This window comes from Heloderma suspectum, chromosome 1, assembly GCF_057233095.1.
Source record: "Heloderma suspectum isolate Gila_16-S chromosome 1, 16-S_ref, whole genome shotgun sequence".
Classification (NCBI taxonomy): Eukaryota; Metazoa; Chordata; class Lepidosauria; order Squamata; family Helodermatidae; genus Heloderma; species Heloderma suspectum.
Window position 1 is genome coordinate 139,070,762 of NC_139458.1, and position 141,477 is coordinate 139,212,238.

The following is a 141,477-nucleotide window of genomic DNA, read 5'->3' on the forward strand; positions in this document are numbered from 1 at the left end:
ATAGGGAGCCGCCATTCGCGTTCCTTATTTGGTCCCTGTAGTCTACGTAAAGATTTACATAGACTACGGCGAAAATAAGGGAACGCTATTTGCGTTGTCCTTATTTTCGCCATAGTCTACGTAAATCTTTACGTAGACTACAGGGACCAAATAAGGAACGCGAATGGCGGCTCCCTATGGGGGCCGCCATTGGCCGTACGCGTTTTTTTTTTTAAGTCACCCGTGATAGGCTACGTGATGATTAACGTAGCCTATCACGGCTGACTTTGCAAATCTAGCCGTGATAGGCTACGTTAATCGTTACGTAGCCTATCACAGGGGCGTTTTTTTTTTTTTTTTTACTTTGCTTGTAATGGCGGCGGCGGCAGCCGGTTGAAAGACTGGCTGCCGCCCCCGCCCCTGGCGAAGACCTGCCGAACCACCGCCGGGACCCGCCGCCGGGAGGGACATTCATGAAAGGTAAGTCCCATCCCGGGGGGGGGCGGGGGGCGGAGAAGTTCTCCCCGAACAACCTTCGGAGGACCGGATGCATTGGCGCTCGGCCCCCTGAAGTTTCGGGGAGAAATTCTCCCCCATCCCTAGAAGCAGTACTTTTGTTTTTGAGGGAGGAGAGTATATAAAGAGAGCGAGCGAGCCAGTAAGAGCAGAGGCAGCCAGGGACTGAGGTGAGAGCAGAGTGTGAAGAGTGAGCAGGAAGAAGCAGCCTAGAAAAGCCTAAGGATGGCTAGGGTAAAGGAACTTGCATTTTGAAATGTTTATGTTCTTTTAATACCTTTTGTATCACTTAGCTCCATTGTGTAAATACCTGTAGTTGTGATTTGCTAGTTTTAAATTTACCAGTAAACCATTCTGGTTAAACCCTGTGTCTGGTGTGCAAGTCACCCCATGTCTACAGCCTAAACACCACATTATTGGGAAAGAGAGGATTAAAAGAAGGTAAATGGGACTCTTAAGGAGGCAAGGGATCCTTAAGGAGCTGCTTAGGGGGTCCAGGCCATAAGAGGAACCTTGATGTATAGTAATCTCTGTGTGTGTGAGAATACACAAATAGGGATTGTGTCTCAGCTCTATGTCTAAAGGAGCAGAGGGATGGTTCAGGAATTGTGTCTGTGTTTTTTTGTGGATTAGCCTTATGGGTCTGCTCTCTCTGGGCTTTTCTACACAAGGCTCTTATTGTGCACTTGTGATTCCCTACTCACAGCTGTTTACGAGTTCTTTAGACAACGTTGTGACCATCCAGTTTTGCTTCTGTGTCTAACCAGCACTTTGGTGAGTTTTTTTTAGAGCAGGGAAAGTGCAGCATTTAATTGTGCAAGCGACAGATACACAATTTCTTCTTATGCATTTGCGCTATTCCGCTATCCCACAGTGCCACCTAGAAGTTGTGTAGTGGCAAATAGGGGTGTACGAAATCCCACTTACCTGGCTCTGCCGGGTTCCGCAGGTTGGGGGAGGTGATCTGTTCCTCCCCCCGGAATCCTCGATGGGGGGGAGGCGATCCATTCCTCCCCCCTAGAATCCTGCCTGGCTGGCTCCACTCCACAGCCAGGCCGTGGAGCCACCAGCCAAGCCAACCCGCAGCGGGGCCTCCAGCCGCTGCCAGGCTGGTGCAGACGCAAATGGCGTCCTGCGTGGGGGATGCCATTTGCATCCCTACGCAAGCCCGTGATAGGCTACGTAAATATTTACGTAGCCTATCACGGCTAAAGCAGGGACACAAATGGCATCCCCTACGCCATTTGCGTTCCCGCTTTAGCCGTGATAGGCTACGTAAATATATACGTAGCCTATCACGGGCTGGCCAAGGACGCAAATGGCGGCTGCTACGACGGCCACCATTTGCGGCTGCAGCAGCCCAGCAGTGGCCAGAGCCGCTGCCACCGCCGCCACCAGAGCCAGAGCTGGAGCTGCAGCCAGATAGGCTCCGTTTCGCAGGGCTTTCGTGGGGTGGTGGGGCGGGTGGCTCCGTTCCACCACGGATTCCAGGGGGCCGAATTCACTGGAATTCGGCCCCCTGGGAACTGTGGCAGAATTCTCTAATATCCCTAGTGGCAAAGCAGGAAAGCAAACACTGTTCGTGTAGTGCTCAGATCTCAATTCTGTGATGAAACTGAAAATGGATATATTAGATCAACAGCCGATTAACAGCTGATTAACAGCCTCATGTAGAAAAGCACTCCCTCCCTCTCCATCTCCCTCTCCCTCTCCCTCTCCCTCTCTCTCTCTCTCCCTGTGAGTGTGAGTGTGAGTGTGAATTATCTAGTTTACAAAAGTGAGACATTGCACACTGGTGAGGAAGAAGAGCAAAATAATACTGGCAGTTGGCCAAGATGCCAATGGAGAGGAGGATAATGTAAGCCGCCTTGGGTTCCTTGCAAGAGGAAAAAATGCGGGATATAAATGCAATCAATCAATCAATCAATCAATCAATAAGATGCATGAGGAAGATGAGAGTTGATGGGGTGGGAAGCTGGGAATTCTGAACCCTTTTGGCAACGGGGGCTTTAGGATATATATGGGGCTGCTGTTTTACTGAGTAAGGCTACCTGTCCACTTAACCCAGCCCTGGATATTGTGACTTCAGTTGTCAGGTTTTGAATGTTTTTTTAAAAAACCTGGATAGGGCCTGAGGAAGAGTCCTCTGGGTCAGGGGGCAGATTCCAGAGTAGATGAAGTGTGGAGCCAGGGGGCAAAGCTCAGATGATTTTCATGGGCTGTGATGCAGAGCTCAGTGCAAAAGCTGCTTATGCACTGAAAGCGTATCTTAGAATAGTACGGTTGGAAGAGGCCTACAAGACCATCAAGTCCAAACCCCTGCTCAATGCAGGAATCCAAGTCAGAGCATCCCTGACCAATCTTGAATGCCTCCAGTGTGGGAGAGCCCACTACCCCCCTAGGGAATTGGTTCCATTGTCGTATTGCTCCAACAGGCAGGAAGTTTTTCCTAATTTTCAGCCGGAATCTGGTAGGGGTGTACGGGTTCCGAATCCGCGGGAGGGGGAGGCAATCCGTTCCTCTCCCCCAGAATCCTTGTGGAGTGGCTCTGCTCCTCGAGGATGCCGCAGAGCCAAGGGCCGCCCCGTTCTGCCATCCACCTGCCCCGGATTCTCCCCCCACCCATTTTTTTCTGGTTCCGGAAGTTATGTAAGTACCTTTGTAATTCCTGCCGAAAAATCCTTTCTGCGTGCCCTCGGTCTCTGTAAGAGTAAAGCCCTTCTCAGGGATTCCCCGCGTAACTTCCGGTCACCTGACCTCTCACCTCACCTGACCTGACCTCACCTGACCTCACCGGAGCTGTCCTGACCTCACCTCACTTGACCTCAACTCACCTGACCTCACCGGAACTGTTCTGACCTCACCTCACCTGATCTCCACAGACAATAAACAGAAAAGATGGAGGATTTCTGTGGATGACTCAGCCCTAGCAAAAGAAAGCCTCCAGAAAATCCCTCGTAAAAAGGGTAAAGCCACTTGCGGTCTTTCTTCCTCCATTTTCCATTTACATTTTTATTTCCATAATTATTTTCGAAAAATCCACCCTTTGGCAGAGAAAAAAAAAATGGGTCTGCGTGAGCTCCGGTCCAGGTCGACCTGGCAGTCCTGTTCCAAGGAGGATTCCACAGACTGGGATGATTGAGAAGAGATGCTGGCCTTCCTCTCTGTGACAACCTTTCCAGTACTTGAAGAGCGCTATCCTATCTCCCCTCAGTCTTCTCTTCTCCAGGCTAAACATGCTCAGTTCTTTCAGTCTCTCTTCAGAGGGCTTTGTTTCCAGTCCCCTGATCATCTATGTTGCCCTCCTCTGAACCCTCTCCAGCTTGTCTGCATCCTTCTTAAAGTGAGGTGCCCAGAGCTGGACACAGTACTTCAGATGAGCTAACCAGAGCTGAGTAGAGGGGAACTAGTACTTCCTGGGATTTGGAAGCTATGTTTCTATTAATGCAGCCCAAAATAGCATTTGCCTTTTTTGCAGCCGCATCACATTGATGGCTCATATTCAGCTTGTGATCTACAACAATTCCCAAATCCTTCTCGATTGTAGTGTTGTTGAGCTACGTATCCCCCATCTTGTAACTGTGCATTTGGTTTCTTTTTCCTAGGTGCAGAACTTGGCATTTATCCCTGTTAAATGTCATTCTGTTGTTTTCTGCCCAGCGCTTGTTTCTGTCTTCCGGAGTATTAGCTATCCCGCCCCATTTTGTGTCATCTGCAAATTTGATCAGCATTCCCTGCACCTCCTCCTCCAAGTCATTAATACAAATGTTGAAGAGCACTGGGCCCAGGACTGAGCCCTGCAGTACCCCGGTCGTTACCTCACCCCAGTTTGAGAAGATCCCACTGATAAGCACTCTTTGAGTCCAATTCTGTAGCCAACTATGGATCCACCAGATCGTTGTTTCATCTAGCCCACTTTGAGCTAGTTTGCTCATCAGGATATCATGGGGCACTTTGTCGAAAGCTTTGCTGAAGTCGAGGTATATTATGTCCACAGCATTCCCAGCCTCCACAAGGGAGGTGACCTGATCAAAAAATGAGATCAGATTCTTCTGGCAGGATTTGTTCTTGACAAATTCATGTTGGCTTCGAGTAATCACTGCATTGTTTTCGAGGTGCTTCCAGATGGATTGCTTTATAATCTGCTCCAGAATTTTCCCAGGGATTGATGTCAGACTGACTGGTCTGTAGTTCCCACGTTCCTCCTTTTTACCCTTTTTGAAGATAGTGTCAACATTAGCCCTCCTCCAGTCATCTGGCACTTAACCTGTCCTCTATGATTTCTCAAAGATAATAGACAGTGGTTCCGAAAGTTCTTCTGCCAGTTCCTTTATTACTCTAGGATGCAGAACCAAGAACTCGAGTATAACATGGTCACTTTCCCCCAGAGTTCCCATAACTGCTACTTTACCCACTAAGTGATCTCTGTTAAGATCAAGTAAAGGATAGCCAATCCTCTAGTTCCTTCCTTTACTTTCTGTAGGAGGGAGTTATCTGCTATACAAGTCAGGAATTTCCTGGAGGGGCCATGTTTTGCAGAATTTGTCTCCCAACAAATATTAGGGAAATTGAAGTCCCCCATTACTACTATATCATGCTTCCTTGAAACATTGGCTATTTGCTTTTCAAAAGTTTCAACCTCATCTTCTTGATTGCGTGGCTGGTAGTAGACTCTGACCACCATGTTCCTTTTATTCTTTGCTCTGTTTATTTTAACCCAGATGCTCTTGATGGGGCTACCAAGCTCATCCTCCTTTATTTCTGTGCAGAGTATTTTTAACATATAGTGCAACCCCCTTTCTGTTCCTCCTGTTCTTTTTGAACAAATTAGATCATTCAATTGCTGTATTCTAGTCATGAGAATAATCCCAACAAGTCTCAGTTATACCTATGAAGTCATAATTTCCCTCCTGTATTAAGAGTTCAAGTTTGTTCTGTTTGTTTCCCATACTCTGGGCATTAGTATATAGACATCGAAGACCATGTGCTTCATAGTCTGGCTTTCTTCCTACATGTTTCTGAAGACTATTATTGGGTGCTATTAGAGCTGTTCTCTCTGTTGTGGTGCATGAGCCTCCGTCCATTGTTAACCCCAACTTTATGTTTCCCTTCCCCATAAGATTCAGTTTAAAGCCCCCCTGATGAAGTTCTTCATGCTGTGGCCAAACACATTCTTCCCATCCTTTGTGAGGTGCAACCCATCCCTTGCCAACAGCCCATCTTCCAGGAAGTATAGCCCATGGTCCCAGAATCCAAATCTCTTGTGCCAGCACCACCTTCATAGCCAGTCATTCAGCTGGAGTATTTTTCTTTCCCTTTCTATCCGTCTTCTAACTACTGGAAGGATGGATGAGAAAACAATCTGGGCCCCAAAGTTCTTGAGTTTCCTTCCCAAAGCTTCAAAGCTTCAAAGTTTCCATATGACTAAGGAAAAGCACCTCTGAGGAGGCCAGGTGCTGGGGGCTCAACCCTGGCCCTTGCATTCCTGGCAGCCTCCAACCTCAGGTGAGGAGCTGCCATGGAAAGCTTTCCATGGCTGCTGCATGTGAGTGGCGGGGGAGATCCATGATTGGACCTCCTCTGAGGTCGGAACTCTGTCTCTGGCCTTGGAGTTGGGAATCCAAAGCATCCTGTGGCACCTCAGATGTTGTGCAGAGGGCCGTAGGATGGCAACAGTGCAATCCTATGCATGTCTAGTCACAGTAAGGCCCACGGAGTTTAATGGGATTGCAGGCTTAATTGTTCATGGATGCTGAAGATGATTGTAAATCCCGGAGTGGAGTAAGAGCTCTCCCAAGGAACTGCCGTACGTTGCACAAACCAAATTTTTGTGTACCAAGGGAAGGTTTCCAGTGGACTAATAAGCACCACCCCCATGTCTTTAAAATACACAAACACTTGCAGCCTTAGAATCAGTGCACTATATGAGGAAAACTCTGCTTGATCACAGGCATGGCTGAGACTGTGCAAGCAGGTACTATATATATTGAATTCTATGTCTACGTTTCCTAGAGGAAGGAAGAGTCTTCTGCTTGCAAGAAGGGTAGCTGCTATCACTGGAAAGATGCCCCCATATTTAGTGCTTTCTTTTTCTTTTTTAAAGATCCATTTTAATGAATACTGAATGGCTCGGTATGATCAATTGGTCAATGAACAGGTATGGGTGATCACTCCATGTAAACCTTTAACTTTAAAACATTTTTTAAAAACCCTTTTAAAAAGTTGTCCATGTATGTGTTTCACTAAATGTACACTTCATAAAATCAGCCTTGGAGTGATGCAAGTAATTGAGTAATATGAAAAATATTTTTAAAATGCCTGTTTCCAGATCATAGAAATGAAAAGAATCAGTTAAGTTTTTACAAAAGAAAATCTGTTCCCAAAACAGTCGTAAATAACCTTGGTCTTTCACTGTGTTTTTGGAAATATTCCGTTATTTACAGACCGATGCCTAGGGATGCTGGAGAAATCTGCAAAGGAATCAAATGAGTTTGGATTTTTATGAATCCAACCTGTAGATTCCGCAGCAGACCAGCTTTTCACCAGTCGGGTGATGAATTCCATGGATTTGAGGACTGTTTTTCTAACTGTCTGGAATTTTGTGTGAATTTACTAATTCAAAAATGCAACACTTAAAAGATCTGGCTGGGAACACACATTTTCTCCATAAGCTGAAGTGTGAAAATGCACATTTGGGGGGATTTGCTAATTCTCGCAGGCGCAAATTTGTGCAACTGCGAATTTGTGCAAATTTGGAAAGTCAAAAACTATCAGATTCTGTCAATGAGTGGACGATGGAACATAAGGCGCCTGACAATCTGTGAAACACAGACAGCAAGGATTTTACCCATTCCCTCATTTTAGCTCTTGTTCCTGACTTGAAGGTTAATCCTACTGGAAGAATGCCAGAGGCCAACAGGACCGAAGTGTCTGAGTTCATTCTCTTAGGATTCTCAGATCATTCTGAAGTGGAGATACCCTTGTTTTTCCTCTTCCTACTGTTTTACCTCCTGACCCTGACAGGAAATCTGGGTATGATTGTGCTGATCCAGACAGATTCCCTCCTGCAGTCTCCAATGTATTTTTTCCTCAGCAACTTGTCCTTTGTTGACATCTGCTATTCCTCCATCATCACCCCCAGGATGCTGTACGACCTGCTTGCCACCAGGAAGGTAATTTCATACACCGCCTGTGCAACCCAGCTGTGGCTCTTCACCTTCTATGCCACAACAGAGTGCTATCTTCTGGCCGCCATGGCTTATGATCGTTTTGTTGCCATTTGCAACCCGCTGTTTTATCCTGTTGCTATGGCCAAAAAGGTCTGTCTACAGCTTGTGGCTGGATGCTACTTGTTGGGGCTTGTGAATGCCTTTGTCCATACCATTGGGACCTTTAGGCTGTCGTTCTGTGGCTCCAATGAAGTCAGCTCCTTTTTCTGTGACATCCCCCCTTTGCTACGGCTGTCCTGCGCAAATAACTATGTTTCCATGGTGGTACTCTTTGTCTTCTCCACTTTTGTTGTGGTAGGGAATGCAGTGATTGTGCTTGTCTCTTACACTTATATTGTTTCCACCATTTTGAAGATGCGCTCATCCACAGGGAAGTTTAAGACCTTCTCAACCTGTGCCTCTCACCTGACTGCCATTGTACTGTACTATGGTTCCTTAACGTTCATGTATGTGCAGCCTGGAGGCCTGGAGGCAGTGGAGCAGGACAAAATAGTATCTGTCTTCTACACCGTTGTGATCCCCATGCTGAACCCTGTCATCTATAGTCTGAGGAATGAGGAGGTGAAAAAAGCCCTGAAGAAAAGACTAATCAAGAGAGTCTTTCTTCAGCAGCCAGAGTAGTGAAGTTTTCACCTGGTGGTGCCAATTGTAACAATATTGTCGAGTGCTGCACCTTTGGCCTCACACAGCCTAAGCAAGGACAATGTATTTCCTGTGTTTTACCAACTCTACAACAATCTCAGACTTCATGAATTGTCAACATTTTAAAATTCATATCTGCCTTTTTGAAAAGGGAATATCTTCAAGCATTGCTTTTCAGTTTGGAGTTTGAGGGCTTCTTTGGAAAAAAAACTTCTTAAGTCTTTATGTGAATGTTAAGTCAATAATGTCAAGCATCAGCTTGCCCGATTGAATACCTACATGTCTTTTAAAACTGTGCAAATTCAACAGTCTGTATGAATGGAAATATTGGGCAAAAGATGAATTATTTATGAATTGTAACATTTTCAAACGAGCTTTAAGTTAGAAATTGTGTGAGAACTGCCCTCTCCCCTTCATTTCAGCTCAAATGGTAATGTCTGGGAAGCATAATCTCTTGGCTCTGTTACATGGTGCTCAGGTAACCTGTAGGGATGGCGGAGCATTTCTCCACGAATCTCCGGGAGGCCGAATGCCAACGCAACGCAACCCCCGAAATTGGTGGTGAAATTCTCCGCCCCCCCCCCCCGGGATGGGACTTACCTCGTGCGAATGTCCCTCTCGGCGGCGGGTCACGGCGGCGGTTCGGCCACCGCTGCCATTGCAAAATAAAAAAGGAAAGTAAAAAGAAAAACCACACACACACACCCATGATAGGCTACGTAACGATTTACGTAGCCTATCATGGCTAGATTTCCAAAGTCAGCCGTGACAGGCTACGTAAATCGTCACGTAGCCTATCACGGGTGACTTTGGAAAAAAAAAAAGCGCGTACACAAACGCAAATAGCGTTCCCTTATTTTCGCCATAGTCTACGTAAATCTACGTAGACTAAGGAACGCAAATGGCGGTGCCCCATGGGCGCCGCCATTTGCATACGCGCTTTTTTTTTTCCCCAAAGTCACCCATGATAGGCTACATGACGATTTACATAGCCTATCATGGCTGACTTTGGAAATCTAGCCGTGATAGGCTACGTAAATCGTTACGTAGCCTATCACGGGTGTGTGTTGTTGTTTTTTTACTTTACTTTTTTTTTTCGCGGCCGGGTAGACCAGGCGCTCCTCCCCGGCCTGAATTTCGGCGGCGAGGGATGGGGCGCCTCCCCCCTGGCCTGAATTTCGGCCGGGCGAGGCGGGGCGCCTCCCCCCCCTTGCCTGAACTTTGGGGGGAGAACCGAAGCGCCTCCCCCCCACCGTGAAGCAAGCTGTGGGACAAGGTAAGTCCCTTTCGTCCATCCCTAGTAACCTGGTGAATATTGTCTTACACACCACTAGAAATAAATGGTGAAAAATTAAAACCTAGCTCCAAAACATTTTGTTGCTGTCAGGGCCAGCTGCAGGTTTTTGAGGGCCCTTGAGCAAGGCCCCCTCAGGAGGCCCCCTCCCTCGGTGCGTCTCCCTCCTCACCACCCGTGTCACCAGCTGCTATTGCTCCTCATCCTCTCTCTTTCTCATCCCTGTTGCACTTGCTTGCCAGGCAGAGCGCACGGAAGCCATGGCATCTACTGGTGCTCCTGCTCACCACCACCATTGCCTGGGTCAGAGGGCGAGGCAGGCGAAAAGCAGGCTGCAGTGGTGAAGGGGGAGAAGTAACCCCAGGATGCCCTTTTCAGTGGGCCCCTGCTGCAATGTGGCCTTTGGGGGGTGCCCAGCCTTGCCTACCCTTGATGCTGGCCCTGGTCGCTGTTGTTGTTGTCATTTATTTATTTATTTATTTATTCACATACTTATTTGTTTACTTTCTTACCTACCTACAAAGCTATCAGTGTACATGGCACTTTCCAGCGGAAGCAGGAAAATAGGCATAAAAATTACTATTATTTATTTATTGCTTGCATTTATACCCCGCCTTTTTTCCTCTTGCAAGGAACCCAAGGCGGCTGACATTATCCTCCTCCTCCATTTTATCCTCACAACAACAACCCTGCGAGGTGGGTTGGGCTGAGAGTCTGCGACTGGCCCAAAGTCACCCAGTGAGCTTCCATGACCGAGTGGGGACTAGAACCCAGATCTCCCAGCTCCTAGTCCAACACTCTTGCCACTATACCACACTGGCTCTACTAGTGCTGCCTGTGCCAAATCCTGCCCCATGTTTTTGGGAACTTTTTCTCTCCCTGCAAAAGAGACATTGTTTTTTCTGCTTCTTTCGCAGGGAGGGGGATAATTTTGGAGAATTTTCTCCTTGGGGAAGGGGACAGGGTCTCCACATACCATTTTAAGTGTAGGCAATTCTTGAGGGGTCTTCTTTCTGCTTTTTATTTTTAAAAAAACACCCCCTGCACTTGCAGGAGCCCAGGACTCTTCTCCAGCCTGGCAGTTCTTTCTGAACTCTCAGGCAACCATGTGACCTCGCCCTCTCCAATAGGCATTCAGTAAGAGCTCCTGGATGGAGAAGAGACCTGGGCTCCTGCAAGTGCAGGTGGTGTTTAAAAATAAAAAAATAAAAAATAGAAAGAAGACCCCCTCAAGAATTGCCTACACTTAAAACATTATGTGGAAACCCTGTCCCCTCCCCAAGGAGAAAATTCTCCAAAATTCTCACTTCTCCCAGCCTCTTTCCCCAGAATTTTCATTCCACCCCCCCCCCCATGCTGAAAATGGAAGAATTGAAATTTTAGGCACAGTACTAAAAATAACATACCGTTTCCTTCACTGAGAGACAGGGAGAGTACAAACTGGAGAGGCAAAGGTGACAACAAGGCTGGCAAGTGTAGTTGTATTTTAAACCTCTCCATTGCTAGGTTTTATTTTGGTTTTTACTTTTATACTACAGTTTTAAACTTTTAATTTTTTATAATGTATCTTATGCTGTATTTTGTGGTTTTAATTGTTGTGAATCACCAGAGAGCTTGAGCTATTGGGTGGTATATAAATCTAATAAATACAATAAAATAAACAGATGAATGTGAGCAAATGCAATTATCCTGCCCTATCCTGGCCCTCAGCAGGTTTGATCATGGTGCTGAGAATTCTGTTAGTGAGTGGAGTTTCCACTGTATACATACATATGCACTGACCACAAGCAGAAACAAATGCATACTTTTTATATGGATCTCATACAACTACACTTCCCAGGGTCCTCTAGGGAAAGAAATGACTATTAATATGGTATACTTGTGGAGGAGACTTGCACATTACGTATGACCATTTATAATGGGCAGCCCCGTCCATGGCTAATGGCAATTCTGATGCAATGAGTTAAAACACTGATATTGATGGTGCTATGAGTTCCCATTACACTCCCTTCTAAGTCCTATTCAAAATAACTACTTTGCTGTTGTGACATTTTGGTTGAGTAGATGTGGTACATCTCCCTTGCCCAACGCCATCCCTATGGTCAACCAGCACTGCTGCAATACACACCCAGCTCCTCTCATGGACCTGATGGATCCACCCTCTGAAGTTTAGTAGTGACCGGGAAAATGATACTGAAATGCTGCAGAAGCAGTCAGACATTTGCCTTGTGCTCAGGAGGAAAACATGTATCCCACTCTCACCTGCAGAGTGTTGTTCTCTTGACAGTGTGAATTCAATGCAAGCTATATCTTGTTGGGGAAGGAGCACAATGAAGTGCATGTAGGAAATAGCTGGGTAATGCTGGGGTGTGAGTGTGGGTGGCTAATGAGAGATGTCTGTTTCCTACCAGAGACCTGCTGCACAGAGAATCAATGTCACTAATGCAAACCTCTGAAGTTGCGTTAGTTCAGAGTAACACTAATCCTTTTTTTTTGGTGGGGGGTGTATTCATGATCAGAAGCAGATTGGAATATACATATGCTGTATTCTAATGCCTTTTTTATATGCCAATCTTTATGGTCCTCCCTCCATTGTGAATATTCACCTGACATGGTACTTATTCAGTTATTTTGAGCATGGCTCCCTCCTTGCTCATTTATTTACTTAAATGTTTATGTGCCGCATTCTGAATATGGATTGCGATAACATCAGAACAGCTCTACAACAGATAGCAATAAAACACCAGCTAAATTCTGTCACTGACAATGATGCAGTGATGCAAATGACGGATCAGCCCATAGTCAGCTTCTGATTCTGCCTTTCCAAACGCTTGTCTTACACTCACTGCTTTTATAAATCAACCACTTGCTCTGCCTAACTGTGGCCCCTTGGATGGAGGATAGAAAGTTGTGCTCAGCATTGCCTTCTGTTGCTAGTCCTCTGTTTCTCTAGCTATGACAAGATAATCTTAATGAGCTCCAGAGAGAATGTAAGTCCCAAAGGACTTCCAAAGCCAGATATAACACCCATGTCTCTCCACTAGAAATCAGGCTGTCCCATTAGCTTTTTATATTTAGCATCAACCGTCTAAAACTGAAGGATTTAGACAATAAACTTAGACAATACAATCCACAAAGGCATGAATTGTAAGAGAGAGGACTAACTGCAGGGCCGTTTACCTGTGAATTGTTTTACATCATGGACATCGCTGCCAAAGCCAGAAGTCAATGCTTGGCTTTTGGCCTAGGCATTGTTTATCCCTTGGCTTAGCAAGTAACTAAAGGTAAAGCACTGTTCACCGGCCTTTGTTGAGCTATCCTAGCTGTTTTGTTTTCTGAGAGCTTAACAAGTGATCAGTATATTCTGAGCCGTGTGGTTACAGGCTTTGAGTTTGTAAGAATAAACATAGTGCAGGAGGGCATGCAAGAACAGTCATACTTTCCTTTGGTAGAAACGCAGTTGGAAAATAGCTAACAAGGAACTCTGCATAGCTGAAATCTGGTTGGGAGTGGGTGGATTAAGGCATTTTAAAAGAACAGAGCACCAAAATGGGAACCTGGAGAGCAATTCTTGCTTTGTCATCAGATGGTCACCTTTCAAATTAACCAAAAGTGTACTAAAGAAAACGTACTGTAATTTCAGTGCACAGAGCCAGCCCTAGCATTAGGCAGAGTAAAGCACCCACCTCAGGCGGCAGTTGTTGAGGGGTGGGGACTGGCAGCGAGGTGCTAGAAGAAAGAAGAACTGTGCATACTAAACAGCCTGTCCTGGTCTCCTCATGTGTGGCAAAGGATGCTGTCCCACTGCCAATGTCCCAAGTCCAGTCAGCTTCTCTAGCTGGCGGCATCTTGTCCTGTGCCTCAGGCAGCAAAATGTTTGGGCCGGCCCTTTCAATGCAGCATGTATCCCTTTGTACCCAGTGCTGAAATTTGATGTGTAACATGTTCTCTCTTGCCTTCTTCTTTAAGTAGCAAAAAATGTAGGCTATAAAACTTTGGGAACTACTTGGTGAATGGATCAGACCTGATGAACTCAAATAATGATGCTGATCCTTCTGTAGCTAAAACAGTACCATCCATGCCTGAGAGGGAGATATCAGCATGCTTGGGGGAACCCTAAGGTTTGCAAAAGTACAAAACACTTTAGGAGAAAAAACCAAATGGGATGGAGGGAGGGAACCCCCAAACAGCCCAATGAGCATGCTCACATAATGCTCAGCATCTCTTCCAGGGTGGGCTGGGTTGGGGATAAAAATGTGAGGGGGGATAGGATAGAGTATCCTGAAAAAATGGCATGGCTGTCTGTCTGGAACCCTGAAGCTCTCCATACTATAACTCTTTGTTGCAGGTATATATAATATCTAAATAATTATGTTATTTGTGTAGTATCCATACTGTTTAAAAGGGATGAACATAGTTATTAAGAGTAGCTATTTATGGAGTTCATGCTGGAAGGGAGGTATGAATTGGTTAAATAAACATAATTAATTGAACACCACCCCTCTCTGGTGACCTATTAAACAGGATGTTAAATAACTTCCAGCAGTATTTATTTTAAAGACATTCCTTTTTTGGACTGGCTTATGAAGGCCATGTTTTTCAGTTTGGGGGTTTACTCTGTGCTTTATACAATTTGATTCTAGAATTTAGAATCACGAAGCCTTTAATCTGGAGCATGCTAAACACATGAACCACTCAACTAGAGACGAGTGCTAGATTCCACTCTGTAAATGGTTTGGGATTCTAAGAGAGCAATCCTATGGCCACTAGATGCTGTCTAGATGGCCATAGGATATGCTCATTTCTGGGAACTGACCTCAGAAAACTGATGTCCTCCCTCATCCATGCTGCCTTGGAGGCAGCACAGAGAAGCTCCATCCTCTGCACTCGGAAAAGGAGCGTGGAGCGACTGAAAAGGGGTGTTCCGGGGGCGTTCAGGGGCGGGGAGAGCGGAGCTGTGGGTATGACACATCCAATGTGTCGTACAGCAACTTCCTCTCCTGGTCGGCTCCCCCATGGCTAGACAGCCGAAAATGGCTGTCTAGCGAAAAATAGCAGGGCAGGAGAGGCGCGGAGGGAATGATCCCCCCCACGCTTCTCCTGCCTTGCTTTGGATAGGCGGTCGCCTCCGAACTCCCTAAACCAGATATCTCCATCAAGATTCTGCTGAAGTCCCAGTTCCTTAATCTGCTGGATCAGCTTGTTTCACTGCCTGATGTACCGGGGAGGCCTCTGCTGCTACAGTTCCCCCTGCTTGCTGCAACCTCCTTCCTCATGCACCTACTCATCCAGCCTTACTGCTGCTGGGTATGCAGTCTCCACTGTGAGATAGTGGGAGGCAGTGGCAGCAGTAGAGAGGAAGAGGAGGGGGAGGGGGAGGTGCTGCCCAACCTCCTGCCCACCCTCAGTTGGTGTCACGGGAGGGTCGTACACACTCAGGGACAGCCTCTCAGATTCTAAGGGGAGCCACTGAGGACATCTTGCTGGAGGAGTCCCCAAGACCTGAGCCAGTCCTAATGGTTAGCAATTCCTGTGATCACAGACACTGGGGAAAGTGCAGTGATAATCCTAGGATTCACTGCTGTTCCTGTCCATGGTTCCATGGTTCACGCTTTGCATTTATCCCTGCAAGTGCAAAGTGGGCAAAGAGGCAGATGTGACAAATGTTAATCGTTAGTAGTGACAGACAAACCTGTCAATCTCCGTTTCTCTCCATTCATTTTCCAGTCTTAAGTCCCATTCGTCCCGAACTCTGAGAATTTTATTTTAAAAGAGGCTTACATGAAAATATTACACATTTTGTGCTAATTTCTCCTAATACAAGCATTTTGTATTCAAATTGGCTTAATGGACACTTTTTCCAAGCAATTATCCTAATATAATGCATTTTTAATGTAATTTTCACTAGTATACACATTTTTGTATGCATTTTGGGGGGAGAGAAATGCACTTGGAGAAATGCAAATTTCAAATACAGGTCACGTATTCGTCCAAAAGTGTGGAATCAGTGAAGTTCACATTGAAATGGGATCTGAGCTAATTTCTCCCCCATCCCTCATCATAAGCCTCCAAGTGGAACATTACAGCCGTCATTCCCTTGGTTCCTCCCTCAACTCAATCAGCCCCTCAGCCCAGAGGAGCACTCTTGAAGCTGAGCTACTCAGGACCCATTATCAGGACACAGAGCTAAACAGAGACAGTTTAGCCAGACTGAGAAACTGAATACTTGTGAGGAGGTCACAGGGAATGCCCTCCAAAAGCAATGGAAGCCGATGCCCATTAAGTTCTATGGACTTGATATCAGGACCTGAAATGAAGGAAGGGGAGGACTTGAACATCTCTTTGCTGTTCACCTAAACACGTTCATGTACTGCAATATTTCCCCGATATTTCAGGAGGAGAAAAATGCACACGGTGAGGAAAGGGGCATGGAGAATTACACCACAATGACCGAGTTCATTCTGCATGGACTGACGGATCTGCTGGAGCTGCAGATGCCCCTCTTTGTGATCTTCCTAGGGATCTACGCTGTCAGCTTGGTGGGAAATCTGGGGATGATTGTGTTAATTGGAACCAGCTCTCAGCTTCACACCCCCATGTACTTTTTCCTTTGTCACTTGTCCTTTGTTGACTTCTGCTACTCCACTGTAATCACGCCTAAGATGCTGGTGAACTTTGTCGCTGGCACTAACAGCAACTTTGTCGCTGGCATCTCATTCCATGGATGTGCCACACAATTCTACTTCTTTGGTTCATTTGCGGGCATTGAGGGTTTCCTTTTGGCAGTGATGGCCTATGACAGATACAACGCCATCTGTAACCCACTCCGCTACAAGGTCATGATGTCTTGGAAGGTCTGTACCTCCTTGGTAATTGCCTCATTCCTAGCTGGGTTCATAAATGCAGCTATACACACCTATTTCACATCCCACCTACAGTTCTGTGACTCCAACATCATAAACCATTTCTTCTGTGACACTCCTCCTCTCCTAGCACTCTCTTGCTCCGACGTACACATCAACCTGATCATCATTTTCATTTTTGCCAGTTTCAATGAATTAAGCAGTCTCATCACAATTCTTACCTCCTACGTTCATATTGTCTCCGCCATCTTACATATCCACTCTCCTGAGGGGAGGCGCTGGGCCTTCTCCACCTGTGCATCCCACTTATTGGCAGTCACAATATTCTTTGCAGCTATCCTGTTCATGTATTTGAGACCCAGCTCCAGCCACTCTATGGACCAGGACAAAATCGTGTCTGTTTTCTACACCGTAGTGATCCCTATGCTGAACCCCCTGATCTACAGCTTGCGGAATAGGGATGTAAAAGAGGACCTGAGAAAAACAATGGCCAGGAAGACCTCATTTTAACATATTAACTATATTAACGTATGCACAATGTTACTTATGCAGTGATAAATGTGATATCATCTGTCAGTTTTACCTGGTAAAGTGATTCTTCATAGCTGATTTCCCCAGTCTGTTTCGAACAATGGTGCGGTGGAACCTAATAATTTGCAAATTAAGCATGAATATGTTCTTGTTCCACACAGGCTGCACAGAAGGAACTCTGAGACACAGGTTTGGATCCTGAGTTCCCTTCTGCAGGCAAGAGCATCCTGCGAATGGAGTTCCATGCGTGGGCTGCTGCACCAGCAGAAGGGGAGAGGCGACTTTCCCCAATTTCTCCTTGCTGCTGCAGCCCCTTGCACTTTGGCAGGCTGGGGGGCCATCCAGAATGGGGCATGCCACAAAGGGAGGGGGCAATGGCAAACATTCCCTCCCCGACTTCCATCCGCAGGATCCTCCACTAGACTGAAAGTTCATAGAAGGAGTCTTCTCATTTGCGGAACACATAAGATCCAAGCCACTGAATGCATGAGGTTGTCAGGGTGGACACTGAGCCCACAGAATCCCAGAGTAGTTCTGATTCTGAGGAAGAGCAGTCGCTCCTGGGAGAGGAGCGCGCTCCTCCTTCCCAGGGCCCGCAGCTGACGGAGATTCCTCCCACCAGCATTCCTAGCTTAGGTAGCAGTCCAGGAAGTAACAGAGCACGGATAGCAGACTTGGTGGACGCGCGACGCCGACGCAGAGAGAGGCGCCAAATGGAGAGCGCGGAAAGGAGGCGTAGTGCCCGGCTGGCGCGCAAACAACGGTTGCGCCCAGAGGATCCAAGGGAAAAGGGGAGGGACTCTCCCTAGTCCTTAAGTTCAGGGGTCTGCCAGTAATTCCCTTTCAAACGGGGACCAACTGTTCCAACGTAGGGCATAGGTACTCTGCTGCTCAGATCTAGTTGCAAACAGTAGAGCTGTTAAGTTGTAAAAGAAGAATAAAGCTTTGAAAGGAATCCCGTTGTCTGTGTCTGGACTTAGCTACTGGATTAGACTGAGAGAGGCCTCCAAGGAGCCCTTGACAGAGGTGAATTAGAATACGCTGTATAACTTAATATCGTTATGTGTTTGGGGCCAGTCTATGTTGCCTCCAGAGGTCCCTCACCATTCAGTGCTGCAGAGTACAAAGAGACTGAGGAGTTCCCGAATGCTGTCTTTGGGGCAAGTCATCCAAAGGTTAGCTTGAATTGGTAGCCTTTGTTCTTCAAGGCTGGAGGGGGTCAGAGGAAATGGATCTGGGGGAAGGGTGAATCTAAGACAAAAGGGGAGCAGCTCTTGTCTTGCAGAAGAGATCCCTGGGCAGTGGAGAGGAAGCAGGGATGGCCTGGAGTTGTGATACTGTGGGCCTTCATCCTGGCATGGTAGAAATAAACCTCCGTCAAAGGAACACCACAAGTCTCCAGTGCCCTCTTTCCAGGGAACTGAGCTCTGAATGAGCTCTGAAGTCCCTGTAAGTTCTCCCCTGGAGAACTGGGGTGCAGGAGTGTGGTGCTATATTGTCTATAGTCCTGTCATCTCTAATGAAATCCAGTGGTGAAATGCAAGCTGTCTGAGAGTTTGGAGAAGATCCTCTGCCTTCTCCACACCTCTAGGAACTCAGGAAGCTGCCTTATATTAGGTCAGGCCATGGGTCCATCTAGCTCAGCACTGCTTACTCCAGGGGTAGGCAACGTGTCACCTGTGGGCACCAGTGCACCCTCGGACCCCTTTCATGGCTCCCGCCAAAGTGTCCTGCCCCTCCCACATTTTATTTTTGGCAACCAACATCGGCAAATGTTCCTACCAGCAGCTAGAATTGCTTCAAAGTGAGGTCCTCCAGCTGCTGCTATTTTCATTTCCCATGAACGTCCCTGGGCCACACGTAGGGATGTCAGAGAATTCCGCCACGGATCTCGGTGAGGCCGAATGCCAGTGCATTCAGCCCCCCGAAATCTGTGGTGGAACGGCCAGCCACCCCCCCCCCCCCGTTGGTCCCCCCGGGGACGAGACTTACCTGGGGTGGATGTTCCGGGCGGTGGCGGCTCCGGTGGCGGCTCCGGTGGCGGCGTCGGCGGCAGCTGGTCTTCCGACCAGCTGCCGCCGCCGCCATTTGCAGTCTTCTTGTTTGTTTCCCCCCCCCCATAGACGTGATAGGCTACGTAGAGACTTACGTAGCCTATCACGGTTGGATAAAAAAAAACGCGTACGCAAATGACGGCGACTACGGCCACCGCCATTTGCGTTCCTTATTTTTCACTGTCTTAGTCTACGTAAATATTTACGTAGACTATTACGGCGAAAATAAAGGGGAACGCAAATAGCGCCCACTACGCTATTTGCATTCCCCTTTATTTTCGCCGTAATAGTCTACGTAAATATTTATGTAGACTAAGATGGTGAACAATAAGGAACACAAATGGCGGCGGCCATAGCCACCACCATTTGCTTACGCATTTTGCTTTTTGTTTTTTTACCCAGAGCCCTCCACGGCCGGAAATCCGGCTGTGGACGGCTCTGGCCTGGGCCTGGCTGGCTGTTCCGCGGAGCTGCCGCGGAGCACAGCTGGCCGTCGAGGATTCCAGGGGGGAGGAACGGAACACCTCCCCCCCACCATGAACATAATCCACGGAAAGGTAAGTGACTTTCGTACATCCCTAGCCACACGACAGACATTCCCAAAGACATCCATAGGGGATGACGATGGCAGGAGACTGCAGGTCCATGCCTTCCTCTGCATTGTGCCCACCCACCAAGAAAAATGAGGTGGGGTGGGGAGAGGAAAAGGTAACCCTGTCTTTTGGGCAGGTGTCATGACCTTGATGACTAGCCACACTTCCCATGGCAGCCATTTAGTCATGATGCCTAGGACAGTTTCTCAAATTGCCAAATGTGCCCACAGGCCCCCAAAGGTTGCCAATATGTTTGAACAAACAGAAATCAAAGCAGGAGACAAAATACCTGGTTGGCATGACTGATAAGAAAATCAAGGATGTATGTGAAGTTCATTTCAGTTTACAAATCCCTTGAAAATGCCCCGTTTGCAGTGCTGAATGTAAACGGGAGCATATATTCTCTGGCAATGTTCACAGATTCTGGAGCATCTCTTCACATTCACAAAATGTGTACTTGAAAAATGCACAGCTTTCTCAAAATGCACAGCGTTCTCAAAATATGCAGATTTCAAAGTGCACAGCTTTCTCAAAACGCACACATTTTAAATCACCCATGCTTTAGTCTAGGGGGGAAATTTGCATACTTAGTCTTTGGGATATGTGCGCACATTTGGGAAATGTTTGTGCAATGTTCATGTTCAATAGCTGCTTGTTCTGCGGAATGTTCCCATTCACGCAAAAAAAGCAAGGATCACAAATGTGAGCGTAGGCTGAGGGCAGAAGAGCAGTGAGCTGATGTTTGGAGAGTCTTGGGGAGCTGGAACATCACTCATTTGCCCATCCCTCCATAGGACTTATGGGTAGATCCAGAGGTATCCAAAATCCTACATGGCTACCCAGGTCAGCTCTCAGCCAAATCTAATTATATCTCTTTAGATATCACTTAGATGCTAAATTTCAGAGCAACTCCCCTATGAGGAAAGTTTACAATATTTGGGGTTCTTTAGCTTTGAAAAATGGTGGGTAAGCTGGGAACATGGTAGGGATGTTTAAAATTATGCATGGTGTAGCTGAAGTGGATAGAACAACAGTAGAATCCAGGCTCATCCAAAGAAGCTGAGTGGTGGGAGTTTCAGAAAGAACCAGAGGAAGTATGTCTTCACATAGGACATAGTTAAACTCTGGAACCTGCATCCTGAAGATGTCGTGATGGCCGCCAACTTGGACAACTTTAAAAGGGGATTTGACAAAATCATGGCGGAAAGGGCAAACACGACTACTGGTAATGATGGCTATAGATATTACCTCCAGTATCAGTGGCAGTATGCTTCAGAACACCAGTTGATGGAGGACATGAGTGGGAGGGTGCCATTACATTCATGCCTGCCTTCTGGGCTTCCCATTGGCAACTGATTGGCCATTGCGGACACAGAATGCTGGGATATTATATATTTGTTTAATTTATACCATATATATATATATATATATATATATATATATATATATCACACTCAAGGCAGCTAACAATACCATGCAGATTAAGAACAAACTCTTAATTAAAATGTAACATCAAAACAAATAAATTAAAAACACAGCAATAAACGAAGCACACAGCACCCAGCCAAGTAAGCCCCCTTCAGCACCCAACCCGCTTATATGCCAAGGGCCTGTCTTTGCCTGCTTGTGGACGGCAAGAGAGAGTGGGCCAACACAGCTCCCTCGGTGGGGAGTTCCAGAACCTGGGAACGGTCGCTGAGCAGGCCCTCTCTCACATCCCCACCAAGCGTGCCTCGGATGGAGGCGGTATCGAGGGAAGGGCCTCCCCCGAAGCTCCTGAAACCTGTGCAGGCTCCTATGGGAGAATGCGGAATTTCGGGGAGCCTGGTCCCAGGCTATATAGGGCTTTGTAGCACACAACCAGCACCCTGAGTAGACCCTGGAAACAGACCTGTAGCCGGTGTCGCTGTTGTAACAAGGGAGTCATCTGCTCCCTGTCACTGGCCCTCCCTGTCACCAGCCCTGTACGGTCACAGCATTCTGGACCAGCCAGACTTTATGAATAGCTTTCGTAGGCAGCTCCACAAAGAGCATGTGACAGTAGTCCAAATGGGATGGAACTAGGGCACCTGTGCCTACAAGCAGATCAGACATCTCTAGGAACGGGCACAGTTGATGCATTAGTCTCAGCTGTACAAATGCACTCCTGGCCACTGCCAAGGTCTGAACATCAAGGTTAAGGGCCGAGTTGAGGAGTACACCCAAACTGTGTGCCTTGTCTGGATTAAGCTTCAATTGGTTCACCCTCATCCAGTCCATTACTGACATCAGACTCTGACTTAGAACTAGAACAGCTTCCTTGGATCGAGATTGAAAGGAGAGATAGAGTTGGGTGTCATCGGTACTGGTGGCAGTGAACCCCCAAACTCTGGGAAACCTCTCCCAGTACTTTCATGTATACAGTATGTTAAATAGCATTGGGGCAAAATGGAACCCTGAGGGAAAACACAGGCCAATCGCCATGGTATTGAACAGGGATTCCTCAGCACCAACTTCTGAAATTGCTCCTCTGAGATGGACTATTGCCACTGTAGAACAGTAGCTATCAGTAGCATTTCAGACAGATGCCTCAGATGGATACCATGGCCTATGATATTGAAAGTTGCTGAGAGATCCAGTAGAACCATCAGGGACACACTCCCCCTGTCCATTTCCTGGTGTAGTAGAATGCCCACCAAGGTGACCAAAGCAGCCCTGACCAAAGCCAGATCCAGGCCTGAGGCCAGATTGAAAGGGATCTAAATAATCCACCTCATCTAGAAACCCCTTGCAGCTGAGAAGCCACCACATGCTGCAGCATCTTGCCCTAGAACCGAATATTGGGGATGGTAAAAAAAACTATCCAGTACAGTGGGGTTCAGGGAGGGCTTTTACCAACGGAGTTCTTACCACGGGTTCTTTCAGGCAAAATAGAATCACACCTTGCCATGAACAGGTGTTTGCCACTGCCCTCACCCTCTTGGCCAGTCTCCCTGCCCACAGCCACGTCTATGAGAGAGGAAGGGCAAAGGTCCAGCACACAAGTGGTAGCCCCCCCCCCGGATCCTGTCCATGCCCTTGGGCTGTACAAACCGAAAAGTATCCACTATAGCTGGACAAGCAGGGGACAAAGTTGCATCCACCAGACCTGTATCAACTAGGCTATCCAAGTTGGCACAGAAACAAGCAATTTTGTCCACAAGGTGTCACACGAATTAGTCATAATGGGCTATCAAGCGGTCCACATTTTCATCTCATGGACCAGAGTGTAACAGGCCTTTGACCACCCAAAAAAAGCTGCATTGGGTGACTGTGCAGATGCAGTGGTAGCAGCAAAGTATAATTTCTTTGCCCTTCTCACTGCCCTGAAGTAGGCTTTCAAATGAGCCCTATCCCATGTTGGGTCAGATTCTGTCCAAGTGTTCCAACAACAGCATTAGTCACAGATCCATGTGTTTCATCACCCCAGCTCACTGTAAAAACCAGAGAGCTCCTTTGGCTCCACTCAAGAGTTCAGGAGTGATTGTGTCAACCTTCCGGTCCATTGCCCCATTCCAGAGATCAATCAGGGCTTTAACAGAACTGCCTGCCAAGATGACAGGAAAATCCCCAAGACCTGTCAGAAAACCATCCGGACCCAGCAGCAGTCTCCTCTGGCAGACCATCTTGATCACTCGCCCACCCCTGCAGAGGCTCTGAGTTTCAGGAAGTCCAACATAGGACATCTAAAAACTTTGAACATTATCCACTGTCATTATTAGTTACTGGTTCCCTTTTATTAATTCTGTAATAACCTTTGGTTAAACAACAAATCAGTTTTTGTTGTAAACCTTCATACTCATCCATGCCCTTGTATTCTGCCAAATAAAAATAGTTATTTTCCCCCTCTGCTTCATTTAATTAATAAAAATCTAAAATCTGCCCTTAAGTGCAGGGTTGGTTTTTTTCACAAATTGCCAGCACGTGGGTGCCAATGCTGCTGATAAGCAGACGTGCAGCTACTTTTATACCTGGACTTAATGGTTTTTTGGGAGACCCCTTTAGATGGCCACGCATACTACCTCAGTTGTGAAGCACACAGCTAACATTCCTCTTCCCCATTCTAGCTGCCACTCCATGCTTTAGAAATATTCCAGATTCCTAGATTCCACCAAAAATTGGTTGCTTGATTTTTAAGAAAAATACTCTTGAGTTATGTGCAGTGTTGCATTTTAAGCTCAATTACATTATCAGACCATCATGACTACAGGAATAACATTTTGCTTCTGTACCTGCTGCTCTCTGGGTGTCATTTGGGGGCCCTCTGAGCTGCGGGAAAGAGATTTCCCCCCCCACACACACCACTGTTGACAAGTGAAACTGCTAACAGCAGGTGAAACAGAGCAGACACAAATGATGTCCAGAACAGTTTTCCACATTCTTCTTTATAGAGAGACAAAGACGTCATGCTGTTTATACAAATGAGGGTGGAACATACTTATCCTTCCCAGCGTATATCAGTTAAACACCTTTTTGACTCTGCACTCTCCTTCCTAACAGCCTCTTCAGGGCCCCCTTCACCTCCTTGTTCCTCAGGCTGTAGATCAATGGGTTCAGCATGGGGATCACCACCACATAGAAGACAGAAACTATTTTGCTTTGTTCTAGTGACAGGCTAGAAGGACGTCTCACATACATGACAAAAAGTGTCCCATAGAAAAGGGTGACCGCTGTCAGGTGGAAACCACATGTGGAGAAGGCTTTGTACCTACCTGCAGCTGAAGGAATCTTCAGGATGGTGGTGAGAATGAAAATGTAGGAGATCAGAATAACGATGAGGGAGCTAATGAGGTTGAAACTGGCAGAGATCGACATGAGGGTGAATTTGACATGGGTGTCAGAGCAAGAAAGCTTTAGGAGAGGTGGGTCAGCACAGTAAAAGTGATTGATGACAGTGGAGCCACAAAAGGTCAAACGGAAGGTGAAGATGGTCTGGATCGTGGCATCTAGGAAGCCGTACGTGGCAGGAGCTGCCACCAGCCAGACACAGACCTCCCATGACATTTTTGTGGTGTACGTCAATGGATTGCAGATAGCTACATATCGATCATATGCCATGGCTGTCAGGATGAAAGACTCTGTGAGACTCAGAGCAATGAAGAGATAACACTGTATCACGCATGCAGTGAAAGAAATGTCTTTATAGCCTGCTACTAAATTTGCCAACATCCTAGGTGTGACATTGGAGGAATAGCAAAGGTCTACCAAGGACAAGTTGCTGAGGAAGAAGTACATGGGGGTGTGGAGATGGGAGTCCATCTTGATTAAAGTGATCATGCCCAGATTTCCTATCACAGTTATAATATAGACCAGCAGGAACAAAACAAAGAGTGGACGCTGCAGCTCTGGATGATCTGCAAATCCCAAGAGAACAAATGCAGATACGGATGTGTGATTCTCTTCAGTCATTTTCTATGTGTTGTACCTGTTGAGATTTTTTCAGAATGAAAAGAGATTGTCTATGAGCAGTGCTGGGAAGTTGAAACAATTCATTTTCTATGTTATTTCTTCCTTTAGGGAGTCACTGAAGAGAAAAATATCTGTGGAGGAATACACATGACAAATCTTGCCTTTGAAAAGCAGTATATATGGATTTTGTAGTAAAGATCCTGAGCAGGAGAACACATCATTTCCCCACCCATGCATGCTCATGATTCTTTTTTGTGGCCCCCCCCCCCAAATATTGTGTTTTGGTGTGATGTTATTCAAGTATCTTTGTCTGCAATTTTCCCCCCCAGACAACAATAATAAAAATAATATTGCAATAATCTCGCACTAGAATCTGTTCTTTTTAACATGCCATAAAATTGTGCCAGGAATCCTCTTTGGGGCTTGATGACAATAAATTCAATAGCAGCATATTTCCCCACCAAGCTAAAATATACCTCATCCAGTGGTATCCTTTGATTTATGCCAGGACCTTTGCATGAGAAACATCTAACTTTACCTGTGCTGATCATTCCTCTCCTTGACATGCATGCTTTAGTTACTCCTTGCTTTTCCAACCCTACACTTCAGCTTGATCTAGCCACAAATAAGTCTCAGAGAACTGCAATTGCTACTACTGAAAGGATAAAGAAAAGCTGGACTCCACTATGAAAAGTACATGCCACAGAGCATCTCTACACCAGCCTAAAATCCCACATTTAAAATGGGGCTTTCTGCTTCCATTTTAAATGCAGGATCACGACAGACTTCCTTTACATGTGCTTCCTTCCCCCCCCCTTTCCCCTCCTTCTTCCCCTTATCTGAGTCTTCCATATGTTTCATTGGTCTCGCTCCTGTTATGGCGGCCTTTCCTTTTTCATGGAGGGAACTCAAGTGGAACACAAGCAGGGTAATTTGATCCCTCATTATCTCCAATCTTTTAAAAAATGGAATAAAGGTCATTTAGTGTGGAAGACACCCTGGAGGTTCACGATGTCATCTAAAGGGCCTGCAAACCTCCGTGATTGAGCAATCTCAATAGCAGGATAAAAGCTCTGTGTGAAGAAGCCCACAATCACAGGATGTCTTTTGGTTTTTCCAGCTATATCATACAGTGTAATACCAAATAATCACTGTTTCCATGAGAAATCCTGAATCCCCTTCACAACCCTGTTCAACCTACCAAGATAGAAAAGGTTGGTGCCAGTTTCACCCAGAGTCCAGAGCATTAACACCAGAGCCATCAAGCAGGTAACTTTATATACTCATAGATATGTAGCCCTAAGACATGTGACCTCTAACACTTTCCTGAAGTTCCCAACGGCATACAGGTATCCCCAAAGGCATTATGCAATCATCGTTGCAGCAGAATCTCAGAAGTCAATTAGAGATCCTCTGGCAATATCTCCTCCTTAGAGTTGTTAAGAGTATGAAATCATTCTCACATTTTTGTTCCCTATGTATTTTGGGGGGACGGTGTCCATGCTCTTTCTTGAGCTCTTAGCCAGTTGAAGCATTGAAGACCGGGTTGGAGAGCCACAGGCTTGGGGGCCAAATCCCCTCCTGTTGGCCCAACTGGCCCATCTAGGGCTCCCCAGGTGGCCCCACCCCCTTCCCTTGGCCCTACCTTCTTACCCACAAGCGTCAATGGTTTGGTGGCCCCCCAGCTTTTGTGCAGTTTCTTCTTCATTCTGAAAGTTGGAAATGCCTCCTACGGCTTAGTTACCGCGGCAGCCAAAGCTTTCAGCTTAGATAGGCTGGTATGTTTTTGCATTTTGGCCCTGCCCCTTTGGCCGCACCCCTTTTGCCTTCAGTCCTGCCACAACTGGGATTCGGCCAGCAAGAGCTCCTCCAAAACTGAATTCAGAGTAGAAATGTATTTGTTGTAAATGTGGGCCTGGCCACACCTTTGCCAAGCAGATGGCTGGCTGGTGGTTTGGGATGGCTGGGAAATAGTCAGAGATTTGCCTGGAACCTTTTGAATGGAGAGAGCCATCTGTTTTGCAGCAGGCCTGTGTGTGGGAGCAATAGGAGTGTTTTGGAACAGACAGTGGGAGACAGATCATGAGAAAGAGAGGCAGGAAGTTTGACAGTCTCTACTCTGATTTGATTTAGTGTATGAAGAATCTAGGATTGTGTTCATGCTATCTTTCTTTCCTCTAGGTATAGTACTTCAGCTTAGTCACTGGGATATACACATATATCTACGTCATATGGACTGCTCACTTGGATCTGCCAAGTCGTTTTATCTTCATCTTGCTGTAGTGTTCTTCTAATCACTCTCTCTCACACACGTTTAACATGAAAACTGTGGAGTTCCCAGAGCAGCAGAATGTGAAATGAATTACCTTTGACACATCCTGCACAAACTGTGCTGAATAGATGAAGAGTTCCACTGTAGTCCCGTCCCTATCTGGATTGTTGCTCTCCACCCCACCCCCTCATGCTTGCCATTTATATTGCTGAATAGTGATTTGGCAATATATATTGCAGGTGTGGGCCCTGATCCAGATTGGAATTGCAGTGTAGGGGGAAAGGTTTAAAGCCCTCCTAGGTGCCTAGCCCATGCTAGGGTCCTGAACTGGGGGCCCTGTGCTTATTCCAGAGGGTTTTTTTTTTAAGGAAAACATTTTAAAAGGAAAACATTACAGTTTTAAAAGGAAAACAATAAAGTCAGTGCTTTGGCCCTGACTGTTGAATCCTGGGAGACAGGCTATATTCTGCCTTCTGGACTCCTGGCATGGGAATGCAAGTCTTGTGGGATTGGCCCTGTCAAGTGGCTCTTTGGCCCAGGGCTTTTGAAAAGACCTATTTCAAACACACCTTTCTATTTAACTCTATTTAATTTAGTATGTCAATAATTTTTGGGAAAGGCAATCAGAGTGCTATAATCTTCAGAATGAAGGAGTTCCACATAAGATTGCTTATGAAACCAGCTGTGGTACACAGAACCCAGTCAGCACTGAGTACACAAGTGAGAGAAGAGTCTGGTCTGAAATTTGATGGTTTATCTGTTATGCTGGAAATAATATGTATCAGCTGCACATAGGGATCTCTCTTCATAAGCCAGGGTGAAAGACTTTAATGCAGGGGTCCCCAACCTTTCTGGACCTCTGGGCACATTTGGGAATTGCAAACCATGCTGTGGGCACTGCCACAAAATGCCTAATCAGTGGATCGTTGCTTTGGCATCTACCTGTCATGTCTATTAATCTTAGGCTGCATATTATTCAGCAAAAAAACAAACCTTCTGTTTTCTGTGTCGTTAATAAGGGATTGTTTAATTTGGCTAATTGCTGGTGGTGCAATGCAGCGAATGCTTCTTTTAAACATATGCTTTGGCAATGTCCAGTAGTTGCTTCTGTAATAATCTCCTTTTTGGGAGGAGATTATTACACAGATATATTTTGTACTGGAACAGTCTTTAATATTCACTGATGGACACACTCTTTTAAATGATTCACCTGCTTCTTGGAAATTAACAGAATGGATTTTCTGCACCCTTTTGACAGCTAAAAGTCTGATATTACAACACTGGAAGGAGAAATACTCACCTCCTATAAGGCAATGGATTGAGGACATTACAACGCTTTCAATATTTCAATGGATGGCATATAGACGCCACCTTCAAATGGATACATATTTGTATATTTGGTCCTCTTTTGTTGAAACTCATGTATGATTGCTATAAGGCTGTACATATTTCATACAAATCCATGTGTGTATATTTAAAAAATGCAAAATAATAATAATAAAATTCCATGCTGCGGACTCATTTGCAGGAGCCATTGGAAGTGACCATGCACACCTGCTTTACTATCTCCTTTCAAATCTTCTTTATTAATAAAAGACAAGACAAGAAAATAAATGGGGGGAAATTTAAAAAAATTAAGAATTCCAGGTGCCTGTGGGCACCATGTTGCGGACCCATTGGCAGGTGCCATTGCAGGTGAGCATAGGTGCCATGGCACCTCTGGGTGCCACACTGGGGACCCCTACTTTACTATCTCCTTTCAAATCCTCGTTATTAATAAAAGACATAAGACAAGAAAGTAACAGCACAGAACCAAAATAAATAAGTAAATAAATAACAGCACAAATTCAGTAGGGAATGAACTTGTAGTCTTGTTACAATAGTCTCTTTCCAAATATTCTTGTACCATGTGCAGAAGTAACATTCTGCTTACTTATTTATTTATAATATTTATAAAACCCTTCCAAGGCAGCATACAAAGTTAAAAACCAAGAAAAACAACAATACCAAAACAATAACAAAATCAATATTATCAATTAAAACCAGATAACACCATATACACAACAGCAATCAGTAAGGTCCTGACCCAAATATAGGCCAAGTCTTTAGGGCCCACTTGAAGGCCTGTAATGATGGGGCCTGGTGGACATCAATTGGAACAGAGTTCCACAACTGGGGGGCCACTACAGAGAAGGCCCTATACCGTGTAGCCACCAGCCTAATTGCTTTGACAGGCAGGCACATAAGCAGGGCTTCCGACGTTGATCTCAGAGGGCAGGCAGGTTGGTAGAGGTGAAGGCAGTCTTCAAGAAACCTGGGCCCAAACAGATAAGGGCTTTAAAGGTCAATGCCAGCACTTTAAATTGGACTGGCAGCCAGTGCAGCTGGTACTGTATAGATGTCACATGATACGACCACCTAGAACCTACCAGTCCTCAGTGGCTGCATTTTATACCAGCTGAAATTTCCAGACCATCTTTAAAGGCAGCCCCATGTAGAGCACATTACAGTAATTCAGCCTGGATGTCACTACAGGATGGATGACTCCAGTAAGGTCCATCCTCTCCAGCTAGAGTCACAGTTGGCATACCAGTCTAATCTGGGAAAAAGCACTTCTGACCAGTGTTGCCAGGAGGCTTCTTGGGATCTATTTCAAGCCTCCTTTCAGTGGGGAAAGCAGCCCTGGATCTTTAATACTGAGAGTGGTGCATTAACAGCGGCAACATTTACCAATGGTGAGAGCAATAAAAACAGCTCACAAATGTGTTGATTCAACTTGATTGTGGCAGGTTTGAGCTCAGTTTTTTCACTACATATTTTGAGTGGTCAAAGAAAACCTTTTGTTGGATTATTGATCTACAAGTCTTTGTAGGAGAATGCGCATATCATCACTGAGTTACCAGTTTCATCCCAAAAGTAGAAGAGTCATTGCAGTGACTCTTACCCAAGAGTAATTGCAGTGACTTTAGCTGGAGGATGGCTTTCACATTCTTTGACCATTCGAGTCCCACAAAATGCCCAGCTCTTCATGCTTTCAGGGTAGCTGTAATCTCTGATTCATGTTAATGCTGGAAATGGCAAGTATGCCATGACTACTCGTAAGACCTACTGCTGTCACTGGAGTCACTTAACTGTCTCTACCTTTGAAAAGATATGAAGGTGTATCTTGAAGAACTTGAGGAATGAGATAGCAAAGAGGTCAAAGCAAAACAGAGGGAAATTGCAACAACTGAATGTCTATACTAAATCAATATATATTGGATGATTGCAGCTTTAGCCTCCATGTTACTGTGATGTTCAGTGCTAGGTGATGGTTTGCAGCTGAAAAAGCCAGGCTCAAACTGGGGGAACACTAACAATGTATCCTGCAGTTGGATGCTGGCACATCCCCACCTGGAGGAAGAGCAGTGGAAGATGCAGAGGTAGTGAGTGACAGGACCAGCAGGTAGGGCAAGACTGAAGGATTTCCACTAGAGAGTCACTGGTATGTTCTAGTTTTAACTTTTTGTCTTCCATCTGTCTAGATTTTGAGCCTAAATGATGCCCTGCTCCAGGTTAATCCACACAACACCTTGCATTACTCCTAGCTTGGAATAAAATACATTAAACTGTAAATAAATAAATTGTTTTTGTTACCATTCATTAGTGAACAATCACAATTCTTTCTGTTGTTCTCTTCAGAGCATCTTTCACCTCCTTGTTTCTCAGGCTGTAGATCAGGGGATTCAGCATAGGAATCACCAGTGTGTAGAACACAGAAGCTATTTTATCTGTTGCTAGGGAGTGGTTAGTACTAGGCTGCAAATACATAAAGATCAGAGTTCCATAGAAGATGGTGACAGCTGTCAAGTGAGACGCGCAGGTGGAGAAAGCCTTGTGTTGGCCCTGAGCAGAGCGGATTCTCAGGATGGCAAAGAGGATAAACATGTAAGAGATGAGAACTATGAGAAGAGAGCATATCATATCAAACCCAGCAAAAGCATAGATCAGTATCTGCTTGGTGCTGGTGTCAGAACAGGAAAGGGCTAACAGTGGGAGATCATCGCAGTAGAAATGATTAATCACATTAGCAGAACAGAAAGACAAACGGAACTTAACTATCGTGTGGAACAGGGCAACACAAAAACTGTATATGTAAGGGCCAGCTACCAACTGGATGCAGACACTCTGGGACATGATGGTCCGATAAAGCAATGGGCTACAGATGGCTACATAGCGGTCATATGCCATCACTGCCAGGAGGAAACACTCTGTGATCATGAAAGTTAGGAAGCTGCCCAGCTGTGCTGCACAGGCATGGAATGAAATGGTTTTCTTAGCCACTAAGAAGTTGGCCAGCATCTTAGGGGCAATGACAGAGGAATAACAGAGATCAACAAAAGCCAAGTGGCTGAGGAAGAAATACATAGGGGTATGGAGGTGGCTATCAGTCCTGATTAAAATGATTATCCCCAGATTTCCCATCACAGTCATGACGTAGATGAAGAGGAAGATGAGAAAGAGAGGGATCTGCAGGTCCGAGCGGTCAGTGATTCCAAACAAAATGAACTCCTTCACAGTGTGATTGGCGTCTGCCATTTATTCCACCTCCTCTATCATCTTCTTGAGGATGGCATGATATAATCAGGAGGCAGGCATCCAACAAACAGGAATCAATGTACAGTACCTCTTTAGTGTTATCTCACCTAAGAGATATATAGCTGGATGATGAATTCTGGTGGGTACTTTAAGATCTTTTTTTCTGCCTCTCTTAAGTCAAATTGAGCAGCTGTATTTTTGGTTCTCCTGCAGCAACCAGATCCTTATGCAGTCACAGTGTCACCACCACCTGAAACTATTGTTAGAGAAATGTTATTTATCTGGGTGGGGTGGGGAGTCCATTATACAAAATGCTTTCTTATGTCACTCGTCTCCACAACAACCACAGCCACAACCACAGCCCTAAGAAGTAAATTAGGCTCAGGGAATGATGCTCTTCAATAGGAATTTGGCACGTTTTCTGCATAGAGGTAATATACTCTCCTCTGCACAGTGCTGTATGTGAAGAATGGTTATATTTCCACAAGTAATCATGATGAAACAGCCGTGTACTGATTGTTTTCCTAATATGTGTGTTTCTGGCAAAAGTGGCATTCCTTTGTTCCTCATGCATGACAAGGAACATATTTTGTATACAATTTCCATATAGGAAAAGGCACTATCACCCCATAGAAACATGTCAGACCTGAACTGGCCCTTCGTCAGCTGCCCAGCCTTACCTGTGGATGTGCCTTCTCTACCTTTCACATGTTGTGAACAGGGTCCATTTGACAGCTATCTGGCTATATATCTATATGTGTGTCTTTGACCCTCTAGTGGTTTGGTCTCAAAGGTTTCTAGAGAACTTCTGCTCCTATGAGAGATCACCAACTTAGCTGACATGATGATATACACAGCAGGAGTATAACTGCTGCAGGGAGATGAAAAAGTATAGACTCGTGGACTTTATACATTACACATTGACATGCCACCATCGGTTCCTTTCAGTTTACTGCTTGCGCACAGAATGTGTTGGTCCAGACTTGCACGTAGGTTTGAATGGATTTCCAGAAACCCAGCCATTGCCCTCACATTCAGAGTGATGGTCCGCCATGACATGCGGAGCGGGTGGTGCAGGCACTTGCTGCCCGTCTCTTGCCATAAGAACATACAAAGCTGTCTTATAATGAAGCAGACAGTTGATTGGTTCATCTTGCCCCGGGATGGGGAATGTGTGGCCCTCCAAGTTGTTGGATGGCAACTCCGATCATCTCTCGCCATTGGCCATGCTGGGCTGATGGGAGTTGTAGTCCACCAACATCTGGAGGGCCACATGATGTTCCCCACCAATGCTTTTTCTTGAGCAAGACTGCGATTCTTCTTGAGCAAAGTTCTTGGGCGAGTGGCAGCGACCCAGCTACAGGCCTTAATGGAAGAAACTGATTATCTGGATCCTTCCCAATCTGGGTTTGGGCACAGTGTGGAGTGAGGTAGTCTTGGTCAACCTGGTGGATGGCATATGATGGGAGCTGCACAGAAGAAATGTGTCTCTCTTGGTTCTGCTGCGCCTCTCGGCAGCTCTTGATATGATTGACCTTGGTATCCTTCTGGGCAATGTGCCAGGGTCAGGGTTGAGCAGCACAATTTTGTGGGCGCCCTGGCCCTATGTGTGTGTGGGGGGTAAGTCCCAGAAAGTGGCACTGGGAGGCTATGTCTTGGCCACTGGCCTGTGGAGTTCCACAGCATTCCACCTTGTTTCCTCTGCAATTGAACATCTACATGGAACCACGGGGAGAGGTCATCTGGAGATTTGGACTGGGTGCTATCAAAAATTAGGGTGGTGGAGAAATCCACTATGGACTCCAATGAGGCTGGATTCTTTAGAATCCAGCTCCCCGGAGACCATGGTGGAACAGACTGCTCCCCCGCCGCTGCCACCCCACAAAGTAAGGTTGGGATGGACCCTACCTGGTGCCGGCTGGTCCGGGTCCATCCTCTCCGTTCCGCTGCTAGGCTGCGGCTGTGAATGGTGTCCGGCGTAGGGGACGCCATTTGCATCCCTGCTAGGCATGGTGGAGAATTCCGCCATGGATTTCAGTGAGGCCGAATGCACTGGCATTCAGCCCCCCGAAACCCATGGCAAAATGGCCTTCCACCCCCAGCCACCCCGCGGAATCCCCCCCGGGACTGGGACGAAGCTTACCAGGCTGCCATGATAGGCTACGTAAGTATTTACGTAGCCTATCACAGCAAAGAGCAGGGGCGCAAACAGCGGCCACTACGCCATTTGCACTGCTGCTCTTTCTGTGATAGGCTATGTAAGTATTTACGTAGCCTATCATGGTAAAGGCAGCCATGCAAATGGCAGGACGGTAAAGGCAGCACGGTAAAGGCAGCCAAGCCTATCACGGCAGCCTGGCAGGACGCAAATGGCGGCCACTACAGCGGCCGCCATTTGTGGCTGCAGTAGCCGGCTGTGGCCAGAACTCCGGCTGCAGACGGCCCTGGCCAGCGGCCCTGTGGAGCCGCCACGGAGCAGAGCTGGCCCAGGGAGGATTCCGTGGGGAGGGATGGAGTGCCTCCCCTCCACCGCAGATCCAAGCTGCGAAAAGTTAAGTGACTTTTGTACATCCCTAGTCCCTGCCCTTTGCCATGATTGGCTACGTAAATATTTATGTAAATACGTAAATATTTAAGTAGCCAATCATGGCAAAGGGCAGGGATGCAAATGGCATCCCCTATGCCGGACGCCATTTGCGGCCGCAGCCCAGCAGCAGATGGAAGTCTGGCTGCGGGTGGCCCTGGCTGGTGGCTCCGCAGACTCGCCACAGAGCGGAGCTGGCCAGGGAGGATTCCGGGGGGAGGGACACATCGCCTCCCCCCCCAGCAGACCCCGGAGCGGACTGGTAAGTGGGGTTCATACACCCCTATCAATAATTTATAAAGCCCTGAACAAATTGGGATCAGGATACTTGGGGACACACCTTCTCCCTTATTGTGCAGAATAAATTGGCTGCACAGTTTAGAGCTGCTTGTCCATGACAAAAATGGCAAAAGAATGTAAAAGGAAACCAAAACCCAAAGAGAAACTGTTTTCACCACCACCATGCCTACAGGTTCCCCAAATCTTAGGGGAAATATTACCGCTCTCCCCATCCCTGAAATGTCCCTCTCATTCACCACCTGCAAATGTGATGGAGACTTCGGGGGAGGGGGGCATTTTCATTCAGCCCTAGACTTGTTTTCCAGTGTTGCTATGTAAACCACTTTGAGAACTTAGTTTTAAAAAGTCAGTATATAAATATTATTGTAAACCACTCTGGGAATATGATTGGTATAAAATCCCCAGAATAATAAAACGGTGATCTGTCATATTATTTTGAAACCATGCATACAAACCTAGATGAGAATGTGTTTGATCCCAAGTACTGTCTGTGGTTTCAAAAACAAAACAAAAGCCTAGTATAAATAAGGAATGGATTGAGTATCTATTTTAGTATTGCTGTGTTGTATGCTTTAATAACATTTACATTTAAAAGGTTGTTGCTTTATACTAGGGTGTACACTGATGCTGGAGAAATTCGGGACAGATTAAATGAGCTTGGATTTCTAAGAATCCGACCTGTGGAATCTGCTGCAGACCAACCTCCTCAGACAGCTCAGAGTCTGTGGGCTTCTGGATCTTTTCTTTTTTTTAACTTTCCCAAATTTTACACTTATTTATTTGTAGGAAATTATGCAAGTTTTTGCTGAGACTGTAAATATACGTGGAGAAAAGTTGAATGGAATGCGGGGTGGGGAATATGCTAAATGTTACGTTGTTGTTGTTTATTCGGTCAGTCGCTTCCGACTCTTCGTGACTTCATGGACCAGCCCACGCCAGAGATTCCTGTCGGCCGTCGCCATCCCCAGCTCCCCCAAGGTCGAGTCCGTCACCTCCAGAATAGCATCCATCCACCTTGCCCTTGGTCGGCCCCTCTTCCTTTTGCCTTCCACTTTCCCTAGCATCAGCATCTTCTCCAGGGTATCCTGTCTTCTCATGATGTGGCCAAAGTACTTCAGTTTTGCCTTTAATATCCATCCCTCAAGTGAGCAGTCTGGCTTTATTTCCTGGAGGATGGACTGGTTTGATCTTCTGGCAGTCCAAGGCACTCTCAGAATTTTCCTCCAGCACCACAGTTCAAAAGCATCTCTCTTCCTTCGCTCAGCCTTCCTTATGGTCCAGCTCTTGCAGCCATAGGTTACTACGGGGAAGACCATTGCTTTAACTATGCGGACCTTTGTTGTCAGTGTGATGTCTCTGCTCTTCACTATTTTATCAAGATTTGTCATTGCTGTCCTCCCAAGAAGTGAACGTCTTCTGATTTCCTGGCTGCAGTCAGCATCTGCAGTAATCTTTGCACCTAGAAAGACAAAGTCTGTCACTGTCTCCACGTTTTCTCCCTCTATTTGCCGGTTATCAATCAAGCTGGTTGCCATAATCTTGGTTTTTTTGAGGTTAAACTGCAACCCAGCTTTTGCACTTTCTTCTTTCCCCTTCGTCATGAGGTTCCTCAGCTCCTCCTTGCTTTCAGCCATCAAAGTGGTATCATCTGCATATCTGAGATTGTTAATGTTTCTTCCAGCAATTTTAACTCCAGCCTTAGCTTCATCAAGCCCAGCACGTCGCATGATGTGTTCTGCGTACAGGTTGAATAGGTAGGGTGAGAGTATACAACCCTGCCGTGCTCCTTTCCCAATCTTAAACCAGTCCATTGTTCCGTGGTATGTTCTTACCGTTGCAATTGTTGCAAACCCTCTTATGGAATTATTTGTGTATTTTTCTGCACAACAGAAATTTATTTGAATCCATCTATGAACAGGTGATGGAATGAAAGGCGCCAGACAATCTGTGAAACACAGATGGAGCGGATGTTAAACAGTCTGTATATCCCTTGTGTGCACTGAAAGAAAGATTAGGGTCAGATTCCAATTTGGGGATTCTGCAATGGCCCTGATCCAGCTGGACTGCCTCAGAGGCCAGCCATGTTGACCTGGGCTAAAATCAGAACGTCACTCCAGGATATCTGAAGTTTCATGCCTCTCCATTAACTATCATTGGGAAATCTAGAAATGCTCTAACTTCTTTGTTTTTCAACAGGGTTGCATCGCATGAACATTGCAGGACTGGTATCCTTTTCTGGGTGGATTATGCCTGTCACCTGGCAAGATTTAGAGAAATAGGTGCATGGGTTTTTGTGCAAGTAGCCTTTAAATTTTGATTATTTTTTTAAAAAAGGAAACTGCCCATAAATTTTATTTCAAGGAAGAATTGGATGCAATTTGCAGGCATAGTTGCCCCTTCTGAAGGGATGAATCTTGCAAATGTTCAAACAGGTAAGTGAGGGGGGGGGGATTAAGTAAAAGCTGTCACCACTGCAAAAGTAAGGTTTTCTCCTATACCTGCACTGGAAAACCAGTTCCCACCCCTCCATGTCCAGGAAAACTAGATCCCTCCCCAGTCCTTCCCGTTTGTCCACTGCAGGCAAGCTGGAGGCTGCAACTTCAGTGCAACCCAAAAGAGGGAGGGAGAAAGAGGGAGAGAGAGGGAGAGAGAGAGAGAGAGAGAGAGAGAGAGAGAGAAACTGTTCAACAGATGGGAGGGTTCTTGATCGCATCCAGGGGGAAAATAAATCTGTGCTGTGCATAGCAAGCAGATGAGCTAGGGTTTATATGCTGGGGGTATATATATATATATCCATGTCTGTGCTCCCACCTGTAAAGCTGGAAGGAAGACATGCTTTCCCCTTAAGGCCCAGAGCCATGATGTGACCTCTGTTCTTTTAAAAATATTACCAGCTTTTCTATATGAGACATTTATTGTGTGCTCATCATTCCTTACTCATGGTTGTTCATGCATTTTTTAGACCACATCATGACCCTCCAGTTTCACTTATGTATCTAAAGAGCACTTTTGGCAAGTTTTTTTAGAGCAGGGAAAATGCAGTATTATTTGTGAAAGTGAAAGGAAATGCCTGTCCTACTTGTGCAATTGCATTATTCTGCTATAGCACAGTGCCACCTAGACGTTATGTAGTGGAAAAGCAAGAAAGGAAAAGCTGTTTGTGTAGAGCTCAGATCTCAGTTCTGCAATGAAACTGAAAGTAGCTTCAGTGGATTAACAGCCTCATGTAGAAAAGCTCTACATCTGTTTTCAGCCTATTTGGACCTCACTCCTTTTCTGCATCTTATTTATTTATTTACAACTTTTATATACCTCTCCACATCTAAACAGATTCCAGAGCAGTGAAAAGATAAAAAGAATAAAACACCATATTAAACATATATGGAATAAAACAACTAAAAAAAACAAAAAACAGAATACCAATAAAAGCCATGGCTAGTCAGTCAAGGAAGCTTCTTAAAACATCTTTGCATTTTCCAAACAGATTAAGCGCCATACATTCTCAAGAAGGCAACAATTCTGATTCACATGGTTTAAACGTACCTGAGCAGATTTCTGCACTTACGTTTTTATTTATTCAATTTGTCTCACTCCCAAGGCAGCTAACAGAATGTATAAAAAACAATTCAATTCAATCAATAACAGTCAGGAAAATAACAGACAGCAGCAGATCAACAAAAGCAATACATGAACAAATCAGGGAGAAGTAAAAAGTTACAGTGGCTTCAAGTCCTAGAGAATCTCAAGAAATTCAGAAAAGCCAGAAGGTATTTTCTTTTTTAAAAAAGTAAAATAAAAAGTTCTTCACCGAGCACTGAAAAGGTAACAATGAACCTCCCTGAGGAAGACATTTCAAATAATTATTGGACCCAAATAGTATTTGCTGCAGCAGCCCTGTGCAGTTTACCTGGGAGTAAGTCCCATTTACATCAGTGGTGCTTACTTCCTGACATATATAGGATAGCAGACAAAATTAGCCACAGGTCCATGGGAATGATGGGAGTTGTAGCCAGCACATCTGGATGGCACCAGATTGAGGAAGATTGCCATGGACCACTCACAGGCGCCTCACCTAGGAGACTTTCATCACTCTGCTCTGCAGCAGAAGCAGCAGCACACGAGAATGAGAACCTCACGGGAACCTTCACAAGAGAATGAATAAATACCTTGTGCCCAAGCAGCCACCTTTTTAATGCTGCTGATGCTCCATTCCATGCTACAGGTAAGCTATTCCATTCTGAAGATAGCCTCAATAGCAGGCTGAAAATAGATGCTTTCTTTTTTAAAGCAGAGAGACATCCTAGAAATCGCTGGCATTTTCATCATCACCATCATCACCATCACCATCAACTGTTGTTGTTGTTGTTGTTGTTGTTGTTGTTATTATTATTATTATTGTTATTATTAGCAATTCATTACATGCTTAAAATAGAAATTTGCAGTAGACAAAATAATGCTGGTTTTGCAGTTCCTTGCCCATTTGCTATAAACATCAATGCTGCTGCAATCCAGAACGGGTTGTGCTGTCACCCAGGGATCTCTGGCACACATAGGAGCCCCTATGATAGGCGTTCCTTTCTTATTCCCCTCAATGGAGGTTGGGAGAGACAATTTGTGTGTATTAAGGATTATGTGTGTAAATCAGCTCCGTCCACTGAAATGAATGGGGAAGGGATGGGGTGGGGGTGGGGGTGGGGGAGCTCTTTGCATGCATTACAGCTTCCAGATTTGGAAAAGATTACTGGATCAGGGGACACAAAGTTGACATCTGCCTTCAAAACGGGTTTTCATCAAAAATGGAAATCTGTCATGGGAGAATGCTATATATCCGAAGCTTCTTTCCAATTCAATTATTATTCGAAAATGAAACATTTAGTGTGTGGTTCTGTGGTATCTGGAATAGGGATGTATGGATTGTTTAAAATCTGTTCCATCTGTGTTTCACGGATTGTCAGGCACCTTTTGTTATATTATCTGTCCATCAATGGAATCATATTTTTTCCAAATTTGCACAATTTTGTATTTGCTCAAATTTGCATGTGCAAAAATGCGCAAATCCCCCCATGAGCATTTTCATGCATTAGCCTATGGGAGAAAGGAGCATTTTTGGCCATTTTTAAAAACTTTGCATATTTTTCTATGAGGAAAATTCTGGAAAGTTAGAAAAATGGTCCACAAGTCTACAGAATCTACCCAAGAGGAGGAAAGCCAGTCCACAGTGGAATCCGCAGATCAAATTCATGAAAATCCAAACTCATTTGGTTCCATTGAGGATTTCTCTGACATCCCTACTGTGGAATGACATCCCAATAGTCACAGGATCCCTGCAGACCTCTCTGTCTGTGAACAGAAAGGAAGGTCCACCCATGGATATGGAGATTTGCTGCAGAGCTCCTCCTTTGATTGGCAGCAGAAAACTCCAGCAATGTGGCTGCCCCACTGACAGCGCTCTGTGGATGGTAAGGGCAAAGAAGAGGGAGCATGCCAGGGGCAGATTGTTGAGAGGATACATGGAGAGGAGGAGGGTCACGCACACTGCCGTGGGTTCCTTGGACATAAACGTAACAAACAAATAAATGAACTGACAGGATTGAGTAGAATGAAATTGTCTGGACCCCATTTTCTTAGGTATCTCACAAATAGCTAGTAAATTCCACCTGTTATTTGTGTACATTTTGTCTCTTAATTTCCACCACCACCCTGCTCTCCCAACAGCTAGCCCAAAATAGAAGAAAATGTCCATGTCGAATCACACAAGAGTCACCAAGTTCATTCTCCTGGGAATCACAGACCGGAAGGAGCTAAAACTGCCCCTTTTTGTTTTATTTCTACTTATCTATGTTGTCACCCTGGTGGGGAATCTGGGGATGATCTTGCTAATCAGAAGAGACTCTCGCCTTCACATTCCCATGTATTTCTTTCTCAGTCACTTGGCTTTTGTGGATATGAACTATTCCTCAACTGTTACACCCAAGATGTTGATGGGTCTCTTAGCAGGCAGGAAAAGCATTGGGTTATCTGGATGTGCCGCTCAAATGTTTATGTTTGTTATATGTGGGAGCACCGAATGCCTCCTATTAGCCATGATGGCTTATGACCTGTATGTGGCCATCTGCAACCCTCTGCATTATTCTGTCATAATGTCAGGGAAAAGGTGTACCTGGTTGGTCGCTGTTTCATATGTCTTTGGCATTTTCTATGCAGTTTTACATACAGTGTTTACTTTTACTTTATCCTTCTGTGGGCCGAATGTGATTAATCATTATTACTGTGACATTCCCCCACTGTTACAACTTTCTTGCTCTGATACTCACACCAATGAGACAGTGATGTTTGCACAAGTCAGTATAAATTGTGTAGGCACTACGATGGTCATCTTCATCTCGTATGTCTGTATCCTGGCCGCCATTTTGAAGATCAGTTCCAGTGACAGCAGGCGCAAGGCTTTTTCCACATGTACTTCCCATCTGACAATTGTTAGCTTATTCTATGGGACAATTTTCTTTATGTATTTGCGGCCTAGCTCTACCTATGCTTTGGAACAAGACAAAGTGGCCTCTTTGTTCTACACAGTGGTGATTCCCATGTTGAACCCCCTGATCTACAGCCTGAGGAACAAGGAGGTGAAGGATGCATTTTGGAGAGTGTTCAGGAAGACCCTGTAGTTCTAATGTACAGTTATGGAATTATAAAAATAAACCTATGTAATAATGACCAATTTATAATAAATAAACAATGTTCTTCATGAGCTAAGCTACACAATCAAAAGAATCATGTGATGTATCTCCTGCTAGATTCTTTCACCTCCACTGCAGCTCAGGGGTCGCATTGTTTCTGTTATTGTCCAGGCTTTTTAACTGTTTCTAATTCCTTATGGGTGAGTCTGGCACATGCACAATGCTTGTCAGGAGAACTTTTTGCAGTGGGTGGGTCTGAGTTTCCTTTTTTCTTTACAAAGTAATATTGTTCTGATAACCTGGGGCATTCCCACCTTCTCCCCTCCCCCCAATCATCCCCATGCTGCAATGAGGCTCAACCAGAAGGCTTTTTTTCAAGTCTAATCGCTTTGTGGGGGCAAAGCTAGGAGGGGAGCCTGAGGGGTGGAGAGGGAGACCCTGCAGGCTGCATTTGACTCCTGGGCTGGAGGTTCCCCAACCCTGATCTAAATATATGCGAATGAGACTGTTTAAGGACACCTGTCCTTCCTGGATTTAATTTCTAGCAGCATACACAGCAGGAGCACGAGGACATTAAGGGAGAAGGTCCCGGAGGAGGTCTCAGCATGTATAAATACAATATGAATCTCTCCCCTTCATAGCATCCTTCGGAGACATCTGATGTTCCGATCCACAGGTGTTGTTGAATTCTTGGTATAGCATTGTTATAGTATTCTTGATAGAGTAGAAGCCAATTGGATTTTGTGTATTTAGGGTATGTTCACTGCTTATGTTTGATATAAGAAGTAGAGAATAGATCTGGATAACTAATCATAGGGTGGTCTTGGTTAGATAAAGGTATAAACACAGCCTCAGTTTTACACTTCCTTCCACATCTGTTAGAAGCATGGGATTCTTTTGAGGGAGGATGTCACTTTAACTGTGAGTTTTCAGAAGAATATTTGATACTAGAAAAGGAATTGCTGGGCAGAACAGGATGAGGGCTTGGTTTAGGGCTTGTATTCTGTACCTTTTCGTGTTTGTCTGATTGCAGGGACATTGTTAGGCATTTAAAAGATTCAGGGTACAGGGCCATCGAACCACCCCTGAGAATAATTAGGTATGTCAACATGAGCCTTCTCTGTCCAAGAGAGATCTCTCAGCTACAAACATAAACTCAGCACTAGCAGGCAAGCACAAGTTGGTGTGCCTTGTGAACATCCTTCACTCACTCTCACACACATGCACAGCCCTGTTCTTTCAAGCTCAGTTCTTCTCAAGCCAGGCATCCCCACCTCTGTACTCTGTTCAGTGGAGGTGCTTATTCCCAAGTAGAGGCCGCTATCCTATGCCTCACTGCAAAGTCATCCCCACTGCGTTATTCCCGACTAAGAGTGTCAAGGCCAGCTGCAGCCTTCCTTGGAGGTGAGTCCCATTGAAATAAAGTAACGGCCCAATAAACATGCACCAGGCTCCACCTGCACAGAACTGCAGCCCAAAACGCGCCAGCCTCTCTCTATGCACCACGTAGCCCAGCTCGGCTGTGCATCCCAGGCCCTCCTCATGTGATGTGGACTGCATCAATTAGAGGAAAGGAAGCCCCAGCCCCCGGCTTCCCCGTGGGGTGGACTCAGAAGCAGAAAAGCAAAGACGGCCCTTTCGGGTGAATATGAGAGAAAACTGAAGGAGGGGGTTGGAGAATTGCCGCTGCTTCAGGAGAAGGATGGAGCCAGCAGGGAGGCACCAGCTTCCCATTGCCCTCCCCAAGCCCCGTCTGGTGGCTCTCGAACAGGAGGGGCACCTAGAGCAGTAGGGAGCTAGGGACAGCAGCAGCAGCCACTGCCAAGCTTTGGAAGAGCCAGGCAGGCAGGCAGTGCAAGAAGATCATGCCCTGTTCTCTTGCCATTCACATCCTATGCAGTTTCCAGACTGGGGGTGCATGTGAGTGAGTTGGTGCATAGGTGTGTTGTATTGTGTGCATGGGCACATAAAGGCTGGGGACTGCAATGAGCCTCACTTTTCTGCCCCAACCCCTTTTTTTTCTCTCTCCCAGGAATCCCTCCCTCCCTGGTGCAGACAGTCATGTGCACCCTTTGGAGTTATCCAGTGCTAGAGGCAGACTGAGACAGCACCTTCCCCATCCTTGCTCCCCTACATGAACATGAAGCCCTCCTCTCCATGTCTGGCATATTGGCTTATGTGGTCAGGCACGTGAGTGGCTCAGATCTCTCCTTTGCCAGCCAGTGAGCACCCCCTTCCTCACTGAACAGGCAACTGGAAAGAGAGAGGGATGCCAGAGCACTGAGCATGGCAGCCTGCATGGACACATGGAAGAGAGAAGAGGAAGATGCAGCTGTGGCATTGGCCAGCCGCTCTGCACGCAGAACTCCAGCCAGCCAGTGCCCGGCTTTTCACACCATGCCCCTACCCCCCTCTCTCTCTCTGAGCAGCAGCAGCTGGCTGAGATCCAGGGCTCCAACAAATAGATTCAGGGCCCAGGGCCCAGGTGCTCATAGCTGACATTGTCTCCATCTGATTCTTTAAGACGTCAATATCTTCCTTGAATGAGGCAATATAGAATTATATATCATGTGAGATTATGTTAGGCATATACTCACCTTGTAGGCCCCTTCCAAACCCACTATTCTATGATTCTATGATTCATAACTCATAAATGGTGGGAGACTCCACAAACTGGCAGCAGCCACTTCTCTGGGTAGAAAAGCCGTGCGTCTACACTGAGAGCAATGGAACAGTATGGAACAAGGACTAAATGAAAAAGAGAGAGATGATAACAAACAGAATGGAAATTGTACCTCTGTTGCTCTGACGGAAGGTGGGACAATGAAACTCAAATCAGATTTTCTTCCTATATGCACTGTGCTTCTGAGAATAGAGTCTCAAACCATGATCTCACATGCAGTGAAAAGAATGAATGCCACCCTGAGCACTTTAGAGGAAGGGAAGGATGCAAGTGTGATAGACAGACGGACAATGAAACAAAGATGAAAGCAGCCACTTTGAGCAGACATGCTTCTGGAACAGAAATTTCCTCATTACACATTTCTACTTCAACATACTGTTTCTTAGGCACAATATCGGTCAAAAGAATGTCCTCATAGTCATATAATGTTCCCAGTTTGAATTCTATTGACTGCTACAAATGGATCCAAGGTGCATTTAACTTCCCAGCCCCACATAAATTATGCAGCACTACCCTATAGTTGCTTGAGCATCTCTTGCTACTTGGAAATTTGTTGTACATCTACAACAGCCTGAATTGAGTCAGTGGTGTTGTCAGTGGAGGCCGGTGGCTCAAATGTCATTAGGGTGGTGAATCTGGTCCATGTTTCAACCAGAACCAGTCAGAATACTAAAGGAGCACCTTGGATAGGTCCTTTCAAGTTCTGACTGGTTCTGACTGAAACCCAGAATGGATTCACCACCCCATTGACATCAGAGCCACCAGCCTCCACTGGGTTTTGTTATATTTGAGGGCAACTGTGGGCAAGTATATATCCCTGTAGCTTAGTGGATACAATACAGTCAATACCTTCAAGCACGCTCAGTTTATTTATGCAATTTGTTTCTATTTTTTTATTCCCAGCAGGAAGACCAGATTCATGGAAACGGCTCCATTCAATCACACCAGAGTCACTGAGTTTATTCTGTTGGGGATCACAAACAAGACTGAGCTAAAGCTACCTTTATTTGTTCTGTTTCTAGTTATCTATATTGTTACTGTGGCAGGGAATCTGGGGATTATGTTTCTTATCAGGATTGATCCACGGCTCCACACTCCCATGTATTACTTTCTTAGCAATCTGGCTATTGCGGATGCTGGTTATTCCTCAGCCATTATGCCAAAAATGTTGGTGGATCTCTTAGCAGACAAGAAAAGCATTGGATTCCTTGGCTGTGCCACTCAAATGTTCTTTTGTGTTATATGCGGGAGCACTGAATGCCTTTTATTGGCCGTGATGGCGTATGACCGGTACGTGGCCATCTGTAACCCTCTGCATTACTCTATCATAATGTCAGGAAAGCTATGTGCCTGGCTGGTAGCTGGTTCTTATGTCCTAAGCATTTGGTATTCAGCTTTATATATTGTGTGCGTCTTTACTTTATCGTTTTGTGGGCCAAATGTGATCAATCATTATTACTGCGATATCCCCCCTCTGTTACAACTTTCTTGCTCTGATAATCACACCAATGAGACAGTCATATTTGCACAAGTCAGTATAAACTGTGTAAGTACTACAATGATCATTCTAATTTCGTATGTCTGTATCCTGGCCACCATCTTGAAGATTCGTTCCACTGAGAGCAAGCATAAAGCCTTTTCCACCTGTTCTTCTCACCTGATGGTTGTTAGCTTATTCTATGGAACAATTTTCTATATGTATTTGCGGCCTAGCTCCACCTATGCATTGGAACAAGTCAAAGTGGCCTCTTTGTTCTACACAGTGGTGATTCCCATGTTGAACCCCCTGATCTACAGCCTGAGGAACAAGGAGGTGAAGGAAGCTTTTTGGAGAGTGTTCAGGAAGACATTGTAATTCAAAAGAACAATTATATGATAATAAACATAGATACTATTGAATAGTATATTCCACTTTATTTATTTGCTATACTGTTCTCCATAAGATGAGCTACACAATCAGCAGAATCACATTATGCATGTGTTACTCCAACTCAAGTCACTTGTTGCATGTTTACATGCTGTCTGCATGTACAAAAAAACAACTTATAGAAGACTAGACTCTCAGGACAGTCAGATTCTTGACTTCTTCCTGACATTCTAGTTTTCTGTGTATGAGGGCTTGCTTTCATGGGTGCACTACACACGAGATCCTTTGGTTGCAGTTTAAAGTGGTACATTCCAGCAAAAGTTGCTTGACATGATTGCCCCCACATCCTAGGATGAAGCTACAAGACAAAAATGTCAGGTTTAAGGCCATGACTTTAACTTGTAAAGATCTGAAACAAACATTTATTATGTCAAAGTAATAAATTCCCCCAATTTCCCAAGGTTGTACAATTTTTCATTTGCACAAATTTGCACTTGTGAAAATGCACAATTTCCCCCAAAATGCACAAATCCCCCCCCCCCAATGTGTGAATTCCCTCTAAAATGTGCATTGTTATACTTTAGCCTGTGGGGAAAATGTATATTTTCAGCCAGTGGTTTTTGTTTTGTTTTGTTTTGTTTTTAGGGGTGTATGGTTTCCCCACCGTCTGTTCCAGTGGGGAATCCGTGTGGGGGGGAGGCAATCCGTTCCTTCCCCCTGGAATCCTCGCGGAGTGGCTCTGCTCTGCGAGGATTCCGCAGAGCTGAGGACTGCCCCATTCCGCTGTCTGCCTGCCCCAGATTCCCCCCCCCCTGTTTTTTTCGGCTCCAGAACTTACATAAATACTTTTGTAATTCCTGCCAAAAAATCCTTTCCACGCTCCCTCAGTCTCCATAAGAGTAAAGCCCTTCGCAGGGATTCCCACGTAACTTCTGGTCACCTGACCTCACCTGACCTCACTGGAGCTGTCCTGACCTCACCTCACCTCACCGGAGCTGTCCTGACCTCACCTCACCTCACCTCAGCTGACCTTACCGGAGCTGTCTTGACCTCACCTCACTGGACCTGACCTGACCTGACCTCACCTCACCTCACCTCACCTCCACAGACAATAAACAGAAAAGATGGAGAATTTCCGTGGATGACTCAGCCCCAGCAAAAAGAAAGCCTCCAGAAAATGCCTCATAAAAAGGGTAAAGCCGTTCGTGGTCCTTCTTCCTCCATTTCCGATTTACATTTTTATTTTCATAATTATTTTCAAAGAATCCGCCCTTTGGTGGAGAAAAAAAAATTGGGTCTGCATGAGCTCCAGTCTGGGTCGACCTGGCCACCCCATTCCAAGGAGGATTCCACAGACCGGATTTATCAGAATTCAATCCCATTTAAAATCCGGGCGGAATTCTCTGACATCCCTATTTTTTTTTACATATTTTCTGCAACTAAATTTGTGTGAAATTTCAGAAAGTAAAACTGATCTGCACATCTGCGGAAACTGTGCAACCCAGGAAAAGCTGGTCCGCTGCGGAATCCATGTGTCAGGTTCATAGAAATCTGAATTCATTTGATTCCATTGCAGATTTCTCCAATATCCCTAATGTAGTGGTTATTATAGATAGGATGTTTACAAAGAGATAGTTCCTCTGATACTCAGTTTTATTAGAGACTCAGTGAACTGATGGAAAGAGTTTAATTTAAAGGAAACCTATTTAGACCAGTGCTTCCTAATGATGGTGCCAATTATGCCCTTAACCGGTGATTAGATGGGAGGTCCACAGTGGCCTGCACTCCCATCTGTCTGGCAAAGGAAAGGGTGCTTTGCAAACCAGGGAGACAAGGGTTATGCAAATTTCCCTAAGGACCAAACACAAATGAAGTAGACATACATATAGGAAGGAAGGAACCACTGTTAAACATACTAAACATATGACTATTCAGAACGCCCCAGACTAACTGGACAAGTCATCTTCGGCATCATACTAAAAAAGGATACACCAAGCTTAAGGGGAGACAGTCCCAGAGGTTCCAAGAATATGAATAAATGCTCTGTGGGTAGCTCCTTTGAATATCAGACATAACATGCTGATGCTTCATCTCACAGGTAAACTTGTTCTTAACTATTCCTTGATATTGCATTTAAGAGGCAAGAGTGAGGAATTATGAGCATTTTCATTACTAGTATCATCAGTAATATAGAGCCAACAATGTGCTAGCTGCCGTTGGGACAACAGAAGTGATATGCTTGGAGGGCTGGCATTCTACATCAGATAGACAAGATAGAGAGGGTGGGGGATGTCAGGTATTAACAATGGGGAGCAGCAATGGGCAGGAGAAAGTGATGTAATGATGGAGAAGATAAGCAAAGGTTATTTAGAAAAGAGGAAGGTCTTGAGGGGTGACTCAAAAAAGAGGTGGAGGAGTCAGACAGAAGATGGTGAGGGTACTACAGGATTAATCAGAAGCTATGGAGAAAGGAGTGGGAGAAAAAGACATGGAGGCTGGAAACTGATGAACAGATGTGTAGTTGGGAATGGAGAAATGGAGAGTTTTAACAGAGTGTGGCTTGGGGGGGGGGGTGTTCCGCAATAAAAATAACCAGGAGGGAAATAATCTGGACAAATGTCACTAGCAAAGTTGTGGGATAGACAGCGCACCAAGAAAGCAACCTAGCTTAAGCCACTAAGGGCACAATCCTATGGCCATTAGTCAGCGGCTAGATGGCCATAGGATAGGTCAGTTCCCAGGAACTCACCTCGGAGCCCATGCTCTGAGGTCAGTTCCCAGAGGACTGATCCCCACCCTCTCCCGCACTGCCTCCTAGGCAGCGTGGCTCGGCCCCGAGCTTGTAAGAGCAGCATGGAGTGGCAGAAACGGGGTGTTGCTGGGAGCAGACCAGGGCAGGGAAGTCAGAAATGCCAGTACGACACATCCTATGTGTCATCCGGCCACCGCTTCCCACGCTCCAAGGTCCCACGGCTAAACAGCTGAAATCAGCTGTCTAATGATGAAAGCAGAGCAGGGGGAGCGAGGAGGAGATCCACTCCTCACCACTCTCCTCCCTCCCTGCACTGGATAGGCAGTCGCCCCCTGGGTTGGAGGTGACCATCAATCCACGTAGGATTGCTCCCTAAATGTCTATACCCTTATAATCCTCCAATGGGAAACTTTTAATAGCCAAAACAGATTTTCATAGGAAATTGACATTTTCCCATAACAGTTTTATTCCCCCCCCCCCAGAAGGAAACTTTGAAAAAGTTGCTTGATTCCACTGGTAGAATTTTTCCCTGTTTCCTTTTTTCAACTCTTTCCTTTGCAATATTGGAACCAACAAACACTCTATGCAACATATGTGAAAATAATTACCTGCTGAAATGGCAATTTGCTTTGTTTATTTGCGAAATGGAAGATTAGATGGATAACATGACCTTGGCCATTTGTCCCAAACATAAATGCACAGCATGGGTTATAATAATTTTGCCAGCATATGATAATTGTTTCTTATTCCCCAAACAGGTAACTCATACTGGAGGGAATGTCCCAGTGGAATCGTACCACAAAAACTGAACTCCTTTTTCTTGGATTCACAAACCAAACAGAGCTGCAATTGCCCCTCTTCATTCTGTTCCTAAATGTCTATGTTGTCACTTTAGTGGAGAATCTGGGCATGATTTTACTAATCAGGAGTGACTCACAGCTACACACTCCCATGTATTTCTTTCTTAGTCATTTGGCTTTTGTGGATATCTGTTATTCTTCAGCCATCACCCCAAAAATGTTGATGGATCTCTTGTCAGAGAGAAAGAGCATTGGCTTTTTTGCTTGTGCTGCCCAAATGTTTTCATTTGTCATATTTGGGATTACTGAGTGCCTCCTGCTGGCTGTAATGGCTTATGACCGTTACGTGGCTGTTTGTAGCCCCCTACTTTACTCAGCCATTATGTCTGGCACAAGGTGTATCTGCCTAGTAGCTTGCTCATACGCAGCTGGCCTGTTCCATGCAGTTACACATACTGTGTTCACTTTTACGTTATCCTTTTGCGGATCAAATAAAGTCAATCATTACTTCTGTGATATTCCTCCGCTTCTCCAGCTTTCTTGCTCTGATACTCATATGTATGAGAAGGTGATATTTGCACTGGTTAGTGCAAATTGTGTAACAACTACAATGGCCATTAGCGTTTCCTATACTTGCATACTGGTCACAGTCATGAAGATACGCTCCACAGAAAGCAGGCGCAAAACCTTTTCCACCTGTACCTCCCACATCATGGTTGTGATCATGTTCTATGGGACAATTTTCTTCATGTATCTACGGCCTACCTCCACATACACACTGGATCAGGACAAGGTGGCTTCCCTGTTCTACACAGTGGTGATCCCTATGCTGAACCCCCTGATCTACACCTTGAGGAACAAGGAGGTGAAACATGCTCTCCAAAGGGTGATCAAGAAGACATTGTGAAATGGAATAGCAGAACAATGCAGACAAAGTGCAGTGAAGGAAGCAGGTTTAAACTTTGCACTGTCCTTCGCCATTACTGTAATAGATCTATTCGCCATTGCTTGTTGTTGCAGATTATGGCTTCTAATGACTGGATTTTGAGCAACAATATTTTAGGGATGTACGAAGGTTCTGCCACGGATCTCGGGAAGGCTGAATGCCAGAGCATTCAGCCCCCCGAAAACGGTGGCGGAACCCCCCGCCCCCCCGGGATGGGACTTACCTTGGTTGGATCTTCCTGGCGGCGGCGGCTCCGGCGGCAGTTCGGTGGCAGCGGCTGCGGTGGCCGGTCTTCCGACTGGCCGCCGCCATTTCCAGGTTAAAACAAAAACAAAAAAACGTGATAGGCTACGTAAAGAATTACGTTGCCTATCACGGCTAGATTTAAAAAAAACACCATGATAGGCTATGTAAATGTCTACGTAGCCTATCACGGCTGACTTTAAAAAAACAACAACAACGCGCATACGGAAATGGCGGCGGCCATGGCCGCCACCATTTGCGTTCCTTATTTTGGCATGTCTTAGTCTACGTAAACATTTACGTAGACTAAGACGGCGAAAATAAGGGGAACGCAAATAGCGTAGCGTCTACACTATTTGCGTCCCCCTTATTTTTGCCGTCTTAGTCTACGTAAATGTTTACGTAGACTAAGATGTGCCAAAATAAGGAACGCAAATGGCTGCGGCCATGGCCACCGCCATTTGCGTACGCGCGTTTTTTGTTTTTTGTTTAAGTCAGCTGTGATAGGCTACGTAAACATTTACGTAGCCTATCACGGCTGACTGCAGGGACGCAAACGGCTACGGCCTCCACCATTTGCGTCCCTGCTAGCCAGCGGCCGGATGTCCGGGTGGCTCTGCAGAATCGCTGCAGAGCACAGCCGGCCGGCCAGGATTCCGGGGGGGGGAGGAGCGGAGCACCTCCCCCCCATCCAGGATTCTGGGGGGAGGGACGGAGCACCTCCCCCCCACCATCAGCATAATCCCTGAAAGGTAAGTGATTTTCGTACATCCCTACAGTATTTGTGGCTTTACCCTTTCCCCCCATCATGGGGAAAAACAGATGCAAGTGGCGTAGTGGACGCCACTTACGGGTGTAAAGCCCTTAGTTTAACCTAAATGCAGCCATTTACAGCTGCATTTAGGTTAATCTAAGAGCTTTATGGCCGCAAGTGGCGTCCACTACACCACTTGTGTCCGGATTCATTCAATAGCGATACGGTAATGGTGGCCACCATTACTGTATCGCCATTTGGCAGGCATACATAGGGATGTACAAAACCACTTACCTGTTTCATAAGTGGCATCCGCGGTGGGGGGGGAGGTGCGACTCTGTGGAACCACCGGCCGGGTGCATCTGCAGCTGGACATCCGGCTGCGGCAGGTCTGCGGACGCAAATGGCAGCCGGCATAGCAGCCACCATTTGCGTCCCTTCGCTGAGCCATGATAGGCTACGTAAATATTTACATAGCCTATCACGGCAAAAGTGGGGATGCAAATGGCATAGCAGATGCCATTTGCATCCCTTCGCTGAGCCATGATAGGCTATGTAAATATTTACATAGCCTATCACGGCAAAAGCAGGGATGCAAATGGCGTAGCAGATGCCATTTGCGTCCCCGCTCTTTGCTGTGATAGGCTACGTAAATATTTACATATCCTATCACGGCTCAGTGAAGGGATGCAAATGGCAGCCGGTGTCATTTGTGGCCACAGGGATGCCAATGCAGGGATGCCAAATGGATGCCATTTGCGGCCGCAGCCCGGCAGCGGCCAGAGCTGCCACTGCCGCCGCTGGAGCTGCAGCCAGGTAGGCTCCGTTCTGGGGGGCTTCCGCGGGGTGGTGGGGCGGGTTGCTCCGTTTCGCCATGGATTCCGGGGGGGGCGAATTCACTGGAATTCGGCCTCCCTGGGATCCATGGCAGAATTCTCTGACATCCCTAGGCATACGGAGCCGGCGTGCAGCTCCGCGGAATCACCACGGAGCGGAGCTGGCTCCATAGGATTTTGGGGGGAGGAATGGATCGCCTCCCCCCCATGGGCAGATTCCCCCCGGAGCAGCAGGTAGGGAATTTGCCCATCCCTAATACTAGAGATCAGTCTGCATTTGTTTCATTATGTGAGAGAGAACTGAGTTGGTTAGTTGGCTAGATCTGTGTGGTGTGTGTGTGTGTTGTACTGAAGCTTTGTTCTCCTTCTTTCCCACCCAGCCCTTCTCAATTCAACTAACTATTCCCTTCCTTCTTTTCTTGATTCTTTAATTAAAAAACCAAAAACATTTAAAAAGTACTTTAGTTTCCTCCTTTTCTTGCCTTGTTCTTTGGCTCCCCCCACCCCTGCCTGCCATTCTCAATTCAATCATTCTTATTAGTTTCCCCTTTCTTTCTCTAGATTCATCATAAAACAAACAAAGTACTTTAGTTTCCTGCCTTGCCTTATTCTTTGCCCCTCCCACCCTCTCAATTCAACTATTTCTTAGTACTTTTCTCTTTCTTTCTTTCTTTCTTTCTTTCTTTCTTTCTTTCTTTCTTTCTCCTTCATTATAGTATGTATGTATGTATTTCCTTTCCTTGTTCTTGCCCCCCTGTCCTTCTCAGTTCCTGTATTCCTTCCCTTCCCATTTTTGAGCTCTATATCTTTTCCCTATTTTTTTTAAAATAAAACTCCCTTTCCTTGCTTGTAGGTAGTTCCGTATTTGCTTTTCTTTTGCTTGTGTGTGCGTGCGTGCGTGTGTGTGTGTGTGCGCGCGCACGCGCTCTTGTGTTGGTCAAGCAAACAGTGTGTGGCAAAGCATTACACACAAGTCCACATTTCAAAATATGGTGGGCAAAGCACCACAGACATTAACATAAATCATGTAAATGTAAGACTACACTGTGTGGCAAAGCAGGCCCAATATGAGGCATCTTCGGGATCTGGGCAGGAGCAGAGGTGGCCAAGGTGCTGCTGGGACCCTCCTGTGCAACCAGTGAAAAGTAGGGATGGGGGAGAATTTCTCCCCGAAACTTCGGGGGGCCGAGTGCCAATGTGTTCAGCCCCCCGAAGTAGTTTCGGGGAGAAATTCTCCCCCCCCGCCCCCGCACCCCCCCCCGGGGATGGGACTTACCTTTCCCGAATGTCCCTCCCGGCGGTGGGTCCCGGCGGCGGTTCATCAGGTCTTCAACAGGGGCAGAGGCGGCAGCTGGTCTTTCGACCGGCTGCCGCCACCGCCATTCCAATAAAAGTAAAAAAAAAACCCCGCCCCCGTGATAGGCTACGTGACGATTAACGTAGCCTATCACGGCTAGATTTGCAAAGTCAGCCGTGATAGGCTACGTAAATCGTCACGTAGCCTATCACGGGTGAATTAAAAAAAAAAAAAAAGTGCGTACGGCTAATGGCGGCCCCCATAGGGAGACGCCATTCACGTTCCTTATTTGGTCGCTGTAGTCTACGTAAAGATTACGTAGACTGCGGCGAAAATAAGGGCAACGCTATTTGCGTTGCCCTTATTTTCGCCGTAGTCTACGTAAAGATTTACGTAGACTACAGTGACCAAATAAGGAACGCGAATGGCGGCTCCCTATGGGGACCGCCATTTGCGTACGTGCTTTTTTTTTTTTAAAGTCACCCGTGATAGGCTACGTGACGATTTACGTGACTTTGCAGATCTAGCCGTGATAGGCTACATTAATCGTCACGTAGCCTATCACGGGGGCGTTTTTTTTTTTTAACTTCTTATTTCGCGGCCGGGCGAGGTGAGGTGCCTCCTCCCCGGCCTGAATTTCGGCCGGGCGAGGCGGGAAGCCTCCCCCCCAGCCTGAACTTTGGGGGGAGCGGCGAAGCACCTCCCCCCGACCGCGAACAAGCTGCGAGACCAGGTAAGTGGCTTTCGTGCACCCCTAGTGAAAAGTTATAGCTCTTTGCTTTGAGCGTTTTTGTTAAAAAAAGCACATGGCACAAGGACTACTCTGCCAGCCTGCCTGCCAGCCTGTTTTCCCAGGTAAGGTGTATTCCATTTAGCCCAAGAGAGCCTGAGGTAATCCACTGTGAAGCAGAATAGGAAAGTAGTACTAGGGGAGAGGAGTTTGCACTTCAAAGAAACCTACAGCAGAGATTAGGGATAGTGACCTCCTCCTAATCACCAGTTAAACACCTGACTTCTGTGATTATCCCTTTATGACCTTTGGTTTGAGTTTCTGAGAACAGCACACTGCACCTTGCCTAGAACAAAAACTACTAGGACAAACTGTCTGAAATTTGGCAGGTGGAATCACCTCCATGGGGCTGACAGGTCCCCAAATTTCATGCACTTCTGTGGAAACAGTGAAAAGATATAGCTCTTTGCTTTGAGAGTTTTTGTTGAAAAAATCAAATTTTACCTGCTCCTAAAAGAAAACTTACTGGGCCAAACTGTCTGAAATTGAAATTTGTCAGGTGGAATCATCTCCATGGGGGCTGCCAGGTCTCCAAATATCATGATTTTATCATGAAAACTGAAAATGTTATGGCCATTTCTGTTTTCCAATACAAGTCAATGGGAAAACGTCAAATCTGAATAATTCATAGAATCATAGAATCATAGAAGAGTAAGGTTGGAAGGGGCCTACAAGACCATGGAGTCCAACCCCCTGCTCAGTGCAGGAATCCAAGTCAGAGCATCATCTTAAATGCCTCCAGTGTGGGAGAGCCCACCACCTCCCGAGGTAATTGGTTCCATTATCGTGTTGCTCTAACAGTCAGGAAGTTTCTCCTGATGTTCAGCCGGAATCTGGCGTCCTGTAACTTGAGCCCATTATTCCGTGTCCTGCACTCTGGGATGATCGAGAAGAGATCCCGGTCTTCCTCTCTGTGACAACCTTCCAAGTACTTGAAGAGCGCTATCATATCTCCCCTCAGTCTTCTCTTCTCAAGGCTAAACATGCCCAGTTCTTTCAGTCTCTCTTCAGAGGGCTTTGTTTCTAGTCCCCTGATCATCTTTGTTGCCCTCCTCTGAACCCTCTCCAGCTTGTCCGCATCCTTCTTAAAGTGCATGCCCAGAACTGGACACAGTACTCCAGATGAGGCCTAACCAGTGCTGAGTAGAGGGGAACTAGTACTTCCCGGGATTTGGAAGCTATGCTTCTGTTAATGCAGCCCAAAAGAGCATTGGCCTTTTTTGCAGCCACATCAAATCAGATATCTGAATCTCGCTTCGGATCTGACTCTGAAGTGAAAAGGATTGGGTCCAAATTGGTCTGAAGTGGGGCTGCTTCAGAAGGTCCAAATTGGCATCCAAAGCGAAGCAGGGGGTCCGTGCACAGCTGTATTAAAAGGTCCTCAAATGGTGTGGTGAAGTGGTTAGAGGGTCAGACTAAAACTGAGGAGACCCAGTTTCAAATCCCTGCTCATTTATGAAGCTCACTAGTTCACTCATTATCTTTCAGCCTAACCTACCTCACAGAGCTGTTGTGAGAATAAAATGGCCACAAAGGAGAATCACCTTGAGCTCCTTGGAGGAAAAGCAGGATATAAATACATACACACATACCATAAAGGCACAAGAGAAAGGGATAGAGTTTGGCTAGAACTAAGAACTAGGAAATGATGGTGCCAGGCAAACATGTCTGAGAAGAAATATCAATAATGCAGGCACTAGTACAGATTTCAGTTTGTTTGTTCCCTTCCTGATGTCCAAAGGTGGGATGACATAGAGAAGGGCATTTGGTAAAAATCTCAGTTGGTGGGCTTTGTTGCTTGCTACATATTTTGTGGCCCATGGAACAAACAGTGTGTGGGGGGGTGGGGGGTGCATACATAAAATTTTTGTTTCGCCATATGATTTTGTTTCTGATTTTTGTTCCGCCATATGAAGTCCTCTGAATGAAGTCAACCAAGCCTTATCTTTAACATCCAGAGATCCCCATGTTTGATCTTCTGTAAATAGTGAAATTACTGCTGCCTAGGAAAGTCCCATGGTCCCTAGATGCTGTTGAACTACAACTCCCATCATCCACAATCAGCAGGGCCAATGATCAGGGGCAATGGGAGTTATAGTCCAAAACGTATGGGGTCCCAAAGTTGGGAAAGGCTGCCCTAGAGCATTGTGAATGAACCTTTTCCCAGCGATTTGGTCCAACTCCATCTCTCTAACCATTACCCCACATTCCAAAATTGGCAGCATAATCGTGTATTGTTGTTGTTCAGTCATTAAGTCATGTCCAACTCTTTGTGACCCCATGGACCATAGCATGCCAGGCCTTCCTGTCCTCCGCTCTCTCCCGGAGTGTGCTCAAGTTCATATTCATTGCATCGGTGATGCTATCTAGCCATCTCATCCTCTGCCGTCCCCTTCTCCTTTTGCCTTCAATCTTTCCCAGCATCAGGGTCTTTTCCAGGGAGTTTTCTCTTCATATTAGGTGGCCAAAATATTTGAGCTTCAGCTTCAGTATCTGTCCTTCTAATGAGCACTCAGGGTTGATTTCCTTTAGGATGGACTGATTTGACCTCCTTGCAGTCCAGGGGACTCATAAGTAGGGATGTACGAAAGTTCCGCCACGGATCTCGGGGAGGCCGAATGCCAGTGCATTCGGCCCCCTGAAATCGGTGGCGGAACGGCCCCCTGCCCCCCCCCCGGGACGGGACTTACCTTAGGTGGATCTTCCTGGCGGCGGCGGCTCCGGCAGCAGCTGTGGCGGCAGTGCAGCGGCGGTGGCAGCCGCCATTTCCAGGTAAAAAAAACAACAAAAACAACAAAAAAGTGATAGGCTGCATAAAGATTTACATAGCCTATCACGGCTAGATTTTTTAAAAACACAGTTTTTACGGCTGATTAAAAAAACAAACACGCGTACGCAAATGGCGGTGCCCATGGGCGCCGCCATTTACGTTCCTTATTTTGGCAAGTCTTAGTCTACATAAACATTTACGTAGACTAAGACGGCGAAAATAAGGGGAACGCAAATAGCGTAGCGTCTACACTATTTGCGTCCCCCTTATTTTCGCCATCTTAGTCTACATAAATGTTTACGTAGACTAAGATGTGCCAAAATAAGGAATGCAAATGGCGGCGCCCATGGGCGCTGCCATTTGCGTGCGCGTGTTTTTATTTTTGTTTTTAAATCAGCTGTGATAGGCTATGTAAACATTTACGTAGCCTATCACGGCTGACTGCAGGGACGCAAACGGTGGCGGCTACAGCCGCCGCCATTTGTGTCCCTGCTAGCCAGCAGCCGGATGTCCAGCTGCTGGCGGAGCTGGCCGGCGGCTCTGCAGAATCCCTGCGGAGCGGAGCCGGTTGGCCAGGATTCCAGAGGGGAGGAACAGAGTGCCTCCCCCCCGGGCAGGATTCTGGGGGGAGGGACGGAACGCCTCCCCCCCAGCATCAGCATAATCCGCGGAAAGGTAAGTACCTTTCGTACATCCCTACTCATAAGAGTCTTCTCCAGCACCACAGTTCGAAGCATCAATTCTTCGGCGCTCAGCCTTCCTTATAGTCCAGCTCTCACAGTCATACATTACTAATGGGAAAACCATAGCTTCGATTATACGAACCTTCGTCAGCAAGGTGATGTCTCTGCTTCTTACTATGCTGTCTAGGTGTGCCATAGTTTTCCTCCCAAGGAGAAAGCATCTTTTAATTTCATGGCTACAGTCACTGTCTGCGGTGATCTTGGAGCCAAAGAAAGTAAAATCTGTCACTGCTTCCGTTTCTTCCCCTTCTATATGCCAGGAAGTGATGGGGCCAGATGCCATGATCTTTGTTTTTTTAATGTTGAGTTTCAAACCAGCTTTTGCACTCTCCACTTTCACCCTCAACAAGAGGCTCTTTAGATCCTCTTCGCTTTCTGCCATTAGGGTGGTATCATCTGTGTATCTGAGGTTGTTGATAGTTCTCCCAGCAATCTTAATTCCGACCTGTGATTCATCCAACCCAGCATTTCTCATGATGTACTCTGCATATAAATTAAATAAGAAGGCGACAATATATACAGCCTTGTAGTACTACCTTTCCAATTTTGAACCAATCGGTTGTTCCATGTCCAGTTCTTACTGTTGCTTCTTGACCCTCATACAGGTTTCTCAGGAGACAGGTAAGGTGGTCTGGTACTCCCATCTCTTTCAGAATTTGCCAGTTTGTTGTGACCCACACAATCAAAGGCTTTAGCGTAGTCAATGAAGCAGAAATAGACGTTTTTCTGGAATTCTCTTGCTTTCTCCATGATCCAGAGAATGTTGGCAATTTGATCTCTAGTTCCTCTGCCTCTTCGAAACCCCGCTTGTACTTCCGGTAGTTCTTGGTTCACATGCTACTGAAGCCTAGCTTGTAGGATTTTGAGCATAACCTTGCTGGCATGTGAAATGAATGCAATTGTGTGGTAGTTTGAACACTCTTTGGCATTGCCTTTCTTTGGAATTGGAATGTAAACTGACCTTTTCCAGTCTTGTGGCCAATGTTGAGTGTTCCAAATGTGTTGGCATATTGAGTGCAGCACTTTAACAGCATCATCTTTTAGGATTTTAAATAGCTCAGCTGGAATACTGTAATCTCCACTAGCTTTGTTGTTAGTAATGCTTCCTAAGGCCCACTTGACTTCACTCTCTAGGATGTCCGGCTCAAGTTCAGTGACCGCACTATCATGGCTATCGGGGATATTAAGATCTTTCCTGTATAGTTCTTCTGTGTATTCTTTCCACCTCTTCTTAATCTCATCTGCTTCTGTTAGGTCCCTGCCTTCTTTGTCCTTTATCATGCCCATCTTTGCACAAAACGTTCCCTTGGTATCTCCGATTTTCTTGAAGAGATCTCTAGTCTTTCCCATTCTATTGTTTTCCTCAATTTCTTTGCATTGTTCATTTAAGAAGGCCTTCTTGTCTCTCCTTGCTATTCTCTGGAACTCTGCATTCAGTTGGATATATCTTCCCCTTTCTCCCTTGACTTCCTACTTTAGCATTCCAATCCCCTATGATGAAGAGGACATCTTTTTTTGGTGTGAGTTCTAGAAGGTGTTGTAAGTCTTCATAGAACTGATCAACCTCAGCTTCTTCGGCCTCAGTGGTTGGGGCATAGACTTGAATTACTGTGATGTTGAATGGTTTGCCTTGGATTCTTACTGAGATCATTCTATCATTTTTGAGATTGTACCCCAGTACGGCTTTTCCCACCCTTTTGTTGACTATGAGTGCTACTCCATTTCTTCTAAGGGATTCTTGCCCACAGTAGTAGATATGATGGTCACCTGAATTAAATTTGCCCATGCTTGTCCATTTTAGTTCGCTGATTCCCAAGATGTCGATGTGCAATCTTGCCATCTCATGTTTGACCACCTCCAGCTTACCTTGATTCATTGATCTGACATTCCAGGTTCCTAAACAATATTGTTCTTTACAGCATCGGACTTTCTTTTCACCACCAGACACACCCACAGCTGAGTGTCCTTTCAGCTTTGGCCCAGCCGCTTCATTTTTTCTGGCACTACTTGGAAATACCCTCTGCTCTTCCCCAGTAGCATATTGGACACCTTCTGACCTGAGGGGCTCATCTTCCAGCATCATATCTTTTAGCCTTGTGATACGTTCCATGGGGTTTTCTTGGCAGGAATACTGGAGTGGGTTGCCGCCATTTCCTTCTCCAGTGGACCACATTTTGTCAGAACTCTCCACCATGACCTGTCCATCTTGGGTGGCCCTGCACGGCATAGCTTATGGCTTCACTGAGTTACGCAAGCCCCTTCGCCACAACAAGGCAGTGATCCATGAAGGGGTATCATAATCGTGTACCAAGCCATTGTTTGGCTAAGGAAAGCTCTCTCTCTCTCTCTCTCTCTCTCTCTTCCATCTTTCTCTCTCTCCCTCATATTTTACCTAGATGTATTGTTGGATTTGTCCCAGCTTATCCTCACAGTAAGTCACCATGAGAAATATTGAAGACTGGCCCTTTGAGCTGCATGGCTGAGTGGGAGTTCTTGTCAGTGGTCTTCAACCTTTTCAGACCTGGAACCTCCCCCCTGGCTGGCGGCTGCCAACACCCCACTGCTATCCAAAAGTGGTGCATTTTGGAACCACGTCTTTATATTTTACCATATATTTGTAAGATGCTGATAGAGCTGGTATGACCCATCTTAGGTCAGGCTGCGACCACCAGCTGAAGACCAGTGGTCTAAGTCCTACATTCTGTCCGCTATTCCAGGCTCCTTAGCCTCTGAATCCTCATCAGAGGAGGAGACTTCCTGGCCTGGCCATAGATCAGGCTTGACAGTCTTCTGCTTCTGCCCAGCCAACCATTTTTGGGGGTGAGGGAGGGCTTTCAGCTAACTAAATCTGCCCAAATCCCATGACTTTTGGTGTGTGTACTCTGGACAAGCCACAAAGGGGCTATTTTTGGTGCTGTGCTGAAACCTGCCCACTATTTTCATGATGTTTTTCACTCCCTGTGGAGTCATGTGGTCACATGGGCATTCCAGGAAAGACTGCCAAAGTGCAAGGTTGTTTGAGAAGAGGCCCACGCTTCTGCAAGCATGTGGGGTGCTTTAGAAGTAAAGAGAGAGAGCTAAGAGACCACTTGGCCACTTCGTACACTTAAAAGCATACACCTCTGCCCTCCAACTTTCTCCCCCTCCCCACTTCTTTCTAAGACATCTTAGTTTTTCCCTCACTGCCCACTAATTGCCAAAAAAAGAAGAGAAATATTCAGCACAGCTTTAGTTATTTTACCCATCCCTGGGTCCCACAGCCTTTAAGGTCAAGTCTAGGAAAACCCCTTTCACCATAAAGGTGCCTCAGGGTGCTCACCAATGAGTGCATGCTGATTTGCCTTTCCTGCACTTCCCAGACATTGTTGTGAACAACCTAGATAGAGATGGCATCACCCTGGCCCATCGCCCAGCTTGGCCTTTCTGGACCAGTGTTGAGAAGGCAAAGCAACCTACATATTACAGCTGATCAAGTTTGCGGAGGCAAATTCCTACTCAGACTCAAACTGATCAGTTACACGTCCTACACGGACTCCTTGAAGGGCAAAGGGTGGGTGCCAACCAAGAAGAGAGAAGGCCAGCTCAGGGCAGATGGGGCATATATAGCCCTGCTTCACCCTGCCCCTATGCCAGCCTGCATGCAGACCCTATATACATCTGGACAGAGACCTATCGGTCCCTCCTCACTCTGTAGGTGGGCACAAAGCTGTCCCCATGCCAATCATCTGGCTGAGACGGGGTACAGGAGCAGGACTGGATCCAAACTAGTGAGTGTGAAGGCATCATAAAGTCCACCGGAAATTTTTGTGCCTCATAACATTTTTTTTTCACGTGATGGGCAAACACTCCCACCCTTAAGTCATTATTGGCTTGTTAATTATGAGCATAAGCAGAGGATACTCAATTTTTGAATGAGAGAATTCTCAGTTCTTTGTGTAATTTGTGTGTGTGCATGCACCACCTCGCACTGCCACTTGGGAACGGTAGAGAACGGCAGGACAAGTGAAGGAAGTGCATTGCCAAAGCAACTGTGTCGTGCTTAGTGATGGGCAAATCCCCCAACGTCCGACCTGGGGGTGGGGGTCTGCCTTGGGGCAATTTAGGCCTCTGGGGGCCTCACAGATTTCTGCCAGAGTTGGCAGAGTGGCTCTTCAGTTTTCTGAAAGACGCAATAGGCTAATGGAACTGGAAGCTGCCATTATCACAGGAAAATTCCAGCCATAAATGGTGTATTTTATGCCATTTGCAGCCACAAAGCACTTACTTTTACCTAAGTTGCAGCTGTTTGTGGCTGTATTTATGTAAAAATAAGTGCTTTATGGCCACAAATGGCATGTAATATGCCATTTACAGGTGTAATTTTCCTGCGCTAAGCTAATGGCACCTGCCATTTGCCTATCATACTTTTTAGAAAGCTGGAGAGCCGCCCTGCCAGAACACTTGTGGATATGGAGGTGAGTGCAGCCAGTCCACTGAGGACTCCAGAGGTTGGATTCTTTTGAAATCCGTGGCAGATTTCTCCAGCATCCCTAGTCAAGCTTCCTTCCCACCCACATACATTGTGCAACACACAACACCTTGCCCCCAGAAAACAGCTGTTCCTTCAAAGCAGTTGGCTTTGGACAACTGGCCTCTGGAATGCTGCCTGTCCATACACAGAATTTCATTCTGGATTCCAAGCTAGAGAAGAATTATTGGGAGAAATGTCTCTTGATTTGTAATACAGACAAGCATTCTCTGTTTGGAACCAGGGAATTACAAATGCCAACTTCCTGTAAAAACGTCCAACCCCACCTCCCGTTCAAAGAATGCATATTCTTTACCATGTCAATCAATTTGTCAGAATCTCATGGCTTCTGACAAAATTAATCAGAATTTTAGCAAAGCCAGAAATCACAAAACTACACTAAGCTCAGTACTTATTATATGAACAGCTCAAATGCAGAATGGATAGACTGGATATGGGATAATTATATAGTTACAAATCACAGCCTCGTTCATTACAATTAATGTCATCTTTTTCTTAAGAGCATTGTTGGAGCTCTGAAACGCCTTGGTGGCTCAGTCCCAGCAGGCTTCAGAACAAATAAAGCCCTGTGGAACTCTTGGGAAGAAATAGGAACTGCATAGAGTTTCTGCATTCTGTTCCATAGGTAAGATGCACAGATGAATGATTGTGAGAAAGTGTAAATCCAGGCCCGGGGAAAATGTGAATGTAGGGTTCCAAGAGTAATAGTTGACAGTGGGTTTAGAAGGGTTGTTATTGACTGATAGAACCTATGACCCATTGAGTCCAACACAGCCCATAGCATTGCATTGTGGCTTGTCTAGTGTGTTAATAGCTGCTCAGGGGTGGTCTTTATTATCAATGCGGCTTCACTGTGTGGAATTGTCTGCTGTATGAGAGATCACTGAAGCAGATAGGGCTCTTGAGGCTGGCATCTCCAAGATGAATTTTGAATATCTAAATGTCATTGCCGAATATTAATAGAAAAGTAGAACTTGCTGCTGGAAGTGTTGGATGAAAATCTGCTGCTGAGCATCACAATGAAAGATTAGAATTATCCATTCCAGATACTTTTCTTTGGATCAGAGTGCAGTCCTATGTCATGCACTCTTGACAAACAGAAGGCTCTGAGTTCAGAGCCCCCTGCCTATCCTGTGCACTGCTGACAAGAGCCAGGCAGAGTGGAAGGAGGATGGGAGCTATTTCGCCTGAGTTCCTCCCAGGCCTGGCACAAGCTCTCCCACCTTCTGTGGCAGGAGAGAACCCATACTGCCACCTCCACCACCAACCACATCAGGTTTGGATGTGGGCCACCCATCTTCAAAGCACTGCCTATCCACAGACCTCATTGGAAGGCCTTGGGCAAGCCCGGATCTCTCTGCATAATCTAATTAAAAGAAAACGTAAATGCACTTTTCACACTGAAAAGGGCTATAATGATTGATTAGTGAAATATACTTGCATTGTAGACTCACATGAAGGACATGGTTTTCAACAAGGGGAAAAAAATCAATGCCCAGATTCTCTTGCAGAAATAATACTTGGGCCCTTGAATTGTCTCAGGATGGTTAATTGATGTAGGATGGAGGTCCAACAGTGTATAAAGAGAGTGAGTGACCCTGCTGTCTGATTCTGGTTTCTGCAATTCTGTACACACTGTTGGAAGTAAGGCCCATTGAACTCAGTGGGGCTTATGTCAACGTAGACATACATAGGATTGCATTGTAAAATGCCTGCATAGATTCCTGTACTTCCCTCTACTCAGTATTTCCAGTACTTCCTTTTATTTGAAAAAATGCCAGGCATGCAGAGGGGCTGAGGAGATGTCTGATTTTATTGTAGATGCCATCTAAGTGTAGACATCTGTATAAGAGAGTCTAGCCAGAAATAAATGCATACTTAGAACCAGTGTGGTGTAGTGGCTAGAGTGTTGGACTGGGAGTCTGGAGATCTGGGTTCTAGTCCCCACTCGGCCATGGAAGCTCACTGGGTGACCTTGGGCCAGTCACAGACTTTCAGCCCAACCTACCTCACAGGGTGGTTGTTGTGAGGATAAAATGGAGAGGAGGAGGATCATATACGCCACCTTGGGTTCCTTAAGGAGGAAAAAAGGCAGGATATAAATGTAATAAAAATACTTTATTTTAGAAGGACAATGAACATCTAGAGATCTGTGCTATTTTTTCACATACATATCTTAAAAAAAAGAAAAAAGATATACGTTGCATTTGAAATCAGTCTCCATCCAACTACTCATGTGTTTTATATCCTCTGGGACAGAATTGCAAACCATTTGATATTATATTGGTTTAACAATGGAGATTAAAATTAATGTTTCCACGTATTACAAGTAATAATTTGAGACTGGGACTGACATACAGATTAGTTTAAAGCAAAGCAAACAAGACTTTGTCTCTCAGAAAAGAGAAGAATACTTTTTGGAATGTGGGGAAGGAGTTCCATTTGTTTGTTACACAGTGTCAGAACTTCCAGCTTTCCACTGAAAATGAGACAAGTTAATCTTTAACCTCATCTAGTATGCTCCTGGTAGTTCCACATGGACCTGAGGCCCATTTGGAGTTCACCAAGAGAAGAGCCTTCATTGTGGCAGCCCCCTTTCTTTGGAACTTTGGAGGTCAGACAGGCACCAACACTGTGTAGTTTCCGGCCTCCTGAAAATCGTTCTGTTCCAGGAAGCATTCCTCAAGTGACCAGCCACAGTTTTTATTGGCATTTTGTTTTTACTAATGTTAATATGCTGTTTTAATCTTTTATCATTTTTATTATTGTACTGCTTGTGTTCACTGATCCGGAATCTGTTTGGATGGGGAGCAGTATACAAATGTTGCTAAATAAATAAATAAATAAATAAATAAATGCAATCTAGGATAATATAATCCTATGATTTTCCCAATGAAATCTGCCCTATGCAGGTAATGCACTAATGGATGAAAAGTCTGAGGAAAATGAAACTACTGCAGTTGCTGAGTTCATTTTTGTGGGATTAACAGACAACCCTATGCTACAGCTCATTCTTTTTGTGGTGTTCCTTGTCATCTACATCTTCAGCTTTGTAGGGAACTTTGCAATAATTGTATTAATCCAGGCTAGTTCCCAGCTCCACACCCCAATGTACTTCTTCCTCAGCAACTTATCTTTCTTGGATATCTGCTATTCCTCTGTAATAGCCCCCCAAACACTCACCAACTCAATTGCAGAAAAAAAATCAATTTCAGTGGCTGGATGTGCAACACAAATGTACTTTTCCATAGCTTTGGGGACTACGGAGTGCTGTCTCCTGGCTATGATGGCGTATGACCGATATGTGGCTATCTGTAACCCATTGTTGTATCCAGTCCTCATGTCTCCTAGAGTCTGTATCCCTTTGGTGGTTGGGTCATACATACTTGGATTTTTCCATTCTCTTGTTCACACAATCTTCACATTTAGACTGTCCTTCTGTGACTCTAATGAGATCAATCATTTCTACTGCGACATCACACCGCTGTTGGAACAGGAGATGGACAACACATATGTCAGTGAAATTCTTTTATTCAGCCTTGTGGGAGTCATCGAAATCATCACCATTCTGACTGTTGTGGTCTCTTACTCTTACATCCTTGCCACCATCCTGGGAATCCGCTCAGCCCATGGGAGGCACAAAGCTTTTTCCACCTGTGCCTCCCATTTTACAAGTTTCACCATTTACCATGGGACAATCCTCTTCATGTATTTGCAACCCACCTCTAGCTACTCCTTGGATACTGACAAAATCCTTGCTGTATTCTACACCTTGGTGATCCCTTTGCTGAACCCACTGATATACAGCCTGAGGAACCAAGATGTGAAGGATGCTTTGAGGGACACCCTTAAAAAGAATCTCTCAGTACATATAATTACTAGTGTGATTGCTCATATTTAGAAAAGCAATAAAGAAGGGTTGCGTATTAAGAATGGTGTGCTATTTTGCATTCTTTTTTATATATTAGCTTCCATTTTTTTGTATACACAGACAAAAATAAGCATTCTATGAGTAGACAAGGACCCCATACATAACATTTTGTACAAAGAGCAAAGAAAAGAGAAAGAACCAGAAGGAGGGAGATGGAAAATGACCTTCACAGTTAGAATTAATGTACAGTTAACTATTATGTAGTATTTGAAAGGTTGGCAGGGGAGGGAAATCTAGGCCAGGGGATACTATCCATTTTCAAAATGGATTGGAAACAAGGGCTATGTATTGTAGGATACTATATTTCAGTGTGTGCCTCACTTCCTGAGTGGTGAGAAATACTGCCCAGGAGCAGCCCTACCCAGGTATGCATTCTTTTGGAGGAGAAATCACTTATAGTGGGTTTTCTTTGGGAGGGGGGGAGGTAATATTTGGTTTATTTATTTATCTACAAGTAGAGCATATGTGGAGGCATGCAGCATGCACATTCCTGACAGATCCCTTCCCTACATCATATCTCCAGCAAGAGGCAATCTGCACCCTAGTATTCTTTCAGCCTTCAACTAACACTCTCTCTCTTCTCCCTCCCTCCCTCCATCACTTTAGCTCTCCCTGTCTCATGCCTAAACTGTGGGTTCTTCATACTCCCTAGTCCATGAAATCTTCTGTCATAATAAGCTTGTTAGTCAATAAGCTCCCACAAGACTCTTCATTGTTTTTGCTGGGTGAAATTCAGTTGTGTCCATCCTTTGACAGAATGGCATCTCCCAATGGAGCAGACTACCCCTCCCACTTCCATCCCCCTGTGCTCCTCCAAAATGTGCTCTGGCTGGGGGGGCCTTGACAGCAGACTTTGAAGATGTGTGGGGGATACAGGGGGGAGATAACAGGAAAGGTCCTTTGCACAAGCACAAGTCTGGTCATGTGATGTTGGATGCAGCTTGTTTCTTACATTAACTGGGTGGGTGGGCATTGCCATCCAAACTCTGATAGCTTTCCTCTTTAAAATATTCCAGAGAGATCTATTTATCAAGAAACCATCTTCTAACAATTAGCTCCTATAAAAGACATCCTGGGCTATAATCCAGCATTCTTCCTGACAAAGGAATGGCTGACCAGCTGCCATAGCAGCATTATATCAAAACAGAACATCAGCACATCAAAGTCATAAGTCATATCTGTGTATATCTGTGTTTTATTGTATTATTTATGGGATATAACTCTCATAAAGTTTTATTTTTTTTAAAAAAAAGTTGTTTTTAAAATAAATAAATAAATAAATAAATAAATACAGGTTATTAGAAAGGCACTGTAACTTCCAGGACTAACACAAAGAAAACCCAAACCCTCAAACCCTTACCTGTAACAGCTGCCCTGAAATTTGCACCACTTTGGTGTGGAGAAGTGCAAAACAACCCACATAATAAGGGCAGCAGGAGATGTTGAGTTTCCAGGACTGAGTTGGAAAGTAGAAGATTCGAGCATGCTGTTTTATGTGTTTATTCATTTAGATGTGAATTAGAGCAGTTCTTTACATAAAAATAAAATATCTAAAAATACAGTGAATTATATCAGAGTTTTTCTGGCATGGGAGGAAGGGTTTGGGGAAATGCTTGGTTTGTTCAAAACATTGAGGGTTTTTTTTAAAGAGTTTTATGAAAATTCACCCACATTTTTGGGCGCATTCCTAATATATGCATTTTTGCGCGCACATTTGCCTAATACACACATTTTTTTGCTAGCCATTTTCCTAATATAATGCACATTTAAATGTTATTTTCATGAATAGTGCATTTTTGTGTGCTCTTTCCCCTAATATGTACACATTTTTGCATGTCATTTTTGACTAGAGAACTCCATTGCAAAATTTGGAGAAATGCAAATTTCAAAAGATAACAAACAGTGTGTCAGTTCATGTATTGGTTTGAAAGTGGCATTTCAAATCTCTCAAATTTCTCCCCCTCCCCTACTCAGAAGTAAATCTCATTGAGCTCAATGAGGCTTTCTCCCATGTAAGTTGGTATAAAATTGCAGCCTAAAAGGACTATATACTGCCCAGTTCAGGCACTTACCCAGTTGGCTTAGGACTTTATTACAGGTAGTTGCCATGAAGTGTGCTTTGTCCCTAAGGTTATACCACTTAAGGGACATTTTTATTTCTCCCCCCAAGAGATAATTATTGTTTCTGAGGATGCCTCCTGAGACCCAAACCTTTGAAGAATATGTTTGCAAAAAACCCAGCTCCACTAGAGGCATTGCATTCGATGTGGATTCCCTCAGAAGTGGTAGCACTCCATTCTAATAAGGCATGCAGACCTCACCTCACTGTAAACAGATGCTGCATATATGGCTTGTTGACCATTTTAGTTTCTAGAAGAGTTAGAATGCCTTAAGAAAAGTCACCATTTCATCTGAATAAAACTGAAGCTGCTTCAGAAACAAACATTGCCAAGGATCTCACAGGCTCATTCTGTTACTGAACAGAGAGCTCTGATGCAATCAGATCAGAGCTCAGAATCAATGCTCAGATTTCTGAAAGCAAAGTAAGAACAGTCTGGACTATGAAGACCATTCAGATGTACAGAAGGATTCTGAAGGATTCATGAGGTATCAATGAAGTTAAATCAAACAATGGTAACCCTTTCTTGCCTGACAGATGCTCAGGATGTACCATTCCAATGAATACGAGACTAGTTTAAAATCAGGTTAAGGACACTGCTGAAGCTTCCTTTAGATTTGGGGAGAATTTTAATATTTCTATAGAGGAAGTTATGAGAGTTGGAGTGAAGAAGGGTCAGGTGAAAAGATGCAGTGGACAGGGATGAGCCCAGGAACTGGAGCCCTCCCTTCTCCCAAGCCTCCTCCCTCACCAGTGAAATTCCATAACCCTTTTGCTCCCCTTTCCATAATGGTCAATGATGGGCCTATCAAGTCCACTTTTAAAGCTATGTGGACACTACTAGGGCCCATCCCCACAGCTGGTGGAAATGGGAAATCTCATACATTAAGGATGTGCAGTATAAAGAAACTATATGTTTAACCCATATTTAATTTCTTTGTTTTGCAGCCAGGCAGCTCTGAAGGAAAAATGTGTGAGGAAAACAGCACTGCGATGATCAAGGAATTTGTATTTGTAGGTTTAACAGACAGCCCTGCACTGCAGATCATCCTCTTCATAATATTCTTTGCTGTTTACGTGAGTACCTTGGTGGGAAATCTGGGAATGATTGTCTTAATAAAGGCCAATCCCCGACTCCACACACCAATGTACTTCTTTCTCAGCAACCTTTCTTTCCTAGACTTGTGCTACTCTTCTGGGATTGCCCCTAAGACATTGGTGAACCTTTTAGAAGATAAAAAGTCCATCTCCGTCATTGGATGTGCAATACAAATGTACTTATTTTTAGGTCTGGGGAGCACAGAGTGCTTTCTCTTGGCTGCAATGGCCTATGACCGCTATGTGGCTATCTGCAAACCACTGCTGTACCCAGTCCTCATGTCTCCTAGAGTTTGTACTCTTTTGGTGGTGGCGTCATATGTTCTTGGGCTTTTGCATTCTCTTCTTCATACAGTCTTCACCTTCAGACTGTCATTCTGTGGGTCTAAACTGATCAGTAATTTTTTCTGTGACATCACTGCACTTCTATTAATCTCCTCTTCTGATACCTATATCAATGAACTCCTGATTTTTTATGTGGCTGGTCTTGTAGAAATCATCACCATCCTGAGTGTCTTGGTTTCTTATACCTACATTCTCACCAACATCGTGATGAGAATTAGCTCAGTCACAGGCAGGCTTAAAGCCTTCTCCACTTGCTCCTCACACCTGACTGTGGTCTCAATCTTCCACGGGGCAATTCTCATTTTCCATTTCCAACGAAAGTCTAGCAGTGGATCTGCATTCCAAGATGTGAGTGACAAAGTTCTTGCTGTGTTCTACACAATCGTCACCCCCTTACTGAACCCTTTGGTTTACAGCATGAGAAACAAAGAGGTGAAGAACACTCTTGGAGTTATTCGAAGGAAGTTGTGTGACAAAGTAATTAAGAATGTTAAGAGGAGCCACACTTGACCCAATCCGCGCTCACTGGGTCAGGCCTAACTAGTCCAGCATTCTTTTTCCACAGTGGCCAACAAAATGGGTATGGGGAACACACAAGCAGAACATGAGCCCAGCAGCACTCTCCCACTCATGTTTCCCAAAAACTGTGATTCAGAGGCTGAACATCTTCAACTGATATTCAGATACTGGAGATTATCCATCATGACCAGTAGCCATTGATAGCATCTTAAGAAGAAGAATTCATGGAAGATAAGGCTATCTCCTATGGGAGGTTAGGCTATCATTACAGCTATTTTAGTTTTTGATGCTGCTGCTCTGAATAATTGTATAGAAGTACAGTTAAACCATTCCCTCAAATTCTTTAACCATGATATTTGTCTTCTTCCCATTGATCTTTTTCCTTCAATTTTCCCTTGCATAATAAGTTGGAGTATGGTGTATTTTTTCCCTTGGATAATATGACCAAGGTATTGTGATTTTTCTTCTCTCGATGGTATTTATTAGTTCTGTTTGTTATATATCATTTGTTATGTTCTCATTTGTTACTTGATCAATCCATGGTATCTTCAGCATGTGTCGCTATATCCACAGTTCAAAGAATTTGATTTTCCTTAATTTGTTCTTTTTAAGGGTCCAAGCCTCCACTCCATAACATAATACTGAAAAGACATAACATCTTACCATCTGAATCCTTAATGCAAGATTAAGGTCCTGATTACATAATAATTGTTTCATTTTAACAAATGCTGTTTTTGCCATCTCATTTCTTGTGTTTTTCTCTTGTGTTTGTTCATTTCCTTCACTGAGCCAAGTTCCTAAGTATTTATATTTTGTGACTTGCTCAATTGATGCATTATTTATCATAATGTTAAGCTCAGTAAAAGACTTTTTGGTTATCACCATATATTTTGTTTTCTTTTTATGTTTTGCTCCATGAATTAGCTATTGATAATTTCCAGTAAGATTGAAAAATGCATTAAAAATATATATCATACGGTATTACTAAGCTGACATAAGAAAGGAAAGAAAGGCATATTCACTGAAATACTACTGACCTCTCAGTTCTGAAGTTTTTTCCCTATGGATTTTCAGTTAAACTTTGTCCATTTTCCCCCAAGGCAAATGAATGGAGCATTTCCTGCTATGACTGGTATGGGCTTGACCATTTCTTCTGCTGCTATTCTGCTTCACATATCTGAGATGAATACTCATGTTAGTCCACAATGAACATCTAGGGAGAGTCCTGAGTCTGTAGTAATATGGGTGTTTCATAATCAATTTCAATCCGATGTACATCCCTATTAAGAACATAACAGCAGCCACACTTCATCAGACAAAAGGCCCCATGTAGTCCAACATTTTGCTCCCACAGTGGTCAATAAAATTGCTATTAGGGACACACAAGCAGAACATAAGCACAGTAATACCCTCCCATTCAGTTCCCCAGCAATTGATACGCAGAGGCCTCTGTTAATGTAAGTCATATTTATCCATCATGATTATTAGGCACTGATACCCTTATCCTCCATGAATTAGCTATTGATTATTTCCAGTAAGATGGAAGAATGAAAAATGCATTAAAATAAATATTATATGGTATTACTAAGCTGACATAATTTAAGAAAGGAAAGAAAGCCACATTCATTGAAATACTACTGACCTACTGAGTTCTGGATTTTTCCCCATGGTGTTTCAGTTAAACATTGTCCATTTCCCCTCGAGGCAAATGAATGGAGCATAGTCTGCTACAATTGCTATGGGTTCAACCATTTCTCCTGCTGCTATTGTGCTTCACATGTCTAAGATTAATATGGATCGACACTCTTGTTAGTCCGCAATGAACATCTAGGGAGTCAGGACAGTCCTGAGTCTGCAGTAATATGGCATGTTTTAGGATCAAAATAACTTAGGCAGATGATATAAGAGGTGTATATTGAAAACGCTAATTATACTGGAGATGGAGCTTCTTGAAGGAAATGTCCTGTGTTCAGATTGCTTGAATTTCTTCACAAAAAAGAAAGAGAATAAACTTCCAAAATTTGTGCCATCAAATATATGTTAGGCACACTGAGTAATCTGTATAGAATGTTGCCAGAATTCGACTCTGGTCCAAATTCCTATCAGGAAAAATGGGAGAAAAAATGAGAAAAAAGAATATTCTTGAAGCTAGCTGGAAATGGGTCTGGAGTCTGAACTTCAGTACAACATGTAACATTATGTGTGAATCTCAAATAATTTTTCTACAAACTGTTATTTAGAGTCTGTAAATAACATCGCTCCACTGATGTCAAATTGAATCTGTCCTGGGGTTCATCATGTTTGCAACCCTACACAAGCACATATAGGTCATAACCATTGGATATGCCCTAAGATAATAAAATTGTGGAAGTGAGTTCTTGATCATATAGAAGAAATGACTGGTTATTTCATTTACCATTTGATCCTTTCATTGTATTTTTTTGCCATACAGTGGTGTAGCTAAGCTTTTTTTATGATCAGGATTTTATTGTCTTATGGGGGCTCTCTTTACATGGCACTTTTTATGTATCACTTCAATTGTGAAGCACACAACTAACATTTATCTTGCCTGCCCCCCTCCCTAAACACCATCCAGTGCTTCTGCATTCCTGACATGCTAGCCCCAAAGCCCTATTCAGGCATTCCTGGGCTGTTTCCATGAGAACAGAAGGAGAAGCTAATGGAGGAGGACCAGATTTTTAAAAAGGATTTAAAAGGAATCAGCTTTGCTGTGAACAGGGATCCACGAACAGATTCTCTGGACCTGGTGGGGGGTTGGAGTGAATGTCATCTGACTGTCAGGGGCTGTTCAACCAATAAGAAAGTCTCTCCCCCCCCCCCGCTTTCTGCTTTCCCCTGAAAGTCGAGATGCACCTCCATTTCAGAAGCAAGCCTCAGTGACCACAATGGGAGTTACTTCTGAGTAGACATACATATGCTTGTGCTGGGAAAGGGTTGGGGGAGAATACAAACCAGCCCCTATTTTAACCCGCAGTACTTCATTGACCACAATGGGAGTTGCTTCTGAGGAGACACTAATGGGCTTGTTGTGGGAAAGAGACAGTCAGAAACCAGCCCCCATTTTAACACACAGGATCTCTATAAGGAAGCTGTGAAATAGTTACTTCCTAAGGCGGCAATGAATCAGAGCCTCGAGATCGCACTTAATCGCACTTAAGGAATTGGACTTTAAAATGTTCCATGTCAATTGAGGGGGTTCTCTGTAATTTCTGTGGTCATTCAGAGGGCAAGCCTCATTCAGCACAATGGGAGGAAACACCCCTTGACTGGGGTCATGATGAAAGGCACAGCCCTGGGCAGGGCTAGCATACCCAAGGTCAATGCGGGGGTCAGGGCATACCACAACTATACTGGGGAAAACCCAATTTAAGGAAAAGAATTGGGCTTTAAACAGTCTCAGGAAATCCAGTTTTTCCCTGATAAGCTCCGGGGTGGCTGCTGGATGGCCAGGACATCATGTATCCCTAATGACCTTAGCACGTAGCCGGTCACAGTAAATCGCTGGTGGAGACACCTCCCTGGAAGTGTGTTGTTCAATCACAAGGAGCACACACACACCTTCCTCCTTTCATCACTCTCATTGCCCTGTACACATGGAGGGCAATTGTCTGATGAGAAGAGCCTCTTCTACCTATGGGGGTCTCCACATCATATGGGGGTTCTGGCTCCAGCATTCTGGCTCATGTGGAGAGACCCCATGGATAGAGAAGGCTCTCCTCTTCAGACAGTTGCCTTCCATTCATTCAGGGTGATGAGAACAAGGACAGAGTGGGCTGGGGCTGGAGCATTCCCCCTTCTCGCATGTTTAGACAACACATTTCCAGGGATGCCTGCTAGGCCCACTTTTTATTTAAGTAATATTAAACACATCCGACAGGATCTGCAAGATGTTAGCGCAGGAAATTGACCCTAAAGGTGCTACAGGCCCCTTGCCACATTATTCAGGCAAGCAAGAAGGGAAAGAGGCCAGTAATGACCCCATCTCTTCCCTCAAACCACACCTAATGTATACAGGAGGGGCAGTTCCTGTCCTAGTGCCCCACAACTCTGGGCAAATGAGTCAAGTTATACCCAAAGCAGGGGCATTGCTATGTACTTAAAAGATCTGGGGCCCAGGCCCATGACACACATTTGTTTGCGTGCCATGAGCCTCTCTCTCTCTCCCTCTCTGTGTGTAACTAGAATTTATTTATATTTCACTAATGTTAGCTTAAATGAAATAAAAAGTGTTTCTGAGCATTTACAAAATGTTTTTCTTACACCACTGAGCAATTATATCCTCCCTCTCCACACACTTTGTAATAAGGGAATATATCCCACATTCCCTTTTAGAGATTAAGCACTGACCATACCTGTTAAAAGAAAACGACAACCAGATTAGGAAGAGGTCCTGAGGGCACTGGGGGAAATGGTGTCATTGCCGGCCGCAAGTGTGGAATGGCATTTTTTCAAAGCTCCACCATGTTAGAACGACAATAAGCAGCACCCCCCCCCCCTGCAAGTTAAGAGCTAGCAGATCCAGGGGAAATATTCTGGCCGAAGTGGTGGAGTCTGTTCTGACCACCTCAGGAACACATGGATTGAGCAGGCCAGAGAGAGCCAGGAGAGGTGGCAGAATTCTGGCTCACATCTCCTTAGGCTGCAGGGGAAGAGAGTCCCTTTTTAGACGTTTCCCCACATGATCCACTCCCTGCGTAGGTAAATCCTGAACACCCACAGAGGGCAGGATGAAGAGAATCATGTTATAGTGGTGGTGAGGGGGAGCTCAGTTCCTTGTTGCATTCTAGCATGGGCACTAACACTTCGTTTGGCCCTTCTCGGCTGTAGGGGGACTCCGGCGGGCCTCTGGTGTGTGATGGAAAACTGACTGGCATCGTGTCCTGGGGTTTTGGATGTGCCCTGAAAAACCGACCTGGCATGTACACGACCATGTGCAATTACAAGGCCTGGATAGAAGAGGTTCTCTCAAACAACTGAGATAATCTTGAGGCTTTGCTCCAAGGAAAAAGGCATCCTGCTTCAAGGAAAAAGAAAAGCCACATCTAATGACATTCCTTGGATCCAAATAAATCTTCTGCTTAAAATAAGGGTGGTAGCAGATGCCACCCAAACCCACCACCATTTCTCTAGCCAGACGGGCTTATGACAGTCACTCCATCTCCACAGGGAACCTTGGGAATGTTGGTTCTGGGTGGGAGGCTGGGTTTGTCAGCATCCTCACAAAACGACAATTCCCAGGATTTTGTGGGGTGGGGAAGCCACATCACTTCAACCGGTATAAACCTAAAACAAGGGTGTCGTGTAGATATACCCAAAGGAATCTGGGGGAGAAAAACAATTAGTGGGGAAAAGGTGGGGAATTTATGTCACATCCTTGTGTTTAAAAATAAAGCTTGGTACCGACACCCTAGCTCCTTGTCTGAGGTTTCGTTATTATTTTGGAACGGGGGTTATACAGTGATGTTTGTTCATTCCTTTATTTGGCTATATGGTGTTATGTACATGCACCCCACTTCCAAGCCAAGCTTCAGTGGTTCCAGCACTTACTCAGGGTTCAGTTTGCTTAGATGGAGGTCACTGGAGACATACAACATTCCTGTGATATTATGACAAATGCCCGTGTTCAGAAGTTCTCTCAAAATACATTATCGGTATGTAAGCAACCCCTGGTGGCTACCCACTGAACTCAACATCAAGGTGATGAAGAACAATTTAAAACAGTCAAATCTTAACACAATAAAAAGAACATTAAAAACCATGAAATGTTAAATTATTAAAACTATATAATTTAAACAGCTAAATTAAAAAGCTAAGTCTTGACATGCTTTCTAATAGCCCAAACAGTAAAGTCCGGTTGTAGCTCTTGAGGGAGAGCATTTCAGAAGAACCTGAATCCTCTAATGACCAACCATCCCTTCATCTTGTCTGGGTTTAACCTCAGTTTCTTCACTCCCATCCAGCTCTTTGTTCTACCAGGGAGGCAGAGGTTCGTAAGGATTCGGGTCAGGCAATGAACACACACTGGAAAGTTCCTCTGCTAATCTGATTTATGCAGAGAAATTGAACACTTTCAATTTCTTCTGTTGCTAAGGAACTCTTGAATCAGCACAGACATACCTCTCAGCCAGAATGCTGCAATGTGCATCACAATCCCAGCCCATGGAGAGATTCATGGTGGACGGAGTCCTTTGGGTTTATATCCCTTCCATCATGGACTGCAATGTAAATTGCCTATTCCTCACACAGGTGTTTTGGCCTTACTGGTCACACACACCTGACACTGAGGAGCTCCTTGCTTTTAGCCCAAAGCACCTGGTCCCAAGTACAGCAAAGACTTGGGCGTAGAAATGACTCATTGCATGCATCAGATCCTAACCTCCTCACCACACAAGGGTCTTCCCGTGGGTCCCACCCCACGCCACCCCTTGACTGCTTCACTCCGCCAGATCAGAGCGTGTGCTTTTACATACAATTTCTTGAGCTTTATATACAAAATACATGTTAACAGAAACAGTATTACAATAGATGTGAGAAAGAAAGTGCCAAGCCGATTTCAAGATATTGGTCATAGTGGGGCTCCATCCCGAAAAGATGTCCCACAATGGTGAGTAGTAAGGTCTTCTATACCTCGTACTGCATTTACTAGTTCAGTTTGGTCATGTTGGATTTTTGACATCATTCCCTTGTCACTTCAACGTAATGACCTTAACTTTCCTTGCACACTTTCGCTCTCCCATAGGACCTGGGCTATAGAAGAAACATTAAAGCCCACGGGGATGGAGAAATCCCATTCCTCAGCCTCCCACCCTCATGTTTTTGTTTCATGCTCAATCGCTACATAGTACCCGGTAGCAGTCCAGACTTGGGAAACATTGCATCGACACTCTCATACGGGCGGTTGAGATATGTTCCCATCTTCCCAGTAGACTATGTCTAATGACATAACACTGATGCATCCTCTACCCTTATTGATTCTTCGAGGAGACCTTGCGCTCCTCACAAAAGTATGCTCAGTGGTTAGCTGTGAGTTAGTGAGGTATCCCCAAATGTTTGCTTGCTATAATGGGGAGTGGAAGATAAGGGTAGGCAGTAGTTTCTGCTCCTTTCAGAACAGCTGCTACTGAGAGCAGCAACGGAGGATGCCTTCTGACAAACCTGACAACCGTGATCCATCTGCAGTTGATATCTGTCTCTTCCAGTATATTTTTCCATGAATGGGATTCCCCCTCACGCCATCCCTGGAGATCTTGTTGGAATGTCATTAGGTTTCCCATCTGCATTACAACACACCTAGACATCACAGATACATTTTGCAATCCCTGTCAAGTGAAATCAGTGAGGTACCTAGTTAAAGTCAAGTATTCTACCAATACCTGAGTATCTGGATGAAGCACGCTGGCTTCCTGTGGTCTGTCTCTCCTGTATATGGCCACTGTTCCTATATGGTGTCCCAGAGGTGCCAGTTTGTTCTCCGTGGCCTCCACATCGATTAATTTATTGAACGTAACTTCTATACCACCCAACAGCCGAAGCTCTCTGAGCAGTTCACAAGGTTATTGCTTGAACTTCCTGCCCCCACTACACCCAGAAGGTATTCTGTAAGTGAATGAGTACTCCTGGTCTTTAACCAGGAGCCATACATAGGTGTTGCCCACTGGGCACACCAGGGTTCATGGATGGATATATTAAAGGCTGATAGGTTTATGGTAACACGATAGATGTGTCTCTGTGAGGCCTCCATAACTTGATGAAGTTGGTCTCTCAATAGTATAACTGTGGATGGAGAAGCACCCATCAGCCTACGAGCCCTGATTAAGTATAATAAACTGTAACTAGCATCTCATATGTATTCCCCTGTCCATCTCCCCGAATAAGGATTGCTTCGTATATCAAGGTTAGGTACGGTATTGCTTATGATCCATTGCCTTTCAGACAAATGCTGGAAGGTGATGTCCCACCAGATGGACCAGGTTATCATGAACTTCTGTTGGTTCCAGGGTATGGATAGGCATAACCTCTGGCAAGGCACCATCCAATAGCTCACCCCCACAATATCCATACAAGTCCCAGATGTCCAGGGTAGCCATTGCTTCTGCGACAGGGCGTGTTTCCAACCAAGGGAAAGAGTGGGCGCACTGCCTTGCACCAGCATTGGCTGTTGCCCTTGATGGTATCTTGGTCCTGAGGTCACATGTTGGGAAGGCTCTTCACCTGCAGCAATTATATCAGGGAGGGCCCAGATCGCTATCAGGAAAAACAATGACAGCCACATTGTTCCCATCAGATTAATTTTCATCTGTCAAGGCAAATGGGTACATCATCATTTTTGAGCAAAACCCAATAGGTGTCTCCAGGCCCTGGGGTAACTACTGTGCCCTCTCTTAATGGTTTATGGGGGTATTTCACCCAGACCACCTGCCCCTAACTCCAGTTTGTGGATCCACAACTTCCTTTCCCCCTCTCAGTAAGCTCCTTGGGAGGTTGAGCATCTTGCACATCAGGGAGTGCATTTCTTTTTCACAGAACAGTTGGGCTATCCATTCACTGGCAGTAAGTGTGATTTCAGAGAGAGAAGGGTTAAGTAATACAACTTGCACCTCTCCTTGATAATCAATGGCAACCACTCCCCCAGGACTTGTATGCCCTGAATAGCCAGACTAGAGTGAGCTGCTATTCACCCATAGGTGCCTGTGGACACCTGTATACCTATTTGTAGAGGAATTTTTACCGGGACCCTTGGGGAGAGGTGTACACTTTCAGGAGTGTATAGGTCCAGCCCTGAACTCAATGGGGTGGCCCGTACAGATGCGGCATGCTCCAGGGTCTAGTTTCCTCACCTTCAGTATGGAGGGCATAACATTATTTGTTTATTTATTGCATTTCTATCCTGCCTTTTTTCCTCCTTAAGGAACCCAAGGCAGCATACATAATCCTCCTCCTCTGTCTCCATTTTAAGATAAGATAGAACCCCGTGGGACACCACAGGCCATTGGCTGTGGAGTTGAACAGTAATACCTCAGCACCACCTTGTGCACATGGTATGACCCAAAGAACCAGAATCACTGCAAACCAGCACTGCTGGGCTTTCCAGAAAATACTATGGCCGATGGTCTCAAAAGCCACTGAGAGGTCCCAGAGAACTAATAGGGTTGCATTCCCCCCATCCAGTTCTTGGCATAGGTCATCAGGAAAGGTGACAAAAGCAGTCCCCACCTCATATCCTGGCTGAAAGCCCAATGGACATGGGTCCAGATAATCAGCTTCATCCAGGTGCATATGGAGTTGCAATGGTACCACCTTCCCAATCACCATAACCAAGAATGGTACATTTGAGACTGGCCTATAATTGGACAGATCTCCTGGGTCAAGGCAAAGTTTCCCTCATAAAGGCCTTATTAGTGCCTCTTTCAAGCGAGAGAAAACAACCCCATCCTGCAAAGAGGCCTTAATCATGTCTCTTATTTATTTATTTATTTATTTATTTCGTTTCTATACCGCCCAATAGCCAAAGCTCTCTGGGCGGTTCACAAAAACTAAAACCAAACAACACACAATAAAACAATTTAAAATATATAGAACATTAAAACCACAATAGCCACGGCATCAGTCCCACCTTGGCCAATTTGATTCGGCCAGAAGGGCAAGGGCTGGGTACACGGGTGGTAGCCCTCATCGCTCCAGATACCTTAAGATCTACAAGTGGGAAAGAATCCAAAACAATTGGACAAGCAGGAGCTGAGGTTGCGCCACTCTGGCCTTCCCCAACACTGGGGTCCAAGACAGATGAATCAGAGCAGCTGAATCTGCAAAGGACGAAAGACATTGTTCACGGAGTTGCCAACTGGTCCGGCTCTTCCTCTCCAGCATCCTAGTGAAAAAGGCCTCACACGGTATGGAAAAGCATCACTGGTCTATTCCATGTGGATGCAATGGGGGCAGAGAGGTTTGCTTCCTTCGCTGCCCTCAGCCGCAGTATAGGTCGACTATAGTATAGGGTAGGCGCAAGGATCCCCGCTTACTGCGAGCACCATTTTGCGTAGAAGCCGTGGGTAAGCTACCCACGTAAATCACAATTTCCGCAAAATGGCAGCCGTAAATAGCCCCATTTATGCCAAAATTACAGGCATACACCTGTAATTTTGCATGAGCAGAGCTGTTTATGGCTGCCATCCTGCAGAAATCACAATTTACGTAAGTAGCGAATCTGCAATTTCTACCCCAAATGGTGGCTTTCAGGAAGAAGTGGAGCTGCACACCTCTAGACAGGTACCTGCGCACCATCTGGTGGCTTGGCCAGTACACTGAACAGGGTCAGGGAAGCTGTGGGGGTCCAGCAAACAGCATGCAGGGTGGCCACTGGGGTTTTCACCCACCCCTATGTGTGGGATCTCTACACCAAATGGTGGCACACGGGAGGAAGAGGATCTGTGCGCCGCTCAAAGGGTGCCCGCAGACAGTCCAGCGGCTCGCCAAGAATGCTGAACATGGTTGAGGAAATGGCGGAGGTCCAGTGCACGGCTCATGGGGTGGCCATGGGGGCGGGGGTGCCCATCCCTATGTGTGGCAGAAGTAGGGATACCTTGTGGCAGTAGCACTTTTGGTGACCTGGCTGACAATTTTATGAAATCTGGACTGCTACCGGGTACTATGTAGCAATTGAGTGTGAAACAAAAACTTGAGGGTGGGAGGCTGAGGAATGGGATTTCTCCATCCCCGTGGGCTTTAAAGTTTCTTCTATAGCCCAGGTCCTATGGGAGGGTGAAGTGTGCAAGCAAAATTAAGGTCATTACGTTGAAGTGACAAGGGAATGATGTTAAAAATCCAACATGACCAAACTGAACTAGTAAATGTAATCAAGAGGTATAGAAGACCTTACTACTCATCATTGGTGGGACAGCTTTTCGGGATGGAGCCCCACTATGACCAATCTTGAAACTGGCTTGGCACTTTCTTTCTCATATCTATTGTAATACTGTTTCTGTTAACATCTATTTTGTATATAAAGCTCAAGAAATGGTATGTAAAAGCTCACGCTCTGATCTGGCGCAGTGAAGCAGTGGAGGGTAAGCTGACAAGACGGTAAAGGCACGAGAGGAATTATTATATGCATCAAGGGGTGGCGTGGGGTGGGACCCACAGGAAGACCCTTGTGTGGCAAGGAGGTGAGGATGTGATGCATACAATAAATCATTTCTATGCCCAAGTCTTTCCTGTACCTGGGACCAGGTGCTCTGGGCTAAAAGCAAGGAGCTCCTCAGTGTCAGGTGTGTGTGACCAGTAAGGCCAAAACACCTGTGTGAGGAATAGGCAATTTACATTGCAGTTGATGATGGAGGGGATATACAGTTTATTGCTTTTTAGCCAATCAGGCCATCCGCACACAAAACAAATAGAATTCTCACATCAACCCAAAAGGGAGACTGAAGTACAAAGTATTAATAAAATAACTAACAAGAGCAAGTTAAAAACATTTTAAAATCCTAAACCAATATCTGCCAGAATGTTAATACCATGTTTACGGATTTAGTTTTTTTATAACAGTCAATGACTTTCGCCTCTCCAGGGCTCGAGTGACAATCTTAGCAGTCCTATATGATGTATAATGATCTGTTCCAGCTAATAATAATCGAGTTATGCTTGCACCAGAAGTATCCTCTAGCACAGCTAATAGGGGCTCAAGGTATTGCTTCCTCAAATCGATGTACAATGGGCATTCTGCTAGAAAGTGTAGCATGTCCTCCACCTTGGGGCAACCAGCTGGGCAATCTGCACTCATGCCATGATGGGTCCTATAACGTGCCTTCCCCTCCATCAATTGGAGTGAGTTCAGTCTACACCTGGTCATGAGCCATCTCAATTCATGTGAGGTGATGGAAATCAAATATGGGGGAGCCTTCCCCGGAGAGGTCATGATGCTTTTATAGATCTTGTTAGAGTGACTTTCAGCAGCAACAGCCATTGTTGTTTGAATATCAACATCCTGTAACCTCTTTGAAATCTCATCCCTAGCTCTATCATAGCCCTGGAGGGGATATAAACCCAAAGGACTCCCTCCACCATGAATCTCTCCATGGGCTAGGATTGTGAGGTGTGCTGCAGTATTCTGGCTGAGAGGTATGTCTGTGCTGATTCAGGGGTTCCTTAGCAACAGAAGAAATTGAAATTATTTAATTTCTCTGAATCAATCAAAGTAGGGATGTTAGAGAATTTCACCACGAATCTCGGGGAGGCCGAATGCCAGCGCATTCGACCCCCCGAAATTGGTGGTGAAACGGTCTGCCCCCCCTCGCACCCCCCCCAGGACGAGACTTACCTTGGGCGAATCCTCCTGGCGGCGGCAGCTCCGGCAGTGGTTCAGCGGCGGTGGCTGCAGCGGCCGGTCTTTCAACCGGCTGCCGCCGCTGCCATTTCCAGTAAAAAAACAACAACAACGAAAAAACGTGATAGGCTGCGTAAAGATTTACGTAACCTATCATGGCTAGATTTTTAAAAAATACCATGATAGGCTATGTAAATTTTTACGTAGCCTATCACAGCTGAGTAAAAAATTAACTGCGCGTACGCAAATGGCGGCGCCCATGGGCGCCGCCATTTGCATTCCTTATTTTGGCATGTCTAGTTCACGTAAACATTTCCGTAGACTATGGTGAACATAAGGGGAACGCAAATAGCGTTGCATCTACGCTATTTGCGTTCCCCTTATTTTCGCCCTAGTCTACATAAATGTTTACATAGACTAGATGTGGCAAAATAAGGAATGCAAATGGCGGCACCCATGGGCGCCGCCATTTGCATACGCAATTTTTTTTTTTTTTTGCTCAGCCGCGATAGGCTACGTAAACATTTACGTAGCCTATCACAGCTGACTGCAGGGACGCAAACGGCAGCGGCTACGGCCACCGCCATTTGCGGGCCCGGCTGGCCAGGATTCAGGGGTGGAGGGACGGAGCGCCTCCCCCCACAGCCAGAATTTCAGGGGGGAGGGACAGAGCGCCTCCCCCCCGGCCAGAATTTCGGGGGGGGAGGGACGGAGCGCCTCCCCCCACCGCGAATCAAATTTCGTTAAAGTAAGTTTCTTTCGTACATCCCTAAATCAAAGTAGCAGAGGAACTTTCCAGTGTGTGTTCATTGCCTGACCTGAATCCTTACGAACCTCTGCCTCCCTGGTAGAACAAAGGGCTGGATGGGAGTGAAGAAACTGAGGTTAAACCCAGACAAGATGGAGGGGTGGTTGGTCATTAGAAAGCTTGACTTGGGGATTCAGGTTGTTCTGAAATGCTCTCCCTCAAGAGCTACAACTGGCCTTTACTCTTTGGGCTATTAGAAAGCATGTCAAGACTTAGCTTTTTAATTTAGCCGTATAAATTATATAGTTTTAATAATTTAACATTTCATGGTTTTTAATGTTCTTTTTATTGTGTTAAGGTTTGACTGTTTTAAATTGTTCTTCATCACCTTGATGTTGAGTTCAGTGGGTAGCCACCAGGGGTTGCTTACATACCGATATTTTGAGAGAACTTCTGAACACGGGCATTTGTCATAATATCACAGGAATGTTGTATGTCTCCAGTGACCTCCATCTAAGCAAACTGAACCCTGAGTAAGTGCTGGAACCACTGAAGCTTGGCTTGGAAGTGGGGTGCATGTACATAACACCATATAGCCAAATAAAGGAATGAACAAACATCACTGTATAACCCCCGTTCCAAAATAATAACGAAACCTCAGACAAGGAGCTAGGGTGTCGGTACCAAGCTTTATTTTTAAACACAAGGATGTGACATAAATTCCCCACCTTTTCCCCACTAATTGTTTTTCTCCCCCAGATTCCTTTGGGTATATCTACACGACACCCTTGTTTTAGGTTTATACCGGTTGAAGTGATGTGGCTTCCCCACCCCACAAAATCCTGGGAATTGTCGTTTTGTGAGGATGCTGACAAACCCAGCCTCCCACCCAGAACCAACATTCCCAAGGTTCCCTGTGGAGATGGAGTGACTGTCATAAGCCCATCTGGCTAGAGAAATGGTGGTGGGTTTGGGTGGCATCTGCTACCACCCTTATTTTAAGCAGAAGATTTATTTGGATCCAAGGAATGTCATTAGATGTGGCTTTTCTTTTTCCTTGAAGCAGGATGCCTTTTTCCTTGGAGCAAAGCCTCAAGATTATCTCAGTTGTTTGAGAGAACCTCTTCTATCCAGGCCTTGTAATTGCACACGGTCGTGTACACACCAGGTCGGTTTTTCAGAGCACATCCAAAACCCCAGGACACGATGCCAGTCAGTTTTCCATCACACACCAGAGGCCCGCCGGAGTCCCCCTACAGCCGAGAAGGGCCAAACGAAGTGTTAGTGCCCATGCTAGAATGCAACAAGGAACTGAGCTCCCCCTCACCACCACTATAACATGATTCTCTTCATCCTGCCCTCTGTGGGTGTTCAGGATTTACCTACGCAGGGAGTGGATCATGTGGGGTAACATCTAAAAAGGGACTCTCCTCCCCTGCAGCCTGAGGAGATGTGAGCCAGAATTCTGCCACCTCTCCTGGCTCTCTCTGGCCTGCTCAATCCATGTGTTCCTGAGGTGGTCAGAACAGTCTCTACCACTTCAGCCAGAATATTTCCCCTGGATCTGCTAGTTCTTAACATGCAGGGGGGGTTGCTGCTTATTGTCGTTCTAACATGGTGGAGCTTTGAAAAAATGCCATTCCACACTTGCGGCCGGCAATGACACCATTTCCCCCAGTGCCCTCAGGACCTCTTCCTAACCCATTCCACTCTGTGTGCAGCGGGCATGACCAGACCTCTCCCTCCCTCCCTCCCTCCCTCCCTCCCAACACACCCAGTCTCTCTCTCACCTGACAGGAGTCTTTGCCTCCCTCGATGTAGCCAGCACAGAACATGTTAGAAGTGATGCGGCCAGGATAGGAGGAATCACATACAGAGGGTGATAGAATGGGCAGATTCAGACACTGCAAGGCATGCGGGTATTGAACTGGAAAGAACAAAGGTCCATCTGAGTGTAAAGCTCAGGTCATCCCAATGAAGTTCAGGGATAATGCAGATCGACCAATCAGCGGTTGAGTATGTGGGATGGATCCCGTTTGATTCATTCCAGAATTTCTCCATCTCTGCAAATTAGACCCAGGCTGGAGACAAACCCTAATTTTGAAGCAGGATCGGCAACTAGGGTTGCCAGCTGAGCAGAAAAAACAGAAGTGGTCCACTCTTGTGCTTCTAACAGAAGCTTGATATGGAGAACTGGGAAGGGGAAGATGTACAGGGCATGGAGAGGAGTACAAGCTTATGTCTGCGGATCAAGCTGCTGAGTGTGAAAGACACAGGAGCCGGGGCAAGGAAAAGATGTTGGCAACCCTGCTGCCTGTTGATTAAACAATTGTATGGATAAAACCATTGCACTGATTAATTGATCAAGTAAAGTTCAGATCCATCTGTATGCACTTGTTTCTTTTGTCTCTGCTATTTCTCTGGTTTAACAGCTTCTGCAGGTTTTTCATCTTCTAGAGCTGTTTGCCCTACAGCCCATGTCCTTGTCTGAGTCAATTCCATGCAAATCAATGCACCCTTTCCCTCTCCCATGCGTGCCAGTACATGAGCAATTAGCCCTTAGCTACCCAGCTTCCACTGAGGCAAGGGCTCCTTCTCCCTTGAGGAGGTGAACAGAAGGGGGACTGACCACGCACACCCATCCAACCTCTCCCGTCACTGCAGCACAAGGAAGGGGAACTTGAATCTGTGGAGTCCCTCCTTATTTACTGGGGTAAGCGGAGCAGGGGTGAACAGAGTGAAGACCAAAAACCATTGCTAGGCTCTTCTGCAACAGTAGCCGATGCTCCCTGTGACACAGACCCTGCAGATGGTGCCCTAAGAGAACCTGCATCCTTTACATCAGAGCAGCACTCCGCTTTGTTCACCCCAGAAACCCGTGAGCGATGCTGCCAGTCCAGGCAACGTCCCCTCGCCGATCTCCCCCAGTTTTCAGACCCCACCTTGGTAGCCGGGTGTGACTGTTGGAGGTACGTTTCTAGATCCTTGCAAGAGCCATTGCCTATCTGTGCACACTGGTCACCCAGTCCTTCCAGACAAAGCTTTGATCCCACCATCACCTTGTCTCCTTCCCGGAATTTTACAGGGGGTCCAGATGTCATCGTCTTCCACTCAGAACCCTCCTGTATTTTCCCACCACTGTTAAGGCCATTAAAGAGAAAATGAAAAAACAGCTGGATATTGCCTTCTGCTGGGTAGCTCTAGGAGCCCTCCATCATCAGGAAGCACGCACACCCCAATTGTGTCTCCTGAATTTGCCTGCCCGCTGCGTTGGGCATCGAAGGTCCTGCTCTGTCCCCATCCTGCATTGAGGGGTGGCTGGTGGGCACAGGATAGTGGCCCATTTCACTTGTGGTATAATTTTTCAAAAAATAAATCATGAAGACGTAAAGTAGAATGGGACAGCAAATTCCCCAAACAGGACAGGATAGCAAGGTAAGTACGAAGCAGCTCCTTACCTCCTGATGTTAGAAGGTTTCCCCAGCCAGACACAAGACAGCCGGCCCCTGGCACAGGGCAGCTTGGAGATATGTCGATGGGCTGCACAAAGGCAGTGAATTTGACGGGGTGGGCGAGTTTGATCAACATGATATCACTGTCGATGGTGCCTCCATTGTACTGCGGATGGGGGATGGCTTTTTCCACCTTGATGTGCTGTTCAGTACCTTCCTCCTGGGTGGTGTCATGTTCGCCAAGGTGCACAAGGAGTGTGCCAGGGCTTCAGGAAAAAAAGGTGGATCATTCCTGAAGCAATTCTGTGCATGCCCCCTCCCTCTGAAGAGCTTTACAGGGCTGGAAGCTGGTGGCTCCCATGCCAGTGGGCTGGTGAAGCTGCTGTGGAGTTCGGTCAGAACCAGTCAGAACTCCAAAGAAGCTATCCAAAGTGCTCCTGCATCTTGGAGGGCTCCTCAGAGTTCTGACTGGCTCTGACTAAAACACAGAACAGATTCACCACCCTGCTGAGATCGGAGCCTCCAGCCTCCACTACTTCACGGGAAACCTTCTCTACAACAAATACGTATGCAATTTGAGGCAGGCAGATTTTGTTTTAACCAGACCTCGGCTACAGATCCAACCTGTGTTTTCATCATGAGCTTCAGTCACAAAATGTGTAAAGACATGATGATGGTAATAATAATACTAAGAAGAAATTAATGATTCCTAACCCTCGGTCAGCCTGTGGGAGTGCTTTTCCCTTGCCACTGGGTAATCACAGCTGAAGTATGATGAAAGATTAACGTGAGGGGTGAGAGAGTGCTGTGAAAAGTTTAGCCTTTAGGCAGTTACAGGAATATACTATAGGCAGTTACCTATTTTCTTTTCCCTGCCTGACAACCTGCTGGCCAAAAACACTCCCTTGGACCCCAGTATGAAAGGCAGAGGGGCCCTGGCCTCTTTTGCGTCTAATGCCTCTACCAAGCCTTCCCTGCACCAAAGAACAGGCAAGAGAGGGGCGTTTCTTCCTTGATTGGGTGTGACAATCAGCGTGTCGATCGTATACGTTATCATACTCACTTTCTGTAGCAATGAGCGGCTGAGATGACCCAGCGGTCGTTTATTAGGGAGCCTCCGCACAAGCGGCGGCCAGCCCCGTAGGTTAAGAAGGCCTGCCAGGGCTGGGAGTGGGCTGGGCACTCGTACCCTCCGACGATCTTGTCGTCATCGTCATAGCTGTTCAGTGGTGCTGCCGCTGCAGGAAGACAAACAGGCCTGGACCTTCAGTGGGGATTGAGGCTGCCCTCCCCAACCCACCTGCAGGGGAGCTCCTGAGCCTTGCTACAAATGCGATGCATCCCGTAGAATGTCAGGACATCAGTCACTGATCTCCAGCGTAAAATGTATTGTGGCCCTTGGCCTCAAGGAGGTTCTTATGACTACGTTAGGATGGGTCTTTCCCCTCATACTGAATTATCATCATCATCACCATCATCATCAAAATAAGAGATTATTTCCAATGCTCAACCTGAAGGAAAAATCCTAGCAACACTGCCTCAGAGTGAGGTTGAGAGTAGTGCAGGCTTTTCTGTACAAGAGGAGGAAGAAATTACCTGCGGCACCAAGAAGAACTGCAAACAGGAAGATCGCCATTGTGTCACCAACACAGAAAAAGAGGTGTTGGTCATCTTGGGTCTTTTATATTCCACTATCACCTCACCTTATCTCACAGCTGTTCAGTTGACATGACAAAAATAGAAGGAGCAAACCCACTATCTAACTTTTGAGGAAAATAATTATCAGTTCCACCTGCCATATTCCCAGAATGACGGTGGAGTTTGGAAGAATGTTTGAGTTTAAAAATAATCTCAATAGATTATTTTTAAAGAATAGTTTAAAAATAATTAAAAATATTTTGAGTTTAAAAATATTCCTCAGCCTCCCACCCTCATGTTTTTGTTTCACACTCAATTGCTACATAGTACCTGGTAGCAGTCCAGATCTGAGAAACATTACATTGACACTTTCGTATGGGTGGTTGAGATATGTTCCCATCTTCCCAGTGGACTATGTCTAATGACATAACACTGATGCATCCTCTACCCTTATTGATTCTTCGAGGAGACCTTGCGCTCCTCACAAAAGTATGCTCAGTGGTTAGCTGTGAGTTAAAGTGAGGTATCCACAAATGTTTACTTACTATAATGGGGAGTGGAAGATAAGGGTAGGTAGTAGTTTCTGCTCCTTTTGGAACAGCTGCTACTGAGAACAGTAACGGAGGATGCCTTCTGACAAACCTGATGACCTTGATCCATCTCCAGTTGATATCTGTCTCTTTCAGTATATTTTTCCATGAATGGGATTCCCCCTCACACCATCCCTGGAGATCTTGTTGGAATTTCATTAGGGTTCCCATCTGCATTACAACACACCTAGTCATCACAGATATATTTTGCAATCCCTGTTGAGTGAAATCGGTGAGGTACCTAGTTAAATTCAAGTATTCTGCCATTACCTGAATATCTGGTTGAAGCACACTGGCTTCCTGCAGTCTGTCTCTCCTGTGTATGGGCCATTGTTCCTATGTGGTGTCCCAGAGGTGCCAGTTTGTTCTCCATGGCCTCCACATCGATTAATTAATTAAATTTAATTTCTATACCATCCAATAGCTGAAGCTGTCAGTCTGAGCAGTTCACAAGGTTATTGCTTTAACTTCCTGCCCCCACTACACCCAGAATATGTTCTGTAAATGAACGAGTCCTTAACCAGGAGCCATACATAGGCATTGCCCACTGGGCACACCAGCATTCATGGATGGATATATTAAAGGCTGATGTTCATGGATTCAGGGTTCATGGATGGATATATTAAAGGCTGATGCAGGTCCAGTGCACGGCTCACGGGGTGGCCATGGGGGGTGCCCATCACTATGTGTGGCAGAAGTAGGGATACCTTGTGGCAGTAGCACTTCTGGTGACCCGGCTGACAATTTCATGAAATCTGCATTTCACAGTGGGAGCATGTTGACAGGACTGATATGACATTTGACAGGTATACATCAGATTCTATCAAAGACAACAACTACCAAAAGCAATTCAGCCCATTTAGAGACTTGTTGAAAACAGAAATGTTCCACTTCCAACCTACTGGCCCCATTTTTTGGCTCTCTCAGGCAATAAAGCTGAGCTTGCATGTTTCCTTCCAGAAGAACTGCAAGCACCTGAGAACAAGACGCTAATCATTTCTGGAGATCTCAAGGAGGAAAACACAGTGAAGTCTTCCACTCTCACGACGTATATAAGTGCGTTGGTAATAGGGATGGACAACACCATCAGTTCTGCTTTCTGCAGATTCAGCATTGAACAAAAATTTATTAAACAAAAAGTATAGGTCAAACCAACTCCCCCCATACATGGATGGCAGAGAAGACTCATGCCAAACCAGGAGGAACTGAGTGTCATGGTGGCCATTTTGCATCCTCAGGGCTCCAAACCTTGAACAGTGACAATGGAGAGGAGGTGGTGGTAATCGATGAAGAACTGAATCCTGTCAGTGAACTGTAGAAGAAAAGGCACTGGGCCAGAGGCCTACATCAGTGCTCCAGACCTGACTGCTATCATGTTTTTGCTTCTCTGAAAATAGAACACGTAGTGTACTAGATTATTTTTAAACTCAAACTTTCTTCCAAACTCCACCGTCATTCTGGGAACATGGCAGGTGGAACTGACAATTATTCCCTCAGATGTTAGATAGTGGGTTTGCTCCTTCTATTTATGTCATGTCAGCTGAACAGCTGTGAGATAAGGTAAGGTGATAGTGGAATATAAAAGACCCACGATGACCAACACCTCTTTTTCTGTGTTGGTGACACAATGGCGATCTTCCTGTTTGCAGTTCTTCTTGGTGCCGCAGGTAATTTCTTCCTCCTCTTGTACAGAAAAGCCTGCACCACTCTCAACTTCACTCTGAGGCAGTGTTGCTGGGAATTTTCCTTCAGGTTGAGCATTAGAAATAATCTCTTATTTTGATGATGATGGTGATGATAATGATAATTCAGTATGAGGGGAAAGACCCATCCTAACGTAGTCATAAGAACCTCTTGACGTCTAGTGTGATCAAGCCTCCTGAGGCCAAGGGCCACAATACATTTTATGCTGGGAGATCAGTGACTGATGTCCTGACATTCTACGGGATGCATCGCATTTGTAGGAAGGCTCAGGAGCTCCCCTGCAGGTGGGTTGGGGAGGACAGCCTCAATCCCCACTGAAAGTCCAGGCCTGTTTGTCTTCCTGCAGCAGCAGCACCACTGAACGGCTACGACGATGACGACAAGATCGTCGGAGGGTACGAGTGCCCGGCCCACTCCCAGCCCTGGCAGGCCTTCTTAACCTACGGGGCTGGCCACCGGTGGTGCGGAGGCTCCCTAATAAACGACCGCTGGGTCATCTCAGCCGCTCATTGCTACAGAAAGTGAGTATGATAACGTATAGGATCGACAAGCTGATTGTCACACCCGATCAAGGAAGAAACACACCTCTCTTGCCTGTTCTTTGGTGCAGGGAGGGCTTGGTAGAGGAATTAGATGCTCATTGCTACAAAAAGTGAGTATGATGACATGTAGGACTGACAAATTGATTGGCTCCTGTGCCTTCAATACTGGCGGAAAACGGAGTGTTGAGGCAGCTGCAGCTGTAGAAGAAAAAACGTTAACTGCTAAAAATCCCCTTTTCTGCCCTACCTTTCAAGCTGCAGTCCTCATGCCTTCATATTCGCTCCTCACCTGTGCCTTTAAAGGTAAATTGACATGGAGTAATTTTGGGGGCTAAGCTTTTCACATGGCTCCCTCCCTCTCCCTTTCTCTCTCTGCCTCTCCCTCTGTGAACTTACCTCAGAAAAAGCTTCATCTGCATAACCAACTCTGACATTCAATCATCCTTGGGCTGTGGTTAATTATTTACAACGGAAGGACTCTTCACAAGCTTAGGGAAGTCTACGTTTAGAAGTCTGGTGAAAACCAAGTCCCCCTGCCTCAAACTTTGCACTTCTGGGTTCTGGAGAAGGTTTACTATGAGGCTGTTCTGAGGGTGTGGGCAGAGCACAGGGATGTCGGAGAAATCCAGAATGCAATCAAATGAGTTTGGATTTCAATGAATCCAACCCTCGGATTCCACAGTGGACTGGCCCTTCCTGAGTCGCACAGATTCCACAGGATTGGGGACTGCTTTCGTTACTTTCCAGAACTTTACGGAAATGTAGTTGTAGAAAAAGAAATACTTTAAAAAATGCTGGCTGAAAATAGGCAAAAGCATGAAAATGTGCATTTGGGGGGATTTGTACATTTTCACAAATATGAATCTGTGCAAATGTGAGAAATGGGGAAAAATCCAATTCCGTCAATGAGTGGATGATGGAATGAAAGGCACCTGACAATCCACAAAACACAGATGACGGGATTTTACAAAATGCATGCATCCCAAGCAGACCACTGAGAACTGGTGTGGGATTGACCCTATTGAGTTCATCATGCCAAGTTTCTTCTGCAGCCCTGGCACACTCCTTGTGCACCTTGGCGAACATGACACCACCCGGGAGGAAGGTACAGAGGAGCACATCAAGGTGGAAAAAGCCATCCCCCATCCACAGTACAATGACAACACCTTGGACAATGATATTATGTTGATCAAACTTGCCCACCCCGTCACGTTCAATGCCTTTGTGCAGCCCATTGACATTTCTCCAAGCTGCCCCATGGCAGGAGTGGACTGTCTTGTGTCAGGCTGGGGGAACCTTCTCTCATCAGGAGGTAAGGAGCTCCTTCGTAATAAGACCGTTATCCTCTCCTGCTGTGCGATTTTGCCGTCCTTTCATGCTTTATATGTTCGTGCTTTATGTATTATTTGAAAACTTAAACTCCTCTGTTTGGCTCTGATGAGGGCCCCCAAGGTAACTTCCAATCTGATGTACAAATTACACAGCTAATGATGTTTTTTGGGTTTTTTTTTAAACCACCCCAAGAGAACAAGAGTTAGCAGCACTTAAAGCAAAAGCAGCACAAGAGAGGGAGATTTTTGTACCACTCAGAATCCTGGCAAAATAAAAATGTCTTATCATAGAATAATAGAATAGTAGGGTTGGAAGGGGCCTACAAGACCATCGAGGCCAACCCCCTGCTCAGTGCAGGAATCTAGTCAGAGCTAGGGATGTACGAAAGTCACTTACCTTGAACGAAATTTTATTCGTGGTGGGGGGAGGCGCTCCATCCCTCCCCCCGAATTCTGGCAGGGGGGAGGCGCTTCGTCCCTCCCCCCCGAAATTCTGGCCGGGGGGAGGCGCTCCGTCCCTCCACCCCTGAATCCTGGCCGGCCAGGATGCAAATGGCGGAGGCTGTAGCCGCCGCCATTTGCATCCCTGCAGTCAGCCATGATAGGCTACGTAAATGTTTACGTAGCCTATCACGGCTGAGTTAAAAAAAAAATCATGCATACACAAATGGCGGCGTGCATGGGCGCCACCATTTGCGTTCCTTATTTTGGCACGTCTAGTCTACGTAAACATTTACATAGACTATGGCGAAAATAAGGGGAACGCAAATAGCGTAGACGCTACGCTATTTGTGTTCCCCTTATTTTCGCCGTAGTCTACGTAAATGTTTACATAGACTAGACGTGCCAAAATAAGGAACGCAAATGGCGGTGCCCATGGACAACCCCATTTGCGTACGCATGGTTTGTTAGTTTTTTACTCAGCCGTGATAGGCTACGTAAACATTCACGTAGCCTATCACGGTATTTTTTAAAAATCTAGCCATGATAGGCTACGTAAATCTTTACATAGCCTATCATGTTTTTTTTTTGGTGGTGTTTTTTTTTTACTGGAAATGGTGGTGGCAGCAGCCAGTCGGAAGACCGGCTGCCGCAGCCGCAGCCGCCAAACCGCCGCCGGAGCCGCCGCCGCCAGGAGGATTCGCCCAAGGTAAGTCCCGTCCCGGGGGGGCAGGGGGCAGACCGTTTCGCCACCAATTTCAGGGGGCCGAATGCGCTGGCATTCGGCCTCCCCAAGATTCGTGGTGAAATTCTCTGACATCCCTAGTCAGAGTGTCCTTGACAGATGGCTGTCCAGCTTCATCTTGAATGTCTCCAGCGTGGGGCAGCCCACCAGCTCCCTAGGTAATTGGTTCCATTGTTGTCTTGCTTTAACAGTCATGAAGTTTTTCCTGATGTTCAGCCAGAATCTGGCTTCCTGTAATTTGAGCCCATTATTCGTGTCCTGCATTCTGCGATGATCAAGAAGAGATCCTGTCCTTCCTGTCTGTAACAACCTTTCACATACTTGATGAGTGCTATCATATCTCCCCTCAGTCTTCAGCACATCTGGTGACCATAAGACAGTGAGGCTACCTGAGAAGTTCTTGGGAGAGCATTCCATAGTCTGGGTGCCACAGCTGAAAAGGCCTGCTCTCACATAGAGATGTACAAATTTGTCATTTCCACTTTCCTCCATATTAATTTTGTTTTTCAATCTCACGTTCTTTTCCTCCTCTTTATGAAGAACCTTGTGAATAGTGGAAATCCCCTATAATATTCTTGTGTTCCCATCAACTGTGCTCACAAGTTAGGCACATCATAGAGTGAGGCCCAGACATAGCAGTGGGCAAGCAGATCCATGGGACATGATGGCCTCCAGATGGGTAACTGAGGCATCACGAAGCATTTGGAGTAGGGCTGTGCACTGCTTTGGTCTGAAGCCCAAATGAAGAGTCGAAGCAGGCTGCTTCAGAGGTGCCTCGGCGTTATACAAGGCAGACCAGAACAGCACCAAGGCTCCCCAAAGCAAAGCGGCTCGTATATGAGGCACCTCATTTGCTTTGGTGATTTGGAGCTCTTATGATGCATTCTGAGCAGCCCAGATAGCCTGGCACCAAATGTCTCAACTTGAGAGAGATCTGGGAGGGGGAGAAGAGGAGGAGTGGGGAGGGAGCTTTGGCAAATGGCAACTCTATTTGCCAAATCAGGGATGAATGTAACCCAGCAGTCTCCAATCAGTGACAATGGTGGTGGTGGGGAGAGACTGAATAAAACTGGAGAAAAGCAGCAGCGTTTCAGAGACAGAGATCATTCTGGTGGTGTTACTTAGGGATGTGAGAACCCGCCCCCACCCCCTGCCCCCGCTTGCCAGTCCCTGGACTGAACTCAACCCCCTCCTCTGCTTGGTGAGTGGCGTGCAACTTACCTGGGACCATCCGCCAAGCATCGCCCTTCTTCACAATCGCCATGTGTTTAAAAAACACGGTGGTCGGAAGTCTATGTGCACATAACTTATGTGCAAAAAGTGCTGCAAATCACCCAGGCAGGAGGAGGAGGAGATGCAGGGCTGAGAGGTCCCCACATTTCATGCACTTCTGAAAAAACAGTGAAAATTTATAGCTGTTTGCTTTGAGAGTTTTCCTTGAAAAAATCAAAATGCACCTGCACCTAGCACAACAAGTACTGGGCCAAGCTGTCTGAAATTTGGCAAGTGGGATCCACTCCATGGGTGCAGAGAGGACCCCATATTTCATGTATTTATCATGAAAACTGTAAAAGGTATAGCCATTTGTGTTTTCCAATGCAAGTCAATGGGAAAACACCAAAACTGAGTGATTTGGACATCTGAATCTCGCTTGGGATTTAGAATCATAGAATAGTAGGGTTGGAAGGGGCCTATAAGACCACTGAGTCCAAGTTGAAGTGGATGGGGTCTGAATCAGTCTTAGTCAAAGTGGGGCTGATTCAGAGGGTCCAAAGTGGCATCCGAAGCCAAGCGGGGGTCTGTGCACAGTTCTACTTTGGAGCATCAAGAAATGCACCTCCAAGACTTACACCCAGGCGGGGGCTGAAAAGTGGAACGGGTCTGGTCTGCCTAGACTGGCAGGCTTGCTGAGAGGTTTCTGGGGTGAAAAGACAGGGTGCTCCAGGGTGCTTGTTTCTCTCCAGCCTTGGTTGAATTTGTTGAAATGGAGAAATTCTTGAAAGAATCAAAAGGGATCAGTCCCTCGTACTCGACCCCTGAGCAGTTGTTCTGCATTGTCCCTGAAGTTTAGTGGGATCCTGTGAGCTTTACAGTGGGATGGCCTTTTGTTCTTCCAGTCCAATACCCGGATGCCTTGCAGTGTCTGAATTTGCCCGTTCTGTCAACCTCGGTCTGCCGTTCCTCCTACCCTGGCCGCATCACTTCTAGCATGTTCTGTGCTGGCTACATCAAGGGAGGCAAAGACTCCTGTCAGGTGAGAGGGGGTCTGGGTGTGTTGGGAGGGGGGAGAGGGAGAGGTCTAGCCAGCCTGTGTGCACATGCAGTAGAATGAAAGGAGAAGAGGTCCTGAGGGGCTGGAGGGAATTGTGCCATTGCAGGCTGCAGCTGCAGCCAGGATGCCAGTTCTGAAAAGCTCCTCCATGTTACAATCACAACCATGAGAAGAACTCCCAGCAAGTTCAGAGCTAGCAGATCCAGGGGAAATATTCTGGCCTAAGCTGCTGACTGCACTGCCCATTTTCTAGCCCTAAGGATTTTGTGGTCTATATCCAGAGTCAAGAATCTGATTCTGCTCCTGCAGTCAGCAGCGGTGAGTGTCCCCTCGAATGGCCTCAAGAGGCCATGCACTGAGCAGGCCATAGAGAGCCATTTAGACACTGCACAGACCGAGGTGCTAGAATTCTGGATTCATTCAGGCTGCCGGGGTGTGCGTGTGTGTCCTCCTTTTAATGTTTCCCAAAACGATCAACTCCCTGCATGTAGTAAGCTAGCACACTGAGAAAAATAGATTTATTCTTGTCCTCTCTCTGATGTGCTAGGATTCTACTTTCAGGGAGATGCTAATGTGTGTGTGTGTGTTTGTGGTGATGGTGGGGATAATTTTAAAGAAATTGCACGCTCAGCCTGAAGTGGTGCAGTCCAGCATCCTAGCACCACGTTCTCCATAAAATCATAGAATCATAGAATAGTAGGGCTGGAAGGGGCCTACAAGACCATCGAGTCCAACCTCCTGCGCAATGCAGGAATCCAAGTCAGAGCATCCCTGACAGATGGCTGCCCAGCCTCGTCTTGAATGCCTCCAGCGTGGGAGAGCCCACTGCCTCCCTAGGTAATGGGTTCCGTTGTCGTATTGCTCTAACAGTCAGGAAGTTTTTCCCGATGTTCAGCTGGAATCTGGCTTCCTGTCACTTGAGCTCATGATTCCGTGTCCTGCACTCTGTGGCGAATGGGAAGAGATCCGGGCCTTCCTCTCTGTGACAACCTTTCAAGCACTTGAAAAGCGCTATCATATCTCCCCTCAGTCTTCTCTTCTCGAGGCTAAACCTGCCCAGTTCTTGCAGTCTCTCCTCATAGATACAGAACTGAGGGCAAGATGAAGGGAAGAGTCACATTCTACCGGGGGGCTGAGTTCCTTGCCTTATTCTAGCATGGATACTAATGGTTTGTTTGGCCATTCTTGGCTGCAGGGAGACTCTGGCGGGCCTCTGGTGTGCGATGGAAAACTGACCGGTGTCGTGTCCTGGGGTTTTGGATGTGCTCAGAAAAACCTCCCTGGTGTGTACACTACCGTGTGCAATTACAAAGCCTGGATAGAAGAGGTGCTCGCAAACAACTGAGATCGTCCTGAGGATGGGCTCCAAGGAAAAAGGGGTCCCTCTCCCAGGAAAAATGCCACATCTGATGACATTCCTTGGTTCCAAACAAACCTTCTGCATAAAATAAAGGGTCATACCAGACACCACCAATACACTGATATTGGTTCATTTCTTTAGTTGACAACATAGTGTTACACACATGCACGCCACTTCCAAACAAGGTTTGAGTGGTTCCAGCACTTACTCAGGAGTCAGTTTCCTGAGAAGGAGGTTTCTGGGGAGTTATGGCATTTCTACGTTATTGCGGCAAATGCCCTCGTTCAGAAGTTCTCTCAAAAGACGTTATCAGAATGTAGGCTACTCCAGGCTACCCGTTGAACTCTACCTACTTACATTCCCAGACAACAAGATCCCATAAGAGGAAAAGATCAGATCCTAAGAGGGAAAGACAACCCTCATTCTTGAGGGAGCACATTCTAGAACAATTTGAATCCCAATGCCCAAGCCAAGGTTTATTCATTTATTACTTATTCAATTTAAAACCCACCTACATACATACAAAATACGCTAGGCAGCATACAGAGTTAAAAACAATTTTACAACAAAAATTACAGCCTAGATACAGTATATAACAATCAGCAAAGAGAAATAAGAATTCTAAAAAGGGGAGGACTGCCGGTCTTTAATTCTCGCTTAAAAATTTTCAAAGAGGTCAGCAGGCTAGGGGTGCACGAAAGTCACTTACCTGGTCTCGCAGCTTGCTTCGCGGTGGGGGGGAGGCGCTTCGCTGCTCCCCCTGAAGTTCAGGCCGGGGGGGGAGGCTTCCCGCCTCGCCTGGCCGAAATTCAGGCCGGGGAGAAGCGCCCCGTCTCCCCGGCCGCGAACTTCAAAAGAAAAAAAAAGAAAAAAAACGCCCCTGTGATAGGCTACGTAACAATTAACGTAGCCTATCATGGCTAGATCTGCAAAGTCAGCCGTGATAGGCTACGTTAATCGTCATGTAGCCTATTGTTGCAGAACCCAGAGTCAGAGAGACCATGGAGTGAAGGAAAAAGAGATTCTTTATTTAACGCGCGGGCTTAAGGCTGGAATCATTTCCAAAGAGCCAGAAGCACCGAAATACATCAGCACATTGTTTTTATAGACATTGTGACACATATGAAACGGCTACTCCTCCCCCTCCCGCGTGGGGTTGCAGTCCTCAACATTTCTTCTCTTAGCACCATTGTTTATAATACAAGAACTGGGTTATAGGGTAGCCGTGATAAGGAGAGAACAGACGAGAACAGCAGAGAACAAGATATACAATTGTATGACCTTTGACAAGATAAGGAATTCCTGTGTCTCGTCAGCTTACAACAATATATTTAAGGGAGAAAGAGCTCAGCAAGAACATGAAGCATGAGACTGCATGAGGCTACTTAGTCTGACCCCCGATATGGCTGCTACATTCCCCCCTTAAATGCATAATTTCATTACAATTATAGCATTTCTGATAACCATACAAAGCTTTTTGTGACATACATATTACTTAGCCTCTTGTTGGGCTATTAGAGCGTAGAGGGCAGCAGTTTTACTAGCTGAGACATAAAACAGATTGGTTAAACAGCGCATAAGACAAGGAACGCAGAAACATAACAGAACTTTTATGAACAACACTGGTAGAATTAGGATGAACAATGCTTCAAGCCAGCTAAGATCTGGAAGCCAAGGGGTTAACTAATTGAGCTAATTGTTTTGTCTTATTGTTTTGTTAGCTACTATATTGTGCAACTTGTTGATCTGTTTATCTACAGCATTGCCATTATCAGTTAAGTTAAAACAACAGAGCTTTTGGTGTGTGTCACAACTTAAATGATGAAGAAGGAAGAGGTAATCTATACCAGCTCTATTTTCTAGAACTGCACCTCTTAGATCACGCAACTCTTTATTTAACAATTACAACGCTCGTGAGGTGGCATTTATGGTTTTGGCTAAGCTGCAAGCTAACCGGTTGATCTCCAGACCATCAGCCAAGGCTAAACCTGGAACCTCAACCAGTGACATTGCTAAGGCCAATTTTTCTGAGTCAGAATATAACTGCACATGACTATTACAATTTTTAGTTAGTTGGAGTGCTTGAGGCTGCCGTCGACGGATTTTCTCGGGCCACAGGGGAAGAATTGGCACCAGTTCAATTGGCGGCTGAGGCAACATGGGTGGTTATTAGACAAGTTGGCAGGAATGAATGACCAAGTGCGGAAACTACATGTCTAAAACCATCTATGAGGCAAAAGTATGTGGGCATCATTAAAATATATGTTTTGAATTTTATTACATTGGAAGGGGGCCAGGGATAGCTGTATATTTTCTGGAAAATTTTTGACAATTAAGCATTTATGCACACGTAGTATTTGTTTCAGCAACGATGGGGGTGCGTAGAGTGAACTCTGTAGGGGGTAGGATCTTTGCAACTACGCTCCAATTAGCATTTTGGGAATAAGTTAAACTTACACCATAAACTCTTAACATGGTATCTTTTTGAATTTTCCTAGGATGTCTACAGACAGGTATTAGGCAAGAGCTAATAAGCCTGTTTGCAGGTATACCTCTTGGCAAACAAAAATGTTTTACTCTCGTGATGTTAGCCAGGTGAAGCCAGTAATTATCAGCAAATCGCTGGGACAAACTTCTCTTTTTAGGGGCAGACCCCCCTTTTTGCACCTTATTAAGGAAACACAATGCAACACTACTAACACTACAACACGCATGTTTGATCTTCTTTGGGATCTGACCGTACGCTGGGCAGCTATTCACCTGGCAAGCTGCAGTAGGGTCTAGTCCCCTTCTTCAATTTTCTAGTTGCAGGTCTGACCGTACGCAGGGGGACAGTTTCCTGGTGTGTCCACAGTAAGGTCTAGCCTGAGTCTTCTTACTGCTTTTTCAGAATGATTTTTAAGGGATTTTCAGGATTTCTGTTTACAGTCTACTCTCCCCCTCTTGCTCTCTTGACTCGTGTCCAATGTATCCAGGGTTTAACTCCAGCTGCTTTCATAGCTGCAGGGGTGGAAAGTATGACAGTTCTCAGTCCTCTCTATCTGGGAGTCAAAGGGTTATTTTTCCCTCTTTAACTCATACTTTAACTCTTGGTTGGAAAGGATGAACTTCTGTGATAGGAATGGCTTATTTTCTAAGACAAAGCGACGCTGGGCTTGAAGAACTTCGCTCAGTGTTTGGACTTCTTGTTTAAGGCTAACGTTTGCTTGCTCTTGATGCCGCTCCAGTGTCAATTATGAAGTCAATGTTACGGCCCCTCACAGTTAATGTCACGGCCTCTCTCAAGCTGTCTTCTCTTTCGCCCGTTCTGGCTCCTTTGGTTTTCTCCTTTGTGTATTTGATTTATTTTTATTTGGGCATTCATGCCACTAATGTCCATCTTGTCCACACTGGGCACACTGGTTCTTTTTTAAGAATCTTCTGCCTCTGCCTGGTCTTCTTCTTTTTTTCTTTCGTCCACATCTTCTTGGGCCTCTGGGTTGAGGGGGGTATACTGGTGATAGGCATTTGAAAGACGCTCCAAGTACGCTCTGGGGCCTTGGTGGCACCTTGCAGCACTTTAGACACTTTGGTCATATTAACTGACTTCTTCATACCTGCCTTTACGGCTTTTAACAGCAGGGTTTGATACTGGGTGAGGCGCTCTAGCCCCGCTTGTGTGTTAGGATTCCAGCAGGGGGGGGTTACTTACAAGGAGACTTTATTGGGTAACTTACAGCACACAGGCGTACTTAATGGTTGGATCAGACAGCTTCTCTGAACCACGAGCTATTGGGCTAAATGGGTTTTATACCATACATGTTACTCATGAGGCAGCACAACACTAGCAAGCATTTTCAGCATAGGCTAGAAGTGTTTGGTTCTCAGGCACAGCTTCCTGTAAACAACTTCGCTTCCTAAAGTGCTTGATAACACTTTTATTTATTAGTATGGGAAGACAAATTTTTTCTCTTTCTTTTGCTTTCTTTTTCTTTGCTGATCTGCCTGTATTGCAGATCATGTTTCAAACTTTTTACCTAAAACTTTCTGCTCCATGCACCAGCCTTGTCTCTTTATTTGTCTTTTTCAAGTTAAACTCACTTACTTAAACCTTTCTGCCTTACACTAGTCCCAATGACACACATTTGGGATAGGCTCTTCTCCTCCTTCTAGTTACATTTTCTTCATCTTAAAGAACTATTACATTATTGTGGCTACTTTACCCCAGGTAATAAGCTCCAGGCACAATCAGCTGCTTTTAATTTACCCTGGGGGCAACTATGGCCACGCTTCTTTTTTACAAATGTTTTTTTTTTTATTTGCCTCTTGCCTTTTCTTTCTTCTTCTTTTTGCTTCTTGACTCTTCTTTCTTCTTTTTTCTCCCTTCTCTATCTGTCTGCTACTTTCTCTATTCACTCTTTTCTACTTGCTTCTGTCTTTCTCTACTTGACTTTGTCTTTTTTCCTTGTCATCCATTGGGAACCACACTTAGTATTATTTGGAGTTGCAACTAACACTAATCTGCAAATATCACATATATTTTATGATATTTAAGAAATCATAAAATATACACAACAAACTTTTTCTGCAATTTAACACAATGAATGGAAAGCACTTCTTGCATGGTAAGGCATGATGGAGCAGATCCAGCAATTATACTGCTCTTCTGACTGAAAGCTCGGGGCCCATTAAAATCAAGGGACGGGCATACTCACACACGCAAAGAGTTCTAGGTCACCATTTTTGCATCGGCAACTCTATGCTGCATGAGTTCTAGCAGAAGGAAATCTAAAAGTCATAGATCAAACTTAGCTTGTTGTACACTGAGCTGACTACAAACACAGACACACGGTCCACAGTGATGAGAGTCCAAGTTTATCAAAAGCTTCACAGCACTGTCCATGGCAAGTCTTCGACAATTTAAAATTTTAGTCCATGTGCAGAGTGTATCTAAAAAGCCCAGATGATGATGGAGGCAAACAGAGAAGGCTCTGGGCAATGAAGATGAGATGTTTCCAGCAAAGGCTCTCCACTTTTGCATCAGTTTAAAAAGGGAAAGTGTGGCCCTACACCCCTTCTGACAGACAAGGGCCTTTAACTTTTTAGCAAGGCCTCTGTCTAAACAGAGCGGCACAGCTCAGCTCTCTAGCCGTGACGCTTTAACTTGGGCAACTCCTCTGTAAATTTTATTCTACTTCTGTCTGGTTCTCACAGACATTTTAAAAACTTACTCTTTTTTTCCTTTTAACCTGGTACACGAAAGCACTGAAACACTGAGTGCCGAAACTCAGGACGCTGGGGGGTGATGGGCATCGCCTTATACTTGCATTTTTCAGGCAGCCATTAATCTTTGGGAAGGCGGTGGGGTGATTTGCAGGACTTCAAAGGCAAGCTTCTTAGTTTGTTTGTATTTGTAAATCCCAAGCTCAAAACAGGACATGATGATGTTACAAAAATTGTGTTCTTTTCCCTGGTAGACTTTCCGATTCATTTACCAAGAACGTGAGGAGGCAGAGATCTGGTCCAACACGATTTTATTCTGCAGAATAAGGCAACCCTTGGGGCTAACGCTCCATCAAAGGTTACAATCAAGTGATGTGATTCAAAAGTTTATATAGGCAAGACCTTTGGGGCTGTCTTACGCTTGCGCTGTACTAATCTCTTTGTCTAGCTGAGAGGGAAACAGAAGACAGGCAGCACCTTTGACATATCTAGGCATGCGCAGAGAGGTAGCCTTGTACTCTAGTAAACACATTCTTGGCATTCTTGAGTCTCTGATAAGGCGCTGTGTCTTTGTTTAACATGGCAGTCTCACACTGAGGTAAAACAGACATAGCCTAGCTTATAAAATTATGGGATAACAGACATATTACAACTCAAATTTCTATAACAGTCCCCCCTCAAAAGGCTTTTCTTAAATCTCATACTTCTTTTTGGTCCAGCAGTGGACTACACACTTAAAGGCACAAACCAGCATCAATAGTATCATAACAAACAAGACTGCATTGATTACAAGTTGTGTTAACCATGCAAAATCAGGGAGCCAGGAAGTCAACTATAACCAAGGATCACTTGCTCCTGAATAATTCTGTCCAATCATATCTTGTAGTTTGGCAATTTCATTTTCTATGGTTTTGTTTAAATCATGGAACTTTACTCTACACCCTTGCTTCACTAGGGTGCAGAAGCCACCTTGGCGTGCTAAGAGATAATCTAAAACAAACTGATACTGGGCCACTAGCTGGCTGAGATCTTCAGTTTCAGATTGCATGGCCCTTACCATTATGGCTGTGGCACTGATGGTCTCTTCTAAATGGCAAGTGAGGCCTAGGATACTTTTTCTGCAATAATTTCTGGGTATAAACCCAGGGTAAGCAATCCTGTAACTAGTTCACCCCCTACCTTGTTTGGTTCTGAATCTGACAGTTGTTATTACAGTGTCATCACAGTTTTTACTCATTTGTTTTATAAGTTGCCCTATTTTTCTAGTGGTTTGCTACTTTTAACGGTGGCCTTCAGGTGGGTCAGCTTCCAGTGTGACCCTCTCTGGTGCAGGTGATGCTTTTATGTGGGTGTGATGGATCCACTTCTTTCTTCTAGCGACTTTTATAGCCGTGTGAGTGGTGAGTAGAACCTGGAATGGACCCTTTCATTTTTCAGTAAGTGGTTCATCTTTCCAGGACTGGATCAGCACCTAATTACCAGGACTGAAATTATGCACTGGAGCATCTAAAGGCAAGGATTCGTATGGTGCCACGAACCTGTGAAGACAAGACAAAACAGACTGCAAGGCAGTAACATATTCATGGATCTTTAAAGCCCTTACTTTTAAGTTTATATTTAAGCTATCAGCCATAGGTAACATCTGAGGTGGGCGCCCATATAACATTTTAAACGGTGTCAATTTAATACTTCCCCTTGGGGTGCACTGTATTCGAGTTAAGGCGATTGGCAAGGCCTGTGGCCATTTTAATTTAGGGGCTACACTGTGTCTCACGAGTAGATCTTCTATTGCAGTTTTTCTTAGATGTGTAGCCTGGTGCAAGTCTCTCACTATAAAGCTCAGAAGAGGCCTGGATATGAACACTTTGCCTCTTGGGACTATCTACCATCCATCTTTAGTTTGCTTTGCCTTGTATTTAAGAGCTCTCTCATGCTCAGCTGGAGAGTAGATTGGAACCAAATCTGTACTCAAATATGGGATTAGGTCTCTTTCATAATGCACCTCCTCACTTCTCATTTGTGTGGCTTCTTTTGCAGCCTTATCTGCCAAAGCATTGCCTCTTATTTTTTTCGGGATGGCACTCTTTCCATGCGCTTTTTCGAGAGTAACTACTGCACATCTTGTGTATCTACAAACACCTTAAGGTTTGGCTTTGGTAACAAGGAATCAGTGAGGTCAGGCCTGATCAGAGTCACCTGACTTAAAATTTTTAAACAGTCATGACAATTTAGATCTGGCTTAGGGAGCAAGGTGGCAGGATGAGGCCTGGGCTTGAAAGCAGGGAGATCTCATAGCGTGACTGGCGTGACGGATAAAAGCACAGTTGCTGCCACGGCCTTTAAGCAAGCAGGCCATCTCTTTGCGGTTGGATCCAGAGTCTTCGAGTAGTATCCTACAGGTCTCCAGGAAGGACCTGTCCTTTGGGTCAAAACCCCTGATGCCACTCCTTTATTTTCATGTACATAGAGCTGGTACGGTTTGTGGGGATCTGGTAAGGCCAGAGCAGGTGGCGACACCAAGGCTTGCTTCAGCTTAAGAAAAGCCTTTTCCATTTTATTTGTCCATTTTCAGCGGATGATTTTTTTTTTGTCAAAGCTTCATACAGGGGCTTCGCTTTCCCTCTATAATCAGGTATCCACATTGTAAAAAAAAACCCGGTGAGCCCAAGGAAGGCTCGCAACTCTCGAGGGTCTGTAGGCCTCTGTGTCTTCTGTATGACGTCCAACCGAGCAGTGCTCAGGTCTCTGGTTCCCTTTCGAATCAGGTAGCCCAAGAAGGTGACATGGGTCTGGCAAATCTGAGCCTTTTCTCTTGACACTTTATAGCCTTTCAAGTTTAATTCTTGCAAGAGGGAGATAGTAGCTTTAGCACATGAGTCCTCTGTCTTGGTGGCCAGAAGAAGGTCATTTGAATATTGAAGCAAGGACACCCACAGCTGGTCCTCTTTCCCTTTTATGGCCACCATCGCCCCCCTCTTCTTCCCCTTTCGCTTTGGGCAGTCTTTTCGCCAATGTCCCTTCTCTTTATAGTAAGCGCATTCATTTCTTCCCAAATGCAGCTTTCTCTGATTCCCAAAATCTTTCTTTAAAACTTTATCTGCCCAATCAGGGACTTGCCCTGTGATTGCCATTGCAATCAAAGCTGCGTTCTGTCTGCCCTTCTTATCTGCTTCCTTCTTCTCTACTTTCTCACGATTCACAAACACCTTATAAGCAATCTCCATCAACTGGGGCAGAGACATTGCTGCTGCCCCATCAGTCTTCTGCAACTTTCTCTTTTTTTTTCCTTGCCTTTTCTGCTTTACACCATTGAAATCTAACAGCATGACTGAAAAACATTTTTTTTTTCATTGCAGGGCATGGTGGAGCAGATCTGGCAATCATACTGTTCTTCTGGCTACACAGCCAGGGCCCATTAAGATCAAGGGAAGGGCATTTTTATATATGCAAAAAGTTTTAAGCCACCATTTTTGCATCGGCAACTCCACACTTTATGAATTTTGACAGAGTGACAAGCTTGCCTCTGAGCATTTAGAGTGTCCAGACAGTTCAGATTTTGAGAAAGAGCTGGAACACGTGGGGCAGGAACTTTCTAACTTTCTTTAGAAGCACAGCTGGGCTTAGAGATGCCACAGGAGAAGGGGAGGGGGAATTTTCCTCTCTCACTTTTTAATACAATTTATTGGCCCCCCTTTTTTCTAAACGGAAACTAACTTTCGTAGTTTCTCTTTGAACTTTTTGAAGGCTGCTTCCTTTGTAGTCTGTGAATCTCTCAAAGCCTTGGAAATACAGCTTTTTATCTGAGTGTTGAAGTTACAAATCAAACTGTGCACTGAGCTGATCACAAACAAACACACAATTTACAACAACCGGAGTTTATGGCTATGACAAGCCTCACAGTACTGTTCATGGCAAATCTCTAACAGTCTAAAATTCTAATCCATGTGCAGAGTGCCTCTCAAAAATCCAAACAATAATGGATCCAAACAAAAAGCTTTGGGCAATAAAAATGGGATGTTAGCAAAGGCTGTCTGTCTTTTCTTTAATTTAAGAGTGGAAGGTGTAACCTTACACCTCTTTTAGATTCTTCGACAGATAAGAGCAAGGTCTGCTCAGCTTTCCAGCTGTGATGCTTTAACTTGGGCAATTCTTTTGCAAATCTTACTGTTTCTATTAGGTCCTTACAGACATCTTCTGGTGGGGCCGGGCAACCCCCCCTTAGCTCTGCTCTCAATAGACTGGCAGAGATAAGCTTACACAGACCCAGACATTGCTCTGTCTTTGTTCCTTTAATTTTGCCACAGTCTTTAAGACTTCGAACAAATCTCTTTCTTCAGAGTTTACAACTTTTTTGTTGTTGTTGTAGCTGTTCTTGCTTCCTCTAACAAACTTGAATACACTGGAAGATGTTTCAACTTAGAAGGAGCTAGACCGAGCGAGACGTGGGGATGTAACAGATGGGTTCTCTGTGTGGGGGGGCTTCTCTCCCTCCTCCCCCCAGCAACCTCTCCTCCCAACCTAACAGGCCGATTAGGGCAGGGGAAACCCAGGGAGCCTTGGGCAGGATCTCTTAATCTCCAAGCTCTTTCCGTGGGGCTTGAGTCAGGGAGAACAGGGGCTTTGGGCTTCATCTCGGAGCATACCATCATGACTTTACAATATTGACCTTTATGTTTTCTTATTCAGTCAGGATTTTTCAATATCCACATTTGCCAAGCATCAGTATAAGGCAGCTGATCCCCATGGTTATCAACAATCACTTTATTATATACCTTGGACCCAACATTTTTTTTTTTCAGCTTCCCCCAGTTGGCCAGCCAACACTAAATGTCACCCATTCCCCATTACAAAACTTTATGAGCTCATCTTTTGTCATTAAACAACTTAAAATTCTTAAGCATGCATCCCAGTGGGTCTTGGCTATTTTCTCCTACGAAAGTTTTGATCCTATCCTGTCGGCCAATTTTTTTTTTTTTTTTCTTTCCCAACTGCTGCTTAAGCAAGGCTCAGTTAGACAAGAATGGGAGATTTGCACTCCCCAGACGGCCCAGACAGTGCGATTCAACTTACCTCGTAGCTCAGCCTCCAAACGACCCCAGAGTCGGACAGTGTTTCGTCCTGTCCTCCAAAGACCGCCACTCGCCTCGTCTCTTCAGGAGTCCTTTGCTAGCTGGGTTGCCAGGCAACAGCTGCCTCAAACCTCACGGTGAACCAAACAAGGTCCAGGGCGCCCTCCGCTTGGGTTGATCCAGCGTTTGCCTAGCTCCCAGGTCACACAGGGTTGTCCCTTCGTGGTCGCCAAATTTGTTACAAAAATTGTGTTCTTTTCCCTGGTAGACTTTCCGATTCATTTACCAAGAACGAGAGGAGGCAGAGATCTGGTCCAACACGATTTTATTCTGCAGAATAAGGCAACCCTTGGGGCTAACGCTCCATCAAAGGTTACAATCAAGTGATGTGATTCAAAAGTTTATATAGGCAAGACCTTTGGGGCTGTCTTACGCTTGCGCTGTACTAATCTCTTTGTCTAGCTGAGAGGGAAACAGAAGACAGGCAGCACCTTTGACATATCTAGGCATGCGCAGAGAGGTAGCCTTGTACTCTAGTAAACACATTCTTGGCATTCTTGAGTCTCTGATAAGGCGCTGTGTCTTTGTTTAACATGGCAGTCTCACACTGAGGTAAAACAGACATAGCCTAGCTTATAAAATTATGGGATAACAGACATATTACAACTCAAATTTCTATAACAATGAGGTACAGGGCAGCTAAATTTTTGCTTTGGCACGGGCAACAAATAACTCGGGTCAGCTTTCTTCGCTGGGGTCTCAAACAGGAAAACAGTCTTAATTTAAAGTTGTAACATCACTGACAGCGTCAGCCAGCCAGCTACACAGATCTCATTGTTTTTTAAGACAGTTGCTCCAATATCTTCTTTTCTTCTCAATCAGGTTGGGTCTCCCAGCTTACACAGTTTATTGCAGCTTTCAGGAGCATGGTAGTAGCGTGATTTTGGCTTGGCCAGGAACATGCTGTCTGGTTTTTCTGTCTCTTCAGCACACACACTTAGGCAGTGTAACACTGGACACTCAAATCAGTGAGATTTCTTCATTGCAGGGAATCCCACGGCAAAAGCTTAATGGTTACGCTCTTCAGAAATCATGGTCAGTAGCTACAGGCTCTATGCAATTTTAACACAGTTCAAAGCTAAACACGGTTACCTTAACAGAGATCTTCAACGTGGTCTCTCCGCTTCATTCTGCTTTGGGACAGTCTTATGGCACACTTTTTACTCGAAGAGGGGTCTAGCCTGTGCTCTGGGGGCTGATTCTTCACCTTTATTTTCTATTTTGCCTTCATCTTCTGGGTCTTCATTTTCAGTTTCCATTTCTTAGGGATTTCATCTCAATTAGGCGAGGTGATGATGTTGCACAACTCAGAACGCTGTGGGCAATTTTCCTGCCCCCCCCCTCTCGGCGTGCTAGGCTAACAGCTACTTCTTCGGCCTTACACTCCCACGCTTTGTTAAAAGCCAGACTGTCCTGCAACATTTTTCTAATTAACAGCCTCAGATCTTGTTCTTTTTTTCCTCTCAGCTCGACCTTGAGCTTTTTGCTGTTTTCTCTCTCTATTCTGAATCTTTTTTTAAAAAAACCTTTTTCCTTCTTTGTTTGACATACATCTCAAGGGGGTGCAAATCTTGAGCAGTAGACGAGCTCGCCTCCCCTTTTTTGTGAGAACACATCTTTTTAAGGGTCACCGCCGATTTTATTAAATCTAATTGAGGTGTAAGAGGGGAACTTCCCGATCCCGTAGAGATGAAAGTCTCGGCAGACAATATCTGGGAGTTGAGGACCGTAGCTGAAATCAGCGAATTACTGCTGGTGGGGCTTGAAACTGATGGCGACAGTTCTAAGTCAAAGCGAGGGGCAATGCCTCTGTAGGGGGGATGGCAGGGGCTCAGGAGCCACAGGATCTGGATCTTGATGGGGCGGTCTTACAGTAACATGGGCCCGTGGTGGAAGCAGGGCATAAGCAGGTGGAAACGCCGTTAGCTCTGCCAGATCTTCACACGGGGCTTCTAACAGTGGTTGTAATTTCTTTTTGGCCAATTTTTTTTCTGAGCACCAAAACTTTTGCCTGGGATTCTAGGCATTTCTTTAGCCATGGAGGAGAAGCGCGGACTATGGAATCTCACGAGTTTATGTAGGGAAATTGGTCGGGGTGTCCAGGTCTCCCAACCACAATGGCATATACACGGCTGATTTTGCTGGGCTCTAAAGAGCCTTTAGTAGGCCATCCTACACCAAAAGATGGCCACTCTATTTTACACAAAGTCTGCAACCGTTGAGGATTCATGGGGGGGTCCCCATAATCTCCACTAAACCTTTCTTAAAATTTGCTAGCATACATCCCAAGGGGGTGCAAGGTTTGCTTCCCCCACCACCCATAGCCTCCCTCCTAAATTGAAGACAGACACAATTAGGGAATGGGGATTGGTCAGTGAGTAAGGGGTCTCACTGGCCGACACAAGAGGATTTTACACACCACGCACTTTGCTACTGGCCTGGGCACCCGGACGGTCAACGGTATGCGTCAGAAACCGCAGTAGCCACTCACACAATCATCAATCTCTCCACTGCATCCATATGTCCCTGCCACCCACTTTTCTCACTTTTTACCAGAGCGGAAAGCGGCTTCCCCAGCTTCCTCAGCTTCCTACTGAGTACTGGCGTGCTGGGTACTGGCGCCCATTCGGGGGGGTGATCAGGCCCCCCTTCTACCCGCAAGGCGTAGGTTCTTTTTGTATACGTATACCACCAACACTGACCTTCTTCATAAGGCGGGGCCCTCTTTTTTTCTGCCCAGTGGCCTTTCTCCTTAAAGGCGGGGCCCTCTTTTTCCCATATACTTGCCTTTCTCCTGAAGGCTTCCAATGTGGGTTTCAACTCAATTGCTGCTGCAATACAGGCAGGGCTCAAGTTCCTTCCTCCGCTTCCCAAGGTTCTCTTGCCGCTCGCCGCCGTTTGGGCGATCCCGGTGCAGGCTTTCTCCCATTCACTCGACAAAAAGGTCAGTGGCGCCAAGAAAGGGAGGCATGCGCCAAGCTCGTCTTCCCGGTGCGGCGATCAAGAGCAGGCAAATGCCACCTGTCTGGCTCAGAGCCTGCCACATCCGAGTCACGGCACCATTTATGTTGCAGAACCCAGAGTCAGAGAGACCACGGAGTGAAGGAAAAAGAGATTCTTTATTTAACGCACAGGCTTAAGGCTGGAATCATTTCCAAAGAGCCAGAAGCACCGAAATACATCAGCACATTGTTTTTATAGACATTGTGACACATATGAAATGGCTCCTCCTCCCCCTCCCGCGTGGGGTTGCAGTCCTCAACATTTATTCTCTTAGCACCATTGTTTATAATACAAGAACTGGGTTATAGGGTAGCCGTGATAAACAGAGAACAGAAGAGAACAGCAGAGAACAAGATATACAATTGTATGACCTTTGACAAGATAAGGAATTCCTGTGTCTTGTCAGCTTACAACAATATATTTAAGGGAGAAAGAGCTCAGCAAGAACATGAAGCATGAGACTGCATGAGGCTACTTAGTCTGACTCCCGATATGGCTGCTACACTATCACGGGTGACTTTGAAAAAAAAAAAAAGTGCGTACGCAAATGGTGGCCCCCATAGGGAGCCGCCATTCGCGTTCCTTATTTGGTCCCTGTAGTCTACGTAAAGATTTATGCTATTTGCGTTGTCCTTATTTTCGCCGTAGTCTACGTAAATCTTTACGTAGACTACAGGGACCAAATAAGGAACACGAATGGCGGCTCCCTATGGGGGCCGCCATTAGCCGTACACGCTTTTTTTTTTTTAAGTCACCCGTGATAGGCTACGTGATGATTAACGTAGCCTATCACGGCTGACTTTGCAAATCTAGCCGTGATAGGCTACGTTAATCGTTACGTAGCCTATCACAGGGGCGGTTTTTTTTTTTTTACTTTGCTTGTAATGGCGGCGGCGGCAGCCGGTCAAAAGACCGGCTGCTGCCCCCGCCCCTGACGAAGACCTGCTGAACCGCTGCCGGGACCCGCCACCGGGAGGGACATTTGTGAAAGGTAAGTCCCATCCCGGGGGGGGGGCGGAGAAGTTCTCCCCGAACAACCTTCGGAGGACCGAATGCGTTGGCGCTCGGCCCCCCGAAGTTCCGGGGAGAAATTCTCCCCCATCCCTACAGATCACATGTGAAGAGGCCTAGGGAAGGGGTGGAGCAGGCTTAAAAGATCAGCGTGAAATGTGCCTGCACACACATGCATTGTATATCCCCGCTTCCTACTCCTCAGGTCGCAAACATGTCCCCTACCCAGAGCCATTCTGGACCAAGTCGGAGGAATGGAATTGCATGTCTGGGCATATTTTCCTTGTTCTGGGAGTAAGCCCCTCATGAACAATGGATGATTGGGAATTTAGCCTGGTGCTACAGGAACCTCTTGCCTCTGCCCCAGGTTCTATTCCTGCTGGAGGACAGGCTTTGGTAGGAACTAGGGTAAACTGCCAAATTAACAAGAGCACAATATGGATCATGTAGGGGCTTTGGTCTAGATAATGGAGAATCTCCATAAGAAGAGTTGGGGGAGAATTTTGTTCGCTTCATTTTTTTATAAGAACTAGACAACATTTGCAAATTTCTTCATAAACAGGATGGAAAGAACTTGAGATTAAAAAAAATGAATATGGGAGATAGCAAAACTGACAGATTCATCCATCCAGGCAGAGGGGTTTGAATGCTCAGCACTCAGGTCTGGGTCTGACGTCTGAGTCCCTGTGTAGTGAACCGTGTTTGTGTTGCTGAATTGGGGCCACCTCTTTTTTGCTGACAGACTCCTTGTCTTCAACAGCTTTATGGAGGCAGGCGTAACATGGCCCTCTCCGTGCTGGGAATAGCTGCTGCACGGTGTACCTATTGAATCTGGCCGGTGCAGATGGGCAGGAATTTCCTTTCATTTCTCTTTTGATAAGAACTTACTAAAATCTACACATTTCTTCATAAATGGGATGCAAAGAACTTGAGACGTAAAACAACGACAACAACAATAACAACCTGAGTGTGGGAGAAAGTGAAAATAACTGATTTGTCCACCCCTACAAGTAAGATTCCTAGAAAGGAAATCAAAGCAGAGGCTTCAAGAATTAGCTCATAAAAGTAATGCTATTGAACAGATAACACTCAATAAGATCACACTCAAATTATTGAAGGCTATCCTAGAAAGGAGTGAGTGAGAATGAAGTAGCATCAATGAACCAAGGTGTGAGGCAGCTAGATGGGAGAGAGGAAATGTGAGACAAAGGCAAAGAGGGGGAAAGAGTGACCTTAAAGAAGGCCATGAGAGCCATCCATGAAAAATAGCTGAAGAGACCTTGGCTACCTTTACATTAAAGAAAAAACCCACAGTCCTCCCATTATGGAGCCTTTCCACGTTTACAGTGGGCTCCCAGATGGTGACCATGTGATTGCTGAGAGGCGAAGCTTTTAATTTTCCTGGTTCCATAGAACTCAATGAAACAGCTCCATCTAGTGGCTGTTTTAACAGCATAACAATCCGAGATTTTTTGATACCTTTTTCCGGAGATTTTTTCTGGATCTTTTTAACATGGAATAACCAGGAAATACCTCTGGATGTGCCCTGGAGTTTGAGAACATCATGAAAAGGATGCACAAACTTCTGTGAGTGAGCAATCTCAATAGCAGGATAAAAGCTCCGTGTGAAGAAATGCCCTGTCGTCATCTGCCGCCACCAATCACAACTACCAAAAGGCTATTTCCCCCCCTTTTTAATTCACATTCAATTCTTTTACATATCTGTGCAATAAAAACTCCATTGCAAAATTTGGAGAAGTACAAATATCGAAAAATGACTATATTTTGATTCACTTATAGCTTCAAAAGTGGGAAAACTGGTAAGTGTCATTAAAATATGAACCAAACACATTTCTCCCTCTCCTACTCAGAAGTAAGTCCCATTGAGCTCAGTGGGGCATACTGCAATGCAAGTGGGTACATAATTTAGCCTACAATTGGGACTGTTTACTACCCAGTTCAAACATCAACACAGTTGGTTGTTGGGAATTCATTACCAGTAGCTGCTGTGTAATGTGTATTTTTGACCCCGAGGGTATACCATTTGAAGAATACTTCCATTCCCACCCCCACCCCCCAGGGATTCTTATTGCTTCTGAGGAGTCCTCCTGAGACTCAGAACCCTGAGGGATGTTTCTGTGAAAAAACTCAACTCCATTAGTGGCATCGTTTTTCAGTCCTTGTGGATTCCCTCAGGACTGCTAGTACTCCATTCTGATAAGACACACAGACCTTACTTAGCTTTAAACCAAATGTGGCATACACAGCTCGTGGACCATTTCAGTTTCTAGGAGAGTCTAGAATGCCTTAAGAAAAACATAAAACAACCATTTCATCTAACAGAATAAAGTTGAAGCTGCATCAGAAAGAAAATTGGAAAGAATCTCACATACTTCGTTGCTGAACAGAGACCTATGATACAATCCCATCAGAGCTCAGAATCAATGCTCAGAATTCTGAAAGAACAAAATAAGAATGTTCTGGAGTATGAATAGCAGAAGGGCACTGAAGGAGTGTGAGAGACTGAGTGTTGGTGGGACTATCCATTAAGGTAAATGAAATTACAATGGTAACTCATTCTTGTCTGAAAGACGCTTAAGATGTTCAAAATTCCAGGAAATATGAGGCAAGATTGAAATCAGATTAAGAGTGTTGTTGACATTTTCTCTAAATCTGGGGAGAATTTTAATCAGTTGCCCACTGAAATTTTCTCTCCCTCCTACTTATGGATACTAAGATTAAATATATTAAATTTTATAGTTATGTTTAACACAAAAACATTCGTGTTCCTTGTCCCCAGCACCTGATTACCAGAGATACATTACCTCTATATTTGGAAGTTACTTTTATATACATAAAAGCTAGCGTGCCACTGGATTTAACCCAAAAGCTTCAGAAGAAAAGTGGATTTTGAAAGAAGAGGGAGAAACAGAGGTGGTGTCGGGTAGAAAAGGAGCTCCAGGACTAAAAAGAATGGTTTGAGGTGGGATGTAGAGTCAATTCAGGGAAGAGGACACCTTTGAATGGCTGAAGGTGGTAGAGTTGAAAATGCAAGGGGCCAGGGCAGGGATATGTTGGAATGTGAGGGTGGAGAGATGAGAAAGGACATAGGCACAGCAGGCTTTCAAGTTAAGTATGAGGAATTTCTGCTGGATCCAGAAATGGACAGGAAGTCAGTGTGGATATTTAAGGAGGGATGTTACATGGTCAACACAATAAGAGGGATGAATGATGGTGGCAGGAGAGTGCTGAACAGATAAGAGAAAACTGAAGTGTGGCAGTGGAAGGCCAGAGAGGAAAAATGTTAGAGTAGCCAAGGGGGGAAATGATTTGTCCATGGATGAGAATTTTAGCAAGGAGGCAATGAGGAAGGACCATATTTCTCAGTGTTGTCAAAGGGAAAATAAGAGTGAATGACTTATGGATTTTATTATATTTAGTGGTATATAAATGTCACAAACAAACAAATAAATAAAATGACATGATTTGCCAGGAGGGTGAACATGCATGGGGAATATTTCCATAGAGGAGGTTATGAGAGTTGGAGTGAAGAAGGGCCAGGTGAAAGGATGCAGTGGACAGGAATGAGACTGGGAGCTGGATCCCTCCCTTCTCCCAAGCCTCCTCCTTCACCAGTGAAATTTCATGTTCCCTTTGCTCATCTTTGCATAACAGTCAATGATGGGTCTATCAAGTCCACTTTTAAAGCTATGTGGACACTATTAGTGCCCATCCCCACAGCTGGTGGCCACAAATTTGAATTCCATACATTAAAGATTGCAATATAAAGAAATGAAATGTTTAACCTATATTTTACTTTATGTTTTGCAGACAGCTCTGAAGAAAAAATGTGTGAAGAAAACAGCACTGCGATGATCAAGGGATTTGTATTTGTAGGTTTAACAGACAGCCCTGCACTGCAGATCATCCTCTTCATAATATTCCTTGCTGTTTATGTGAGCACCTTGGTGGGCAATCTGGGGATGATTGCCTTAATAAAGGCCAGTCCCTGGCTCCACACCCCAATGTACTTCTTTCTCAGCAACCTCTCTCTCTTGGATGTGTGCTATTCTTCTGCAATTACCCCTAAGACATTAGTGAACCTTTTAGAAGATAAAAAGGCCATTTCTCTCATAGGATGTGCAGTGCAAGCATACTTATTTATAGGTCTGGGAAGCACAGAGTGCTTTCTCTTGGCTGCCATGGCCTACGACCGCTATGTGGCTATTTGCAAACCGCTGCTCTACCCAGTCCTCATGTCTCCTAAAGTCTGTACTCTTTTGGTGGTGGCGTCATATGTTCTTGGGCTTTTGCATTCTCTTGTGCATACAGTCTTCACCTTCAGACTGTCATTCTGTGGGTCTAATGTGATCAGTCATTTTTGCTGTGACATCAGTGCAATTTTATCAGTCTCTTCTTCTGATATCTACATCAATGAACTCCTGATCTTTTATGTAGCTGGTCTTGTAGAAATAATCAGCATCTTGAGTGTTGTGGTTTCTTATACCTACATTCTCACCAACATCGTGATGAGAATTAGCTCAGTCACAGGCAGGCTTAAAGCCTTCTCCACTTGCTCCTCACACCTGACTGTGGTCTCAATCTTCCACGGGGCAATTCTCATTTTCCATTTCCGACCAAAGTCTAGCAGTGAAACTGCATTCCAAGATGTGAGTGACAAAACTCTTGCTGTGTTCTACACAATTGTCACCCCCTTGCTAAACCCTGTGGTTTACAGCCTGAGAAACAAGGAGGTAAAGGATGCCCTTGGAGTTATTCAAAGGAAGGTGTGTGACAAAATGATTAAGAACTAGAAGTGTGCACTGACCCCTAGTTTTGACTCAGACCCCAATTTGGTGCTTCAGAAAATGGTCTAATTTGCCTTGAGCCAATTTTGAGTCTATCTGCTTTGGCAGTACTGAACTTGAATCAAGGTACAGACATTCGAGGCTTTGTGCTTCTCACTGACTGTCATGGAAATCCAACATGGCTATAAGTTATTTCTCTTGGTCAGAGTTGGCTGATAGTTCTAGGCATAGTAGCCCCTTAGGATGGGATTACACCTGCCAAACATCAGAAAAATAGGTTCAGGGATCTTTCTGCTATGGCCGTTTATATTTTGATTTTTTTAAGGGAAATGCTGATCGATATAGATGGTAGACAGATGATGGATAGAAGATAGATGATGAAGAAGAAGAAGATAGATAGATAGATAGATAGATAGACAGACAGACAGACAGACAGACAGACAGACAGATATGGCATAGTTGGATTACATTAGCAAGATAGGTTCCCCTTCTGAGAGTATCAAGTCTTCCAAATTTCAGAACAATAACAGCAGGGGGTTTAGTGCAAGAACCATCTGGACATTTTGAGGGTCTCTAAAAGAGTATGCACTTATCCCAACATATTCCTTGTGGACTGTTGTTCTGTAAATGACCATCATCATAGAAGTGTCTCTATGTAAGAAATCTGTAAAGTTTTAGAAGGATAGGTCCAACAGTCTAACTAAAAGTCTTCAGTTTTGAGGGAAGGTTTGACTTGTTTCCCCTTCAAGTTTCCCCAACAGCACTGTGTTCCCACAGTGGCCAATAAAATGGCTGTTAGAAACACTCAAGCAGAACATGAGCGCAATAACACCCTCCCACTCATGTTCCCCTGCAATTGATATTTGGAGGCCTCTGATAATGCAGATAATATATAAACATCACAACTAGTTGACACCGATACCCTTATCCTCCATGAATTAGCTGTTGATGATTTCATGTAAGAAAGAAGAATGAAAATATTCCTATCTCTCTCTCTCTCTCTCTCTCTCTCTCTCTCTCTCTCTATCATCATCATCATCTATCTATCTATCTATCTATCTAATCTATCTATCATATGGTATTACTAAACTGAAATAATTTAATAAAGGGAAAAAATCCACATTCATTGAAATACTACTGACCTCTCAGTTTCCCCATGGAGTTTCAGTTAAACTTGTCTCTTTCCCTCAAGGCAAATGAAGGGAGCATTTTCTGCTATGATTGCTATGGGTTCAACCATTTCTCCTGCTGTTCTTCTGCTTCATATATCTGACATTAATATGGATCTATACTCTTGTCAGTCTACAATGAACATCTAGGGACAATCCTGAGTCTGCAGTTATATGGGTGTTTTATAATCAATATAAGTTCCTCAGATAGTATGAGAGGTGTACATTAAAAATGCTCATTGTAGTGGAGAAGGGTCCCCTGGAAGGGAATTCCCTGTCTCCAGATTGCTTGAATTTTCTTCAAACAAAAATGAAAAGAAAGAGAAAACATCCAAATTTGTGCCAGCAAATACGTGTTAGGCATACTATATGGAATGTTGTCAGAATTAGACTTGGGTCTGAATTCCTATCAGGAAAAAAAGGGAGATTTAGAAAAGAATATCCCTGAACCTAGCTGGAAATGAGTTTGGATTCACTACCTCAATTAAAATTATGTGTGAATCTGAAAGAATGTTTTACAAACTGCTATTTAGATGGTATTTCACTCCACTGATGCTGAATTGCATCTATCCTAGGCTAAATGATGGTTGCTGGTGTTGCAACTTTACACAAGTACCTATAGCTTATAACTAGTGGATATGTCCTAAGGTAATAAAAGTGCAGAAGTGAGTTCTTGATCATATTAGGGATGTCGGAGAATTCCGCCACAGACTTCAGTGAGGCCAGATTCCTTAGAATCCGCCCGCCCGGAATCCGTGGCAGAACGGCCTCCTCCCCCACGCCACCCTGCAGAACCCCCCCAGGACGGAGCTTACCTGGTGGTGGATGCAGTGGCAGCTCCAGCAGCAGATACGGCGGCGGCAGATACGGCTGGTCTCCTGGCCACTGCTGGGTTGCTGGTGCCGCAAATGGCGGCCGTAGTAGCAGCCACCATTTACCCAGCTTCCTTTTGCCGTGATAGGCTACGTAAATACTTACATAGCCTATCACGGCAAAGAGCAGGGGTGCAAATGGCAGCCATTATGCCATTTGCGCCCCTGCTCTTTGCCATGATAGACTACATAAGTATTTATGTAGCCTATCATGGCAAAAGACAGCCACGCAAATGGCGTAGCGGCTGCCTTTTGCGTGGCTGCCTTTTGCCGTGATAGGCTACATAAATACTTACGTAGCCTATCACGGCTTGACAGCCACGCAAATGGCAGCCAGCATAGCGACCGCCATTTGTGGCCGCAGCAGCCCAGCCATGCAAATGGCAGTCCATGGAGTTGCCACGGAGCAGAGCCGGCCAGGGAGGATTCCAGGGGGAGGGACGGAGTGCCTCCCCCCCACCGCTGATGCCCCGGAATGGATTGGTGAGTGGGATTCGTACATCCCTAGATCATATAGAAGGAATGTCTTGTTCTTCTTTTGTCTTGTCTTGCTGTGTGAAATCAAGTGATCCCATTGGTACATTGGTAAATGGTTGTTCACCTTCTCACTACTGCAAGGAAGACTAGTGGTTTAGTTATAATTGCAAAAGGAAAGACGTTCTGTTTATACCAGGCAGGTTGCTAAGGAGCTGGAATACTGTATACATGATTAACACTTTAAGGGTAAGGTAGGCAGACAGATAACAGGCTTATTGAAAATAGAGTATCTTCATAACATACTGAAAACTGAAGGTTCATGACACGACTCCATCTAAACACATTTAATGTTGAGTGCAATTTAAAAAGTCCATGAAAGTGAATGAGTGTTTTTATGAGTGTTTTTTTAATGTTATTGTTTTATATTGAGTTGTGATTATGAAATGAACTATGCTAAGACTGTATTAAGACAATGGGCAGTATCCAAAGGGGCCACTCTGCCTCTGCTGGTTCTGTTGTGTTCACATATTGCTTGCACAAGGGGGCTTTCGCACTTCTAAAAGTAACCCTGGAAACCAGCGGAAATGCTCATTTCCAGATTGGGACAGGTCAGCAGAGCTCCCTTCTGTGAGCTCCACTGACTTGCTCTGTTCCAGAAATGAGCTTTTCTGCTGATTTGGGGTTATTTTTAGAAACACGAAAGCCCCATTGTACAAGCAGTTGCTCCCACAAGCACATAGGCACAATAGTATACTACCCTACCACTTTGATGGCTGTTTAATAAAAAAAAATATTTGTTATTTATAAGTAGATGTTGATATTTAATGTTATGTAAGTTTACTTGAAAAAAGGAAGAAAATAAAATCAAAATCCTAACCTGTTTTGAGAAAATGTATGCAGGGGTGGGTGGCAGGCTCCAACACAGGCCTACATGTGTTCATTGAACATCTGAGCAGAGCCTCTGTGGGTATGGCTGTATGTGCAACAGCTCTGTTCAGGCATTCAGGAGGGATGTAATAAACAAATACACGAATATTTAAATGAGCTTGCCCTCCGCAAACGTGTAATGATTTATTTTGAATGCCTGGACTGCCCGGTCCCATTGCAGATTCCATCATCTCTACTAGGTGATGGCTGAAGCGAGGGGGTATGGGGTTAGGTGGCAGCTAAGGTAAGTCTGGAATAGGGCAAGTTCAGATCCCCAGACAGAACTGCAGGTGCTGGCTCAGGGGTTGTGGGCTCAGGTTCAGAACCATAGAGAGCAATCCTGCAGCTAAGCTACCCCAGCCTTCCCCAACCTGGTGGTCTCCAGATATTTTGGACTTCAACGCCTATCAGCACCAGCCAGCCTGGGCAATGATCAAGAATGTGGGGAGCTGTAATACAGGTTGAGCTGAGCTAACCCAACGTGGGCCTAGAGCAACTGACAAGGTTTTATAGCAAGGCCTGGAGATTCTTTCTGGGAGCTTCACCTCCTCAAGTGCCGCATCTGTTTTTTTAAATGGCCAATGTTACTGACTCCTTCTGGGTGGTGAGGGTCTGAGGAGTGAGGGGATGGTTGGAGGATGCTCCCCAGGGCCTCCCTGCTCACTGGAGGAACCCAAGGTCCATTCATTGGAGTCAAAGGGCAGTGGTACCTCCCAAGGACTGAGTGGGCAGGGTGCAGGTCCCAGGTGGAGGGATACACTTGTGTTGTGAGGGTTTGGGAACGGGAAGTGGGTTTGACTCCTCCTTAGAAGTGAGGGCCTCCTTGGAGTTACTGCCACCTCAGTCTCAGAGGGCTTTTGATCCTGAGCCATGACATTCAAACCTCTTTTGAATACTGTCATCTTGTTTTCTTTGGATGGACATCTCTACAACATCTGAACCTATTTTCCATGTTTGGGGAGTAAGCCCCTCCTGAACAACAGATGACTGAGGAATTTAGCCTGGTGCTATGGGAACCTCTTCCCTCTGCAGACCCTGGTTCTGTTCCTGCTTTCAGGACAGTACAGCTGGCCCAGGAACTAACATGAGTTGTAACAAGAGCACAACGTGGGTAATTTAGGGTCTTCAGTCTGGATAGTGAAGAATCCCCATAAGGTTTCTGGGAAGGGAACAGAGACTTCAGGACTTAATCTATAAAAAAATAATTTTATTAAAACAGTAATAATCAAGATCGCAGTCAAGTTACTGAAACCAGAAGGGAGGGAGGAAGAACAGGATCTCTCCAAACTGGGAGAATGGGCATCTAAATGGCAAATGCAGTTCAATGTAAGCAAGTGTAAAGTGATGCACGTTGGGGCAAAAAATCCCAACTTCAGGTATAGCCCGATGGGATCTGAGCTAGCAGTGACCGACCAGGAAAGAGAGACCTTGGGGTTGTGGTGAACAGCTCAATGAAGAAGTCAACCCAGTGTGCGGCTTCTGTAAAAAGGCAAACTCCATGTTAGGTATGATTAGAAGAGGAATTGAGAATAAAACTGCCAAAACCATATTGCCCCTATACAAATCTATGATGTGGCCACATTTGGAATACTGTGTACAGTTCTGGTCACCACACCTAAAAATAGATATTGTAGAGCTGGAAAAAGTGCAGAAAAGGGCAACTAAAATGATCAAGGGGCTGGAGCATCTCCCCTATGAGAGAAAGTTACAACAGCTGGGATTATTTCGCTTGGAAAAAAGGAGGGTGAGGGTGGAAGAAGTGTACAAAATTATGCATGGTGTGGAGAATGTGGATAGGGAGACATTTTTCTTCCTCTCTCAAAATACTAGAACCCAGGGTCATCCTATGAAGCTGATTAGTGGGAAATTCAGGACAGATAAAAGGAAGTATTTCTTCACACAGTGCATAGTCAAACTATAGAACTCACTACCACAGGATGTAGCGATGGCCACCAGTTTGGGTGGCTTCAAAAGTGGGTTGGACAAAATCATGGAGGAGAAGTCTATCAATGGCTACTAGTCCTGGTGGCTATGTGCTACCTCTAGAACTAGAGGCAGTGAGCCTATGTACACCAGTGCTGGGGAACTTGGGTGGGTGGGTGCTGTTGCACTCATGCCGTGCTTGTGGGTTCCCAGTCGGCAGCTGGTCGGCCACTGTGTGAACAGAATGCTGGACTAGATGGACCCTTGGTCTGATCCAGCAGGGCTCTTCTTATGTTCTTATGATAGCTGCAAGGCAGCACCTAGACTGGACAGAGGAAGAGGGACCAAACACAGACTTGGATGCAATCTGCAGTCACAGCCTAATTAGGATATAGGGAAGTACATTTCCAAGCTCACAATGCGATTCCTGGACCCCCCTCCCTAAAAAAAAAAGTGTTCGACAGGACGTGTACATTTTAAACATCCACATTAAAAAAATGTACTTTTGAAAGTTGTGCAAAAATATGCTTTAAATGGTGGGAGAGGAATGCATACATTTCAAAGATGCACACAATTGATGCATACGTTTGAAAAAATACACATGAACATATGCACGGATTTTCATGCGGAAAGAAAGAAAAAAAAGCCTGCAATCTGGTACAGACTCAAGTCAGCACAAGCTTTGAGCTGGAATTCAGAGAACTTTGTCAAGCTTGAATTTTGCCTAATTAGGATTGGGGGGGGGGTGTTATTTGGCACGTCTGAGAGTTCCATTATGTGGTTAGGACCTTTTGTTTCCTATTCCATTGGGGACAGGGGCTACTCTGGACAGTCCAGCATCCTCGTCCTTCATTGCCAGCTCTATTCTATGCCAGTTTAACAGATACAGACAGACAAGAAGAAAGATGAGAGACAAAATGGAAGCAATTTGGTAACTATACCGCAAATGAAAGTTGACTGTTATGACTGGAGATCAGCATTGTAACAAACAGCCAGGTTTGCAGACTGAAGCTGGCATGGTCTAATTTTGTTATTTCTCATAACAAATATGGAATAAAGTTGGAACTAACTGGCACTAAGAATAGCTGTCAATCAAGTTCAAAGATATGGGAAAGTATTATTACAATGGAGGGCTATTTTACACATTATAATCCTATTCACATGATATCCTGTGTAGGGCATTTCCATGTTGCAGCAAGAGTGGGCCTGCTTTTGCAGCCCCAATGTAGCATCTCCTTCCTCTGATATCCATGCATTGAGGACACTTGTCTGCAAAGGACCACCACTCCAAGCACCTGTTCAGAGCGATCAGAGTGAGCAAACAGGGAGAGCAAACAGGAGTTGGCCAGGGGAGTTGCAGTGGAAGAGGAGAAAAAGGCGAAGTGGTGAGTGGGCTGGAGTAAGCCCAGGGGGCTGTCCTTTCCATCCTGAGTTGCCGTGGTCTCACCAAGTGCACCTGAGAGCTCCAACTGAATTGAGGGGGCATGGCCTGAGTAATCCCAGCAGCTGTGTGGGCAGGAAGTTCCAGTCTGTTTCCTGCCTCCTAGCTGAGCAGAGCAGAAGAAGCTGCTCCAGCTGGTCTAGGGGCTATACAAGGAAGCAAGCTCCTTGTAAAGGGCTCCTTGGAGGCCTCTCTCAGTCTAATCCAGTAGCCAAGTCCAGTCACAAGACAAAGGGATTCTTTTCAAAGCTTTATTCCTCTTTTACAACTTAACAACTCTACCGTTAGCAACTAGATATGAGCAGCAGAATACCTATGCCCTAAGTTGGAACAGTTGGTCCCCATTTGAAAGGGAATTACTGGCAGACCCCTGAACTTAAGGACTAGGGAGAGTCCCTCCCCTTTTCCCTTGGATCCTCTGGGCGCAGCCGTTGTTTGCGCGCCAACCGAGCACTACGCCTCCTTTCTGCGCCCTCCATTTGGCGCCGCTCTCTGCGTCGGCGTCGCGCATCCATCAAGTCTGCTTCCTGCACTCTGTCACTCCCAGGACTGCTATCTAAGCTAGGAATGCTGGTGGGAGGAATCTCCATCAGCTGTTGGCCCTGGGAAAAAGGAGCGCGCTCTTCTCCCAGGAGCGACTGCTCTTCCTCAGAATCAGAACTACTCTGGGATTCTATGGGCTCAGTGTCCACCCTGACACTCCTGGAGAGAGAGCTATCAGAGCAAGTGAACAGGGGGAGCAAACAGGAGTTGGCCAGGGGAGTTCAGCAGGAGAGGTCAAGGGGGAGGACCTAACATTCCCCCCCCCCATTTTTTTCATTTTTTCATTTTTTTTTCTTGTAACACACACTTCCATACCAGTGGGACTGTATTTTTAACCTCCAATGAATAGAGGACAAAGCACAGGCTATTCTAATACAATCAGAAAGCTAGAAACATAAAGGGAATAGAGACAATGGAAGGAAAAGACTCTCCAGTGGTGGTGACCTGAAAGGTCTGTGCCATGTTTATTTTCTTGCCTGAGATCAACATGGCCTACATGTGCAACAAGTGCAAGTTGACGCTGTTGTAAGAAAAAGTAAGAGGACTGGAGCGGTGAGTGCAGACCCTCCAGGGAATAAGAGAACATGAAGAGTTCTTAGACAGAATGGTGGAACTACAGTAGCAAAGTGAAGAACAGAAGCTAGAAGAACAACAGCAAGCTGAGGCAGAAGAGGAAAATGCTGAGGTGAGGAAAAATGGAGTAGAGGATACTCCTTGGAAAGGGGTGACAGGAGCAGAAGAACTAGAAACCACTCCACACCAGTGGAAGCAGTGGAACTAGGGAACTGTTTCCAGATACTTGAGGATGAGACTGGAGGACAGCCTGCAGAGGAAGAATTACAGCGGAACCTGCATGAGAGCGAACAAGAGGCTGAAGGTCAGTCAAGAGAAGAGGAGTAGTGGTGGGAGACTCCTTGCTGCGTGGGATCGAGACCCAAGTATGTTGCGAAGACCCATGGATTTGCCAGGTATGCTGTCTCCCAGGAGGATAGATTAGACATGACTGAAGGGTTGCCTACACTCATAAAGCCCACTGACAGGTATCCCTTTCTTCTCATCCATGTGGGAACAAATGATACCACCAAGCAGAGCTATGAAGAAACCATGTCAGACTTTGAAGCTTTGGGAAGGAAACTCAAGAACTTTGGGGCCCAGATAGTTTTCTCATCCACCCTTCCGGTAGTTAGAAGAAGGATAGAAAGGGAAATAAAAATACTCCACATGAATGACTGGCTATGAAGGTGGTGCCGGCATGAGACATTTGGATTCTGGGACCATGGGCTATACTTCCTGGAAGATGGACTCTTGGCAAGGGATGTGTTGCACCTCACAAAGGCTGGGAAGAATGTGTTTGGCCACAGCATGAAGAACTTCATCAGGAGGGCTTTAAACTGAATTCTACAGGGGAGGGAGATGTAAAGTTGGAGGTAACAATGGACAAAGGCTCATGCACTGCAACAGTGAGAACAGCTCTAATAGCTCCCAATAATAGTAATCAGAAACATGTAGGAAGTAAGCCAGACTATAAAGCACATGGTCTTGGATGTCTATATACTAATGCCCAGAGTATGGAAAACAAACAGAACAAACTTGAACTCTTAATACAGGAGGGAAATTATGACTTGATAGGTGTAACTGAAACTTGGTGGGATGACTCCCATGACTGGAATAAAGCAATTGAAGGTTATAACTTGTTCAAAAAGAACAGGAGGAACAGAAAGGGAGGTGGGGTTGCACTATATGTTAAAAAATACTTATCCTTGCACAGAAATACAGGAGAATGAGCTTGGTAGCCCCATTGAGAGCATCTGGGTTAAACTAAATGGAGCAAAGAATAAAAGGAACATGGTGGTCGGATTATACTACTGCCCACCCAATCAAGGAGAAGATGAGGATGAAACTTTTGAAAAGCAAATAGCCAACGTTTCAAGGAAGCATGATGTAGTAGTATTGGGGGACTTCAATTTCCCCGATATTTGTTGAGAGACAAATTCTGCAAAACATGGCCCCTCCATGAGATTCCTGACTTGTATTGTGGATAATTTCCTCCTACAGAAAGTAGAGGAAGGAACTAGACGATTGGCTGTCATTGACTTGATCCTAACCAACAGAGATGACTTAGTGGGTAAAGTAGCAGTTATGGGAACTCTGGGGGAAAGTGACCATGTTATACTCTAGTTCTTGGTTCTAAAGGAAGCAACAGCCGAGTATAGCCAAACTCGTACCCTGGATTTTAGGAAAGCCAATTTTAATAAACTCAGAACAATGATAAGTAAGGTCCCATGGCAAGTGACTCTAATGAGAAAAGGAGTCCAAGACGGGTGGGAGTTTTTAAAAAAAGGAAATTCTCAAGGCACAATGACAAACAGCTGCAACAAGAAGAAAAGGTGGAAGACAACAGAAGAAGCCAATGTGGCTTCACAAAAAGCTGAGAGATGACCTGAAAACAAAAAAGGACACATATAGGAAGTGGAAGGAAGGCCAAGCTACAAAGGAAGAGTACAGGCAGGTAGCACAGAATTGCAGGGATGGCATCAGGAAGGCTAAAGCTGAGAATGAGCTGAGGTTAGCGAGGGATGCTAAAAGCAACAAAAAGGCTTTCTTCAGATATGTGCATATTAAAAGACAGAGGAAAGAAATGGTGGTTCAACTATTAAATAAGGATGGCAAAATGATAACAGATGACAAGGAAAAGGCAGAGGTGCTCATTCCTACTTTGGCTCAGTCTTCTCCCGAAAGAGGGTCTATGAGCCCCCTGGCAAAAGCGAAGTAGAGGATGAAGGGGCAGGATTGCAGCTGGAGATCGATAGGCATATGGTCAAGGAACACCTAATTACTTTGAATGAGTTCAAATCTCCAGGGCCAGATGAACTGCATCCTAGAGTAATAAAGGAACTGGCAGAAGAACTCTCGGAATCACTGTCTATTCTCTTTGAGAAATCATGAAGGACAGGTGAAGTGCCAGATGACTGGAGGAGGGCTAATGTTGACCCCATCTTCAAAAAGGGCAAAAAGGAGGAACCTGGGAACTATAGACCAGCCAGTCTGACATCAATCCCTGGGAAAATTCTGGAGCAGATGATAAAGCAATCCATCTGGAAGCACCTTGAAAACAATGCAGTGATTACTCGAAGCCAACATGGATTTGTAAAGAACAAATCCTGCCAGACGAATCTGATCTCATTTTTTGATCAGGTCACCTCCCTTGTGGACTGTGGGAATGCTGTGGACATAATATACCTCGACTTCAGCAAAGCTTTCGACAAAGTGCCCCATGATATCTTGATAAGCAAACTAGCTCAAAGTGGGCTAGATGAAACAACGGTCCGGTGGATCCACAGTTGGCTACAGAATCGGACTCAAAAAGTGCTTATCAATGGGATCTTCTCAAACTGGGGAGAGGTAACGAACGGGGTACCGCAGGGCTTGGTCCTGGGCCAGGTGCTCTTCAACATTTTTATTAATGACTGGGAGGATGAGGTGCAGGGAATGCTGATCAAATTTGCAGATGACACAAAATTGGGTGGGATAGCTAATACCTTGGAAGACAGAAACAACATTCAAAGTGATCTTGATAGATTGGAGTGCTGGGCAGAAAACAACAGAATGACATTTAATAGGGACAAATGCCAAGTTCTGCACCTAGGAAAAAGAAACCAAATGCACAGTTACAAGATGGGGAATACATGGTTCAACAACACTACAAGTGAGAAGGATCTTGGAATCATTGTAGATCACAAGCTGAATATGAGCCATCAATGTGATGTGGCTGCAAAAAAGGCAAATGCTATTTTGGGCTGCATTAATAGAAACATAGCTTCCAAATCATGTGAAGTACTAGTTCCCCTCTACTCAGCTCTGGTTAGGCCTCATGTGGAGTACAGTGTCCAGTTCTGGGCACCGCACTTTAAGAGGGATGCAGTCAAACTGGAGAGGGTTCAGAGGAGGGCAACAAAGATGATCAGGGGACTGGAAACAAAGCCCTATGAAGACAGACTGAAAGAACTGGGCATGTTTAGCCTTGAGAAGAGAAGGCTGAGGGGAGATATGATAGTGCTCTTCAAGTACTGGAAAGGTTGTCCCAAAGGAAGGCCAGGATCTCTTCTCGATCATCCCAGAGTGCAGGACACGGAATAATGGGCTCAAGTTACAGGAAGCCAGATTCTGGCTGAACATCAGGAGAAACTTCCTGACTGTTAGAGCAATATGACAATGGAACCAATTCCCTAGGGAGGTAGTGGGCTCTCCCACACTGGAGGTGTTCAAGACGAGGCTGCACAGCCATCTGTCAGGGATGCTCTGACTTGGATTCCTGCATTGGGCAGGGGGTTGGACTCGATGGCCTTGTAGGCCCCTTCCGACCCTGCTGTGCTATAATTCTATGGGCAGAGGCACAAAGCACAATGGATACCTGATTGTGCAGCCCCGATACATAAGGAGCTGTTGCACAGTGGTGTTCCTTTGCAGACAAGCACGTTCAGCGTGTGGATGTCAGAGGAAAGAGGCATGGTGTTGGAGGTAGGACTGAAAGAACAGGCCTGTTCCTGTTTCAACACAGAAATGCCCTACACATGAGTAAATCATGCATAGGGTCTAGAATTCCCTCACAAACATAGTGAAAAGTTGGCTGTTGTTGGCATCCTCATGTAGATGCACCAGTGACCAAGAGCTGCCTACATGGGAGGAGCAGCAGCTTCTATTTCCAGTGTATGGAACTGCCAGCAATAGGGGCAACTCCAGGATACCTAGTTTTGGGGGAGCCAAGAGGTGGCAAAAATCAATATTAGGAGCTCAAGGATCCCCTAATAGAGGTCTTCATATGCTGTGATTGAAAGCTGAGAAAGTAAATGATACATGTACACATGGTACATATACCTGCTAATTTAGGATACCATTTTGTGCATCTGACAAAGTGAACTCTAGTCCATAAAAGTTTATGGCAGAATAAATTAGGGATGCCAGCCAACTTCACAGAGCTCAGACTTGGATACAAGCTTCGGGAGCTTATAAAGTCTACCTCAAAAGGAGAGGAGAGCTTTATAAGTTTCATAATTCTTCAATGGGTTGTATTAAAATCCAAGCTGCAGAAGAATTCCTGGTTTGCCCTGCCTGCCCCAGCCAGCCTTTCATACCCCAAACAATGCCCCCTTCCCACAACCTTTGGTTTTGGCCTCTGCAGCATCTTTCCCCTAGTCCCTATGCAAACTAATAGAGGACGTCCTCCATGAACTTGCATGGGGGATGTAATAAAGTTGCTGCGGAGATCAAATCTAAAGGTTGGAGGGGTGGGGGAGAGGAGTGGCCTCCTCCACTTCCTCCTGTCCTCAGATTTGGCCCCCACACTGTCTTTCTCCCAGCCCCATACAAACTAATGGAGAGTTTTGCTCTAATATTTGGCATGGAGTGGGGGGGGGGGTAGAGCATCAGAGGAAGATGCCCATTGCCCACAACATCTTTTCCCTGCCTCCATGCAAATGAGTGAAGACTTCTCCAACGAAGCTACTCCATTAGTTTGTATGGAAGTGGAAGGGGCATTTTACTCAGCCCTCAAATTGGCTTGGGAAAATCCCTTGAGTTCTTCTGGTTTTCCCCCTTGAAGAGTTTAGGTAATTCCCGAATTAATCTGAGATCAGCTTTGGGGAGTTCACCCATCTCTAGCCAAAATGAATGCAACAACAGTGCCACAGAAGCCTTGGCTGATTTTACTGCATCAGACTGACTTGACCACACCACTGCATCCATCATGGCATTTCATACCATGTGAATTTCCTTGGATCTACCAGCATCCCATTTTCCATTAAGAGGCAAAATTATTTCTTAGCTGCCTGTTGTTCAATTCTAGGAGAATTTGGAAGGGATGAGAAAGCCTGTGGCAGGCTAGGTGGGTGGGGAGGGCCTCCCAGGCACTGAACTAACAGCAGCCAATCAAAATTGCTTCAGAGCATTATGTAGGACAGTCTCCTCTCATGCAAATTCTGATCAGAGCAGACATTCTATTTATGCTAAGAAGGCCGAAAGTGCAGGGACTGTGGAGTCAGGAGGAGACCAGCTGGGTGCAGAGAAGAGCAGCTGAATGAAAGAAAACATCTTAAGAGATAAAATGCTGTTAGGGAAATTAATGAAGAAAGAAGAAAGTAGAGCAGAACTTCTTTTGATACCAATCAATATAACAACATATCAGAGCTTCTTTTGATACCAATAATTCTGGGACTGGCAATCAATTAAGGACACTTTTTTTGTAGCTTTCTTTAGATTTCAGAGGACTAAAAACATTGAAATTTATAAGATCATCATGATTCAACACATATAGCTTATCAACATCATCATTTTCTGTAAAGTTCACTATTTGTTCCTACCAATTAAGCCATTTCCGAGGAAAATTCTTCCTCAACTTAATGTAGTTTTTAAGGTATCTGTCTCTCTCTTCATATCTCTGTCTCTTTGCAACAGAGTACCACACAACAGAGTACCACTACTTATCTGGAAGTTGGGCAAAGATTGTTTCCAAGGTATGTGAAACTATGTAAAAGTGAATTCGATGCTATGCTTGCTTGTGTTGGTGTAGGAGTGCAAGAAATGAAATAAATGAATTGCATAGATTCTTTGGCAGCTCACAACATAGGGTATATGGCTACACAGCTACACAGTATGTGTAACGATAGCCAGTCTGAAGAGTACTCATTGCAGGGTTGATCATTGACCATTTGATACTATGCATATTTACTCAGAAGTAAGTCCTACTGCAGTATATGGGCTTACTCTCAAGTGCGCATGCATAGAATTGCCACCTTAGCTGAAAGAAATGTGTGAGAAAATTCCGATGCAAATCCATTAATTTTAATTGTCTTGCAAAAGTTTGAATTGATAAGCTTCATTTGGATCCTGCCACCATCCAACATTCACAGTTGTGGATAGTGTTGGATTCATGCAAGAACATATGTTTAAGGGACACCTACCGTGCCAGAAACAGCTCATGAGTCTGAGATCTCACACTACTTCTGATATACCCAGGTCCCTGAACAAACAATGTCTTCCAAAACATCTGTTTTGCAGATGTTTGCAGGAGTACTCTTATCTTGTATAGATGAACTCCCCAGCCTCTATCTCATCAAAGTAAGGATGAAACCTCTGCTTAATTTAGCCCCTTGCCTCCAATGCTAGCCAGCCACATTCTGCCAGGACCTCACAAAGAATGCATGGGGGTTGGGGGGAGAGTCATTCTCTGTTCTTCTTCACCAGCATTTGATTACAGTCATATACTGCTTCTCTAATTGACATTTTAAGATCAGCCACTGACAGAGCAATCCTCTGCATTTACTCAGCCATTACTTGTATATCGCGTGTGTTTAGTGGGATTTATTCCCATGGATGTGTGCATAGGATGGCAGCCTAGAAGAAAAATAAATACACTAGTCCATAAAGTGCTACAGGATTCTTTGTTGGGTTTGCTGTAAGCCTGCAACAAGCTACACGGCTACCTCTCTGGAGGCCTGAAAGATGTGTGTTTAGTGGGATTTATTCCCATGGATGTGTGCATAGGATGGCAGCCTAGAAGAAAAATAAATACACTAGTCCATAAAGTGCTACAGGATTCTTTGTTGGGTTTGCTGTAAGCCTGCAACAAGCTACACGGCTACCTCTCTGGAGGCCTGAAAGATTTATCCTTCAAGGATCGGTATAATTCTCTTTTAAAATCATGCAAGCCAGCAGTTGTCCTCACAGCTGATGGCAATGAATTCCATACATTAGTTGTGTGCTGTATGAAGAAAATGTAATTTTACCTCTGCCATATTTTGGTATTTCGCAGGTCCAAAAAAAGTACCTGGGAGTAATGTCCGAAGATAACGTTACCACAGTGCTCAAGGATTTTGTATTTGTGGGGTTAACAAGCAGTCCTACACTGCAGATCATCCTCTTCTTGGTGTTCCTAGCTATCTATATGACCACTTTGGTTGAAAATCTAGGAATGATTGCCTTAATAAGGGCCACTCCCCAGCTCCATACTCCAATGTACTTCTTTCTCAGCAGCCTGTCTGTCCTTGATGTATGCTTCTCTTCTGTGTTTGCTCCAAAGGCATTAGTGAACTTCCTAGCTGAGAAAAAGTCCATTTCCTTCATTGGCTGTGCAGTGCAAATGTACTTTTTCATAGGTCTGGGAAGTGCAGAGTGCTTTCTCTTGGCTGCCATGGCCTACGACCGCTATGTGGCTGTCTGTAAACCACTGCTGTACCCAGTCCTCATGTCTCCTAGAGTCTGTACTCTTTTGGTGGTGGGATCCTATGTTCTTGGGCTTTTGCATTCACTTGTTCAAACAGTCTTCACCTTCAGACTGTCATTCTGTGGGTCTAAGGTGATCAATCATTTTTTCTGTGACATCACTGCACTTCTATTGATCTCCTCTTCTGATATCTATATCAATGAACTCCTGATTTTTTACGTGGCTGGTCTTGTAGAAATCATCACCATTCTGAGTGTCATGGTTTCCTACATGTATATTCTCACCAACATTGTGATGAAGATCAGATCAGCTGCAGGCAGGCTCAAAGCCTTCTCCACTTGCACCTCACACCTGACTGTGGTCACAATCTTCCACGGAGCAATTCTCATCTTGCATTTCCGACCAACATCTAGCAACGGATCTGCTGTCCAAGATGTGAGTGATAAAGTTCTGGCTGTGTTCTATACAGTTGTCATCCCCTTGCTGAACCCTTTGATTTACACCCTGAGAAACAAGGAGGTAAAGGATGCCTTGGCAGGTATGCAAAGGAAAGTGTGTGCCAAAATGATTAGGTAATGAAACTTTTCATAGGAAGCGGAGATGGTATTATTACAGTTTTGAAATGAAAGATCCATCTGTCAGAATACCACTGGTTTCTATGTTTGGATTCCCCTCCTCCCCCATGCATGGCTTTTTGGTTTAGCTATGTCCATTTTTTTCCAAGGTGAATGGATGGAACAATCTTTATTATGAATGATATACTATGAATCCTCTAATATGGTGTTTTACCACTATTGCTTCAACTAGTCTCCCTTGCATATGTATGATAAATTAATGAATTAATAAGTAATCAATGAATCAGGAATTCATTAATCAGTAATCAACATCTATGGGCAATTGGGTTAGGATCGATAAGTGCAATCTCTAACAAAATGTTGTCATGTATCCATTCTTTCTCACACAAGTGCTCTTCTTCAGGGCTCCAGCCAACTTGGAACAGGAGCCTTCTAGTGCTGCTCAGGTCTCATAGGGATGTATTTCAGGAAGGGAGAAGGAGAAGACACCTCCCCTTCCCAGGGCCTTCTCCTGCTGTGCTGCATGGTTTGGGGCTGGCTTCCACCCCCTGAACCTGAGCCTTTTATACTTCTTTAGTTGGCACTGGGAGGTGGTTCTGGAGTTGAAAGGTGAAAAGAGGCCCCTTTTCCTTACTATCTTCCTGCAATTTATCTGTACATTCAGTAAGGGATTATTTTTTACCTCACAACTCACATAGCCTCATCTCCAGCCTCATCTCTGGCTGCTTTATCTAAGTTGGATTGAAGCTGAGAAAGAGGCTGCGTGTGGAACACCCCAACCAGTCAGCCCCTTCTTCCAGGATACTCACTATAAGCTGTTGACGGCTTAACCAAGCTAATCCCCTCTTCTTTTCCATCCCCCCTGCAGTTCCCCCCTCAACTGACACATCAACATTTCTTACATCCTGGAATCCTTGTCAGACCACGTGGGTGATGGGAGGGTGGCCTAGGGTGGCCAGGTGTCCTCTTTTACAGAGGACAATCCCTTATTTGAAAGGCTGCCACAGGACTGACCTCTATTTTGAAGGCATCCTCCATTTGAAGGGCTGTCCAGACCAAGTTTGGTTTAAAGATAAAGAAGGGGGAGCGAGGCCTTGAATTTGCTCATCCACAGCACCTGGACAATAGACTGACTGAGCAGGCACGCACTTCACCTGGTCTGCCTTCCACATTACAGTGTGATGCACTGTATTTCTATTTAGATTATAAGAATCATTTCTACATGTACATCGATATGTTAGCATATGGAATGTTTATGCAAATCACTCTCCCTTTTTTTGGTACTCTTTTTTGGCCACCCTAGGCCTGCAATGCAAGATTGTAGTGTATCCTTATTCCCTAAGAGGTGTCCTCCTATTCAGGCCTCCAGTCACCCTGGAACAGGAGCCTTGTAACGCTGTTCAGATCTTAGAGTGGGGTGGGGGAAGTCTCAGGACTGGGGAAGGGAACCTATATTTCTCCCACCCCCTGGCCATTCCCCACTGTGCGATATAGCACTAGGGAGCTTCCAGTTCCAAATTTGAGCATTTGGGGGAATGAGAGGGAAGTTTGGGGGGATGGGGGAGAAATAGACAAAATATGGGGGGTTACCTTAAAAAAAGATGTAGTCCATCCATCTCCAAAGCGTTCTCTCTTAATCTCTCACAGAGAAAGAGAACACTACTGGATGACAGCCACCAATATTGCACACACACCCTGCAAAGGTGATGGCAGCACCCACCCATCCCCAAATAGTTGAAGTGGCCTCTCTATTCTGACATCCCTGAATAGACCATTTTGGTTCAACCCTACTGTTCCCAACTGCTCTCAACCATAGACTTAATAACCTATAGACCCACAAAAGCCCCCTTCAGGTGTTCTCCACATGAGCACTAATGTGTGGAGGAGGGAGCTGACCATGTCCCTGTGATCATCTACCACCACCACCAATCACAACTTCCAATGTCCACATCTTCACATGTAGGTCTACACAGCCATGTTCACAAAGGCTTCCACTTTGCAGACGTCTGCATCAATGTATGGATTTCAACCTTTAAGGAGGGGGGGGGGAAATTGGGTCCCAACGCAGGCTAGATTTGGCCTGTGGGCCTGGGATTCAATATCCCTGCTGTATAGGTTCAACTGCCATCAATGTTCTGTAAGTCTGGAAGTGATCGCCATTCAAGTAAGTCCTCAGAGTCAATGACACTCTTAGGATGGTTCCCGTCTCAGTTCCTCTTGGATGTGTAAGCTGTGAGACGTTGGTTGATGTGCATTTTCCTTCAGCACTACAGTGCCTCAGGATGCTCGCCACTGCATCCTGTCCTTCTCTCCCCCCCCCCGCGCACTTCCTCCTGTACTTTACATGCCAACTGAGAGCTAGTTATGAAAGGAAAAGGCTCCAAATGAGCTCAGTTCAATACCAAATAATCTAGAATTGCAGAGGAGTTGAAAAATTTCTCTGAGCCCATAACCAATCAGGGAACTTGGGTGACAAAAATATCCCACTCAGCCCAGTAAAGGGAAACAGCTAAACCGACACCGCCAGAGATTGGGTTGATGGATGGGCTGCCAGGTTGCTCCACTGTGAGGCTAGAAGGAGATGCATACATCTGCACTGGATATGTATCTCCACTCTGGCCATCTGGCCTACCAGTGAGGCCCCACCCTGTAGCCTCTTGCTACATGGAGGAAAAGCCTCCCCTACCCCAGCATTAAGCGTGGGTGGAACCTTGCTGTCTAGTGATGCAAAACCTCTGGCTAGCTTTCACTTCCTGGTTCATCTCCCGTCCCCTGCTTTCTGATTTTCATGTTGCTCAAACTGTCTGCCACTTCTGAGTACCCCCAAGGAAAGTTGCCTATAATATTGGGAGTTTGTAGCGGTTTACTTCTGTTCTTTATTGTAACTTATGTATGTAATAAAGTTGCAGTTGACTGACTGACACCTGTTCAGTAGTTGTTCATTCCATTTCTCAAAGCCAGGGATGCAAGAAAGAATCCCTACAATGGAGGGAAATTTCACTCCTGATGCTTTCTTTATTAAAATGTGCACTACTATAGGAAATTCGCTGTGCACACTAGACTCATCCTGTGTGACGAATATGCAAATGTCTCCTTTTGGTGGGTGTACATGTTATAACCCATGAGCCCCAATAGGGACAACTCAGGACCTGTTTCTCCACACAATGACTAGGCAAATTATCTCCTCCCATCACTATAGCTCTTGGCTGTTGTTGGCTTCATCACTGAGCTGCACCACAGCATTACACTTACACCCGGAATAAACCAGGCAGGACACTTGAATTGGTCTAACAACAGACACAGCTTTATATTAACAACAGAGCTCTGTGTATCAGCTGGGTAGGAACTTGCTGATGCAGGAGCTGCCTTTTGACCTCCTGCTTGCCTAATTAAGAGTGAGTGTAGCCAAACCATGAGCCAGAAGCAGCATACAGCCTGCTTCTGGCCACACCTATTTGTCATGTATTTATTTACTTATTTATTACATTTCTATACTGCCCCATAGCCGAAGCTCTCATAGAAACATAGAATACTAGGGTTGGAAGGGGCCTACAAGGCCATTGAGTCCAACCCCCTGCTCAATGCAGGAATCCAGGTCAGAGCATCCCTGACAGATGGCTGTCCAGCCTTGTCTTGAATGCTTCCAGTGTGGGGGAGCCCACTACCCCCTCTAGCTAATTGGTTCCATTGTCGTATTGCTCTAACAGTCAGGAGGTTTTCTCTGATGTTCAGCTGGAATCTGGCTTCCTGTAGCTTGAGCCCATTACTCCATGTCCTGCACTCTGGAAGGATCAAGAAGAGATCCTGGCCTTCTTCTCTGTGACAGCCTTTCAAGTACTTGAGGAGCGCTATCATGTCTCCCCTCAGTCTTCTCTTCTCAAAGCTAAACATGTCCAGTTCTTTCAGTCTCCCATCACAGGGCTTTGTTTCCAGGCCCCTGATCACCTTTGTTGCCTTCCTCTGAACCCTCTCCAGTTTGTGTGCATCCTTCTTAAAGTGTGGTGCCCAGAACTGGACACAGTACTCCAGATGAGGCCTAACCAGTGCTGAGTAGAGGGGAACTAGTACTTCCCGGGATTTGGAAACTATGCTTCTATTAATGCAGCCCAAAATAGCACTGGCCTTTTTTGCAGCCACATCACATTGTTGGCTCATATTCAGCTTGTGATCGACAACAATTCCCAGATCCTTCTCACTTGTAGTGTTGAGCCACGTATCCCTCATCTTGTAAGTGTGCATTTGGTTTCTTTTTCCTAGGTGCAGAACTTGGCATTTATCCCTATTAAACGTCATGCTGTTGTTTTCTGCCCAGCGCTCCAGTCTATCCAGATCACTTTGAATTTTGTTTCCGTCTTCCAAAGTATTAGCTATCCCGCCCAATTTGGTGTCATCTGCAAATCTGATCAGCATTCCCTGCACTTCCTCCTCGAAGTCATTAATACAAATGTTGAAGACCACCGGGCCCAGGACCGAGCCCTGTGGTACCCTGTTCGTTACCTTTCCCCAGTTTGAGAAGATCCCATTGATAAGCACTTTTTGAGTCTGATTCTGTAGCCAACTTTGGATCCACCAGATCATTGTTTCATCTAGCCCAGTTTGAGCTAGTTTGCTCATCAGATTATCATGGGGCAGTTTGTTGAAAGCTTTGCTGAAGTTGAGGTATATTATGTCTACAGCATTCCCACACTCCACAAGGGAGGTTACTTGATCAAAAAAATGAGACCAGATTCGTCTGGCAGGATCTCAAGCTGCAATCCTGCTCCTTCAGCCTGTACTTCGCCTTTGCCAAGGGGCTCATAGACCCTCTTTGGGAGAAGACTGAGCCAAAGTAGGAATTGAGCACCTCTGCCTTTTCTTTGTCCTATGTTTTCATTTTGCCATCCTTATTTATTAGCTGAACCACCATTTCTTTCCTCTGTCTTTTACTATGCACATATCTGAAGAAAGCCTTTTTGTTGCTTTTAGCATCCCTCGCTAACCTCAGCTCATTCTCAGCTTTAGCCTTCCTGATGCCATCCCTGCAATTCTGTGCTACCTGCCTGTACTCTTCCTTTGTAGCTTGGCCTTCCTTCCACTTCCTATATGTGTCCTTTTTTGTTTTCAGGTCATCTCTCAGCTTTTTGTGAAGCCACATTGGCTTCTTCTGTTGTCTTCCACCTTTTCTTCTTGTTGCAATTGTTTGTCACTGTGCCTTGAGAATTTCCTTTTTTAAAAAACTCCCACCCATCTTGGACTCCTTTTCTCATTAGAGTCACTTGCCATGGGACCTTACTTATCATTGTTCTGAGTTTATTAAAATCAGGGTACGTGTTTGACTACACTCGGCTTTTGCTTCCCTTAGAACCAAGAACTCAAGTATAACATGGTCACTTTCCCCCAGAGTTCTTGTAACTGCTACTTTATCCACTAAGTCATCTCTGTTGGTTAGGATCAAGTCAAGGATAGTCGATCCTCTAGTTCCTTCCTCTACTTTTTGTAGGAGGAAGTTATTCGCCACACAAGTCAGGAGTTTCCTGGAGGGGCCATGTTTTGCAGAATTTGTCTCCCAACAAATATCGGGGAAATGGAAGTCCCCCATTACTACTACACGCTTCCTTGTAATAATGGCTATTTGCTTTTCAAAAGTAATGGCTATTTGCTTTTCAAAACATTGGCTATTTGCTTTTCAAAAGTTTCATCCTCATCTTCTCCTTGGTTGGGTGGCCAGTTGTAGACTCCAACCACCAGGTTCCTTTTATTCTTTGCTCCATTTATTTTGATCCAGATGCTCTCGATGGGGCTACTCATCCTCCTGTATTTCTGTGCAGAGATATGTATTTTTCACATACAGTGCAACCCCATCTCCCTTTCTGTTCCTCCTGTTCTTTTTGAACAAGATATATCCTTCAATTGCTCTATTCCAGTCATGAGAGACATCACACCAAGTCTCAGTTATACCTAACAAGTCATAATTTCCCTCTTGTATTAAGAATTCAAATTCATTCTGTTTATTTCCCATACTCTGGGCATTAGTATCGAAGACTATGAGCTTCATGGTCTGGCTTTCTTCCTACATGTGTCTGAAGACTATTATTGGGCACTATTAGAGCTGTTCTCTCCATTGTGATGCATGAGCCACCATCCATTGTTACCCCCAACTTTACATCTCCCTTCCCTGTAAGATTCAGTTTAAAGCCCTCATGATGTTCTTCATGCTGTGGCCAAACACGTTCTTCCTAGCCTTTGTGAGGTGCAACCCATCCCTTGCTAACAGCCCATCTTCCAGGAAGTATAGCCCATGGTCCCAGAATCCAAATCTCTTGCACCGGTACCACCTTCGTAGCCAGTCATTCACGTGGAGTATTTTTCTTTCCCTTTCTATCCCTCTTCTGACTACTGGAAGGATGGATGAGAAAACTATCTGGACCCCAAAGTTCTTGAGTTTCCTTCCCAAAGCTTCAAAGTCTGATGTGATTTCTTCATAGCTCTGCTTGGTGGTGTCATTTGTTCCCACATGGATGAGAAGAAAGGGATACTTCTCAGTGGGCTGTATGAGTGCAGGCAAGCTTTCAGTCATGATTCTAATCCGTCCTCCTGTGCCTGGAAGACAACATACCTAGCAAGTCCACGGGTCTTCACGACATATTTGGGTCTCGATCCCATGCAGCAAGGAGTCTCCCACTACTACTACTCTTCTCTTCTTCCTGTAGTAGGCCTGGTTTCATCGCCTCTGCTTGACTGACCTTCAGCCTCTTGCTCACTCTCATGCAGGTTCCCCTGTGATTCTTCCTCTGCAGGCTGTCCTCCAGTCTCATCCTCAAGTACCTGGAATCGGTTCCACAGCTCCACTGCTTCCACTGGTGCAGAGTGGCATCTAGTTCTTCTTCTCCTAACTGTCACCCTTTTCCAAGGAGTATCCTGTAGTGCATTTTTCCTCACCTCAGCATTTCCCACTTCTGTCTCAGCTTGCTGTTGCTCTTCAAGCTTCTGGTCTTTCCTTTGCTGCTGTAGTTCCACCATTCTGTCCAAGAACTCTTTGTGTTCTCTTATTCTGGAGTGTTGACAGTCGCCGCTCCAGTTCTCTTATTTTTCTTCCAGCAGTGAGATCAACTCGCACTTGTTGCAGGTGTAGGCCATGTTGTTCTCAGAGAAGAAAACAAACATTGCACAAACCTTGCAGGTCACCACCACTGGAGAGTCTAGTCCTTCCATAGCATCTTTTCCCTTTTTATGTCTAGCTTTCTGGTTGTTCTAGACTAGCCTGTGCCTGCTCCTCTACTCAGTAGAGGTTAAAAGCAGAGTCCCACTGGTGTGGAAGTGTGAGTTACAAGAAAAATAATTTTAAAAAATAATAATTAAAAAAAATGTTAGGGGCCTCCCCCTTGACCTCCCCTGCCGAACTCCCCTGGCCAACTCCTGTTTGCTCACCCTGTCCGCTATCTCTGATCGCTTGCTATCTGGGAGCTTGCTTGCTTCTGTAGTCCCCGGAACAGCTTCCTCTGCTCTGCTCTGCTCTGCTCTGCTCAGCTGGGAGGCGGGAAACAGACTGAAGCTTCCTGCCCACAGCTGCTGGGAGTAGGGTTGGCGGAGAATTTCTCCATGAATCTTTGGGAGGCCGAATGCCGACGCATTCGGCCCCCCGAAAGTGTTGGGGAAATTCTCCGCTGGCCCCCCGCCCCCCCCCCCGGGATGGGACTTACCTTCGGCAAATGTCCCTCTCGGCGGCAGGTCCTGGTGGCGTTTCAGCGGCGTTTTGGCGAGGGCGGCAGCCGGTCTCCCGACCGGCTGCCGCTGCCACCATTGCAAAAAAAAAAGTAAAGTAAAAAACAAACAAACACACACCCGTGATAGGCTACGTAACGATTTATGTAGCCTATCACAGCTAGATTTCCAAAGTCAGCCATGATAGGCTACGTAAATCGTCACGTAGCCTATCACAGCTGACTTTGGGGGAAAAAATAAAAAGCGCATACTCAAATGGCAGCTCCCATGGGGCGCCGCCATTTGCGTTCCTTAGTTTGGCATGTCTAGTCTACGTAAAGATTTATGTAGACTACGGTGAAAATAAGGGCAACGCAAATGGCGGTCCCCATGGGAGCCGCCATTTGCATATGCGCTTTTTTTTTTTTTTCAAAGTCACCCGTGATAGGCGACGTGACGATTTACATAGCCTATCATGGCTGACTTTGGAAATCTAGCCGTGATAGGCTACGTAAATCGTTACATAGCCTATCACAGGTGTGTGTGTGTTTTGTTTTGTTTTTACTTTTTTTTTTGCGGCCGGGTAGACGGGGCACTCCTACCCGGCCTGAATTTCGGTGGTGAGGGATGGGGTGCCTCCCCCCCGGCCTGAATTTCGGCTGGGTGAGGCGGGGCGCCTCCCCCCCTCGCCTGAGCTTCAGGGGGTGAAGCGAAGCGCCTCCCCCCCACCGCGAAGCAAGCTGCGGGACCAGGTAAGTCCCTTTCGTCCATCCCTA

At 45.4% G+C, this 141,477-nt stretch overlaps 13 protein-coding genes across 15 annotated transcripts; 10 read left to right on the forward strand and 3 right to left on the reverse strand.

The window, feature by feature from the left end:
- The first annotated feature begins 7,397 nt into the window (after nt 1-7,397).
- LOC146358074 (olfactory receptor 9I1-like) lies at nt 7,398-8,345 on the forward strand. The gene has a single exon (XM_084855114.1). It carries the CDS (start codon nt 7,398-7,400, stop codon nt 8,343-8,345), a length of 948 nt encoding a protein of 315 aa, XP_084711240.1.
- A 5,799-nt stretch (nt 8,346-14,144) lies between these two features.
- On the reverse strand, nt 14,145-25,128 carry LOC146358075 (olfactory receptor 5M11-like). The gene is made up of 2 exons (XM_084855235.1): nt 24,198-25,128; nt 14,145-14,236 (listed from the first exon to the last, which is right to left on the reverse strand). The coding sequence occupies exons 1-2, from the start codon at nt 25,126-25,128 to the stop codon at nt 14,145-14,147; spliced, it is 1,023 nt and encodes a 340-aa protein (XP_084711361.1).
- On the forward strand, nt 16,086-17,033 carry LOC146358076 (olfactory receptor 5AP2-like). Its single transcript, XM_084860524.1, has one exon. It carries the CDS (start codon nt 16,089-16,091, stop codon nt 17,031-17,033), a length of 945 nt encoding a protein of 314 aa, XP_084716650.1. The 5' UTR covers nt 16,086-16,088.
- A 5,914-nt stretch (nt 25,129-31,042) lies between the features above and the next one.
- On the reverse strand, nt 31,043-31,999 carry LOC146358077 (olfactory receptor 8U3-like). The gene has a single exon (XM_084829008.1). The coding sequence runs from the start codon at nt 31,976-31,978 to the stop codon at nt 31,043-31,045; it is 936 nt and encodes a 311-aa protein (XP_084685134.1). The 5' UTR covers nt 31,979-31,999.
- Nucleotides 32,000-40,597: 8,598 nt separating this feature from the next.
- LOC146358078 (olfactory receptor 5AP2-like) lies at nt 40,598-41,527 on the forward strand. Its single transcript, XM_084829021.1, has one exon. The coding sequence runs from the start codon at nt 40,598-40,600 to the stop codon at nt 41,525-41,527; it is 930 nt and encodes a 309-aa protein (XP_084685147.1).
- A 3,596-nt stretch (nt 41,528-45,123) lies between these two features.
- Nucleotides 45,124-46,077, forward strand: LOC146358079 (olfactory receptor 5AP2-like). Its single transcript, XM_084829035.1, has one exon. The coding sequence runs from the start codon at nt 45,142-45,144 to the stop codon at nt 46,075-46,077; it is 936 nt and encodes a 311-aa protein (XP_084685161.1). The 5' UTR covers nt 45,124-45,141.
- A 3,538-nt stretch (nt 46,078-49,615) lies between these two features.
- LOC146358080 (olfactory receptor 5AP2-like) lies at nt 49,616-50,548 on the forward strand. Its single transcript, XM_084829049.1, has one exon. The coding sequence runs from the start codon at nt 49,619-49,621 to the stop codon at nt 50,546-50,548; it is 930 nt and encodes a 309-aa protein (XP_084685175.1). The 5' UTR covers nt 49,616-49,618.
- A 14,923-nt stretch (nt 50,549-65,471) lies between these two features.
- Nucleotides 65,472-66,449, forward strand: LOC146358081 (olfactory receptor 5AR1-like). The gene has a single exon (XM_084855365.1). The coding sequence runs from the start codon at nt 65,472-65,474 to the stop codon at nt 66,447-66,449; it is 978 nt and encodes a 325-aa protein (XP_084711491.1).
- Nucleotides 66,450-69,567: 3,118 nt separating this feature from the next.
- Nucleotides 69,568-75,558, forward strand: LOC146358082 (olfactory receptor 5T7-like). The gene is made up of 2 exons (XM_084855495.1): nt 69,568-70,518; nt 75,409-75,558. Exons 1-2 carry the CDS (start codon nt 69,568-69,570, stop codon nt 75,556-75,558), a joined length of 1,101 nt encoding a protein of 366 aa, XP_084711621.1.
- Nucleotides 75,559-83,998: 8,440 nt separating this feature from the next.
- LOC146358083 (trypsin-like) lies at nt 83,999-93,455 on the reverse strand. 3 transcript variants are annotated; one of them, XM_084860550.1, is made up of 5 exons: nt 88,697-88,756; nt 88,164-88,338; nt 87,107-87,366; nt 85,439-85,575; nt 84,324-84,901 (listed from the first exon to the last, which is right to left on the reverse strand). In XM_084860550.1, exons 1-5 carry the CDS (start codon nt 88,734-88,736, stop codon nt 84,752-84,754), a joined length of 762 nt encoding a protein of 253 aa, XP_084716676.1. In that variant the 5' UTR covers nt 88,737-88,756; the 3' UTR covers nt 84,324-84,751. The 3 variants fall into 3 exon arrangements, with proteins under 3 accessions (XP_084716693.1, XP_084716684.1, XP_084716676.1); XM_084860567.1 differs by lacking the exons at nt 88,164-88,338; nt 88,697-88,756 and adding an exon at nt 91,971-92,128 and having other exon boundaries at nt 83,999-84,901; XM_084860558.1 differs by lacking the exons at nt 88,164-88,338; nt 88,697-88,756 and adding an exon at nt 93,303-93,455 and having other exon boundaries at nt 84,318-84,901.
- Nucleotides 90,935-98,569, forward strand: LOC146358084 (serine protease 1-like). Its single transcript, XM_084860536.1, has 5 exons — nt 90,935-90,995; nt 91,379-91,553; nt 92,627-92,886; nt 96,209-96,345; nt 97,559-98,569. Exons 1-5 carry the CDS (start codon nt 90,956-90,958, stop codon nt 97,706-97,708), a joined length of 762 nt encoding a protein of 253 aa, XP_084716662.1. The 5' UTR covers nt 90,935-90,955; the 3' UTR covers nt 97,709-98,569.
- Nucleotides 98,570-115,916: 17,347 nt separating this feature from the next.
- On the forward strand, nt 115,917-116,882 carry LOC146358085 (olfactory receptor 5T17-like). The gene has a single exon (XM_084855632.1). The coding sequence runs from the start codon at nt 115,917-115,919 to the stop codon at nt 116,880-116,882; it is 966 nt and encodes a 321-aa protein (XP_084711758.1).
- Nucleotides 116,883-132,059: 15,177 nt separating this feature from the next.
- On the forward strand, nt 132,060-133,851 carry LOC146358086 (olfactory receptor 5G9-like). The gene is made up of 2 exons (XM_084855755.1): nt 132,060-133,018; nt 133,758-133,851. The coding sequence occupies exons 1-2, from the start codon at nt 132,060-132,062 to the stop codon at nt 133,849-133,851; spliced, it is 1,053 nt and encodes a 350-aa protein (XP_084711881.1).
- Nucleotides 133,852-141,477: the final 7,626 nt, after the last annotated feature.

What these genes read in the sequence shown, in the direction of transcription:
- LOC146358083 (XM_084860550.1), bottom strand. Translation starts at nt 88,736, where the DNA reads ATGGCGATCTTCCTGTTTGCAGTTCTTCTTGGTGCCGCAG. An exon ending in GCCGCTCATTGCTACAGAAA is followed by an intron (nt 87,367 to 88,163) that starts GTGAGTATGATA and finishes TTTTTCCTGAAG; the next exon opens with CCCTGGCACACTCCTTGTGC. An exon ending in AAACCTTCTAACATCAGGAG is followed by an intron (nt 85,576 to 87,106) that starts GTAAGGAGCTGC and finishes TGTTCTTTCCAG; the next exon opens with TTCAATACCCGCATGCCTTG.
- LOC146358084 (XM_084860536.1), top strand. Translation starts at nt 90,956, where the DNA reads ATGGCGATCTTCCTGTTTGCAGTTCTTCTTGGTGCCGCAG. An exon ending in AGTTCTTCTTGGTGCCGCAG is followed by an intron (nt 90,996 to 91,378) that starts GTAATTTCTTCC and finishes GTCTTCCTGCAG; the next exon opens with CAGCAGCACCACTGAACGGC. An exon ending in GAGGCAAAGACTCCTGTCAG is followed by an intron (nt 96,346 to 97,558) that starts GTGAGAGGGGGT and finishes TCTTGGCTGCAG; the next exon opens with GGAGACTCTGGCGGGCCTCT.
- LOC146358079 (XM_084829035.1), top strand. Translation starts at nt 45,142, where the DNA reads ATGGAAACGGCTCCATTCAATCACACCAGAGTCACTGAGTTTATTCTG.
- LOC146358076 (XM_084860524.1), top strand. Translation starts at nt 16,089, where the DNA reads ATGGAGAATTACACCACAATGACCGAGTTCATTCTGCATGGACTGACG.
- LOC146358086 (XM_084855755.1), top strand. Translation starts at nt 132,060, where the DNA reads ATGTCCGAAGATAACGTTACCACAGTGCTCAAGGATTTTGTATTTGTG. An exon ending in GTGTGTGCCAAAATGATTAG is followed by an intron (nt 133,019 to 133,757) that starts GTAATGAAACTT and finishes GCTTTATCTAAG; the next exon opens with TTGGATTGAAGCTGAGAAAG.
- LOC146358075 (XM_084855235.1), bottom strand. Translation starts at nt 25,128, where the DNA reads ATGACTGAAGAGAATCACACATCCGTATCTGCATTTGTTCTCTTGGGA. An exon ending in GTTAGGAAGGAGAGTGCAGA is followed by an intron (nt 14,237 to 24,197) that starts GTCAAAAAGGTG and finishes TTCATAAGCCAG; the next exon opens with TCCAAAAAAGGAATGTCTTT.
- LOC146358077 (XM_084829008.1), bottom strand. Translation starts at nt 31,978, where the DNA reads ATGGCAGACGCCAATCACACTGTGAAGGAGTTCATTTTGTTTGGAATC.
- LOC146358080 (XM_084829049.1), top strand. Translation starts at nt 49,619, where the DNA reads ATGTCCCAGTGGAATCGTACCACAAAAACTGAACTCCTTTTTCTTGGA.
- LOC146358074 (XM_084855114.1), top strand. Translation starts at nt 7,398, where the DNA reads ATGCCAGAGGCCAACAGGACCGAAGTGTCTGAGTTCATTCTCTTAGGA.
- LOC146358081 (XM_084855365.1), top strand. Translation starts at nt 65,472, where the DNA reads ATGGATGAAAAGTCTGAGGAAAATGAAACTACTGCAGTTGCTGAGTTC.
- LOC146358085 (XM_084855632.1), top strand. Translation starts at nt 115,917, where the DNA reads ATGTGTGAAGAAAACAGCACTGCGATGATCAAGGGATTTGTATTTGTA.
- LOC146358078 (XM_084829021.1), top strand. Translation starts at nt 40,598, where the DNA reads ATGTCCATGTCGAATCACACAAGAGTCACCAAGTTCATTCTCCTGGGA.
- LOC146358082 (XM_084855495.1), top strand. Translation starts at nt 69,568, where the DNA reads ATGTGTGAGGAAAACAGCACTGCGATGATCAAGGAATTTGTATTTGTA. An exon ending in GAAGGAAGTTGTGTGACAAA is followed by an intron (nt 70,519 to 75,408) that starts GTAATTAAGAAT and finishes TCTCGGCTGTAG; the next exon opens with GGGGACTCCGGCGGGCCTCT.